At 44.5% G+C, this 144,179-nt stretch overlaps 1 long non-coding RNA gene across 1 annotated transcript; it reads left to right on the top strand.

Moving 5' to 3' along the window:
- The first annotated feature begins 17,351 nt into the window (after positions 1-17,351).
- LOC135899596 (uncharacterized) lies at positions 17,352-97,135 on the top strand. The gene is made up of 3 exons (XR_010563657.1): positions 17,352-17,474; positions 19,940-20,014; positions 97,011-97,135. It is a non-coding gene; the product is annotated as an uncharacterized lncRNA (long non-coding RNA).
- Positions 97,136-144,179: the final 47,044 nt, after the last annotated feature.

Consider the following 144,179-nt stretch of genomic DNA (forward strand, 5'->3'; position numbering starts at 1 on the left):
AGCGATACCTAAAATCCGCTGAAAGAAGTTTCCTTCGGCCATGATAATGAATTATTTTTAATTTATTTTTAATATCCCTTAGCATTCTTAAGATCTCACAAATAAATAAGGCAAGGGGCTGCACTTTAAACAAAGGGTGGTTGGAACACGAGTGGCAAGCACTAAGGCCGCAATCGACACCGCCAGGCCACTTCTAGCACGGCTCCTTCCTCATTATTTTCAGCTTAGCCGCTGGCTCCTGCCCTGTTCTGAGGATATGCAATAAGAGAGCGCTGTGTTCTAACCCCAGCGGTGGAAGACAAAAACAAACAAAAACTGATTGAAAGGTTAAGAGACAAGCAAAAGAAAAAAAAGATGGAAATAAGAAGAGTCCATTGAAACTACGCGACCATGGAGAAAGGGGTGTGGTGCGGAATGCGGGAGATTAAGCGGGTAACCCACGGCGGCTGATGAGTTCTGATGACTCATGAGTCGCCGCCGTGGTTTGCTTTTAGTTGCGCATTGGCCCTGGTCTTCAGCTAGGTAAGCAGCGGGTTGCACGGTCGTCGCTCCTAAGTTGTTTAACACCACTCGTTGCGGCGCATGCTATGCTCGAAACACCGAAGAACGGTAGCACACTTTAGGCGGCTTCGTCATGCCTTCTAGAAATTGTCCATCGTGTTCTCACTGCTTCGAGTTATTTCTATAGCACAAATTATTTTTTTAGAAAGAAAATTTCCGTGCACAAGCAGCAGTTAAATGGGAAAGGCAGAGTTCGAGAGGAAGAAATAGTAGCGGCAATTTACGAAGCTATGAATACAGCACTAAAGCAGGAGGTTGGACATGATTACAACGAAAATGGTGAAACGCAATCCATCACGTTTCTAAGTGAAGTTGTCAGACTTGCATCGCTCGCTACGCCCCTATTCGCTACTCTTACGAACCTGTATGTATCACAACTGAGGATATTGTGGTAAGTTTGATAAATGTGGGCAGGTAATGCTTGAATGTTGTTTTTTGAATGGCACCCATATATCTTCGTGTTATGCGCATTTTTCGCTTGCGTGTTTAAGATAAGTAGGACCATTCACCGAAGGATAACTGGCCAGTTGCTGAGAACTTTACAACCGATTATGCAAGAGAAGTGCTGAGTAAACGGAAGGTCGCAATCGCTCAAACGTGAATACGGGCGCACATGAGCTCTTTTCGTCATTAAAGTAATCGATTTAATTAGTTACATAACATGCTTAACCCTTTGCTTCTTACGGGCAATTGATATTTTTAGGCTGTTTTAGTTCAAAGTATCAACCAGAAGGAAACGCACCAGAATACATATATATTTTATAGAAGTTTTATTACCGCCACACATGTGGCAGTCAGGAATTAGAAGGTGGAAATATGAAAACAGGTCTTTATTTCTGGCGGCTCTCAGGAAGTATGGAAATCTTCGAAGCAGTTGATCTTCTCACTATGTACCCAAAAGGAGACTGACAATTTTTTGCATAAATGTCGGTGCACCTGCTGCTTGAGCTATACTTGCACACGAGGGTGTTTTGGGGCAACTTTCACAGTGGCCAACATTGTCATGCCTCACAGAAAGCTCTATGTGGTAAGCTCTCTTTGATATTGCGGTGTTACCTGAGACTGACACTTCTGGTGAAGATGCCACTGAAAGAACCATGACGGCTGACAGATCAGCACATTCATTGTTCGATTCGGACATGCCCTCTTGCGAGCACATCAAACCAAGTGCAACTGTTAGACTCAACAGTGGGGAATTCAAACATGTCATAATCAACGAGTTCCAGAAACATCTCAGAACGGCTTCTCACATTCTTCAAGCCGTCTGTGGGCCTTAGAATGCTCTGTTCTTCACCGTAGTTGATGTTCAGGCCCTTTTTTACCTTGTGCTATATTTTTTCTGCTTGTTATTCTGAGTCTATATTACCTGCATTTCTTGCTTACGGTCTATGGAGCTTTCGCCATCATTGTGCGACTGTCTCTGCGCCAGAGTGTGTCTTCACCGCAATCAGTTCCTTCGAAGTTTTCGTCGTCGCTTCCACTCGGACATTCAGACCCTAAAACAATTGGATGTGCTCCTCTGTAGCGCGCTGACAGCATAATCAAAATAATTTTTGCCCATGTCCTTGTAAACTATAATGACAGCTAACAACAAGTTCTATAGTTACTTTACGGCAAACGAATGAAAAACACATTACACAGCACTAGAAACAGCTTTATACTCGTCATTGTTTATCCTCGAAACAGAACCGCGTGGTCCTGAGTGCTACAAATGCGTATGCAAGCCTAAACTATATGAAAAGTAAGCAACTACAAGTGGTGCAATAATAAAACTGCCTAGGTGCGTTCCGTAGACTTCCAAGAAAATGTAGGTGTCGTCAACTTTATATTACAAGAAATAAGCGAAAAGAAAAAAAAGGCAAAGCCGCACTGTCACCGTCTTAGCCGGTCGCACGTAAAATCCATATTTGCAAGACACGAAACGCCCTTCTGTGGCACTCGTAGCGATACTTAAAGATCATAAATGGAAGCATCGACTTCCACGTTTGTGGCAGCTAGCTAATACGGGTTATGTGATTAAATTTCCGAGATAATAACATTTTCAATGAAACTGGAACAAACGCGTCACCTGGGATACAAAGGGTTAACGTGCATACACTTCCTTCGCTTGTTTCCGAAGTGGATGCTCCAGAGGAGTTTCATGGTTGCTGCGGTGACAGCAAACCAGTTTAGTGACAGATGCACTAAGAATATCGTAAATTTCATTTCAAAGCGACTTTATTATAGACTTTGTACGGCCCGGAATTTCTCGCGGCCTCTCCTCGTTCTCGGCAACCTGAAAAAATGTTTGCCGAGTGTGGCCAAACATTGTTTGCCGCCACTGACACAGTGAAAAGTCAGAGCAATTCATTCATATAGTATTGGTGTAGTTATAAATTGAACTGTGGGTAATTGAAGAGTCTGCCGAGTGACCCGTGATCTTAATAATGCTAGAATAAGCCGTAGAACCTAAATATGTTCAGAAAGTGGGACACGAATGTCGGAGAACAGAGAAGTATCCCCAATGAAAAGACGCGAGCAATATTGAGTTAGTCAGCATTTTTAATTAGGAATCATCTTTCAAAAATGGCCCAAGGACGAGAAAGTGGTTACACCATTGACGCAAGATCGCCATCAGGATCTGGACAAGTATAGAACAAGCACAGGACAAGAGCATGTCAAGTACAGGACAAAACAGATTTAGGTAACGTGGGAAGTAATTTGGTTGCTGTAATGTGGACGATGAGGGCTGGTTTCACCTGAGGAAACAACAGTGAGGCCGAAATGGAAGACTGTAGTGTGGAAAAAAGCGTTCTCAATCTTGAAAACATCGCAAAGCACATCTTCGACATTTTCGCAGCGCATCTCGCGATAACGGTATGTCCAGTTAATGGCAGAACAGAAACAGGTCCACTTTAAATGATTGGGACTTGTTTACTCTGTGGGAAGCATGGCTGCCAATGACACTACGTCGTATGTTGGCTAAGACGGTGGCATGGGTCCCGTAGTTGCGTAAGGTTTTGTCAAAGTTTAAACAGTCTTCATGTGTCTCATGTGCCTGTCGCATGGCTAGCGTGATTTTGTAGACGTAATGAAAACATGCTTCTCGCATACATTCAGTGTTATATTTAAAGTTACTAATGCTTGATTGCACTTCATAAATAGTCGTTTTGCCAAGATGAAATAGAGAGACTAATAATCTTACAGGTTCACTTGCATATGGCTAGTACCTTTCATATCATTCTCAGAATTCCTCAAATCACCTAAAGCTAGTTAATTCTTTGCGAGCTTTTCAGGAGCTCGGTTTAAATAAAGACATGAAATTGGTTAATTATTTATATGTTCATATTTGTTCGTGGTACTTTTTCACACACGGTCTCGAAAAATCCTGAATGTCATGAGACAACCTGGAAGTCGCTGTCTTTTGCAACATTCAGCATATGCGGACAGCAGTCAAACTGTTTGTCCAGACTGGGTCCCACCTGTTAATTACATTCACGCGTTCGTACATGGCCACTCACTCTTCAACATCGGCGCCATTGGTTCCGCAGAAAGTTCCAGGATCCTTGGGTTGCACAACCACAACCAAAGATGACAGCGACGCAGCTGGCGACGATGACGTTGAAGGTGGCTGCGACGTTGATCCCGCGTGCTCACCGTCATTCATGGTGCGGACGGTGATGTGACGTCCACTGCGGAGCTCCGTTTCCAGCCGGGGTACCCCGCACCTCCACCAACATGTTACGGGGATGTTGGGAGACTGTATTTACAATATATATAAAAGATGAAACAGAGCAGTAAGATGGCTGACCACCAACAACACGCAGCAGCCAGTGTCTCGCGATCTTCTTCTTACTCTCTCTTCTTTCATGCTTCCGTAACAATATATTGACATCTATTCCATAGTTCCATCGAACTAGCCTATCAGGATTCTACGGAACCTTTATTTGAGAGATCTCGCTATGACATTCAGCACTTTGGACTCCTAGCTATGTTAGATCAGCTATACTAAGGACAGCGGCAAAACGCGTCGCAAGCTCAGAAAGCGACACCCGCAATTCTGAAGTGCCTGAAGTCTGCAGACTTGAGTAACCTGTAGACTTCAGAGTGTAATCTGATGTCTGACTACAGATGACTGTAGTCTCTAACTGCACCACTGGATTAAGCGGCACTCTAAGGGTTCTCCAACTTCTTTCTTTCTTTCTTTCTTTCCTTCTTTCTTTCTTTCTTTCTTTCTTTCTTTCTTTCTTTCTTTCTTTCTTTCTTTCTTTCTTTCTTATTATCTTTCTATTTATTCCTCAACCCCCTTTCTTCTGCGTAGGGTTGCGAAGTGGACATCTGTCTGGTTTACCTCCCCATCTTTCCCAATTCTGTCGCCATTGTCGTTTATTAGTCGTCCAGCAATTAAAAAGAAACACTAATATAAAAGAGAGGTCATCCGCAGTGCGCCCGTCCTCTCATTTTATTTGTTCCTTTGCCGCCCCCATCACATTTAGCGCGGCTGTTCACTTCATTTGCATAATCAGGTTGTTAGCGTAGCAGCTCTTTCTGCAGGCGACTGCAAGTGGCCGCACCGGCTGTTTCAGTTGTCAGGTTGCCCCGGAAAAGCCCCCAGTGCAAACACTGCATCGCTGGCCAACAGGGAAACCTCGACGGGAAGACAAGAATGATCGCTCCGCCAGCGACTCCACATCGGCGACGCGATGACTGTCCAGTGTTCCAGCCACGCTCCCCCTATGTAGAAAGAAGGACAACAGCTAGGGCAGCGCTTTCGAAATGGTCCTCCCAGCTGCTACGTTGGTGAGATGAAATCATCGGCCGTATCGTGTGCTCTCTTTCCTTTCCTTTACAAATCGGCTTAGACTCGTACAAGCAATATCTCATACTTTTATAATCACAGACCAACCATCGTACTTTTATTTTATTTTTCAGCAGGTGTTTTATTTGAGTCGCTCAAAAGTGCTTCTCAAAATTCCTTTCTTGGCTCATATCTGGAAGCCGACCATAGCACTCTACCCTCATATACGTCAAAGCAGAAAGTGCATATAACTTAAAAAAAAAGACCACGAGCAAGAGCCACGAGGCGCAGCTCGCCGCTTACTGTCATTCATGTGTAAATTGAGTTTCTCTTTGTTCGTGCTTTCTTTTGCTACCGAAGTAAGCAATGCGTCATGTTAAGAAATAAATAAGGCAACGCTTAACTGTGCTCGATAATAAAAAAAGGTTCCTTCTCGCTCTTGTTTGCTTTGCTTTCACCATTCCTATCAATACCTCAGAAGGGGACCGGCAACATATGGCTGCGCAGCTTTGTGCGCTTGGCTTAGCTTTCTTTACACGTTGCCTTTTATAAGACGTTTGGCAGCACCAAGTTACATGCGTTGCCTCTATCGCCTGAACTGTGCTCGATATTGCAAAGCGATGCAGTCGCCACCCTTCCAGTGTTGCCGACCATTGTTCCTGTTCGTCGTAGTCTTCATGGTGTAAAAAAAAGAGGAAAGAGAGAAAAAAACAACAGCTGTATGAGCAGTACTGATAAATAGGAAAAGGAAAGCTACGATTTTTTTTTCTGAGCTTGAGGTGCATGTTTGCGGTTTCATGACCACAGTTTCTTTGAACTGTGGACATAAAGAATCCAAGTGTTAATACAACTGTTTTCAAGAAGCGTTAGTAATACGCCGCCTAAGCAAAATTTTAGCAATAAGACCCTGTAAATCCAACAGGGCATTTTTCCTTAAGCATGTTGTAACTTATCATAACAAAATTAAAACAAGCTTGTCTTGAAGGACCGTATTTATCTATACAACGTCAGGGCGTATTTTGCAATAGTTCTTTTTATTTTTGGTGTTCTGGCAGTTTGTCACTGGCTCGCACAAAGCTGTTTCCGGGATATTATTGTGCTCGTTACCTTGGAGAGTCACGTGATAATAATGAAAGATCAGAATCGTGAGGAGGGGGGTGATGGAGGGGGGACTCTGATTTAATACTATCCCATTTCTCACTATAGTTGCATTTAATATCTGTATTCAAATTAAGGGCAACAGACAGCCCACTTGAGCATGTCCTTAAGGACTACTGGAAGAGGCAGATGGCATTTTAATAAGAACTCAGAACATCCAGATAGATATTTAGGAAAGTGTTCCAGGTTACTTCTTCACCATTAAGATATTACGGAATGTATTTCAATTGCGGTAATGAAGCGTGGTAATACTCATACAATATTTGCTGCAGAGAAATCCTGAGAATAGTGGCAGTTTTGTAATAACCTTGCCCTACATTTCAGGAAATCGCATAATCATTCAGGCTAATTTGGTCGCACAGTGGTGTAAGAAGCTCTAACGATGCTCCTGGTTGAAATGACAATGCATTTCGCAGAACCTTTCTGAAACGGATGTACCTGTCAAAACTAATAGCTCTTTCAAAGATGGCAAGCAGGTACAATGTCACTGTTATCCAGCTTCAACTTCCTAACTAATTTAATAATGTTAGTTTGACATTAGTTTGGTTTCAGAACGTTCAACTCCTGTATTGCAAGTATTCATGTCCACTTCCAGTAAACCACCTGGATGCTTTGTTGCACGATATGCCATGGGTGGAGTTTTGCAAATTTTGTTTCTCCACCCTACATCCAAGGCAGATAAGGCAAATAAGATCCAAGGCAGCTACATCCAAGGCAGATAAGTCTGTATGGCGGTTACGATATCGGTGGATAATGATGCAACCTTTTCTTTTCAAACCTGACCGTTTTGCAATACATAAGTCAGCCTTGCCATTCCAGCACTAAGTCGACTCTTCACACTAACAGACAGCACACACACGCTCATTCAGCAAATTTCGTCGGATTTGTAGCAAAATTATATTGGCCACGTTTTGGCGAATACACAAGCGGCCGTACACGTAGCGCACATAATCGTAGTCACCGATCAAATTCATTAGCGGCAAACAGAGACACGTAGGGATGATCACGTGCGCGTGCGGCTATTCTAAATCATTACGATGTTTGTAGACCTCAGAGTGCCATGGACGCGCTCATTTGATACACTCATGTCATGGCGCAATCTCCTCCACAGTGGTTACGTCGTCACGTGACCAATGACGAATGCTCTAGGCCACACGTTTAGTCAGCCAAAACCTTGGAGCCGCCGTCATGTCGGGCAACCGTGCCCGCCTCACATCCCGGAGGCCCGTGTTCGGTTACCACCCAGACAGATATGTAGAATTTTTCAAAGCGATTAATTTACTCTGTTTGCAGGAACCTCCCCGACAAACTTGACGTCAATCCGAGCATTTTTTTACATGTTTTCATTATTTTCTCCATGGGTCATCTTTGACACATCGAGTCCAATAACGTTGATAACGACTTATGAGGGTTGATAAGGGCATATACTGGCCGGATCAAGTTTGATAAGGTTGATAACGACACCGAGGATAGTGGAGATGAGCAAGTGGCACAATGCTCACGCAAACTTAGACAAGACCTTAGACAACACCAATAAATAAATTCTGAAATTATGAAACATGAGTGGAGTTTCTGCATAATTCTAACCAATCCCTAAGAAAGCAATTGATGAAGTTTTCCCCGTCGCATGAAATGACCTTAACAGAGCAAGCGTGAGCGGTGAGCAAAATATTCAGCAAAGCCACACGATAAAAACAACTAGCCTCACCTGTTCTGTTTTTCGCGTAGCTTGGGTGATCTGTTCTGTAATTCCGTAGCTTGGGTGATGTGTAAATAATGCCCCACTGAACTTCTAAGACAAACAAGGGTTTGCCTAGTCTTTGCGTGAGCACCTAAACTGGCTGTAAGATCGCCGAGGGTCCCATGCGCAGAGAAGAAATAGACGCCGGCACATGACATGGTGGCGAGACACGCCAAGGGGCACTCTCGTAACTTCACGCGCACTACAACGCGTGACTTTTTGCGCGATCTGAAACAGCACTAGTTGGCGTGTATAGAAAAAATATGTCTCGAGGCCATCAGTACATGCAAACACAATATTGTGCGGGAACTCGTAAGACAGAGAATAACCGCTTACACTGAAGTGACGAAGAGTCATCAGACGGCTCGTCAGAAGATAAGGCGTGCTCGCGGAGTACGACCGAAAGAGAAAAAAGAATGTTTGTACTGCGATAAGGGAAAGTTGTGCGGGTCCCCGAGAGACCTGGTACGTCATCAGACAACTTATGTTCATCCGGCACAGACAAGCACTGTTCAGCGCAAGGCACAGTTTACTGTGTGCAGGGACACTTGTGTTATTTGGTAGCTGGTTTCCGCAAATGTGTGTCAACATGGGAAGCAACCTGGAGCAGAGAAGTCTTTCTATGATAAATATCAAAAAAATTACCACGGAAAGCTGGAAAGAATCTTAGGGGTCAGAAGCGCCGCCTAAAGGAATATGCTGAAGCTGGTGAAGTTTTGATGCCGTATGTTGGGCGAAAACGTGAGAAGCAGAAGCTTTGTAATACTCCAGCTTAATTAACCTTAGTGTTGAACTGGTGTTCCTCTGGACTTCAACACCAAGGTTAATTACGCAACTTTCGGTACCACGCGTTGGTCAAAACGCAACGTTTGTTTTCCGTACGTTTTGGATGCCTCCAAGATCCTCTTATCGTTGATGATAGAAGAGCGATTTCGTCTTTGTCTTCGTCTACTCACGGCTTGCGTAAAGCCAACTATCGGAGCGTCTTCGGCTTCTCCTCTTATGTTGCTGCATACTCTGACCGTTGAGATAAACACACCAAGGACTACGCAACGCCACGCCGGAGACTATGGAGGCTGGCTGATTAATCAGCCGCAATTATGAAAGCCGCGTCGCGCTTGGCTGCATCAGGGTTATTGTTAGCGCTTGCCTTGGCACTGAGTTCGCGGAAGAGAGGCCCGACCAGGGCAGCTTATATTGATTACCGAAGCTGGCGACGCGTAAAAACGTCGCCCCCTGTACTTATACCATGTGTATCCGCGCGCTGGAGTTTCCTCAGCAGCGAGCTTCCGCAGCGCCCCGGACTACTTGGCAGCAACCAGCGAATTACTTCAGCGGAAACAAATTGGCAACTGCAGGAGGAAGACGCCAGGCAGTAGTTGTATACGGTGCACCACGGCTTCTGGTTACTGCACGCTCTCTGCAGCATTTTGTTCTCGTTCTTCACTTGGACTTGCGAAGTTGTTGACTAATACTGTTGTCACTGCAGGGCCTTTGCCTTGAGGCCAGGATAAAGCCTTTGCATTACGACGATGTTTTGTGCATTGCCCTCCTCCCCTCCACCACCTACATAATTTCACGTCGAAAGCGAAGATTTGTTCGCCTACACTCCCAGATTACCGTGTGTGCTGTTGTGTCCGTCGGAATCGTGAAGGATGCATATTGGATATATATGTGACGGTTATACGTGCACCCAATACTAGTAAGCAGTACCAGCTAACAGCATTATAAACCTCCGCATGCTGAGTTACATACTAGTGAGAGCCATCACACCTTTGTACCACACAGTAATAAAACCTTACCCACATATGAATAAATCACTTGAAATGTTGCTTGCATATTGAGCTTTCGAGCACTTGTTTAGGTATTTTTTTTTGAAAAGGCTATACTTTAGCCACACAATTTTTAAATTCACATGCACGTCAACCATGATACCCCTCTCGCTTTTATTTTTTCAACAAATTTGATCCCGGTGGCTCTTAGAGTAGTTCCGGTATAGTTAAGTTCATTCTGTGCAGTCCTTTCATCACATTTATAACACTTTCAAACCATAGCAAGACTAGTTTACTGAAACAAACTTGTTATTAAACCCCATTTCCAACTTTGTCCACGTATCAGCCACAATCTGCACCTTGAAATACAAAGTTTCTGTCATTGTTCGTGATCCCAGGTGAGCGGATAAAATATCTAAGCGCTTCACATAACGCTTCCAAAGTGGCAGAAAGAAAGGGTGTAGCAATTTTTGTTCAGCCCCTGCTTATCACAGACACTTCAATATTTACCTGCAAATTACGCCTAGCATTTCTCACACTTCCTCCAAATACAACTTTGCTGAATCCTGCAGTTTATTTTTGTCAGGCTACTGGGCAAACGCGCATATACCGTTTTCGAGTGTTCTTAGCCGCAATAACAAATTCAATGTAAAAAAAAGAGAAGGGAAATTACCACACAAAACATTAACATTTAATGTCAGCTTCTCGACCGCACACATTTTAACATCTTATTTAAATAGTAGATGCCACTCTGTGGTTTCTTAGATTTACTTGATTTTCTTTGACTTCGTCGTTCGGTATGCGGCACTGGTCGGGTGCGTATTCTTGTCCACTCCGTCAGAATTGGTATGCGCCACTGTGACAGAGGAGATTCGTAATCATAAAATGTAGCCAGACATACGTTCTGCGTGCATGTGCTCGTCATCACAATTCTTCCCTCGACGAGCACCATACATGACATTCGTCCTCGTGACGTCATCACATAGGCGTCTCACGCTGTGCATCCACCTGATATAGTGATTGCATTTCGACACAGCTAGTGAGCGGTGTAGTGCATAAACATTAAAAATGCTCGAGGTTAAAGTTGCGACATTTTGTTGCGAATAAACGTAAACTTTACACGAGATTACACGTTTCATAGGAATGAAAGTAAGCGCAGTTGGGCGCGTCACCGTCAGTCATACACGATTTATTTAACCACTTCACTAAAGCGTCTCTTCACTTAGATTCAACACGGCGTATCGGATCTGCATTTCTTTGTTTATATTTATGTGCGTTTAAATGAGTCATCGTGAATGAAGAGAAGCTGACGGCACGCTTTCCTTTCCAGTGCAGGCTACAACGTAGAAGGTTATTATCGACACTTTTTCCTCATGGGAACTTGAGCGAAGTGTCGTACCTGCTGCAGCAGCGCAGTGGCTAAAGCATTGCACTGTTGAGCACATGTGGGCCCTATCTCAGACACCACGGCTGCATTTAGTGAGGCCAGAATGCAAAACCACTTTTTTTACCATCCATTGGCTGCACGTTAACGAACCCAGATGGCATAAATTAATTCATAGTCATTCGTACGGGAGGTATGGTGTGCTTCATAATCAGATCGTGTTTGTGGCAAGCAAAAACCTCTGATTCTTTTTTTTTTGTTAGACAAGCGTCAAGTTGACTCGTCAAAAATGACTAATTTAGTGGCCTAGAAGACATCTTCAAACCCTTGGCTTTAGGTAGCAGTGTGCGGAATTTGACCAAGACAGTGGTAAGAAAAACTCGTCACTGGTTTGTTGCACCCCTTAACGATGATCTGGAATCGCATTCACGCCATCTTAGGCCCCAAGGCTACAGCTCAACTATCGGGAGCTGGAAACCGACCGAAGGAAAGTGCATAGCATTACTTGTTTCTCACTGGAGAGACTCAGACCACAACGTTAGGTCTGCGTCCACAGCTGCCTATTCAAGCTGTAAAAGTAGGCAACGTTTCGGAGTCAGGAGGGCTCATTTCGGACACATAATTGCCTACGACTCAACCCTGAGAAAAACAGCTTGGCCACAGACTCGACAAATTTTCGGTATTTCTTAAGCATACCAGCTTTACTCCTCCTACACCTCTCCTCCTCACCTCTCATTCAGTTCGCCGTACACGCCTGAACCGGCAAGTTTTCCATTCTAATACAAAACGCGCTTCCATGCAGGACCATGCCTGCCAAGGCGGCTGTGGATGTACGCACGTACGCTCTCTTCTTCCCTACGGCCGATCGAGCCCTGCATGTCTATGCTTCGGCGCTTATGCTACGGTGGGGAACCGCGCCATTAATGTCTCCTTTTGCGCGCTGCATTCTCACCACGCATTTCGCTTGCGGCCCCACGAACTGTCAAAGGCGGGGAAGCGCATAAGGGTGGAAGCCAATATGTGCCCCGGCAATTGAAATCCCCTCGAAATCCTCTCAAGCGCTCCACGTGGCGCCTAACGGCCACTTTCACAGCCGGAGTTAAGGGCGAGAGGAGGGGACGGCAGCAGGAATGACGGCTGCCTCGGTTCCGCGCAGTTTGAAACTGGAGACGTGCTCGTCGAACAACATTGGGCGCTTTGCATCCCCTCGTAGCTCTTGGAGGCGGTGCACATATCGAGCGCGTCAGGTGGGTTCGGAAGAAAAATTACAGGTGACGTTCTTCGCACAAAAAAGATAAGCGGCGAAACGAAATGGCGGGTCGTGATCGGAATGTTTAAAAGGGGGAGGCCAAAGGATATTTAGAGAAGGATGCAATAACCGAGCTGTGGGGGTGTTGCTGGGGCTTGAGGGTTGGCATCATGCAAAGAGCAAAATATGCAAAAGCTAAGAACTGAACAAGTGGAGCGGCCATTTGAAAAATCTAGAACGTACAACTCGAACTAAGTACAGAAATAGCAAATAACTGTAGAAAAAACTAAACAAATAGGCGGTCATATAAGGAATTCCTCGCACAGAAACATGTTCTGCCGTGCTCGGTCGTTTATTTAGGCTTATTTATTCTCGTTTGCATTTTAGGGCGTCTTACGACGGTCTCACAGGTCCATTCTTCATGTATTCTGAACACATACAAGGGGGCCATAGTAGCTGCCGACGTTCAAGCAAACATATAGCTATATTGGTCGCTAACATTTTATAGTCGTGGCACTAAAACCGTGAGTGACGTCTGCAGGGATACTTGCTAGACGTAATAGCGTACCATACGCGAGTTTCTGCAGTTACCTCCTACTTTTTTCTTCTTTTTTTCTATAGCACTCTGTGTTCCAACTCAGCGGCATGTTTATAGCGTTTCATTACATGCACTCACATAAAGGACCCTCAAAACACGCTATGCTGACGACGTGCCGGATAATGTGGCTTCGGGCAACCACCTATAATATTGCAATACTTTACCCAAGACGCTACAGTGCTTGAGCGACTGCTGCGTGCAGTTTGGTGACGCTTGAAAGAACAACTATGCAGTGAGCGTGTGCAAGGAATACGCCAGCACAAGGCCATGCTATACGGTTACAATGGAGCTCTGCACAGTGCTGTGATTGGCTGAGACATACTAGGCATACTGGGTGACCAGTACGCCTAGTACAAAGGCTTGCAAAGGCTTGCGTGCATGCCTTTGTAATCACGGTCCACAGGCTTCGCGAAGGTTGAAATACGTTTATGAAGTGATACTGCTGGAGCTTCACAGAAAGGTGATCCCACACTTCCGCCGTGGCAGTGTAATATTGAGTAGTCTCATATTGTACTGATGCCGTTATACACGGTTTATATCATGCACACATTGAGTTCTTGCGACCTCACCGAAAACAACGCCGATGTATAGGAAAAATAGCAAGTGTATAACTCCCTAATAATAGTCCATCATCAATTTCTGAATCTTCGTCTAGCTTCTTAATCGTTTGGTCCAGTGCGCAGTAGTAGACAAGTGGTTCATGCTCCTCTAGCCAACTTGTCGACATTTCATCTCAGTAGGGTTGCTTCTCTCATACTTTATTGTGTCGGTTTTTGACACAAAGTGTGGTGTCCAGAGATTGCAACTACACATTACCACAGCAATCTGGATAATCTCACCACTCCTTGCTGCCTCTGCGTTATCTATTGAAGCATAGCGGGCCTACAGCGAACGCTTATTTGATCCCACATGTTGTGTCGGCTGGCATTCATAGTGATAAGAGCACTCTGCGAAGTGAGTGTGCGCCACTAAGTGTTAAAAGCAGAGTGCCGCTCGCTAGCGGTGCCCTTTTCTTGCCCGAGCCTTAACCCACAAGCATGCGTTAATAAACCTCGTTCACCCGGAACTTGTTTGATCCTTTCGGCACGTCTGGCACAATACGTAACACCACCATAGAAATGATGCAAGCCAAACTCGCGCAAGTATGTGCGATAAGCGCGACTTAGTATTCAGCAAGCAAATCGAAATCAATAGGTGAGTTGAGAAGTGCAGTGCAGAGGAAACACGTTTTGTTCGCTTTCGCTTATCTTCGCGGACTGACATTACTGTATGTGTCGCAAATAATTTCAGTACTCTAAAAGAAAAACAGCTTCTCAAACATTTCTGGTTAGCAGTGTGTTGAATAGGCTGGTCGCTCTTCCTGTGCCGCGCTGTTTCTGTTTCCTTTTTTCTGTTTTTTTTCTGATTACATTGTGCTCCGCCTAGTTCCTAACCTGTGCTTTACTGGCAACTAAGACCGCGGACCAACAAGAGCTGCTAATCACAGTTATTTTCAGATGTGGCCCATCCTTCCGTCCCCAGCTCGAAATAAAATCAGATAAAGCTAAGAAAAACGTAAGTAGGATGGAGAGCACCAGTGTAAAAGTTACGTGGCGCCTCTCCGATTTTAATGTAATATTAAGCTTTCTGCTTGCTTCTGCATCTCTGCGTGCATTTCTATGCTTTTACTCTGAGTGGGATTTTCTTAAGTTGGCACTGCGCTAAGTAGCTCTTGTGCTTTTACAAAAATGCTGGTGACGCAGACGTCCATCACTGCCTCAATGCTTCAAGATGTCCCTTTCATCAAACAGATGTAGAAAAGGTCGTCACCTGGACCTAACAAAGCATAGCGTATACAGACAAAACTCTCTGAGCGTATATTTGTGTTTGTGTGTGTGTGTTTTGTCCGTTTTGTCTTTTTGAGAAGAGAATCGAGTGTTTATATATAACGCATTCTTGGAAGTAACTGTTGCCTTCCCTTTAATCCTCTTCTTTCACTGCGGTAGCACCGTTCCTGCTTACAAGGGTTATTCTAATGTATTGCACTGCTAACTGGAGCCATGCCTACTGTGTGTTGAATTAATCGGCGTATGTTGAAATAAGGTCTCATTTCCTTATTCCTTCCTCCATTACGGTATACTTCCTCTTTTCCCTTTTTGTGTCAGTGTATTTGCTCGGAGCTCCGGATGGTCTGCTAAATTGAAGAGCCTCGTCTAGTCAAGCAATTCTAAGCTAGTCGCAACAAGAGTCCTTGATGAGAGCACGCTAACTTCTTTATATTGATTTGTTTTTTCTGTGGTAGACGTTACTTTTGTTTTCTGTGGCAATATTTATCGTTCAAGAGCTGCGCAAAGCTGCCACTAATGTGAACTGACATGGACAGAATATTGCAGAAGGAGCTAAATTTGCATGCAAGCTGAATAAATATAATAGTCCCTCGATGTGCGGTGCATTATTTCTCATGCTACCCTGCCAGTGTCACAAGGTGGTTGACGCATACAACCAAATTTATCTTCTCATAAACCCTCCGAATCAGTAGAGCGAAGAGTTCATAGAGCAGCATAGTAGTTACGAAGTCTTGGCTAATGCATTAACTTTGAGAAGTTGTCGTTGTTGTCGTTGCTTATCTCTCTTGTGCAACCACTCTTTGCGAAAAAGAATTAAATTTTCGTGCCAGAATGGACCAACTACTACTACACTGAAGGACAGGCGACTTCCGATTGCGATGCTGCTCGTCCCGCCTGAAATATTTATGGTGAGAAACGATATGCTATTTGAGCAGGCTCAATTCAACTTAATAAGTCAACCATTGCTGCACCTGTTCCACCCACATCATCAGATCGAGAGCAACGACTTAGTCCTCTTCTTTATTTCTCTGCATGTGTTAACCTAATTGTGGTAAGCTAAGGAGCAAGACAGCTCTTGGTTGCAACCCTTATAAGTTTACCTATCACATATTTTAACCGGTGTTAACTTTCTCCACGCGGTGTTTAGCAGTAATTGATTGTTCCACACTCAACGTCAGTGACTGAAAGATGACATATCATTGGTAGGTGAGATCACCAGGAAATTGATATTCGTCGCGTCCCTGTAGTTTCTCATACCACAAATAACCGACAGACACAAATGACAGGGAGGGTTGTCATTTCTCAATATTAGAGTGTCACAATATTGTACATTGACATTCTCACACAGTTAATTCGGAAATTCTAAAGTTTACGGGAAGATTTTGTGAACGTAAGCAAACGTTAAACTTCATTCCCTTTTCAACATTTACGTAAATGCACACCCCTGGAGTAAATGCCTAACTGAGCAAATTACATGCTTAGTGGCGTAGAAATACCTACAAGATGGGGTGAATTCTTGGAGTGGACGATTCAGCTTAATAAAGTGCGCTGATGATCTCATAATGTTTAAGTGGAAATATCAGGCGTTCCAACGCCAGGCCTGCTTTAGGCCTGTGAAGTCGAACATTTCGACATTTCGTTCCAATAGATTTGGCAGAATAAGCAACATTCCCCTTCAAAGACGGCTCGAACTTTGCTATATTCAATGCAAGACGCCCTAGCTAATGAAAAGAAAAAAAATCTGTAAAGTCGTACAAGAATAAAGGTCTGGCGTTAACAAGCCCAGAATACGCATGAGCTTTGCGACGAATAAGAAAAAAAGTGCCGCTAACTTTGTGATAGCCGAGAGGACGGTAATAATGCGTCGGGATATGGCGAATAGCAATTACGAACGATAAGTATTGTGGATCCGACTCCAGCTTTCTTTTCCTCGCTCGCGGCGAGCGGGCCAGTCGCAATAAGGGCACCTCAAAAACGCATGTCGGCGAACACGAAAGGGGACACGGCAACTCTGGCCGCTGTCGAATCTCTCGGTTACGCAAATGCGGCGGGTCCCCAACCCGTTCATCATTATTGCGCATGCCACGATAACTCCGCCGACGTGGGCTCACAGCAGCAGGAGACTGCAGAGATATTGCGTGAATGAGGGGAGAGCGATGGTGCTGGTACCCTTTGTTTTTGTTTTTTCTTTAGTTGCAGCGGTTCCTTTATCTCGCACGCAAAATGGAGGGCAGGATAGACGTAGTAAGTAAACGGGATTGCGCCGGCAGTAGGATGAGGATAGAATGACTGCTTGGGAAAAGGCGAGCGAGGCCTATCTCCAAAAAAGAACCTGGCCGCCGGAGGGTGCAGGCGTGGCTGCGCGCAGGATTGAGCGAGGCGAGCGGCGTCGGGGAGCGGATTCATTTGTAAGTCTGCTTATTTGCATACGCCGGATAAGGCTTTCCTAGTTGTTCTAGCGTTTCGTCCTCCCCCTGCACGGCGCCTGTTTCGAAAACTCGCTCTGCCCTACTCACGCGCGAGATGCGAATACTAAAGAAAGGCCCGATGCCAGGGCTGATACAGCTCGGAAGTGGAGGGGGTTGCGTATGTTAGGGGAGCAACATCGACCAAGGTTTGAAGGGTAGCGAGAGAGAGAGAGCGAGCTTTGACTTGGACGAAATGAATAATCGCCGCGGTGTGTGCCACGTCAGCAGAAGAACATACGCGCGATGCAAGTTTCGCGCTGTTTGTGTCTACGCAGTATTAATTGTTCGCATGTTTACCGTTCTTTCAGGGTTGTTGGGGAAACGTCTAATAATGCAATCTGCGCCCTGTCGCCTTTTCTCCGATTCTCCCACTGACATGTGTTTCCCAGCAGTTCCAGCGCTCGTTTTTGCTTTTGCTTTTCTGTTACCACGTCCCCTAGCCTCAATATGTTTGTTCTTAGTTGTTGGTTTTCACTACGACGATTAATAATGTTGAATTGTTATGGGAGAGCCGGGGCAGTGGAAACGTTTTAATTACGTGTTTTCTCCATAAACTGGCCTTGACTGCACACGACACGTAACGCGTGAATAAGATTAAGTTGACTCTGCGGAAGCGGGAGTATAAGTGAGCAGACACAGGAACTGCTCCTGCTACAACTTGAACATGGGGGAGAACAGCCAAAGAAGGGAAGGGGAAAGGGAGAGCAGAGATGGTGGCTTAACTAAATATCTGTGGAGGGAGTCGTTCGTGGGGTGGAGTGGGATGGAGATGAAAAGGAGGGGTGGGGAAATGCAGGACGCCCTCCCGAACAAAGCTTTCAAAGGGAATTTTATGATAAATTTTAATCTAATAATCGGAAGTGATGGAGGAAACGAAGGAACAGAGTAGCAAGGAGATTTATGTGGATGGTGCTGCACGGAGTTTTGGAGCGCAGTTAATTGAGTCATACATACCGAGCGTTCGTCCGCGAGGGAAGACCCGCCGGGTAACAAGATTGAGGGGGGGGGGGGGGGGGGGGCTGGCGCGGAACACCAAGTTTGTAGGCGACGAATAAAGCTAGATGGGTCTGTCGGGAGCGGTTATGGATGGTTTACGTTGCACAATAAATGCACGAGCAACTCACGGGAACAGATGCAGGTCGAATGCCTTCAGTCGGTTGTTCAAGGAATGATCCAGCAACGTGTACACATGTAATCTTTCAGGCCAAGCAAATGACGGCTAACAAAAAGTAAAATACCTCAATTATAAGTGCACGTGAGCTCCCTCTTCCTCATAAACTTGTTCGGTTGCTGTCAACAAGCTTTCAACTGAACTAGAAAAAAACTCGAACTTGAAAAGCAGGTGCCATCACGTAGAAACTTGAGACCAGCTCCTAAATGTATGCTATTGGTTTAAAATGTTTGTTTTAAATACCTATATGTCATATAGGACAGTGGAAAGTATTACCTTTGACAGCTTCTATTTCGCTATTTTTCTTTTTCTTATTACATACAATGAATGAGTTCTTGCCTTTGTTCCAAATTATGTGTCACCTCCATGTCTTGTGTTAAACCGCTTCACTGGTCAACCAGTTTCACAGAGTGGAATGGCTCATGATTTTTTATTAGCTGAACCGCGGATTTATTTGTCGACAACTGTTGAGCCAGGCTTATGACAAGTCACCACAGTGTCCATATCTTAAGATATTTCCGCACCATATAAAAAATTTGGAGAACGCTTAAACTTCGCCTTTAAGAGTGGAACGTGTTAGCAGTGAAACATTCTTGACTACTTCTCACGCTTCCCAGCAACTGCAGCTTATCTAATTGTAATGGTAAGCGGGAAAGGCTGGTGGCGAACGCTATGCACGAGGGCGAGCTTTCCGGCAGGCACACGGAAATTTGCGTGTACCGCGATGGATGGATGGATGGATGTTATGAGCCTTCCCTTTGGAACGGGGCGGTGGGTTGGGCCCCCACGCTCTTGCTATTATGCTGCCTAATGTCCTACCTAGGTTAAAAAAGAAAAAGAAGAAAAAAAACTTGACGAACTCACACAGTCCAATTTCCTGATCTCCTATTGCGAACTTTGCTTTTGTACAGTCGCGGACAGAATATTATGGACCATGAAATCTAAGAAAAAGCTGAATATTTCCGCAACCTCACAACGCAATCTGGTATTTGCATTTTGGACCTCGACTAGAATATGCTAACAACGTTGTCGTGGGCAGTTTTACTGGTTACTGCTACAGGCTGCTCGGGAATTTAACGTTTTCGGAGATCCCGTGGTCCAGTTTATTCTGTCCGCGACTGTACGTCTTCGTATTTTGTCGTTTCCCTACTTTTCTTCCACCAGTCTTCTAATCGCCAATTACTAATCTCTACTGCGGACATGTTTACTTTTTCCCTGCTCTCTCTGAATCCAGGGGCTTCAAGGAGGCCAGTGGTGCTTAAATCGACCGCTGGGCAGACGTCTTCACATTGCAGTGGATGCAGTGGAGGTGAGCGCCATCTGGATGTTTTGCAAAGAATCGGGCACGCCGCCCGCCACTCCGAGATTTGCGCGCCCACGGTGCAAATTGACGCCGTGGCCGGTCTATGCATGGTAGAAATGCTGGAAAATAGGTTTCTGTTTGAGCTTCCGCATACCAGAATTATGTTTTTTTTCGTATATTCAGATTACAGTGCACACTATCATGTATGTAGGTTGTGTATAAGTCGTACTTTTAGATTTTTAACGTACTTCGCTTTGAGAATTTCAATTAGTTCAGTAACTTCATTGCGCTACACAAAGGGTCTGCGTGGTTGGGTATGCGTGCTTGGGTTTGCATAGTTCAAAATGATATAGCTGGAACGACGGTCGACGCTGGACGCGGGACGCCAGCGCCGGTATTTCTGTGACGTGGGGCCCTTAACGCTGTCGCGTTACAACGATTAATTCTTAGCTATCGCGGGACAACCTGAAATTTGAGAAACTAAACACGTTCACGTGCAAACTTGCCGGATAATATGGAGAAAATACACACATAAGATGCCGTTACATACTTTTGTCTTGCAGTAACTGTTCCAGATGCTCGTATCTGCTATTATACTCGCCAAGTCACTGCTATATTTTTTCGAACGAGTGGCATGCAATTAATGGATAAGCACCGCTATTAATAATAATAGCGGTGCTTATCATGTATGAAGCTCCCTAATTATTTGCTGCATTACCAATGAAGAAATTGTGCCTTTTTAATTAAACGGTATTCCTTATCATTTGAGCAATCGTAGTATGGAAAGCTTTCCCGGAATAGAAAACAATAGAAAAAAAGATATTCATGCACAAAGAAATTTCAGCGTTTCATGCAGTCACTATGGGGCGTGATAGACTGTTCTACGCAAGACAAAACGGAATTTCATTATTTTCACTTTATGAAGCGATACGTGCCCGTTTTTGCATTTTTGCCGGATTTGCACTTTTCTAGTGTTCATGAAGTTTTTTGTCATGAGCTGTGAATCACTCTGCAGTATTAGTATTCAGGTCATGGGAATCTGGAACAGATGCGTAAAGTCAGTCTTGGCTTCCACGTTGAGAATGACGGTGCAAATTGAGCTCACTTTTATATTTTTCATTCATCACGCAGTTCACATTCCGCCATCTGATTTGAGAATACGGTATGCGAATTTTCAACTCGCGTCATAGGTGTGGAGCGTGCATCGTGACCTATGCAAAGCATATGCTTTAGTCGTCCTCCTATTCATACTCACATTTTCTTCTAAACTGCGTCACTCTGTCGCATTTGCGTTCTGTGCAAGTTATCGAAAAGTGCGCCGTGCCGGAAAGTATTAGGCTCGTTTATTTGCGCCTCTATTTCTGTCGCGTCACTTTTCTTCTTTTTTTTTCTATATACGCCCATCAGCGAACCATGACGCTGGTTGAATGACGCAAAGTTTAGCACGTTGCTAAAAAGAAAGTGAGAAGGCAATTTTGAAGAAAACTGGGTCCTTCGCATTTTTCACGTTGATTTTATTTTCCTCCAGTCTGTAGCTATGTGAATTGAGTGCTTTTGATGAGCCTCGAGATGTTGTGGAAATTATTGTGGCATTCCCGCCTGCCATGCGGTGGTACTTGTACACGTCAGTACTTCATGAAAGAATAAGAATAAATAACTGCACAGTTAAAAGATATACTCGTCGTCGGTTTCCTTTAGTATTAATAATAATAATAATAATAATAATAATAATAATAATAATAATAATAATAATAATAATAATAATAATAATGAAGTTTATTGCCACAAAATATAGAAAACAACACAATCAGGCTGGTCTAAGCCTCAGTTGGCATGTAGGACCGTGCCTAGGAATACGATGGACATGGCAAGAAAAAAAATGCATAAATTGATGAGTGATGTAGAATAAAAAAATAAAACAAATGACAAAAAAATTGAATAGAAGAAGATGTCATTTTGTTTATCTATTTAAAACAAAAGATAATGAAGAAGTAAATATTAAGATGCAAAAATGCTCTGTAGGTTAATTGCAACATATCTGCTTTAATAATTCTTGCAGCATGCTTTTGATGTTGTGTTAAAAATTCTGTCAGGCAATTTGGTAAAGATGTCCGGCACATATGTACAGCGTCTGGCTGCACCATACCTTGTGGCTGAACGAGGAACTACGTAACAGACGTGTTCTCTAAGCTCTTTTGTGGCGGCACTTTTCTGTTTGAAAGCGGAATTCCAAAAATGTTAAGAACTACTTCTATAAACAAAGAGTGAGCATTCGGTAGACTAAGTTCACGGAAGATATTTACAGCTGTTACTATTGGGGAATAATAGACAACATATTTAAGAATATGTTATAATCCTATTATAATAACAATACCTATATATACATAGCTGCTTTGATTGAGATAAAATAAGCCGCAGCTTCGCTGCTCGTCCTTCGCAAAGTGGACGGGCCGTTAACACTTTTAAGAATAACGACTATAAATGGAAAGGAACAAAGCAGAGAGAGACCAGTTGACTACTTACACGAGCTAACTAACACAATAAGTCACAAAAATGGCCATCAGCTTAGAGCTACATCCGGGATTTTATGGAACTTTTTCATCCCCAAATTATTGAGGGCCATTGGCTCAGCAGCAATCATTGTCGACCGAGGAAGTCGTCTCTGACCAGACGACAACTCTTATGAGTGCCGATCACATGCCGCCCCCACGACGCCAACTCTAAGGCTCAGATACATCAGTCCGATATTAAATGAGACCCTTTTCAGATCATGCCGCGGAGACTCCTCTAGCTGTCGCCTTGCACCTCAAATGAAGTCCTTGTATGTGACATCCTTCCGGTGAATGGGCCTGTCAACACAGGGCAATTGTTCCCAAAGACAGTGGTGGCGGCGGTCAAATCAATACTGCTTGAATGACGCTGAGCCGAGACTGCTCATTGATATAACGTAGGAATCCCTCTGGTCTAGATTAGAGTAAGTATGGACGAGCGCCTTTTTTGTGGAAATTCCGGACTCCCTGGAATGAAACCCTGCCCCCTTTGGCCATAATACGAAGTACCCAGACTCCTGCACTCGAAGGAAAGAATAGGTTGCTAATGAGGCTCCATGGGATAGAGCGGTCTAGTACAGGTTTAAAATACTTTTACAGACCTTCCTCTAGCACGCATACAAATTGTCTTCTGCATTTGTCCGCTGATGCTATTATAATTGCAAATTTATTAAATAGAGGGTACCAACAAATATAACGATTTTCATGACTACAGAGAAAGACCACGAACGTCAGTGCGCTGTCTCGTGTCTAGTTTTCTGAAATGTGATAATAAATTCAAGTACGGGGTCCTGACACGTTAACGAATGTCCTTTTGGCTACTGAAGCCATCCTAGGTAATATTTGACATCTGTAAGTAAATAACTACCGAGCTGCGTCGGTCAAAGTGTCTGGAATTAGCGCCGTAGGGCTTTGCATGATAGACATCAAGGTGTCCGCACGTCGACAGCCTGTTATTGTGGCATCCCAAAGCACTTAATTTGCAAAAAGTCAATTGGAGGAAGCTTGCCAATGACGCCAATGTACGAGGCTAATATCCTGGGAAATGTTGTAGGCATGGTGATAAGGGCTGCTGTATCAATAGTACTTCGTTGAAATGATGTAGGGAAGCTTAAGAAGTAGTTTTCAGCGTCTTCATTTGTGACACATAGTTCCATGATAGATGCCAAGGGTACACTTATCCCTGACTGAGCAGCAAGCTCATATCATATCATGAGGACGTTATATATTTTTTTTTGGGGGGGGGGGTGGCAACAACCATATTACGTGGAGCCAGGACGTAGAGCATCGCTTTTAAGAGCATAGTTTGCATTTTGCTATAGTCTTTAAAATAATTTTAACGACGTTACCCAGTTCCTCAAAAAAGGGTCATCGTAAATACTATGGCCATTATTTTTCAATGACCCCATCTCTGCGCGTCCGCGAACTTCATTCGCTTGTCGGCAACGCCCATACCAGACTTTCCACGTTCCGAAAGGCTTAGGATGGTTAACGAAACTTGTTATTCCGTAGTGCAGCCGGAAGCTGCGGAACCTTCTCCATAATTATGAAGGTTAAGTCTCTGTGACCGGAAATGTGATCACAAAGGAATTGAACATTCTTACCGTAGCCCTTTCTTTCTTTCTTTCTTTCTTTCTTTCTTTCTTTCTTTCTTTCTTTCTTTCTTTCTTTCTTTCTTTCTTTCTTTCTTTCTTCCTTTCTTTCTTTCTTCCTTTCTTTCTTTCTTTCCTTCTTTCTTTCTTTCTTTCTTTCTTTCTTTCTTTCTTTCTTTCTTTCTTCCTTTTTTTCATTCTTGCGTCGAAATTGCCGACGAGCTAGTCTAGCTTTCGTGTCGCGTTGAGGTAGGTCTTCGCGCCCACCCAGCGTTTCCCACCTTGACATAAATGTGAAGCTTTAAACAATACCGCCATTATTATGGCGGAGGGGCTTTGTTGTTCCGATACCTGTGAATGGTTACAGCACGATTACACTGTATACACAAACCGCTATATATATATATATATATATATATATATATATATATATATATATATATATATATATATATATATGTATATATGTGTATATATGTGTATATATATATGTGTATAAGTTGCATGTTTAATGTTTTGACAAAGGCCGTGCCTTGGCCGAAATGTTAAAGCATTAAAATGCAATTTTCGTAAGTGTAACAGTGTAACCCTTCGTTTCTTCAACTTCCTATGCACCGCATCCACATAACTTTTGCTTAATTATATATATATATATATATATATATATATATATATATATATATATATATATATATATATATATATATATACATATATAATTAAGCAAAGGTAATCTGGACGGCGTGTTTTTTAGCTGTGCCAAGTGTTTTAAAGATTGCCTACGACACATAATAGCACAGTTCTAACCCTTGATCTAAATTACTCGATGAGGTGGCCATTACTTCTACGAGAAATCAAAATGTTCAATTAAATAACTAACGTGATTACCGTAATTATATTTCAAATAATTACTTTACGCCATATATTTCAATTTACGAATTATACCAGCTAATTTCGCACACCGTATCGCCTTGTAACGAATTCTCTGGACAGCACCAGTTCCGAGAGATTAATATTCGAATGGTCCCACGAAATGCATTGGCGTTTACATATTTACGAAACCACTCTTGTATGCATTGAAGCGCAGAAGCGACTGGTACACCGATGCAACACCCCGCTTACACACACACACACACACACACACACACACACACACACACACACACACACACACACACATATATATATATATATATATATATATATATATATATATATATATATATATATATATATATATATATATATATATATATATATATATATTGGTTTTTCATTCTGATGTCGCCTCTTGCAACTGCGTCCAAGGAAAGTTGGTATATCGAGTGCTCTGAACGCTACTCACAGGCATTTTCGGAACATGTCTGCACATATGCGTTACATGTACGGTGAGTTTACTTGTGCTAAGCTGGGAAATTCCTGTTGTAGGGAAGTCTTTACTGCTACAATTAACTCTGTATTAGCGATCGATGATTTCTTCTTGCATCATGTAAGATGCTACGGTCTACTTAAACGTTTTTTAGGTCTACGGACATACATTAGATGTATGGTGAGTTTAGTTGTACTAAGCTGGGACATTCCATTTGTAAGGCAATCTTTACTGCTGCAATTAACTGGGTATTGCTGATTGATGATTCCTTCTTGAGTAATGTAAGATGTTACCGTCCACTTAGATATTTTTTTATGTCTATGGACATACATTACATGTATGGTGAGTTTAGTCGTGCTAAGCTGAGACATTCCTGTTGTAAGACAATCTTTACTGCTGATTGATGATTCCTTCTTGAGTCATGTAAAATGTTACGTTCTACTTATATTTTTTTATGTCTATGGACATACATTACATCTATGGTGAGTTTAGTCGTGCTAAGCTGGGACATTCCTTTTGTAAGGCAATTTTTACTGCAATGATTAACTCTGTATTACTGATTGATGATTCCTTCTTGAGTCATGTAAGGTTTTACCGTCTACTTAGATTTTTTTATGTCTATGGACATACATTACATGTATGGTGAGTTTAATCGTGCTAAGCTGAGACATTCCTGTTGTAAGACAATCTTTACTGCTGATTGATGATTCCTTCTTGAGTCATGTAAGATGTTACGTTCTACTTATATTTTTTATGTCTACGGACATACATTACATCTATGGTGAGTTTAGTCGTGCTAAGCTGGGACATTCCTTTTGTAAGGCAATTTTTACTGCAACGATTAACTCTGTATTACTGATTGATGATTCCTTCTTGAGTCATGTAAGATTTTACCGTCTACTTAGATTTTTTTTATGTCTATGGACATACATTACATGTATGGTGAGTTTAGTCGTGCTAAGCTGGGACATTCCTGTTGTAAGGCCATCTTTACTGCTGCAATTAACTCTGTATTACTGATTGATGATTCCTTCTTGAGAAATGTAAGATGCTACCGTCTACTTAGACTTTTTTATGTCTGGGGACATACATTACAAGTATGGTGAGTTTAGTCGTGCTAAGCTGAGACAATCTTTACTGCTGATTGATGATTCCTTCTTGAGTCATGTAAGATGTTACCGTCTACTTCGATATTTTTATGTCTATGGACATACATTACATCTATGGTAAGTTTATTCGTGCTAAGCTGGGACATTCCTTTTGTAAGGCAATTTTTACTGTTGCAATTAACTCTGTATTATTTATTGATGACTCCTTCATGAGTCATGTAAGATGTTACCATCTACTTAGATTTTTTATGTCTACGGACATGCGTTGCATGTGTGGTGAGTTTAGTCGTGCTACACTGAGACATTCCTGTTGTAAGGCAGTCTTTTCTACTACAATTAACTTTGTATTAGTGATTGATGATTCCTTCTTGAGTCATGTAAGATGTTACCGTCTACTTAGATTTTGTATACTATCTATATTGAATGCCTTGGGTGGCAACCGTTGTCAGGTAGCTATTTAGGAGAGCTCCGTTTTCATGGCAAACGATTTTAGAAGGCAGCCAACTCGTACTAGTTGTCTTCAGAAGGAGGCGCAAACAGGAGGCGTAAAAATGTTTAAGAAATGCAGCTAAAACATTACTTCATTCAATACAAGTGCTTTCTCAAAAAATGTTTTTCTTCAACGTGTGGAAACCTTCTCCGAAACAGTATGAGCTCACTCTTTCCTTATCTCAAGTATTGAAAGCACTGGGCATACAAATGAATGCCCAATAGTTGAATTATGACGAACGAAACTGTTTTCAACTGTGGACCGGAAGAACAGACAAGTGCTTAGAAAAGGCCAGCTATTCAGTCGTCGCAATACGAAGCTTTATACAGAAATAACTAGTAGATCACACTAAGCCCTAATAATGTAAAGTACATGGCGTTGAGCGAGACGTACCGATTTAGTCGGAAATTATCACTACCGTAAGGGAGCAAATATTTTATTATTTTATTACCGTTACATGTACATTTCTTTCTACTTTTATTGCTTTTAATGCGAACGTATATAATTTGAATAGATAAATGTAGATTTCCAGTTTATTGCAGAAAGTAAGAAATTTACACTGCTTAAACGGCCCAATCAAACGATCTACATGTTTATAGGTAGTCACATTTGTTCAATGTCGAAGCGAATAGCATTGCCTACTTAGACAGGTACTTTGACAGGTAATTGGGTGAAAAGAAGCAAGGAGCATGCAGAAGCGGGGAGGTTTTCGGTGGGACTAAGTTAGTGCAGTGAAAGGAGGCAACCGGATGAGGAGGGTGGGGCAGGTGCCTGGGATTAGCCAGCGTCCCGCTGCTCAGCTTGCGGTGTCATGTCGAAAATTGCAGGCGGCGTGCAATGGGAGAGTTAAAATGTCGCTGAAACAAATCCTCAGTGAACAATACTTGGCAAAGCGATGTCCTACGTGTGCCGCAAGGGCTCGACAACGTTATACTGCCACCTAAAGAAAAGTTATTATATGCAAGTAAATTCTTTCCTCCGGCACCTCGAAATAGCCAGTGCCAGAGCGATCGGTAGGCAGACGTCTTCTGTTCCTTCGGGAACGGGACAGTTTCCGATTATTCCGAAAAATGTTCAGTTTTGTCCGGCATAATAGTGCATCTTTAATGCGTGCACTACACTTTGACATGTGATTTATCGTGGTTTTGTGAGGTTGCGTGACAGAAAACCAAAGTGGGAAGAGCCGAAAAACTTTCGACCAATAGTGGATGGCTAATGGCGAAAAAGGGTTGGAATGAGACGTAATTATTTTTCTTGTGTTTCGTCTAATCATGCACAATGAGTTTGCACACGTCATATGATATGGAGGCTTTTTGTTGCATCGTGGCGTCGCATGACAGACAGGTGACACAGGGATAGGCCGAAAAATGTTGGCCTGTCGTGGAGTGCTGAGTGCAGAACTGGAATAGTTTCACTTCGGGAAAGTTTTACGTCATAGCGCCACTGACCTTATTGGGCGATCAAAAACACTATGTCCTATTTAAATATAGTAAGAAGCCCTTCCTGTAATCCTTAATAAATGTATGTCGCCAAAAGTATTGATTTATTTTCCACGCATTTATATCCGTCTTTCCAGAATAGTCTAAATCTCTTCCAAAGTCAGACTATTATAACAGATAAATGCGGTTTAAAGAAAACGCCTTAGCGCACATTTCATAAGCTATGTTCCTGTGTGATCCGGAGCTTCAGCTATCACCTGTCGACTACAATTTAAGCCTTCGAACTTATAAACTATCGCGAAGCCAAGAAGTTATTTAGGTTATGACAAACAGGTTAATAAATAGCATGTTGCGCATACAGTAACAACGTCAAGTGAATAAAATAATTTGTTCCAGCGTATGAAAACGATTGAACACCTGCGTTACAAGTGAAAAGAAAAATAAAGAAAATTTCGTTGAATACGACTGTCATCATAGACGTATTTGTGTGTCGAGGTTGTGCTTCCCGGTGGTTCCGTGGCGACGAGTGTCATCGTCCACTGGATGCAAAAGCAAGAGCGTTGCTTCTACGCGCACGCGTTGGCTACAGTTCGGCCGAATTGTTCGCGTGAAGAAATCGACGGCATACACCATGCCATGTATGCCGACGACATCACCATCTGGGTTAACACAGCCTCGCTCAGACAGAAAGAAGAGAAGTTACAAGAGGCAGCCACCTGCGTAGAGGACTACGTCAGAGCAAGAGGGCTAGCCTGCTCCACTGAGAAGTCCGAGCTCCTGAGAGTTTGGAGAGGAAAGCAAAACCGCACAGTCCCCACCAGCGACGAGTTAAAGCTCAACGTCTACCTCGAGGGCAAGCCGATACCAGAAAAGACGCTCATCAGAATCCTGGGGTTGTGGATACAGTCAAACCAACGCTGCACCCACACCCTCGCCCTACTCAAGGCATCCACCCTACAAGTGGCCCGCATGATCACGCGCATCTCACACAGACGCCACGGCATGCGAGAGGAGGACACACTCAAGCTGGTCACAAGCTTGGTTGTCAGCCGAGTGGCATACAGCCTCCCATACTACAATCCCATCAAGAGTGAGGTACAACAGGCGGACGCGATTCTACGCAAAGCCTACAAAACCGCACTCCACCTTCCCCAGAACACCTCAACCGAAAAGCTCCTAGCCTTAGGACTACACAACGCCTTCGACGAAATGAAAGAGGCGCAACTAGTCTCCCAACAACGCAGACTACAGCAGACCCCATCTGGCAGGGAGCTCCTGAAGAAACTAGGCTGCGCCGATCAACTGCAAGAGATCCAGAGGACCGAAACAATTCCGGACGAGTATCGCAACACTCTAAAAGTAGCACCCATACCCCGGAACATGGATCCCAACCTACACAAAGCACGCAGAGAAGCGAAGGCTGAATACCTACAAAAAACACTAGCACCCCAAGAAACGACGGTATATGTGGACGCAGCCACATACGCCAGAGCAGCGGGGCAGAGCAACAGCAACGCGGTAGCAACGGTGATTGATTCGAACCTACGCGAGATCACCAGCGCATCACTACAAGGCTGTACGATAATCGAGGCTGAAGAAGCGGCCGTCGCTCTAGCGGCAGCGGAGGGATATCATTCTAAACGGTCTTTAACAATCCTTACAGACTCGCAAACAGCGTGCCGCAACTACCTACGCGGCAGAATAGGGCACGGAGCGCTCCGCATACTCCGCTCCGGAGACCACATAACACAACGACAAACAAAAGAAGAACCAATTAGGCATACAATAGTATGGACGCCGGGACACACGGGAGTCGCAGGGAACCAAGAGGCGGACAGGATAGCTCGAGGGCACACTTATTACCGAGCATCCCACGTAGGCGACCTCGAGGAGACCGAACCTGTACCCCAAGACTATTCGGCGATACTAAATTACTACAAGGGCTGCAGAAAGCGGTATCCACCACCGCACAGCTCCCTTAGAAGAGAGGACTCTGTCGCGTGGAGGCAGCTACAAACGGGCTCTTACCCGAACCTACACGTACTCAGCAAAATTTATCCGACACAATACAATGACAAATGCCCCTGGTGCCACGAAACACCCACGCTGTATCACATAACGTGGGCATGCCAGAAGATAGACGTGGCACCCGTTATACCAAACCCGAGTGCGGAACAATGGGAGGGAGTGCTCTCCAGCGATCGCCAGGTCGACCAAGAAGGTCTGATTCGGCGAGCACAACTGGCAGCAGCATCCAGCGGAGCCCTGGACTAAGGGCAACCGACCGTTGTGTTAGAAGATGGACGATTCCATCTGAAGACCACAGAAGACCAGCGAATCTAGAGCTGATAAAGTTTTTCACTCACTCACTCGCGTGACGATGTTGTGAGCCACAGGAGCAATGAAGGTCCTTCGGTAAATGAAATGTGCACGTTATTGAACACATTCTTGCCTTCCGGGTGCAGCACCAAATGGTACTCCGCCTTGCGAAGCTATCAAGGCAGCTTAATGCCACTGATAAACGAAACACCCTAGCGAGTGCAAACACTCTAGAGTAACGCGCCAAGAGGGCCCGCTCTTCTGAGGCACACTATCACACGGACATCGTCTCCCCATCACAGGACCTTCAATCAACTGACGCCTAATCCGCGAAAACAATGGCAGCCAGAACACGTGATGAGGTCGTGCATCGGCGCTTTCCTTGAGAGCTCCCGAGTGTGAGAACTTCGCCCTTCTCTCTGTCATCGCAGCCACTTGTCCCAGGAGCATTCGCACTGGAAGTGTCACCCGGGCTAAGGCGGAGACATGTGCAAGCGTACGAGGGAGAATAAGCACTTCGGGATGCTGCTAATGTGAGGGCCGGAAGATTGTTTCCGGGAAACGTTTCGCCTTCATTGTCTGCATTTCTTTCGCGACTCTTCTCGTTGCCACTCTGCTCATTTCTAATCCTTCCCTTTCTGTCACTTGAGATGGCCCATACTAGTTGCTTCGGACGACCGTCAGTGTTGAAACACTGTCTTCTTTCCCTCCGTATTCGTTACCCTTACCGAAATTAAACGGCGTCATGAATATTTCCTATATCACACGCTGTCTAGTTAACTGTCTCTTGCTTCTGAACGTTTGTCGAGTTGTTCTAACCGGCGCTGCACTTACAGACAAACTTCCAGAAGGAAGGAAGGAAGGAAGGAAGGAAAAAGTGGAGAAGGAAAGGTAGGGAGGTTAACCAGTATGGCTTAACCGGTTTGCTACCCTACACATGGGAGAGGGATGGGGAGATTAAAGATGGGGAAGGGGGAGAGGGAGAGAGAGCACATATCACAGCACACACACATCGTCCGTTGGAGTCCATCATTCTGGCATGGTACGCGACGTCACTCTCACAGCCGCTTGTCCAATCCCGTCTCTTTCAAAAACCGAAGTAGTCCCTTTGTCGCCTTCACCTGCGATATCTTCTGTCGGCGGCATGTGAAAATCGTGTCGAGCGATAATGGTCTACTGTCAAGGCGCGCTAGAACAGATGCCAGGGACTGTCGCTGAACGTTATAGTCAGGACAGTCGCACAGAACATGTTCCAGCGTCTCCTCGCAAAGACAGGCATTACAGAGATCGTTGTCGGCCATTCCAATGCGGAAGGAGTAAGATTTGGTGAAAGCCACCCCCAGCCATAAGCGATAAAGCAGAGTCGCCTCTCTTCGACGCAGTCCAGTTGGCATATAGAGATGTATCAAAGAGGGCAGGTGGTATTGACGGTTGCTCTGGGTGGTCTGGCTGTTTGGTGTGCACCATAGAGATAGCGTGATCTCATGTGCAAGCACTCGAAGTCTGCTAGCTGCGTCGGATCGTGAAAGCGGTATGGCCTCTTCTTGTGCGTCTTCAAGAGCTGCCCGAGCGGCATTATCGGCGTCTTCATTTCCAGTGACGCCGCAGTGACTTGGCAGCCACTGAAACGTCACATGGTGTCCTTTCTCCTGTGATGTATGGAGTAGGCATCTAATATCGAATACGAGCTGTTCGAATGGCCCGCGATGCAGAGCTGATAGTACAGATTGTAGGGCTGCCTTTGAATCGCTGAAGATTGACCATTGCCGAGGTGGCTCCCGAATGACGACACGAAGTGCAGCGCGAAGAGCAGCTAGTTCAGCAGATGTCGATGTTGTTGGGTGGTCAGTCCTAAAGCTGATGGTAATAGCTTTTGCTGGGACAACCACAGCACCAGACGAACACTGGATGTTTGTGGAACCATCGGTATAAATGTGTTCCCTGTCCGCGTACCTCTCGTGCAGAAGAAGCAGAGACAGTTGTTTGAGCACAGGCGACGACAGTTCAGACTTTTTTCCGATTCCTGGTACACTGAGATGGACTGTAGGGCTGATAAGACACCAAGGGGGTATCGATGGTTTAGATGCAGCGGTGAAGCCCGATGGCAGTTTGTCGTTGTATTTGATGATAGTTTTAGCGAATGATGATTGGTGCCTGTCCGAAGGTAGTGCTGCAAGGTGGTGATAGGTGGCACGTGCAAAATGTCTGATGTGCGTTCTCAGGGCTTCCACCGTAATGTGAGTTCGCATTGGATGGTCCCGAGCAATCGCAATAGTTGCCTCTGTTGAGGTGCATCTGGGCAAACCAAGGCAGACTCTGAGTGCTTGAGCTTGTGCTGCCTGCAGAACACGAATATTTGTCTTGCAGAAAAGCTCTGTGTTAGCATGTGGCGTGGCTTAGCCGCCACGAGAGGTGCATACGAACATGTCACTTTAACGCCGCGGTGAAATTTATTTCATTGTTAATCTGATAATTGTGCAAGTCATATAGATGCAAGACAACTTGCAATAGCTCTGTGATGGGCTGGTACAAGCTTCTGAACCACAAAGCGCCGCAACATTACCCCGCCCCCATCCCCTACGGGAGCTTTGTACATATCTAGTATATGTATTCATTTCTACTCTATTATTTTCTTTTATTAACTGCGCATGACAGGCATATAACGACTGGTAATAACGTTAGCTGGGTGTTACTGGGAGCATTGTAGAAGCTCGAAGAGGAATAGAATTGTAGTCGAACATTTAGATTATCCTAGTCGATGAAAGTGTTTTTGCGTCTTTAACGCAACCTGAAAAAGTTTAGTCATTGTAAGTTGCGCACGTGAATGACGTGGCCTGCAATAATTAGAACTTAACTAATCTCTGTAAGCGCAAAATTTCAGCTAGCAATAAATACAATAAACATACCTTACAAATAAAAAAATGATAAACCAACAATGTAGGCTCATACGGTTACGTATATACCACCATATCACGAAATATGTTCATCCTGGTTTCTCCGCGGCAGGAACATGAGGGAAAAAAAGTGATTTGATTCAACTCTGCTTCACTTGCGCTTGCCTGTATTTTTTTCTTTCTTGTGTGTGCAGGATTGACTAGAAACATATGCTAATCATACCTGAATCTATGTGCAGAACTTTCACTGTTTACAAGACGTGACGTGTGCACATGTACAGGGACATTTTTTTGCCGTCATTAAAGTGCCGAAGAAGCATCGCTGAACTCGAAGAAAAATTTAGAGAGATAAAGGGGACCTAATCTGTGCTGGCAATAATGAAGCTTATTGTAAACAATATTTCACGTCAACTCGCATGCTCTGTGTACGTGTGATTATTCGCCACTCCACCAGAGGGCTCCAAGTGAACTGCCTGAAGAGAATGTTTACTGTGATTCAAGCAACTATTCTGGAATTTCGGTAATGTATATCAAAGGCTGTTCTACTGTTTCAATGTCAACTGAAATAAATTATTATATTTTTGTTTAGCTTACATATTTATGAACATCGTGTATTAGTATTTAACAATATTTCATGTATTGTTCAATGTAATCTTCAGTATTACGTAACCTTTCACTTTTCCCCGCATGTGATGTGACCAAGCGCAGATGTGATTTGCTCATTGGTGACACGCTCATTCTCGCGCATTCGGCCGCTATGAGCAATGTTATCCCTTTGTTTCCTCCTGCGCCGCGGAGAAGCCGTCACCTTTGTATGTTTCCTTGTTTTCGCAGGAGGTAGGGAAAAACGCCACAGAGAGAACGACCCTGCCGTTTCTGCGCGTCTTCGTCGCAAATGAATATTCCGGAGTCGCTTAACTACAGATTGGTCGAGCGGGAAACGTCAGCTGAGAACTCACCACCTAGCTCGCTTCCCTCCCTCTCGGCCCCTCTCCCTCTCGGTGCGGGACTGTGATCCCGAGCGAGACGATGGCTTCTCACGCTGCGCCGGTTCGCCACCAACTCCTGACACGGCTAGCCGCGTCGGTAATTGCCACGCCCACCATACGCTGCACTCGTACAGAGTTAGCGCCATCGCCTACCGGGGTCGCTGGTGCGCGCCAGCGATGGATGGTGTCAGTTAGTCAAAAAAAAAAAAAAAGAGCCGTGATGTGCGCTTCTGCCGCATCGATGCCTACCTACTCGCACAGCTTTGGAGCGGGGATCGCCAGGTAGAATGAATGCGTGCTTTTCGCAACGCACTCTCTACACTCAATTCACCCAGGAGTGACAACGCACGTTTGAGGGGCTCTCCTGGGTGTGTGAGCACGACGCCGCTCCCTCACCCTACCACTTTAATGGTTAGAGTGTTCAGCGAGGGGCTCTTGTCGGTCCTTCGCTAAATCTGACTCCATGCACACGCAAGATGGCAACTCGCTTACCGCAGTTTCCGCAATCGCAGTTTTGTATAGGCATTGAGTAGCTACTGCACTAAAGAAACACAGGCTACAGGGCCTTAGTCAAGCTGTTCGTGCAATGTAAGCTTCAGTAGCAAGCCGGACTATAGAGCTGCATTGGACTGCATTAAATTGGAATTGGAAGACGCTTCTAGAGAAAGTTACTGGCGTCTCGTTTCGCTTAACATTGGAACCTTGTAAGCGTGAATAGCCATATGTGTCTCGGTGACGCGTGATCTCTAAGGTATGAGTGACGACAGTGCACATCTTGCTGAACATTACGAGCCCCATAAATGTTTTGCCACCAGACATCACTGAAAGAGAACAGAGTGGTTGGGTCACAGGAGGGGTCATGACGTTCGCTCATTGAACGCATGTTTTATGTTCTGACAGGCGCGAATCACGGTGGAGGCACTTTCATCGAAGTTTTCATTCGATTACGTTTCTACTTTGCCTCTTCGTCTCAGCACGCATAACCACCACAACTGCTTAAAACTGGCTGAAAGACGCGTTCCATTGCAGGGAACATATACCATGTGTATGCGAAGACAAGTGCGGAGACGTCTGTGGACCAAATATCACTGGTTCTATTTTGTCACTATAGTCAAAGACTGTGAAAGAAGTTCTGCCCGAAATTTAGGAAATGATGTACTAGCATAGAGTCATGTGTGCTGTAGGAGATGAAGGCGTTAGGACCGTTGCACTTCGAGTAGTTGTGTAATCTATCGTTTGTGTCATCTATCGGATAATTGTGCCATCGAGGTGCGGCGGCCGCCTTTAGATGTGGGCGAAATACAAAAACACCCGTATCCTGTGCATTGGGGGCCCGTTCAAGATCGCTTGGTGGTCAAAATGAAACCGGAGTCCCCCACTACGGCGTGTCTCATAATCAAATCGTGGTTGTGGCACGCAAAACCCCAGGATACAATTATTCCGCGCAGAATTCCCTGCATCATTAACACTGAGCGATTTATCCAAAACTAAGCAATATTGAATTAAATAATTGAATCACCAATACGTGCTATAATATAGTAGGATAAGTAGTTGAAATCAGCACGTCTTGGTGTGTATATCGCCCTTCTTTGTCTACTTGCACTAATATGTTATCCAAGTGTTACTGTTCGTTTCCTCAAGCGGCCATGGTCAATACAGCATTAACGGTGTATAAAAAGACAAAAAAGTAAGTGCCATTCCAATCTCTGAATGTGGATGACTAGCGAACCTATGTAGAGCGATGACTAATGGTGATTTTTTTTTATTGAAGTGAATGTTAGGAGAGGTTTGCGCCTTTATGGTGGCACCGGCTACTCTTTGTCACTTGGCAAACGAAAGTAACTCGCGTAAAAAGGGAGAATAGCGACGCAAAATATGACACGCAGTAGAACACCGGATCAACAAAAAATATACAGTCCAACAGTACATGACTCGCAAAGTTCTGTGCATTAGTTCAGTCCACGTACGCATATATAAAGTCAGATGTTTTGAACAGCCAAAACACACAACAGATATAATACACTGCAAGCACTGATTACTATATTTATTGAATTAAGATATATACACGTGACTTATTGATTCTACTTCTACAGTAGTGATCATCGCTCCATGGCCACTATGGTATAGAGAGACATGGGCTGAATGTAGATGCTGGAAACATTTTTAACAAACGTCAAGTCTATGCATGACCGATGATTCGTAATCGGTACATTAACATGCGTATAGCATTGAATACCGAACATATCCAGCAGGAACGACACTAACCCCGTCCCGTCTGGTCGGATCGATGTTCAAACCACCTACAATGACGACGGACATAGAGTCGATAGGAGACGTCAAACCAAACACGTCTGTCAGAAACGTCTCAATGTCCTTCTCAGACGTAGCTGGCGGGATTACACACACACACACAGACACACACAGACACACACACACACGCACACACACACACACACACACACACACACACACACACACATATATATATATATATATATATATATATATATATATATATATATATATATATATATATATATATATATATATATATATATATATATATATATATATATATATATATATATATATATATATATATATATATACATATATATATATATATATATATATATATATATATATCGATTTCTTGGTCTGCGCGAACCTTTTCTACGTGCGCAAGAACAAAACGGAAACTTAGCCATATACTGCTTCGCTGTAAAAACGAAAGGCGATGTAGAGCGGACTTCGTTAAACGGTACCTGACGAAAACAGTTGAATAAGTTCTGTTTATGAGGAGTTAATTTTACCGCGACATTGAGCTCAAGGGCGCACAAGATGCTCTTTTCAAAGGCGCAGATGCTTAATTGTCAACAGCAGATAATAGGTATATCAGCTCTGATTGCACACTTTCTTCTTGCTCTGTTTCTGCTTGATCGCCACCAGCTAGTATCACGAAACATTATTACTATAAGAATAAAGAAATGAAACAGACATTTCGTAAAAAAATATCGGAAATGACATTGATATTTACCTTTACAATGCCTGCACAGTGCGGGTGCTTTGATGCCGCCATAGGAAACAGGGAGGAAACTAATAGCTCATCGATATTGCCAACACACACACAAAAAAAACACAAAGATAAAACCATGGTAGAGCCCCACTAACCACGACATCGAGGCTAACAACAGCATCAACAAAAGCCAGCAGAAGACACCTTGGCGATAGCGTATAGAAAATTGGCGAGAACCTTCGAAAAGGAAAGGCGAAAACAAAACTGCCTGCCATGATGCTTCTGTAATATTTTTCTGTAATATTCAAGCTCCGTCTAATTGAAGTTGGAAAAAATTTGGTTCTGTTGAACGAACTCTTTTGCGTAATGAATTAAAGGCGAAACCAACCTTTCTTAAGGTGTTATTGTGTCTAGAAGGTAGTTCTTTTCAAGTGATTTTAGTTTGCTGAGATCCTACTGTATCTGATTAGTAACAGCACACACACATCCGAAAATGAGGCCATGGCGTAGAATTAATCGAGAGAGGGACCCTAGTCTAGTTGAAACTCTCGTCATACATATCCTTCAAGGGAGCAATGATCTGACTGATCTGTTAGTTGTAGAAAGCGATGAGCTTCACATTACAGTCGCACGCCATAAATATGCGGGAGTTGGCAAATTGTTGATAAGCTTGTTGGCTGGTGCCTGTGCTGTATAGGGTACGATATAACACTTAGCTATGTTCGGCTTGAAGATGCAAGATCGTTGCTTCTACTCCATGTCGGTTTTTTCATGTAGTCGTTTAGTTGCTCGCTTGTTTACAGAATAACAAACACCATGAGCTGAGCTTCATTCAATAAGTTTCACAGCGAAGCTGTTAGCCTCTAGTTGGTCGGGATTTTTCATGGGCTTGTCCTGTGCTACCCTAAAAAACAGTACCACCACCTAGCGGCCGTCGCCACTCACACAGACCCGAAACGGCAGCTTTAAAAGGGCTTTGTCTTTGAGTTTTCATGTAATAGAAATGGTTTCTCGTACATTGGAATTAAATTCCCAAGCTATCATGTCCGCAGCTTTTGTATAAGTCGTGCATTACGAATTGTCTGACGCAATTTACTTTGAAGATTTAAATTAGTTCAATAAGGCACTTGCGCTTGGCGGAAGCCTTAAAATAATGAGGAAGCATGTTGTACTTCCACATACATGCGTGCGCGCCTGATGTACCTCACGTGTAGTGGTGGCAAAAAGTCGTCAAACGTCGCAACAGCTTGACCGCGCACTCACTTTCACTGGGTACAATTAAGGCGGATTTTTTAAAAATTGTACTCGCAATAAAAAAAAAATTCACCAGTGATTACTATACTCCCTAATGCGAAATTTGAGCTCCAGATGATCGCGGGAGCCAGCATGTGGGTAACTCGTGAGAGCGATTCACAGTAGCCGCCCCCTACACTCCTCCCAGATAATGCGCACTACTCTGGCGCCATCTCGTAGGCATTGTCGCCGCAGTCTGCTTTTATTTTCGCGCTTTCGCCATACACTTCTCCGTTTTCCTCCTCGCGACTTTCATCCCTCGCTGAGCTCCACCTTCGCTTTCATCTGCCGCTGTGCTCGTTCACTCGGTTACGCCTAGGCACGACGCCGAGGCACACCGACGCTCCCCGCAGGAGCGGGCGCCATGAGCTGCGCTCTCAAAAAAGAAAAAAAAAGAGAAAAATGCCCATCAATTGCGGTGTTCCCTAATATAAAATTTGAGCGCAGGTGTAGACGTATTTTCATTTCGTGATATATTGGGTCACAGAATTTAAGACTGAAATCGCCGCAATGAATGGCAGCGGGTCAGTGCCGTCAGTGCCTTTACAGAACAGTGGTACGAGGGCGAGGGTGATTATGGAAACGCCGGTACGATGAGCTGCAGCCGGAGCCAGCTGTGGAATACTATGACGGCGAATGCGCGAGCAGTGGCACGAGGGAGTGCGCACTGTTACGCCGGACGACGGCGATGTTCAACCCAGGAACGGGTGCCTAAGAGCTGCATTCTAAAAAAGCGCAAGGTTTGATTTACTTTAAGCGCTTTATCTGATGCGTATGCATCAATGCTGTGGTCAATGCAACTGCAGTGTACGAATGCACAAATGAGCGAACAGATTAAGGCCTTGCTAACCCTTACTTAAACTGTCGCTGCCGCTATCTAAAGATATTTTTCCTTCTTCAGCGGTTTTCGATGCGTTGTTAGGATGCGTAGCCGGTTGTAACATTACCAAAGTATTCTTTCTGACTTCCCCACGAAAGTGCGCGAAAACTCAGTCATTCATGACACTTCCTTGTCGAACTTTTGGCAATGAAGGATCCTTGCGCCATTTTAATGATTGCGAATGAATGCCATTTTTGGTCTTCTTTCGGTGCAGTAAATGTAACCAGAAGCAACTAAACAAAGAAACAAAATGTCGCTTCCAAACAATGGCGTGGCTGTGTTTGGTAACTACACAAAACCCAGATGTCCAGCTTCCGACGTCGAGCTCGTTCTTCAATGTCAAACGGCACTAGAAGTATTACCCTGTAGAATGGAAATTCAAAATAAGCTTTCAGCGCAAATGTTCTTCGCTAATATTTCATCCGTCATGTCTGGCCACTCGCGTCATTAAGCGAAAGCAAACGAAGCGCTTGAAAAAAATCAGGCGCAAGCGGAAAGAACCGGGTACTACCGTTGTAAACAATTTCTGTGCGAAGCTGCCTCGAAGAACAGAACAAACAAACTTGCTATTTTTTTTTTCAGCGGAGTCGTTTTTCACAATCTGTTGAAACAAGGATCCACACTCGTGGTGAACATTGCTTGGTGTGACTGAAGGCAGCGAACGCTAAGTGCCGTATCAGTCATCCACTTGGAAGTTCTATCTTTTAATATCTGTTTTAATCATTTAGGCTTTGTAATTTATTTGAGCATTGCTTTTGGACAGAAAACCGAACAATGCTAAAACGAGCACAAAACACTGCTAGGCTGCAGCTTCGCTAGGTGATTTTCCCATTCTTGGCCTCACTTGACCCGTGACTGGACAACCCAACGTCGGCCTAATGAGTGGTGAAGCAGGTGATAGCACAACAGAGAACACTGATACTTAGAAGAAGAAAGGTGGAGACTCGAGTGGAGACGAAGCTAAAAGTGTCACAAAGGGACATCACTGCTAAGGGAGAAACACATGTCAGAAAGAAAATAATTCGTCGAGCAATCATCCTCAGAGAGAAACAGAATAAAAGAAGTGGAGCAAAGCTATGGGGGTAAACCAAGCGCACGTCCAGTTTGCTAGCTCACCTAGAGGGAAACAGCATTCGAAGATGAACAGAATGAAAGGGAAACATGAAAGCAAACAAAAACAAAATGAAAGCAAACAAGCTTCCCCCAGAGCGGCCAATATAAATTACAGCCACTCACTGAGGTGCACCCACTTGCAGTTACTGCAGTAAAGTGCGTATCGCCATGCAGGTTTGTGAGGTGTGTGGCAATGGTCCAAATACTTTCGGCGCTGTGAATAATCCTAAATTGAGATGATATAAAGCGGTCCGGGGTACAGAGCGCTGGTTGCCACGGCGAGACATATGCGGAGATTTTCGATAAACTCCTCACTTTCAAAACTGTAGCCGCAGGGTGGGCTACTCATTCCAAGGAGGTACGAATGAGGCACGAATGCCACACCCAGCCACAACTGACACAATAATGTTGCGTCATAGCGGGATAAGTCTTGTGGTAGCTGGAGCTTCATGGAAGGTAGCCATCGTGAGGACATGTTGGTTGGCGCGGCTGATGAAATCGGCACTGTGGCACGCAATTCCAGGCCTAAAAAGCCTGTGCTTGTCGTCAGCCCAGATACAGGCATAAATTACAACTTTGAGCACCTCACCTCCTTAAACAACAAATACATTCTCGAAGTCGAGTTTTGTTGCATATTTAAGACAGATTGACCGTACTTTCTGAGATATTGTTGCAGTCACTGCTGGCCATAAGTTGTATATTGCAAGGCGGTAATTGTCGTCTTCGCAGTATACTAACGTGGGTGGGAAATTTCAGGGTGACATATGAAATAAGCAATTTGTCTTGCAAGGAACCTTACATATAAATCAAGAGATAGCTTTTTTATTTGACGCACTGCGCTATAGATCCACGCAGCGATGACCAAGTTGTGTTTAGGTTCCATTACAGGCGACGTTACGAAACTATATATAACCATGGTCTTCTATTGCCCTCATCCGCGTTTGCTAACAAAGTTCTTGCACTTGCCTTTTTAGCAATACTCAGCGGACATCTTGAGCAATATTTAAAGTGTCGAAGGACTCCAGACTACTCGCGAATAGGTGGGAGCCAAGAGCAAACTACTTTATGCTCTGAATGCACGAAAGCCATAATTACCGCGCACATAGCTCAATATCTAAAGGTCGGTTGCCGGGCGCCCATGGGAACCACCTCGTTGGCCACAAAGCTCTCTGATGACTGGCGCCCGTGTTGGTCTCTCATCGCGGGACTCATCGAGAACATGATTTTTCTTTTTGTCACGGTATGGTGGAAGTCTTTGCGATAAGCGGGTCATTAGCGCAGGAACATGGACGTTTTCGGTATATCTTCGCACAAAAGCCATCGGCCGCCTTATTTCTTCGTAGGAGGTGCCTAATCACTTTTTTTAGATTATTGCGGATGCACTCATAATTAAGGGTACTAAACGATGGAAGTAAGCATTCGCTTTGTTTTTCTTCTTTCTTTCTTTTTTTTGTGATTTGTCTTTGTGCGGGATAACAGAGCACAAAGTTTCATCGAAATAATGTTCAACGTTGAAGCTAACTTGCATGTTAGTGCTTATTACGAACAGATGAAGTCATTAATACTTAAGTAACCTTGCCTGCACCCCTACGCCAGTTCTCATGTTTTTTATGCCTAAAATATGCTCGCGAAAATTAACCGTACCATTGCTACAATTTTATGCTTGGTTGAGCGCAGTTGACAATTTAAGATATTCGAAAGGTATTCGAAAAATATTCGCATTTACGAATAAGGACTCTTGAATTGGAACACCGAATCTAGTAGGACACTGTTTGATTAATTATTCGAAAGTTTCGCATAATCGCGCACCCCTACCCACCTCACGACGAACGTCGACGTTAACGCAGTTTCCCCTCGCCGTTGTTGCTTAGTGGCTCTGCCGTCGTACTGCTAAGTACGAGGTCACTGGATCAAGTCTCTGATCCGGAGGCTGCATTTAGATGGGGGCGAAATGCAAAAATGCCCGTGTACCACGCATTAGGCGCACGGTAAAGAACCCCAGACAGCGGAAATTATCCGCAGTCCACCACTACGGCAGGCCTAACAACCAGATCGTGGTTTTGTAACGTAAAACCCCCGAACTTAATTTTTTTTCAGTTAATGCGGTTAGCATTTAAGCACTGTAGTGACACACCACATTACCGAATTCTTCACCACTGTGACGCTCACCTCAATTTTCGTTTTGTTACTGACATCATCTTAACTGGAGTGGGCATGGGAACAACGCTACAATGCGGCTGACAAACATCTTCCGCTTCTGCCTGTTTCAGCTCGTGACAGCATCCAGCCCAAGCACCGCTGCGGCGCCTTATCGGTGCTGCAATGGCGCTTTGCCACACGTGTTGCACACTGAAAACCCAGCGCCAAGTGACGCATCCTCCGGCGATCCACGAGTTGCCACGCCAGCGCCAGTTCCTGTGACTCTCCCTGGACGGTCTACTGCATCACCATCGACATCAACGCCCCCGCTCTACTTAAACTACTGGCACCGTCCGCAGCAGTTCAGTGGGCATGGGAACAACGCTACAATGCGGCTGACAAACATCTTCCGCTTCTGCCTGTTTCAGCTCGTGACAGCATCCAGCCCAAGCACCGCTGCGGCGCCTTATCGGTGCTGCAATGGCGCTTTGCCACACGTGTTGCACACTGAAAACCCAGCGCCAAGTGACGCATCCTCCGGCGATCCACGAGTTGCCACGCCAGCGCCAGTTCCTGTGACTCTCCCTGGACGGTCTACTGCATCACCATCGACATCAACGCCCCCGCTCTACTTAAACTACTGGCACCGTCCGCAGCAGTTCAGTGGGCATGGGAACAACGCTACAATGCGGCTGACAAACATCTTCCGCTTCTGCCTGTTTCAGGTTTGTTACACATCTTCTAAACGCTCAGATAACGCGTTCCTTGTCGTGTTCCCATGCCCACAGCTGCTTTTGAACCATGTGCATGAGTGTTTTTGCGTGATGAAAACGTTGCTGTCCGGGGATGTCGAGCTGAATCCCGGGCCGAATTCTAATAAATCCGCGAAAGCTTCAGGTGATGACAGTTCTGTTTTAACACTGCTTCATGATCTTCGGGACCGTTCCGCCAACATAGAACAAGGACAGGCGCGCATAATTGATTCCCTGCAAAGCCTTACAGCAAATCAGAAGGAACTAAGTAAAAACATTACAGAAATCTCCGCCCGCCTTAACGCTGTTGAAAATAAATTGCAGTTGCTCGACGCAGTTCGGGAGGACATGACCACAGTGAACGAAAGTGCTGAAAGAGCATTAGCTCAAAATGAGATACTAAAAATCCGTTTAAATGACCTTGAGGATAGGTCTCGTAGAAACAATATTGTATTTTATAATGTTCCAGAGGGACCCAATGAAACATGGGCAGAATCCGAGGAAAAAATAAGAGGTATTGTTCAAAAGAACATGTCCTTAACCTTAGCCGAACTGGACATTGAACGCGCGCACAGGATCGGTAAGGCTGTAACGGGGAAAAAGCGACCAATAATTGTGAAATTCACGCACTACAAAACTAAAGAACAGGTCATGGGCGCAAAAAGCAAGCTAAAAGAGTCCGATTTCTCGATTAATGAAGATTTTGCTCCGGACACCAGGCATGCACGGAAAAAGCTTGCTGAATTCGCAAAGCAAACTGAGCCCGGTGAACCGTTTAGTCTTCGTTTTAATAAGCTTATTCTGAAGAAAAAATGCTATACCTACTGCCCTATAACTGATAGCGTTCGAGAAAAAGATGAAAAACTTGTTGTAACTAACTCTGGTCCTTTGTCTCCTAGATAGCTCAACGAACATGAGCACCGACCTGCGCAAGCACCACATAACGTCTCAGTTCTTTTTACTAATATACGCAGTGTCATTGCCAATCGTGATAGTTTATCTTGCACGGCCGATACTACAGCAGCCGACATCATTGTACTGACAGAAACTTGGCTCAATGAAACTGTAGATAATAATGAAATATTTTCAACGGAAAAGTGTTACCGTGTATTTCGCTGTGACCGTTCTTTTGGTCGCGGCGGTGGTGTATTAATCGCTGTGTCCGACAATCTAGAATGCTTTGAAGTTAGTGTTGGTACTACACTGGAGTTCAAATGTCTACAGGTAACAATTAACCATAAAGCTCTATTATTTTGTGCATGCTACCGCGCACCATCTACGCCCGTCGGCTTTTCTAACGACCTACATGATATTCTGAACATAATTCAAACAAAGTTTCCTGGTCGTCCTATCTTTATTTTTGGTGATTTCAACTTCCCGAACATTAACTGGTCTAGCCCTGCAGTGGACGGTGACGGATCTTCCGAGTCGGCAAGTTTTTCAGCCCTCTGCTCCTTCTTCTCGCTAACACAAATGGTTACTCAGCCGACAAGGACGACAGCTACCAGTTCTAACGTATTAGACCTTTTGCTAACGAGCGCCCCAGATTTTGTTTCCGAGGTAAAATACTTGCCAGGCTTAAGTGATCATTGTTTACTGCACGTCACGTTGAATTTACCGTCGAATAAAACGCCAAATAAAACGAAAACCATTTACAATTATGCTAAAGCAAATTTTTCTGCAATTAATGATGGCCTCCAGTTCTTTCTCGACGATTTCGTCCTGGCATTTGCCGAACGATCTGTTAACGACAACTGGTGCATGTTTAAAGAAAACCTGCATGATTTAATCGAATTGCACGTCCCTCGTAAAATAATCACGACTAATCGTAGGTCCCCATGGTTCACTCGTTCCTTAAAACGCCTCGGGAACAGAAAAAGGCGGTTATATGTCAGGGCGCGGTCGTCCGGAAGATCGGAGCATTGGTCAGCTCTAAGAGCCGCAGTTGGCACTTATAAAAAATCGTTAAAAGATGCTAAACAACATTTCTTTAATGTCACACTGCCATCATTTCTTTTAAGTGACACTAAAAAATTCTGGAACGTTGTTAATGGGTCAGATCAGCCATCAATCTCTCTCCTGGATTCTCATTCAAATCCCATCCCTAACAGTGATAGTGCTAATGTACTTAACGAGACTTTTGCTAATGCATTTTCTGTCCCTTCTAGCGCATCACCACCTGACTATACTCCCGATATCATATTTCCTATGGATCCCATTCGTTTTGACTTTGAAGGCATTATAAGTATCATAGATCGTTTAAAGTTATCCTCTTCATGTGGTCCCGATAATATCAGCACTAAAATCCTGAAAAACACTAAAGTATATTCTTCCATCATACTATCGAAAATATTTGAGCAATCCCTTCAAACTTGTGACGTCCCAGACGACTGGAAATTGGCTAAGGTAGTTCCACTCCATAAATCAGGCGACAAGCACCTATCACTCAACTATCGGCCAGTATCACTAACCAGCATTCCTTGCAAGATAATGGAACATGTAATCTTGTCATCCCTAGCAAACTTTCTTGAGTCATCATCCTTTTTTACTCATGCGCAGCATGGATTTAGAAAACACTTTTCTTGTGAAACACAGCTAATAAATTTTACAAATGATATTAACTTCATACTTGATCGTGGCAGTGAGGTTGACTGCATCTATTTAGATTTTTCCAAAGCATTCGACAAAGTCTCTCACAGCTTGCTTCTTCACAAACTAAGTAAACTTAACATCGACCAAAATGTACTACGATGGATTGAATGCTTTTTGTCTAACAGGTTCCAATACGTGCACGCTAACGGCATTAACTCATCACCGGTATCTGTGACCTCAGGCGTCCCACAAGGTTCTGTTATCGGTCCCTTGCTCTTTCTGGTATATATTAATGACTTACCTAACAACGTAACATCCACAGTGCGACTTTTTGCGGATGACTGTGTGGTTTATCGGGAAATAAAAAATACTAATGACACTGTACTACTCCAGGAAGACTTAGCTACTATATCTAACTGGTGTTCACAATGGAAGATGGCACTTAACGATACTAAATGCAAAGTAATGCGTTTTTCGCGTCGCGTCAATCCGTGCCCCGCTCCCTACACTATTTGTTCCTCCCTGCTAACACCGGTAACATCTTACAAATACCTCGGTGTCATCATAACGTCAAACCTAGCTTGGAAGGCACATATCATTTCTATCATCGCGTCCGCTAACCGCATGCTTGGATATCTGAAACGGAATTTTTCCTTAGCCCCGACACCTATTAAACTTCTTCTGTACAAATCGCTTGTCCGCTCCAAATTAGAATACGCTAATTCTGTATGGGACCCTTTCACTAACTCTCTTATCGACGCCCTCGAAGCCGTACAGAACAGAGCAGCCCGTTTCATCTTTCGTAACTATGATCGTTTGTCCAGCGTCACAGAAATGAAAAACACATTGTCACTAACCCCTCTCTCAACGCGCAGAAAAATATCACGTCTGTGTCTGTTTTTTAAAATTTACCACATGAATTCCACCCTTAAAGATACATTACTCACGCCGCCAACATATGTTTCATCCCGCTTAGATCATCCATGCAAAGTTGGTGTTTCACAGTGCCGTACAACATCCTGCAGGAATTCTTTCATTCCAAAAACATCATTGGACTGGAATCAGCTACCACGTGATATTGCACTTTCGAAAGATTTTGATGAATTTAAGAAGAAATTATCAACATATTATTGCTTGCCATAGCTTTGGTTCCATTTGCATTTTTCTCGTTATCATGCGCATCCTTCTGTATTTTCCCCCCAGATTTGCTGTGTTCATGTTTGTGCTAATGGTGGCGTTTTTCAATTTTTCAATTTTTGCGATTTTCGACTTTTCTGTGCGTGACTTAGCGTTTTTTGGTAATTGTATAAATTTTGAACTCGCTTCATGTTCTGGGTAGTGAATTATGTATTTGTTCCGGTATATATATATATGTTTTATATATATGCGTTGTCTCCTTTTGTACAAATTTATTGAAATGTGTGTACCACTCCCCTCAATAATGCCCTCTGGGCCATGAGGGTATCTGAAATAAATAAATAAATAAATAAATAAACTCCTCTACAGATTAACGCCCCCTCGTTCAGGGCACGTTGTTTTCCAATTCTGTTCCCTTCACTTCGTTATCCACACTGGGCTGCTTTTTATGCCAACTTTTTCACTTCTCCGTAACTGACAGCTTCAACCACGATCCTTCACTCCTCGTTCCTTGTTCTGCTTGTCTATTCGGGTACCTAGCTGTCCAATGGAGCATGTCCATTCTGGAGGATTGGCCAAGAATGTTTACGTGCTTAGTGTCACGTTCTCTATTCAAGTCCATTCTCTATGTCCATTCAAGTCCTCTATTCCGGCATATGATCGTGGCACATGACCAATCGTACATACCAAATGGCCCGAGCTGTTTATTCGTGCACATACACAATGGTTCATGCCGTGTCGCGCATATTCAGTGGTGCGAGTTGGCGTGTAAGAGGTTACGTACAGACATACACACATACACACACATACCGCAATATAGGCGAAGTTGCCAAATATTGATAATTACAATAAAACGAGTTATATTAAATTTACTTCAGAGGCGGAGAGGTTGGCAACAGCTGGTGATACTACCTTTAATTTATATCATGAGAAGCCAACATACAAGGACGCCAAAGAAAACATGAGAAAGATAAGACCAACACATGGCAACTCTTGGCGTTGAAAGTATCGCTTTAAAGGGTACACCTCTTATGTGCAAGGGGCGTAAGGTTCGTTCGATCACGGGAATAGCATTATAAGATCGCAACGAATTACGTTCTGAGTTTATTTGCCCCTCCTCCCTTCCCCCATCCTAGACCAGCCTTTTGAGGAAAAGCTCTATGTTGCCCACACTTGTTACTTCGTCGAACAACGTGACAGAACCATATTTGCAGAACAAACATTGCTAGGCCCAAATTAGATAACATGTCATCCACGCATATTAAGGATTTGAGTATAGTATATGTGATATAAATGTTAGAACGGCCACAAGAGGAGAGGAATTTCTGACGTAATTTCATTGCGGTGTCGCCTGCTGTCAATGCGTCCGTTTTATACGGTCCGATAACAAAATTCTTATAATGAACTATATTCTTGGCGAGAGGCTTTCTCTTTATTTTTTAACCGCACACAGCTTTTAGCTCGGTTACAAAAAGAAGGCTCCTGACATCAATAAACGCGAAACACAACGTACGCCACGGCATGCAGTCGCTGAATAAAGAAAGAAAATAATTACTTGGTGCTACCATGTGAACCCTCCATTGTTCTTCGTAAATATCAATGAAAGTACTAGGAGAAAAGACTGGTCGAAAGGTTGACGCAGTGACCAACGGGTTAGGGACTGAGAACAGAGCAGAGTGGTTGATTTTTTTTTTTTTAATGCATTGGTTTCCCTCGTCATTCCCAGAAAGACTGCGAGGCCGGTTCACCTAAATACTCGTTATTATATTATATACATCAGAAGAATCGACAAATAATGGCAATATTTAGGTGATAGAGCTTTCAGGCAGCGCATCGCTAATAATTACGCAACGACACCAGGGCACCTTTAAGGTTTCGCTTGTCTGGTAATCCCACAGGTGAACAGTCTTGACAAGCCTGTGTAACGAGGCCTGCGTGTCATCCATTACTCCGTTCAATATTGCGGTCCTTCGTTAAATATTGGGTTTTTTTTAGTATTAGAGTGACCTACCATCTCTGGAAATTTAGTGAGAAAATATTTTTTTTTTCTCTCGAGAACCTGAGGTTCTAATTCTGATGGAAGTTGGGCAATCACTTACGGGAGTGTGGGAGCTAGCTTGACACAAGTTTAGGCATGGGCTTGGGTGGCTGATACCGAAGCTGCCATTAAAAGCCTGGAGAAGACGCTATTGACCGCCTTCACTGGTTACGTCATCTGCAGCGGCATGACAACGCCAAACAGGCAGCCACCTTTGCAATTTTGAAGATTTCGCAATCTCGTCTGGCTTCCATGGAGCGCGGCAATCGCCTGAAATGATTCCAGAAGCGCACAGGCTTCTTCAAGGAAAAGGTACCTTCGTGAGCAAAATGCAAGAAGCGGCTGGATGACAAAAAAGACTTACTTTTTTTCTTTTCTTTTCCTTTTCTCTCTCTCTTTCCTTCTTTCTTTTTTTTTTTTACTTGGCACCCTTGCCGAAAAGAGCAGGGTAGCCCGGTAGCTGGATTGTTGGCGTCGCGCGGCAGCAACGCTGTACTCCGTTCGGCTTTCGCGCCACGTTTCTCATATTTCACAACATTTGTTCACCTTATTCTCGAGCTCTCCTTCTTTATGTTTCTCTGTTACGTTTTTGAAGGTATTTATAAAGGAGTGAAAAAGTGTTCTGCACGAGCAAGAAAGGAACCTCCTTTGTTGCCTTCTTTGTTCGCTTTGCCGAACAGGACGCTGTTTATTACCTGTCACCTCTTTTCTTCGTCATTCATTTGAGGACTTCCGAATTGCTTAGCAAGCACATGTCCTCTTTTGTTGTGTATGAAGGATGGAAAAAAAAATGAAGAGTCACACGGTCTCTTTATGAGACCAGTATAACCCAATATTGGATCTTGGAAAGGATGAAACTTGAACGGCATTGTGATACGTCATTGTTGGTGTTGCCTCAAAACATGGCTCCTACTCTGAGGGGGGATTGGCCACACCGGATGGAATGAAACGTACTTCTAGCAACATACCAGAAGAGGTAAAGGCGAATGTTCAGAACGAAGCATTTGGCAACTAACTGGTAAAAGAGATTTTGAGAGGACGTATGTATAAACTAGACAAATAAAACAAAATGTGGTTTGCGGCAATCTGTTCTTTGATTCTGGGCCTATTACCGTCGGAGGAACTGTGGATGTCGCGTTTGTTGCCTTCCATAACCTATCGAGTTCTCTGGCTTTTACGCGCAACATGTATTTTTTCTTTATTCTTGCTTTCTTATACATATACATATATTTTTGCTGCAGAAAGTCCGCGAAGTCCAAGCAGCGAGAAAACTTTCTTTTCTTTATTTCGGCTTTACTATCACATGGCGTGGATCTAAGATGCCTCGGCAAACTTTTCGCTGGCTAAATGAAAACCTCGTTCGGCTCATCTGATGTAGGCGGCGTACGTGGCCAGTAAATTCAAGCAAATTGTTTTATTCCCTTCATTTATTCGGGTAAGGTGTGTTCGTTTGACATTATATAAAAAAAAAACCTTCAGCACTGTACTACAAAACCTACAACACACATGAAACTTACCTGAAGCAACAATGCTTCACTGTCTCCAGCTTTGCCTTTGTGCAAAAGATTTTAGCTACTAATAAAATTTTACAAATGGTCTATGCTCACGTCACATTGAATAGGTATACGTAAATTACTGATTTGATCTGATTCTGCACTAAAATTACCTGTTCAAAAATTGATCTTATGCTTTGAGCCACATTCGTAATACCAGAGTCGTACCTTCGTGATACCAGAGTCCCAAATTTTTGGGGGCTTATTCAGAAACCGGGAAACTGAAGCAGTGTTTGGTAATTGTTTCAGATCTGTGAGTGCGCAAAATGGCTCCGCAGACGCGCACCTACATGTGTATAATGCTGTTAAAGTAATAATTATAAAATCAGTTTCAGGTCTGCTGTTTACAGTAGCTTTTATCGCTAAATTACTGGAGAAAAAAAATCATAAATAAGGCGCATACCTTAAAAAAGAACTTAACAAGGAAGCGATAAAAAAGTGAGAGCCTCACCAGAAGAACACTCGCGGCTTAATATTTTCCGCACGCAGTTGTCACACGAAGGAATTAGTACAGCTGCAGAGGTCGTGGTTCCAAAAGTAACCCATTATATTGACACGCGTTTACACATTGATCTAGGGTATTTACACAGAAGGTCCGCAATTTTTTATCGCAGTTATTTCTCGCGGTCATTGTGTCTGCCTCTCCGCAGGATGCAGCCACCATGTTGGTATTCTATACACTGTGCATTATCAGAGACAGGCTCAATTGCAATATGTTCTGTTGAGGAAGTACGTATGTATAGAGAAGCTTTACAGATCTGGAAGTGTTCGGTTGGTTTTTTTTTTCTTTTGCTCATTCTTGTTTTCGAGACAATTATTTTCCAAAAGTACACTTACAGGACTCAGAATCTCGGTTTTTATGGGTTTTGTCCAAACAAGTTGAGTGCAATATTTTTCTCTAATACAACTGTGGCATCGAAACGCATTTGGACTTTCTAATTGGGGCCCTTTGTACAGTGTACGTCTTAGTATCGATGTGTGAAGCCGCTTCCAAATGCCCCGAACTCGGCTTTAGCATGACTGCACCCTAACGCTTCAAAGGGAGTGAATTCTGCATCACCTGGAACCAAACGATGCTAATGATGAACAATTCGAACCGGTCCAAACATCTGAACCGGGACCAACGCGGCAAGCGCGACGGCAGCGCCAATTGTACTTACCAGAAACCCCGTTTTGCCGGATCAGAAGTGAAATGGCCTTAATTTTGACCTTTGTTTGCGCAGTGCACTAAACTATATCTCTTAGAAGCAATATGCTACGTTCAAGAAGGTGATTTCTGCTTATGTGAAACTCGCTATTGTTACTGCAGACCCTTAGGAGCACAACGTGCCCAGGACTGCACCTCGATTCCGTTATTTCCCTTCCTGGTATCGTATGCTCCTCTTTATCTTATTTTTTAATTAATTACAGGAGTTTAAAAAAAAGGAAGGCTCGGGAAACTATTCCAACCGTCTTTAGTTCTTTTTCCCGAAAGAGTTCAGCTGAAGGGTGCTGACAGCGACGGCTATTCATTTGCGCCTGAAGCCATTAATCACCGCTCCCGTCTGCACCGACTCAACCTTAAATAGTAAAAAGAAAAGTCACAGCTTGCTTTTATTTCCATGAACGCGTGATGCTATTCAGGACGACCATTTTTCGTTAAAGTCGGTGCCGTGACTCTTAAAGAGATGACGCCAACAATTGTGGCGCACCATGCCGAGCCACAGCTTTCATTTGCACTTTCGTTTTTCTGCCCCTTGACGGTAACAGCGCAGTAATGAAAAGCGTGGGAGTGGGCGGTAAGGGTAGAAATCGGAAAGTATTATCACTGCACAAGCGCGGTGCAGCCGTAAGAGCCGTACTCTGTAGCAGCCTTATTCTAAGCGTGGCGTAGCACTTCATGAGTTACAGGGCCATTTCGTCTACAAATACGTTGAGAGCCTAATAAAGAGGAATGCTTCCTGTAGATTGGGAGGGCAGATGGGGAAGCGAATGAAATATGCGCCAGCAATAAGCTTCGCTACGTTTATAGTGTTTGATGGGATACAGAAAATATCATACGAGGATGCAGTGCTTTGATATATTTGTTCATGATGGCGTCAATAATTTTCTTTCGTTCTTGTTGATGGTTCATTTTCCTCAAGCACTTGATCACTTCCGACCTAGAGACGAGCTTCTAAGGACCGGCGCAGTAAAGCTGTAGCGTGCCGTGAACAACAAGGTATGGTGCTACACAAAATCCGCCAAGAAACTTGTGTGCGTGTGTGTGTTTAGGTTTTCTTTTCCTTTTTTATCCTTCTTTCTTTCTCACCTATTGCATCCCCTTGCCCCTCCCTCAGTACAGGGTAGACAACCGGAGATAATCTCTGGTTAAGCTCCCTGTCTTTCCTTTGCCTTTCTCTCTCTCTCTCTCTCTCTCTCTCTCTCCGCCAAGAAACTACAGTGGTAGTGCCTTATGTCTCATGCATGTTTTCTTTAAAATTTATTTATACAATATTCAACGCCACGCACATATTATATAGCTCTAAAATAAGTGTACCGTAGAATCTCTTTGCAAGGACTATAAAAGTATGCTCCAATTGTTAGGAGTTTCTTTTGCAAAGAAACATGTGCAAAAGTGCAGCACTGTATGCCATACACCGTCTCAACACTGTTAGAAATTTTATGATACCAAGACCTGAATGTAATAGGTAGTTTGTTTGATGGTTTCGGCGTGGTTGGCGACTTCAAATTTGACCAGGCTTCGCTATATATTATTTTTTGAGGCACCGACAACGTATCAAAGCAAACACATCGCTCTTACTCTTCGACTCTATGGCTGGATCATAACGATGCCGTGCTGATGGAGTTCAAATTGTCGAACGACGTGTTGTAAGGAAACGAATACTTTTTATTTTTATTTTATTTTATTGTACCCTCAAGACGGAAGTATTACAGAGGGGAGTGGGTAAGAAGTGTATACATAAGTAAATAAGAAAGCATTAAAGGTGGTTAGATATTACAGCAATATTGATTAGGTTATTGTATTCGGGAGAGGTGATCTCTCATATGGCTGAACGAAACTTTGAGTTGTCCTTAATTGCGACAACTTCGCCGGGAAGATAGATCCATTCTTGAGAGGTCCTAGGAATAAATGATTCGTGACAAGTTCTGATGTGGCATTGAATTATTTCAACCTTATGGCTATGATCAATGCGAGAGGAAATTTAGGTGGGACGGCTTCCTACATAAAAGGCCAGTGTAACGCACCCCCCCCCCCTCAAAAGAAGTATATTTGATTTTTCTGATAAAAATACTTAAGCGTTTACTTCTTTGGCTCGGTTCACGAAGTGTTGCGAAATATTTTATTTCGATTAACAAAAACTTCGCTTTTATTTGTATGTTACAAATGAAGAAAACAACCAATTTAAAGGTTCTTGCTCCGTTTAACCGTTAATTCCTTCTTAGTGATTTCCGTTTACTGAGGTTCTAAGTGTATTTCTTCCGTGAATGTTTCGTCTAACATAGTACATTATACGGGCAGTTACGCATAAACAATTGTATGAATTATATATGTAGTTGGGCTGTCCAGCATATTGTTATGTAATATGCTGGATCTGCTTGTACAACCAACCCGTAAACTGCTTGCACAATACAGCTTTCCAATACTTTGCATTCAGGAGGAGGGAATCAGTGACAATTTTCGCCTCTCAATATATGTGATATACAAGATGTCACGCCAATGTGTTGTTAGCAGGGCGCTCCTGTGCGTCAGAAAGGACTCACAATCTTATTGATTTCAGTCCAAGACTTTCCGGAATTCATCGCATTTAATGTATCCTTCGGTAATTTGTGCATAACAGTGAATAATGTATATCTACAACCTTCCAACCGTATTTCTGTAGAATCGCTAGTAGATATCTTCAAAATAGCTCATTCTAGTCTATGTATATGTGGATATTTCAATGCACACAACATTATCTGGCGCAGTGATGATTGTGATGGACGTAGTAACGTTATTGAGTCGGCCATAGGTAAATTCAACTTGACCGTGTTAAACGATGGATCGCCAACATTCATCCGTGGGTATAGTTATTCAAGCTGCATAGAGGTTACCCTGTGCTCACAAGATCTAGTGAATGGTGTGGGATGGACAACAGATATGGAAACGCGTGGATGTCGTTCTTTTCCCATCCATGTATATATCATCCAAGCATGCGCCATGATATTAATCGTTACAGCAGACTAACCGACTGGAAAGCTTTTCGGTACCACCTAACGGATCAAATTAGTCAACATTCAACGGTGGAATGATTTACTGAATTTTTGCAGGATAGTGTAAACATATGCACAAAGAAAGTCCCAATTCCAAAAGGCTATGCTCACTCGGCCCTTTTCTTTTTAAGTGCGTCATGGCTGATTTAACAAGAAGACTGTCATCAAAGTTAAGGTTTTCACTGTATGCAGATTGTGTGTGTATTTCTTCATCTGGGTCTAATGTTCAATTACTTAAGATGGCGTTGCAAGACGGCATAAACATCATTAACCAATTTTCGAGAGAGAGGAATGGTTGTATCACACGCAAAGATAGCTGTATTGCTCTTCACTCGGAGGCAGTTAAAAAGTCCACTCTTAATCTCAAAGGCCACCCACTAATGATTGTCACAGAGCATCGACTTCTTGGCATACTACTTTATAGGCAGCTATCACTGGGCCCTCCCCATAAACAAACTCGAAAACGAGGTCAACGCGATAGTGAGTGTACTTCGCAGACTTGCAGGCACATTATGCGGCGGAACAGCATCGTCCGTGCTGACTTTACAATGCATTATTACAAAACAAAGTGCGTATTCTGTGCCCTTCTTAGACGAACTTTCCTACACGTCAACAGAGCGACTTCCAAGACATTTAGCTACAGGACTACGCATATATCTAGGAGTTCCACTAGCGACTTCTAGCTGTCTTGTAATAGCTGAGGCTTGCCAATCACCATTTCTAGTTATGAGAACTACAGAAACATGCTGACATTATTTCCGTCTTCAAACACAACATAAAAGCTACCCATTGGCTCGAGACATCATGAAACGAGATAGAAGTTATGTTCATAAAGAAATTCGAGAAAAATATTCATATGTTGCCTAGAAATGAATTTTGGAACTAAAACATCGAATATTCTCCAGGGCTGCTTACACTTCCAAAAATCGAATTGTCAGTAGACGGGATATTAAGAAAAAAGAGACATGTTCATTCAAGCTGCTCAACAACTATTACTTTACCAGATATATATGCGGTATTCACTATACAGACATCTCTAACAGATGGCTCCAGTACAGGAACCTCTTCAACTTCAGCATTCATCGTACCGCACTTCAATAAACAAAAATTATTTAATTTACCTCGTGAAACTATTCGCAGTTCTACGTGCAATAAGATTTATAACGTCAATAAGAGATGCCCAAAAATGGGTAATTTTCAGCGATTAACACGCGGCTCTAACATCACTCTGCACCCAAAAGGAAAAAACAGTAAGTGATAGTATAATATACGAAACACTTACCGACCTCACAAAGGCAAGCCAAGCGAAGCATGAATACGCATACCAGTGAATACCAGGGCATTGTAAGATTCCTGGCAACACATCAGCTGATGAAGCAGCACGACAAGCACACCTCATGGATGATGTGGTCCCATTCCCAAAATCAAACAATGAAATACGCTCCATTATAAGGACAGCGGCTTTCCAAATGGGAAGAAATAGGTGGTTGACCAAAATTCGAAACGCTCGAATTGGTATCATATTGATCTGTTTATTGAATTCAAATTTGCATTGTCATTAGACAGAAATGTGGAAACTCTTATTCGTCGATTAAGACTAGGCACTGCCTGCACAAAATATTTCTTACATAAAATTGGCCGCGAGTAAACCCCCGAATGTGATTGTGGATTTGCAGATGAAGATATACATCACCTCCTTCTAGAATGCCCACATCACGACATACCAAGATGCCAACTTAAATAAACCCTCATTACATTAGACCGCAGACCTTTCAGTGTAAATAAACTTTTGGGTCCTTGGCCAACAACGGCCTTCCAGAAGAGCACTTTAAAAGCACTAAAGACTTTTCTTCGAGACAGCAGCATTGTTGGCCGTTATTAACGCTTTTATTGTTCCTTTGATTTCGATGTCGCTGTATATGTTTATCTGTTTGTGGAATATGTTAAGTTGATTGTTATGTTGTGACTACATGTTATAATGCATTTGCACTATGTATGTACCACCCGCTGTCTAGAGACTGTATTGTTATGCGATAGTATCATTTGTATTTTTGAGGCTTTATTTTGAGGCGTATTTTTGAGAAGTTCTTGATTCGGTGCAAAATTGGTTGAAGGTGCATCCAAAAAACTATTTTTCCAGTGGAATAAAAAAAACTTGTGAAACATTGGGCAAAGTGCGTTGAAGGGCAGGGAGGTTATGTAGAAAAATAAGGTGTGTTGTAGTTTTCTGTCATTAGAATAAATGTACCTTTTCTCAAAAGCCCCTTCACTTTTTGACTTCCCCTTACAGAAAATTGTTTTCTTCTTTTCCTCCACATTACCTTCTCCATTCTATGCACATCATCGTTTGTGTTTGGATCCCTGCGCTTGTTGAGAACATGACTGCTCACAATTTGAAAATTTGTATATCACAGGTATGTCCCAAGAGAAACCAGAAAGCACGTCATCATAACCCCGTTACCCTGAACATGACCGAGAGCGGAGGAATGCAAGAGCGAAAGCACCACACCAGAAGTTTCAAAACGACGCATAGGTGGTCAATGTAGACGCGGCGGAATATGCAGATAGTCGACACATAGCAGTGATCGCATCAAATCAACAGGGTTGCCAGTTTGCGAGTGGAATCATTAAAACAGGAAATTCGGAAATCGCGCAGGAAACGGCCATATATCGCTGGCGCTAGCCTCCGCCACGGCCAGCGTCGTAATCAGTGACTTTAAAACTGCACTTCATAATTTCGCTAAGGAAAGGGTCTCGAAAAAGACGCTAAGGATCATGACTAACTTTCACGGGGAGCGCGACATTCATGTCCTATGGATTCCCGCCCACTCCCTTACGTAGCGCAGCACTTAAGCAAGCTAGCGAACCATATGACATTGGAGAAGTGGCACGCACCTGAATTCACTCAACATCGATTGCATTCCCTCGATCCATCTATGCAAATGCGGCTGTTACCAGGGCTTCCGGGTAATGAGGAAACAATGATGTGCCGCTTACGCTTGGGTGTCGCATTCACCAATGCATATACCTTTTTTATTGGAGTGGCTGACAGCGCGGAGTGCAATGCCTGCGGTGTCGAAGAAACTATAGAACATCTATTGTGCTACTGCCCATCTCTTGAAAATGAAAGGCATGACTTCTGCACAGCTCAAAATCAGCTAGATAGAAATCTGTTCACCTTGAACAAGATCTTGGGACCATGGCCTGGCATATCGCAGCTACAAAAGGCCACAAAAGAGCTGCTCCGATATTTGAAAGCTACCGGATTGAGTCAGCGTCTGTGATCCGGACTGAGTGACCGAATGATATCCTCAGTGGACTTTCCCTTCTTCTTTTAATCTTCCCGTCCCCCTTTCCCTTTCCCCAGTGTAGGGTAGCCAACCGGGCTCAGTCTGGTTAACCTTCCTAGATTACATTTATGATTTGCTCCCTCCCTGCCCTCCCTGGCAACGAAACCTCCCACGCCCTAGCTCGAGAGTTAGACAGCCGAATAGGGGCATGACCAACGCGGGACCCGAGTGAGGAGAGAGACCGCATGACCAATTATAATGAAATCACCAAACACAACAGATAAGGGAGGCACTATTACCCCCACCACACTCCTCATTAACTCAACAGAAGGTGACAACATGGCACCTACTACAAGCAACTTCCCAAACCCGATAGCTTATAATCATAGTTAACCAGAATTCTATTCAGATAGATGTAAAGATCGTAATTAGCGGGTGCATCTCAGACACATCAACAGGGCTTGCCCCAACATAGTGCAGGGACCATACAACACTTATGCGGGAGACCGCGCTGTTCAGCTCAGACAGCTAGGTCCAACTACGAATCATCAGGCAAGCCAATGATACCGCTTGGACCCAAGGGCTCCCAGCCGCCGTCTAAGGGAGACGAAATAAACTCCCCTGACACTTGCCGTTTTCAATAAAAGTTATTTCATCATAATTTCAGGTATATAGTTCTGTAATAATGTCAGTGTAGCCAACCGGGATCAGTTCTGGTTAACCTCCCTACCTCTCATTTATCATTTGCACTCTCTCTCTCTTTCTCTCTCTCCCTCAGTGATATAAAACATCTGTAAATGTATTTGCGCTATGCTTGTTAGATAAAGAACCAGCTTAACTGTTTAGAAGAACACGCTCTTCATGTACACTCTCACCCTTCTTCAACAAAACCCACAGAAAGAAGAAAATAAGTAGTCCGGCACCTCCTGCTTGCATTCCGCATAAACACATGTGTAGGACACACAGGGGATGACCTATTTGTGCGCGTTAGAGCCGCTCACATGCAGTATTTTACCTGATTTCAGACAGGCTGAGAAACAAATCTGTTCACCACTACGGAGCCAAGGGCAGCTTCGGAAACGCAACCACAATGAACAATAAGCAAAATGGACAAGAGTTAGCTCCGTAGCTCTGAAGATGATGCCCCGCTTGTCCGCACGTGTCACATGAGGGAGCGTGCCCCAAAATGTTGACTACCTCGCAAGAGACAGACAGCTTGGAGATTTTATTGCGATGCCAGCAGGAATCGGCGTCAAGCTGCGACACCCGGTAGAGGCGAACTCCGTGTCAATAGAGCCCCGACTGAACACGCAGCCCGCAATGCAAACAGCCCAACTTTAGGGGTTCGCCGCGTCTTATTGATTCTTGCCTTCGCTTGAGTGCGATAGCTGGTCGCTCGGTGTCTGACTTTATTGTATAACTATCCTGTCTCTTTTCGTTATTCGACGCCTAAATATTATTTTTCTTGTTTTCTTAACAGAAATTGGTGTGCGTTTTACTGCACATAACTTCTATTTAAAGTGCAGAAAGAGGTTTCGCGAGACGAATATTCCGCTTCAGTTAACTGTTATTTCATGTGATGTAGCGCGAGTAATATGATACGCGCTGTGGTGTTTTACAATCGATATTATGAGTATTCTACCTATGAGACGCCTCATTTGTTCCCGCATGTCCGTGCTTAGCTAAATTAGCTTCCGCCATTCACTGAAGCGATTTTTCGTGGAGAGAAAGGCTTAGTGCGGAGACGTCTATGGAGTAAATGTCTACGTCTCACATTTCGTTGCCTGTATGCCGAAACAATCTCTGAGCATGCGCAAAGAGAACGTCACATGTGCGTTTAATGATTAATTTTCGACAAACCCAGTTAGTCGGCAATTGTATCAAGACTTCTTCCGCCTATCCGCCTTTTGCGATATGTATGCATCAGTGAATTACAGCCGTTTCAGCCAAAGACTTTCCTTCGAGCAATTTCTATGCCAACCTGAGTACTTTTTCATACTAATCATCGACGAAGCACCACCGGAGTAAGTTACGCTTAAGCATATTCCTTCTGAACATGACACTGGGGATCTCCACCAATATTTTTATCATTTTTATTTACTTATTATTTGTTCAGTAGAGCGGTGTATTTTACGAGCACTATTATTACACCCATATGGCGGAACGCAGGGCTTCAGATGGCTGGTTAGGGCTCGCAATGCACGTAGCATAAATATTTCATCCACGTGGCGCTTCCAAGCAAAGCGCGAATTATGAATAAATGGCTATAAAGACACCGCACACAAAAAAATACACCTATACAAACTGCACACATGCGATGTACGTGACGTAACAGGGGCCATAATGGCTTTTGCGGCGTAGAGCAGATGTCATTCAAAATTCGAAGGCCCGGGCAATAAAACACGCCCGGGAGGCTGTCAGATGCGTCGCGGCAATGCCGACCCGTGGTCTGGTCCCTTCCCCTAGGCTGAAAACGCATATCGACCGAGTTGAAAACGTACTTTCACCCCCCGCGCCATGGACATTAAAAAAATGCACAGAAATGCGACAGCCGATGTTTCGGCGGGACGTGGTATTGAGACGATCCGCATGATTGTTTTATTTTTATCGGTCTTTTTCTAGGAGTAATTTTTATCATTAAAGATAAGGTTCTTTTATTAATGTTATATGGTTCACGTGCGTCCATTTATCTATGATTATTTTTGGTGCACGCATCGCTACCGCTACATGCACAAGGTACTGTCTCTAAGCTGTTGCAGATTTCTTTTTTTTTTCTTTGTGGATTTATTTTTGTCGGCCGGCACCAGCTCCCAGGCTGAATCGTTCTTAAGTACAGAGCTCAAAAAGATAAACAAAGAAAAGCACAGAAAATATCGTTCCATTTTCTTGTTTTACATTTAGACTCGAGGCCCTGTCTTCACACTTGCGGCCGATGCAGAACGCCGACATTTGCACGATGAGCACGTCCTCTTTCAGCGCTGCACAAAATTGAGCACGTCTGCTCTTTCACTCTCCCCTTCCTGTTGAATCTGTTCCACGTTCTATATCCAGCGCCTTGTAGGAAAGGTCAGTCGAGAGTTCCACCGAACGTGTGCGAGGGCCTCAATTACCTCAGGACCTTCATCACGACCCTCCTCCTTTAGAACCTTATTCAAAGTGGAGATGCTCGAGCAGTCGTAGCGAGTCGTGCTTCCACGTGATTCACCACGCCACAGCCTGCGTAGGTGAAGGCGATGTGAGGGCACAGAGGAAAGGCCTAAGGAAAGACAAAGTGCACAGTGAAGCGTGTGTATGACATTCGCATACAAGGTCTGGACGTTATTCTAATGTCTACGCACATGATGTCTTCGGTGACCTTCTTTCATTGTCGTTAATGACTCACCCCACTGTCGCATTTCCATGACAAGAAAGCCGATTTTTATCTTTAAGCAGGGTTGTGTCCCTCGTTAGCTGCATTACCACTACCTTTAGGAGTTATTTAACGATATTTCCAATTCGATACGACAAGTTTTGCGTAAGTATACAAAACGGTTAATTCGACCTACACGGATATTAGTATTCTGTTCTTGATGCGTACAGAACGAATGCTTATTGCAGTAGGTAACACGGAAAGATCAGGCTCAAGATTATCACTTTACTCAGTTGATAAACAAGCATAATAAACGTAAATCATCAATCTAACTTAGGACAACGTTGCAAGCAATTCAATGAAGTTTAGATGTGCAAAGGCTCGCAATTGCAGTTCCACACCGCAACTACGCAGATCTCTATATCTTTTGCTTGAGTTGTTAATCTTGGAGGACGTTTCAAAGCGAACGAAAGTGTTGTGAAGAGGAATAAGATGATAGCCCCGATAACGAGTGGTATTTTATTAATTCGACTATTTTAGCTGAAAGCCGACTAATACTAACACGGCACTCGAGTGACTCCTTTGTATGTACCTTTAGCGGAATTCACGTGATGGAGACAGGAGAATATTTAATGGGAGAATGGTGAATTGATCGACCTTGATCACGTGCCTCCGGCCTCCAAGTGAACGCCGGCGTATGACAGCGACAAGACACTAAGAGGCAGAAGGTGACGCTGAAGAAGATAACTGGAGAGCGTACTGCTTCTGCGCAACGCACACCAGCAAGAGCCTTACATACGTGCCTTATTTTCTTCAACGCATTACACTAATGTAATGAGCAAGGGAACATAGCATCTGTGAAAGTACTAAATACAAACAACTCGTCAATATTTCGTATACTATGGCGGAGTCTCCAGGACACCAAAGGGGCAAATAAAACATGAAAGCTGGAACCCGGACTGGTTCCAGGTCTGATTTCCCCGCTGCCCCTTGGGTGCCCTGGTGATCCTGCGCCACCTGCTTTATTACAATCTGAAAATTAACATAAATTATTTGGTTTTTCGTGCCAAAAGCACGATCTTATCGTGAGGCATACCGAAGGGTGGCATCCGGATCAATGCGCCTATTACATGGCGTGACGGTGCAGACGCCCTGCCCTAGCGGATTTGTCACGAAAGGTTTTGGAAGGGTCGCGCGCGTGGCCACGCGCTGGAAAGTCCCCCGAAAAAGAAAAGCGCTCGGACGCGCGCTGCTGCAAACATTCGTGCCGTGTAGCGCGTTGAAACTCTACTGGTAGCTCGACGTCGGTGCGGTGCCGAAAACATGCGTAGCGTAAGACCGCAACTCCGCTTGAAAAGAGAAAGCGGCCAGGGCATCGTCCGAGTTGCCCGGACTGCACCGTGAGCCAGGTAGTTGTTGCTTTTCATGAATGGCTCGATAATTTAACGAAAAACCCGTGCGTTACACTTGGGCGACACTTAAGTACATCACGTCGCCGACGAAGTCTTTTTGCAGCGTCGGTCCTCACTTGCTGGTGGTGGCAGCATGTTCCTGACTGCACGTACTAGTAAGGCGTGGCAACACTGGGTCGATACGAGACCGAAGAGACGCTCACTCCAATGACTTACAGACTATTGTGCGACGCTGAAACCTTTTTATCATACCAGGTCGACAACGGTGCAACCGACGAGCGTGAGTTGTACTGCGACAGGCTTTCTTTTAGAAGGCACCGGCAAAATCAGTGTGCCGACCATCGCTCGACCGAACCCCGTGTGATCGGCCGTCGAACCGACAGCACAATAGCAACCGTGTCTTCGCTTGTATATATAATTAATGGCGCTCAAAATGAGTCAAGCAAGCCTACCAAGTTGAAATGCACAAGCTTTAACCCTCTCAAGCCGTGTCCACGACGTTTGAGCCAATGTCGTTCCTGTTCAGCGAAGGTTAACCTGGCGCCATCGAGTTCGTGCACTCGCTACCGGCGGACCTGAACTGAAATGTAAGCAGTTATGTCGAACGAAACTGCTTTTATATTTCAATTCTGGCCTTAGCGATTTGAAATCAGCTACACTTCACTTCGCATGGCGCGTACACAATAAGCGGTTAGCGGCTACACAGCGCTGTGCCAATAATGTCACCGTACCTGAAGGCTGTCCGCCGCATTCGCTACGTATATGGGGAGCGAATGCAGCCCATATGGGTAGCGCTGTGTGAGCGATGGCATCCGGGCGTTTTCGTGAGAGAACAACATGGCCTACAAATGAGCACTTATGCGAGCACAGTTTTCTCTACTAATGCTCTATGGCACGCTAAAACTGTAAGTATGATGGAGTTAAAGAAAAGCGAGAATGAGTTAATTAACAGCCCGTAATATATCTATCTGGATCCCAGTTGCCGTTGTTTATATGGTTCGGCCGCTCATATTGACTCGTCTCAGGATGTAACAACATTGCACATAGGCACAGATATGCGTGTTTTGCTACATTTTGACGCTATTTCAGATAAGCGATGGACATTTTCCACAATATTTGACGATAACAACGACCTGCGGCTGTAGATGTCTATGTGAACAAGTGCACCGCTTTAATAAATCCGACGCAGAAGGTTGTGATCGAAGACTTTTTCAATAGGCGAAACGTCTAAATAATGTGTAAAAGAATACAAAAAATTATGCCCATGTGCAGAAATCAGTGACAAATTCCGAGGCAGCCATGCCGCCAAACGGAACTCAGCGTGCCTTTATTGGTCGCACTGTTTGCAGAACAGCGCACTCAGGCCTGCTCACCCAGTAGTCATTGAGTGCTACATGGCTTCAAGAACGTCATGCTGTCCCGAAGAAGATATTAATAATGATTCGCGATCCACGAAACACACAACCGACGCGCACTCAACGTGGGCGCAGGTACACAAATCAACCGGCGAAAGCCCCGGGACCCTTCAAAAACGTTTTCAGTAGCGTGCGGCAGGGGGCAGCACAGGAAAATGAAAGAGACGGATTTTGACCGCTTGAGATTCTTTAACGTGCACCCATTGCACGGTACACGTTTCTTTTTTTTTTTTTCGCCGTCATGACCGGCATACTGCGTGCTAAATAATTTTACCGGAGCACATATCCGTATTGCGGTGAAGCTTGTTAAAGTGCATCCGTCGTTATGAAATTCTCGTAAGACCCTTGCCCGCGCATGTGCATGTTTCAAGGCATATCGGATATCGGAAGTCACACGACGGATATACACATACCACGGCCAAGTGCGATTTAGGTGATCACAATAGACACTTTGTAACGCATATTCGCACCGCAAATTAGCGCCTTGCAGTGGGATTGTGTGTAGTTTGAACCATGGAGCTGTCGTCGAAGCTGCGATTTAGCCATACGGTCTGTCATGCCAGTAAAACGGTGAAGCCTGTGGTATCAGCAGATTACCACTGCTTTTAAAGCAAAGGATTTTTACCTTGTCTGTCATGTACCAACTAGCTCACCTAGTCGCGTTGTTGGTTTCTTTGAATAGAGTGCCACGGTCTCGCGTTCACCGTTCTTATACTGGTCGGTAAGTAGCCCGCCTGAAATATATGATGATATATATTGCGTGAACGTAACATGTGCGCCGCATGGAAGCTCCTCCAAACCGGACTTTATTGTGGTCCCGCAGGATGGGTTTAGCGCGTAGCGGACGTCTCCCACGTAGGAACCGATAGGGAGTACCTGGCAGCCGCTTCGCGGGCCTGCTGGACGGCCCATTGCTGGTCGGCGAGTAGGGAGCTCCTGACGGAGTTCTCGCACTTGTCCTAGGTAGAGTCTGGAGGGCGTTTCTACACTCCCAGAGCATGTGTGCGAATGTCGCCGTGTCTCTGCATGAGGGACACGTGTCGCTGGAGTACGCGTCGGGATAGAAAACGTGTAATTTGGCGGGGCTTGGGTACGTGTGCGTCTGTAGTAAGCGTAGTGTTAGCGCCCGCAGCCTGTTAAGTTTGGGGTGTGGTGCCGGAAAGATGTGGCACCCCAGGTAGAAGTGTTGCGTAATTCCGTTGTAGGTAATGAGCGCGTCCCGCTTGTCCTCTAGGTCGACGAGATGGGTTTGCCCGGGGACAGCGCGGTCTGTAAGCGCGCACGCTGCGTCGTGGGCGATCTCGTTGAGGTTGGGCGGGGCGCCCGGCGTCCGACTGAGATGGGCGGAGAACTGGACGACAGTGTGATGCTTGAGGGTGCTCAGATCCAGGCTACGGAGGATGTATAACGCCTGGTCGGAGTCGACACCATGTTAGAAGGCTTTGATGCCGATCTGGAGTTGCTGTAGATCACTTCCCATTTGCTGTCGAGCACGGCCAGGGATATGGCTACTTGCTCCGCCACCTCGGAGTCTTGGGTGAAGACCGTAGCGGATTTGAGGGTCCACTGCGTGAATGCGACCGCGGCCACGGCCTCGTTTTTGCCGTAGACTGCGGCGTCCGCGAACATGACGTCGTCTGCTTTCATGTCTATGCGCTGGAGAAGGGCGGTTGCTCAGGCAAGACGCCTGCCTCTGTTGGAGCCAGGATGTGCGTTTCGCGGAATAGGACTGATCGTGATGAAGTCTCGGATCTTGCGGGGAACCGGCGTCAACATCGGTGGATTCCTAGTAGTCGAGGAGAAGCCGAGCTCGCGCAGAATGTGGCGAGCCGCCTTGGGGGTCGTGAGTCGGGTCACCTGCGTTCGCTCCTAAATCTTGGCGATCTCTTCTGCGGGCCGAGCTCGAGGAGTTTCTCTCTGGAAGTGGAGATCGCTAATGCATTATAGCATTACCGAGAGCGCCCGGGACAGTCAATTATTACATAAAGCCCTTAAAAGTGTAACGTTCACTCATAGGTATTTCTAAAGCGCACGGACTTTTTAATGGCATGACGCTTTATTTTCAACGGCTTCTTTGAGTTTCTTAGATTTTTTATATGTGGGCTAAAGCAATTTTGGGCACATACCACTGGGTATGTTTTTTTGTGTGTATGTTTTTTTTATTTCCCAAACTGGGCATGGCTCACGGCAAAACAACGGGCATGGAAGCCTTAAATGTAAGCAAAATGCACATGCGTCGTAGTTCCCTACATGGTATGCCTCTCCTCAACGTTTTTCCCTCGGCAAACATCAAGCATCACTTTCGTCTTCATGACATCGCTGCATCCTCGTATCTTAGTGTGCACCAGCATGAAATAACTTTTTTTTATTTCGACATACCCCGTGATTATAGGGTATAAATATAAACATTTCATGATAATAATTTTCTGGCGACCCGCGTAGTGCATAAACATAAACATCGCATAGAATTTCACGTTGCAGAGGATCACAGTAATGACCAAGCTTTATTCCCTACAAAGACGGCTCATTGGCCTTTAGGGTAGAAGGATCACGATGCAGGTATTTGTACGCTACACATTTATTTTTGTAGCATTCAATGAAACGCTTCACAAAAGCTACGCTTCGGATAGATGACAACAATTGTGTTGAAATTGTACAGTTCTTTTTTTTTACAATTTTTTAAACAGCGTTGCAATCATTTTGCTTACAGACGCGCACCGATATTTGCAAACGGTTAGCTTAAACGCAGTAAACACGAGGAGACAGACCATTAAAGCTGTAGCCTGTGTGGTGTGTAAACACTGATTTTACATGAGAGTACACGCTGAATATGATAAAAATAAATACATTTGTACGCATCATATTAAGTTTTATAGCATCTAGTTAACCGCTCCACTAAATATTCACTTCGTATGGATTCCAATATGTGCCTTAGACTTGTATGACATTTTCTTCGATTTATACTGTAAAGAAGGTCGTATTGAACGTATGATCAATACAAACATCCCAGAAGCTCCTGCAGGCATTCAGGCATTGCTCCCAAAGCAGTCACCAGAGGCGCGTCTTACACCTCTATAGAAATGCCATAACGGCGTGTTTAAGCGACCAAAGTCAATGAATCAATGCGCCTGGCGAATGAATTGTCTCATAGCCCTTTGCATTATCTAGCGATTCCCTACCTTAACCAAAGCAAGAGTACTTGAAAGGTGCTGCGAGCTTATTCGTTATATCAAACAGTGGAAGCGTCGCTCAGCCCAGCGTTTCGTTAACGTTGATATAAACGTGGCATGATAAGTCGACATGGGATTTACGCAAAGCTTGTGTATAGCGCGGCAGTAAACCGGATGCGGGAACGTAGGTGTGTGTGGTGGTGGTGGTGAATTGTAGCAACAGGCGGGTTTAGCCTGGCGAACAAGGCCGGCAATTGCTCCGCCCGAGCGTCTCGCACAATACCAGTGATGGGTTTCACCATATGTCCATCAACCCAGTCTCTCTTAAGAATTCGATCAGGAGACGTGAAGTTTCTTTGCGGGCCATCACTGATCCCTCGGGAAATATAAGGTGTTGCAGGCGCGCATGCGGAAGGTCCTTGTTTTGCAAATTCTTCAGGAACGTACCCAAGGGGTACGTTCCGAAATAACAATACTTCCCAAATATTACTTCGCAATACTTCCCAAACTTCCCAAATAACTATACGAGTCAGCTTTGGCACTTACTAGAGCACTAAACGAGGGATCCAAAAGAACTGTGATTGTTTCGCATATATATGTTTCGCTATAATTCTTCTAGAGCTAATTCAAGAAAGCTACTAGAAATCTTTGTTTTACACTTTTGCTTCTTTATTGCTTCTTGGAAGTGTTCTTCCTGTGCTTAATTTTCCCTGCATGAGTCCATTTGACGTGGTCCCTTGTTTGTTAAGTAAAGGAGAGGTGTATCTGACAGGCGTACGTTTGATATACACCTAATCTCAATTCTCTTTTGCGGGTTTATGCGGGTTTTTGGCGAATGGTGGGCATTATTCACATTTGTACTAGTATATGTACCTCCCCCCGCCTCATTTGCATAGAAAGGCGACCTTAGGTTGCCCCCCCCCCCCCAAAAAAAAAAATAATCCTGGGCACGTGCCTGACAGGATGCAATAAACGTAAACAGTAACTTAAAAGAATGGTATTTAGGGTACCATGCCAACTTCTGCAGCATATATAAATGCAGAGAGATGAAGCTGGATCCAGCATGAGGAAGCGGAAGAACGTAATTGACACAGAAAAAGTAAAATAAAAAGCTGCTCTACCTGCTCGCGTTGGCCGTTGTTACGTCAGAGTTAAATAGAAATGCCTTCGGTGCGTTCTCGATGTTGTGACAAGGAGACGGGATTCCATGGCGAAATTAGTAGTGCAGTTCCTCATTTTCACGTATTGTCGCTTTGTCCTCAGTTAATGCGAAGGGTACGAAAAGGGCCGTGCACACTTTTTTTACGCGCCGTTCCACCGGGACCCGAGTATGTCTTTCGATTTCCGACTGGGCAGTGGGGGAGCCACATTCCAACAACTGCTTAGCCACCAGTCCCGTCTCTAGTCGTAGCCCCGGTGCTACTGACTCGCTGCTCGCTGCTGCCAGAAGAATGAAAGTAAACAAATGACAAGAGAAAGAAGAAAGCAAAGAAAGAAGGAATGTAAAATGCGAAAGCTGTACTCTTGGGGCAAGGAAACGAGAAAGAAGGAACGGAAAAGAAACAGAGAAATAAAATGAGGATGAAAGAATTAAAGGAAAGATGTAGACAGAAACAAAGAAAGAATCAATGAAGGAAAAGTCACGAAGGAAAGGGAGGAGAGAAAAAAGAAACTATGAAATTGGAGAGCGGCAAAGAGCAATGAAACAAAGAGAAGTAAATGTCACGAGAAAGAGAAATAAACAAGCGATGAATTAGGCAAAAAGAAAACAAAATTCAGAGCCATTCCGCATAGTGAAGGTGGATGACCAGCGGAGCTGTATATATGATGTTAAATATGTTCATAATAAATATGTTGATTGAAAATAAAAGACATATAGCACAATAAATTTCGTTTTTTCACGATTTTGTTGCGTTTTTATTAAATCGCATTATGAATGTTTTTTTATATGTTTTTAACCTCCTTTTGTTCGCTATTTTGGATTTATTGGGCCGCCAAGGTGACTATCGCTTTACGATCGCTATGGTATACGGTCAGTGGCTCTGTGGCGACACTGGAAAGGTGTTTGGTCAATGTGAGGTCCACAGACGACTGATGACGTGTAGCTCGCGGTTGGCGATAGTTTCCGTATGTGTGACTGGCACGGTTACAGCAGTTCTTGCCCATTTAGAAGGCCCTCTTTCTTAAGCAAAACCCTCTCGGGCAGTGTCACATAACTCGAGCTGCTAAACTATTCGCCGTCGCTGCAGCGTTTTGTCCCGATCTATCCATGGCGTGTAGTCGTGAAGCGCCGCTTAACTATGAGTGCCTCACTCTGGATTGAATTTGGGAGTTCTTGAAGTTCATTGCGAGTTTTGACAATACACGATTGTCATAGCGCCACAGCAAAAGGCGACATAAGGCACGCTAGACTGGGCTGCTGGCGCCACGAGCACAGCAGACAACCAGTGCACAAGAAATACATAAAAAATTATATATATAAATATATATGCATATACTAACGATGCTGATATTATACATACATAAGGTAATACAGCGCAATAAGTATAAATATTACAAATAAATAAAGTAACAATAAATGAAGTGTACATTAGATGGATAAATGGCGAAGCAAAATGAAAACAAAAAGTCTTCCAACACATGAAGCTGTCACTCAGTCGACCAGCACGAACAGCAATTAGAAAAGAGAAGTCAATTTTTGAGAAAATACTGTTTCGATATCGTTCTGAATATTGAAAGAGCTGAAAAATTATACGCAATATTAAATAAAGTATGCTAATCATTAAATAAATCCGGAATCTGCCACGGTAACAGCTGATTGCCATAGTTTGTTCTGGTTTCTGCCTTAATCATGCAGCTCCTAGCTTTAAGGCGTAATTAGTTGTCGTATTGGGGCATACAGAAAAAGAAGTCTCGCGATTACTTATGAATTCTAAAGTTGCTCTTTCGGATAACATTTGTGCATACAGACTTAAGTCAAAATTGAAACTCTAGGGTTTCTCGAGCCCTTCCACGTGATTATAACCTATACCCAAGGGTTCGTTTACCTACGTGGCAGCTCAGCAGCGATGGCGTTGTGCTGCTGCGTTTAAGGCATAACGGGTATACATTTCACCCCCATATCCATGGAGGCGAAATGTATAAATTCTCGTGTATTTAGATTTATGTGGACGTTAAAAAACCCAAGAAGCTCAGATCATGGTTCTTACCACGCAAGGCCACCTAATTTAATCTGAATTAATATTTAAAAGTGCGTTTTGACTCGCAAAAGGTTTGTGGAAGCGTTCTGGCGCGTTAGTGGAATTGGGAACGTGAATGAGCGCTTCAATCATCTGCCGAAGGGAGCTCCTGCGAGAAAGCGAGATCTAAAACGCTCAGAATGGTTCATGCCTTTCACGACTGCATTTTAAAACATTTTGCAATAGTGATGAGGCTTCGGCTAGTTATTATATCTGTAACAGATGCAATGACGCTCAATAAACGACTACAGAGACACACAATATACACCAGCCTTGCCTGTGGTGCTTGTAGCATACACACTATCCATCTTGAAGAAGCCGTTTGTAAGGGCCGTGTGTCCTTATGGTCTTCTCCATTTTGCACCACTGAATTTAAGCCACGCGCACACACATGAACACAAACACGTGCACACACCACGCATGTACTCTCCCACATCCACCCACCCCCTCCCCCGCTGCACACGCACACAAACGCACAGAATGGCTGATAGTGCAAGTTGGTGATTGATAATCGTAAGTGTATAGCATGAAGGTTAAACATGGTTGGCGCAAGTGACAAGGACACCTTCGGACTACCGACTGAAGTTTTATTATCGGTGCGCCGAATTTGTAGCAATTGAAAGAGTCATCTAAAAAAAAAGAAAATCGAGTACAGTGAAGATGGAAGCGACAAAAACGAACAAGCTTGTCCTTATCACTTGATTCATCCACGTTTACCCTTCGTGCTGTGCACTTATGACACAAACACGCACACACACACTTCAAATCACGGTTGGTGATTAGAAGCGGACTTCGATATCCCAGAGCCAGCTCCTTTGTATGTAACATGGGCCGCCCGCCACATCGCATCAGTTCAATAGTAGAACGGACTTGAAATTCATTAGGGCCGCGTCCCTGTGCAGTCATCCCGTTTCTATTGGCGTGCAGGTTTCATCACCAGAGGTTTCGGTCGCCTGTGCTTTCGCACAGTTTTCATTCTTAACCTTGTATGAAAAATAAAAGCACCGGAAAAGAAAATAATAAGAATGAACTCTACCGACCAGTCGGCCTTAAGACACGCGTGAACAGAGAGGGAGAATCTTGTCTTCGACAAGGCGGAGCTGGCGCCAAATTTTACGCGCCTGCAGACGGAGGATCGTCTCCGCCCACAACTTCCCCGTTCGTAATGAATGTGAACACTGGTTGTTATAGCAACAAGCATTCACCTTAAATTCTCGTCCCGGAGGCCTGTCTTGATTGCTCCTTCATCTCTTCTTTTTTTGGCAAAAAGTTACGCATGAATTTGACAAAAACAAACCAGAACTACAACGGCACCACCGTTAAATTTGAAGCAGAAAGGCTCCCCATGGGCACCTTGTTCCTACTACTGCAGGAACCGGGCAATTTCAATAGCGAAAACACACCCAGAACCAGAAAAAAAGTGAGGGTGCCGGGGAGTAGAAGGATCCAGGGTCGTATTTATTTTTCCTCAGATAAGCCTGAAAAAAACGCCTCTTTGTAGTGGTTATCTCTTCCGAGTCGCTATTTCTTTCTCATCGGAGCATCGTTCGGCTCTTTTCATTCAGCGGCGTGCAGCAGGCTTGCTCCCTGTATAATCTTGCGCCTTTAATGAAAGCCGCTCGGGGTGATACTGTTCTTCAGCCCAAGGGAAAAGCGATTACGTGAAATTGTAAGCGTGGCACGAAGAAGACAAAAAAAGCTCTATATCATAGAGAACCACCCGTTTGCTTCAATGGCGTTTCAATAAAGAATGGTTGTTTCAAACCTCAGTCGCCCTAGGAAGCGAACAAACCGTTTTTCCCCGTTTCTTGGTACTGATGAGGAAGGTGAATACGTTTTAAATTTTTTCCCCTTGGTTGGCAAGGAGAAATGTGTAGTTTGCCACGTGTAAGCCATACAAAGAATTTCAAACCCCGATGGGTTGGCATCTGCGCTTTAGGTTATGTTCATGAGCTACACGCGAGGTGGAGACGCTAGGGAGTTTTGGACACGATATGACGCTTAGTGGCACCACGACACCGTGATACGTGGATTTATCAAACTAGAAAAGACTGTTTCTTACTTAAACAAACATTGACATGACATCGCATTCTACTGGGTTGCGTGTCCAGGAACACGCAAAACTCCAAAGAATTTTTATTTTGGTTGTGTCTTCCATACGTCGTCTATAATGCATCATTCACGTTTCTTTTCTGTGCACATTGATTTGTCAGAGAATGCTCGTTATGTTTTCTTTCGTTATATTATGGTGTTGCTTCCTGCGCGCTGCTTCGACGGGGATTCTTTCAAAACACCCGGCTGTAAACGACAATAACCTGGATGCCTAAGAGATTTAGCTTGGACGAAGCGTTTCAATTGTAATCGCTCCAAGCCCAGGTGCCCTCTATATCTTTGTCCGGTAGCCCAGTGCGCCTCTCGTGCGCTCAAGTTCTCTGCGCGCCCAGTCAGAGTAGAACACCGCGCAGGTGGTTTGCGTGAATCTAAATAGCCGTTTGGAGCAGGAGCCGATCGTCATCAAGCTTCACGAACAACGCGAAAGGCCGTGCAGTGGGTCAACGCATCTGCCACTGCTGCCAAATAATGAAGTCCCACTGGGTCATACCGCTTGCTTTTTTGTGACGTTCGGGATACATGCCATCCCGAATAAGGAATCTCAAAATGAGCAAAAACAAAGCATCGGCAGTGATGTACACAGATATATTTAACTAGCGTATGAGATGGAGAGGTGGAAAGCATGTGCTTCTTTCCCCACTATATTTTATATGTGGGGGCTAAGGCGCTATGAGTGAAAACGATTTCCCCTCCCCCCTCCTCCCCCCCCCCAAAAAAATAAAGTGCTTATATGAACAAAATTGCAATGAAATGGACAGATATGCCAACTATATGCGCAGTATAAAAAAAAGTCATCGGTGTGCCATAATCGACGTGCAGTCGGCTTCTTTACTTGAATAACATTATGCAAATGAACGTTTCAAGTAAATCCTAGGGGAAATATACTTGTGTGCGAAGGCTCGGTGGCCGGCGCAAGCTGAAATCCGTCCACCAGTCTGCAGTTCAGGTTCTGCCAGCCTCTTTCTGGTGCGCAGGAGACTTAGATGAGTTGAGTGATGTTTCGGGACGCCTTACGCTGCGAACCCTAAATCGTTTTGACGAAAACTTTCAGTATGGATTGGCGTACAGTCACCCATAGCAAGTCACTACGCTAATGTCAGTTTAAAAGCCCTTTCATTTATTATGAGTTTCCTGTGAATTTATTCTTTCTGGGATCGCGTTTATCAAGCTATAACTTTTGGCCTTAGAACTGCTTGAATTATGCGTGTGCGCGCCGAAAAGCGAAATGAAAGAGTTAAAAATGCTCAACCACTGCAACCGCGCAAAAGGATCCGCTGGGGCGTGTGCCAAGACGTTTGAAAGATTATATAAAGAAACAAGGCAAACTGTTTCGCAACCTATGTCTAGACTTCACGGCGTCAACAGCTAACTTAGCAGTTCGGCTCCACAAACGTGATGACGCCTTGTGTCTCTAAAATACTTTGTCCCCCCCTTCAGCTCCAGGCGAAATCAAGTCGCGTCAACAAATGCTGAAAACAAAAATGAAGAAAAGCGATAAAGATAATTTGTGACAATTGCAAACTTGATTGACCTTTACGATTGTTTACTACCCCATCTTTCTGTCACTCTCGTCAAATTAAACTGCGACAAAGCCCAGCCATAAGCAGATATACGCTGCTTTATGTCGCAATGTAGCAGTAAATTTACGATCGCGGCATCGTTTCCGCTGACCCTGAGCAAATTTTATAGCCACATGTGACCTTGGTAGCACTCTTTATTGCCTCTCTTGAAGTGCCGCCTCTGGCATTCACTTACTAAGTTTTTGACCATCAGATGGCGTTCTAATCTGATTGATAGGAAGGAAAGCCACTCTGTGTGAACATGCTCTATAGTTTGGTCGTAACCACATGTCTGCCACGCGACACCGTCATTTATTGCAACAACAAGTAAAAGTAGTGAGTAAATTGCGAATGAGTACAACAAGCGAATGAGTAAAATTGATTCGCAGCAAGGGCATCCGGGTGGCAGTTCAAGTCGCAGCGAAAGACCCACTGTGTGCAGCCAAGTATGAACAAATTTCGCTGAATTTGATAATGTCAATGTTCGATACAGTGTACGCGAAGCTGTCGCCCAGCTTGTGACAACGGAATGGACACACATTAGGAATTGTCGAAGGCTGGACCATGCTGTTCTCCGGCGCTGTCGTTAGCTGTGAGGGGGCGTTGCACAGGATACACGAGGTGTCGCAGCTAACTTTATCCAGAGTTTAAAACTGTGCGAATTAAACGTAGCTAGACAGAACCAAGGTAATATTACTTGCCGCAGCTTGGAGATACTGAAATTATATTTTCATTCCGCATAATTCAATAATTAATTTTAAATGATTTATTTATCAACTTCTCAAAAACTATATTTAGATGAAAAGTGTCAATAAGAAAATTGTGGAGCGACATGGAAAACTCCCGATACCGCTTTTTTTTTGCTCAATGCGTGCTGCATAAATGTGCTTTTCCGAGCGTGAATGAAGCTCGCAAATGCACGCAGAATCGTCACGCGACTGGCCTCTCCAGGCGCTTTGCGTGTATTCGCGGGCTTCTTTCACGCTCGGAAAAACACTTTTACATACAACGTATTCAAGAACAAAAAGCTGCATCGGGAGTTTTTCATGTCATGCTTTTCATGCCACTCTACAATTTTCTCATTGACACTTTTCATCTACTTATAATATTTGAGAAGTTGATTACCTGCTTAAGACTAATTATCTAATCACGCGGAGTGAATAAATAGTTTGATTATCTCCAAGCGATGGCAAACAATATTACCTTGCTTCTGTCCAGCTGAGTGGCATTCGCATATTTTCAAACTGTGGCTAAAGTTAGGTTGGACACCTTGTATAATGCGTAGAAAAGGTAACCGGTGGTTTATGGGAGTTCAAAGATCAGCGCAAAAAAGAAGAAGACTAAGGCAGACACACATTGGAATGCTTAGGTTGAGACATATGAGGCCATAACATGTGTTTGCTTGACGCAGGACAAAGTTAGCCCTAATTTAATAGCTAGGACTTCGGTCTCGATCGAATTCGATCAAATTTAGATAGATTGGCTGATAATCATCAGATTCACAAGAACGATTATCATGACGATAAAGCAACAAATGAAGAGCTGAACCTCTTTACATTTTTTTTATTTTCTGTATGTCACATACACAAGCTAATTTTACTAATGTTCAAGAAAAGGAATAGATAGCGCTCTGCACGCCAACGGGAACGCCAATCTTTGCGGTAACGACACTTTCGACCCCGAGAAAAGGGGCAAAAGTAGAGTACCAAAGAAATGGCACATCAAACCTTGCTTGGATCGTGGTAAAGTACGCATAGTATACGTAGGGTCAACTGCACGAGTTTCACATAAAATCGAGACATTTCGTGCTGCAGATCGCCTGTTCTTTCTTGCTCTTGAACGTGTGCACAGCCTTCCAGCTATCTCATTTCGACATGGTAGCTTTTGTTCTGGACCGGTTAGCTAAGCCACAGTCACTTCCTTTCAGTAGAAACGTTCTCGACGACGGCGATAGAGACGCTAAATATATAAGGAGTTCCGCCACGTGTCAGAAAGCTGCGTTGCTCTCCACTTTATTATTTCTGTTTCATTCTTGCATCCCTTCCTTCCTACATGTACTCCAAGTCTGCCGCAAGTCAACAAGTGTTGCCTAAGGCCTTTCTGGTGAATAAAGTAGGGCCCCCCTCAACCAAAACGCTTGCACTAACAAGGCAAAGGCAATAACCAAGCCCAGTTAGCTGCTCCTTTTTCGCACTTTTCATTGCCTCCCGAGGTAATCATAGCGCACAAGTGCGTGGCCTGTAGTCGCTGAAGAGAAAGCCCAGCAGCCGCGGAAGCTGACAGGGAAGGAGGCTGCGCTACCGGAGCGCAAACCCTGAGCGCACAAGACGTGTTTTCGCTATTTACCGGCTTCAGTAATCGATATAGGCCACCTGGAGCCCCTTCCTGCCTTTCACGGGGGCAAGGCGCAGAACAAATAAGGACAAGAACTCTGAAGCAGCCTAGCGTGGTGCAACTTCCTTAACTGCGACCTATTAATCGCCTGGCATGTGCATAGGCACACGTGTGTTTTTGATTGTGGGCGCTTGCGTGTCCCTACCGGCGAGCTGCGTTTAGGTCAGAGTGTAGGAGATTAGCCGGCTTTCGCTAATATTGCACGTGCTTATTGTACGAAAACAGGAAGTTACGCGTGATAACTTCGGTTGCTTCATGGGCGATACGATCTTAATACAGACACACATGAAAAGAAATGATGTTTTTACGCTGTAATGTGTTCCTGCAACGCGCAACAATTATTCCTTTCCGAACGAGAACGTCGTTTTTGCCATGGAAACTTGCCTTTCACGCCATTGCTTCAATGGCGTTTAATGCTATTTAGCGGCGTTCTGTTAGCAAATAGCACGTGACTTTTCGCTTGTGTAGGGCAAGTGGATGCTTTTCTGGTTTAGCTTCCTTTCTTACATTCTGCATATTCTCTTCAACTTTACTTTGATCGCATTCTATGTACTCAGTTGTTCTTATGTTTTGCCATAAAAGAAACGTTCTTAATTTTCTTCCTTTCTGCCGTATGCGAGTATAAGTGGAAGGTTGCGGCCGGTCAGCGAAGTAAGATCAAGCAAGTGTGCCTATCATCATGAACAATAAAAGTACCACGTGAAAATATTTCACTGCTGCGCAAGCATTGTTTTGCGAATAATTACGCAACAGACTGTGCTTTAATGGAAGCCTTGATAAGAGTACCTTCTGGAGTCTTCTATTACTTACACCAAGTTTGCAATGATACTGCTTAGAGACATGGACTAAGATTTCTAAATATTTTATGACAGCTTAACACCCCCCTTATTTTCAATACAAGTTACAGGTGATTGTCCATAAATTAGTAAGGAGTATTTGAGCCCTTTGAAAACCTTTCTGTAATCTTCATTTTGTGGTTACTGTCGTGGTCAATGCAAGCTGCGCTTTACCTAGCCCGTCTTTCAAATCGTTTGTGGTATTTCTGCTTTCCGCACACCGGAGGAGCCTCTTGTGTTCCGGCACATAGCTGCTAAGTATAATCCATAACTTTTTTTTTAAATGAGACTCAATAAGGAGATTAGCCGGGCTTGCTGGTTGCTGCACCCGTCTTCGATGCCAAGTGAAATTTCATGCAAGGGAGCTGAGACAAACTACCAAGCCAATTTGGTCAATTGTTTCACCGCTCATGTAACTTATTTGCACAGGTTTCGCCTTAGCTTGAGTCCCGTTCCCGTCTACATTAGCTCATAGTCAAGGAAGTGCACAGCCTGCGGTGCTTTCAAAGCCTCAGTCACCAGCACTTTCCACAAAGAAATGTCCTCCAATAAGGCTTAAAACAGTTGTGTCGCCAACGTGTGATAGAAGTTTAGAAACAGGGATAAAGTGTCTCAGTTATAACTGCTTATACAACTTCTGTTCCACAGTGTGCTTCCACTTGTCCGTCCCCACCTCGACTTTGCGTATCATCAATAGCAATTTTGAAAGGTATGCAGATGACTCACGCCGCTTTCATCATTGGGCGATTCCATTAGGAGATTCTTAGGTTGCATGCAGTTATATTTTCATGGTCTTCCGATTCTCTCGCTAAACCTGCTAGCGTCCCTAGTATAGGTTACTCCTTTGCTCCATCAATCGTGAAGTTTAACCTATTTGGAAATTCAACATCGTTTTTCAAGGCATTCGCCACTCATTAGAGTCCCTGTGCCGATTAAGGGAAACCTTTACGATATATCTTAATCAAAAAGAAGTTATATCCAAGTTCACGAAGGAGCAGCGAGCATTCAATTACTTTGTTTCTCTTTTATTGGCCATCGCCTTAAATTATAAACCCGCACCTTTGAAGCAAGTAGGATCTTTTACTTTTAGCACAGCCAAACCAAGACGTACTAAGAACATCACAGAGAGAACGGGCATCTTGTTCTAGCAGTAATCATTACCTAAGAATACATTTGAGCACTAGGACGTTTTCTTTTCTCTTTAAATGACTAATGACTCATCCTGTACTTCCGAAGAGTTGTACATTTAACTTCCTCTTTATGACTCTCATCCGAAAGTAAATGCTTGTACCCACTTAACATTAAAGTGTTCTCTGCGTGCTATTGTTTTACGACATTTCATTTTTTTCTATTTCCTGTGTTATCATGATCTCATTACAAAGCTTCTAACCTTATATACTCAAATTATAAACAAGGACGATAAAAAGAGGCGCAAGTAATGAAAATGATGCGCGAACAAAAAAAAGAAAGTGAAGATATGGAAGGAATGCCCTGAAACATTTGCTTCTCCACTTTGGAACCTTGCACGATGGCAGCCGTGCGAAGCCAATATCTTTCAATCAAGGCTCAAACAAGGAGCTTCTCGCAAAACTCGATCGACGGTTCCAAAATGGCAGGTAATGAAACGCCTTTCTTTCCTGCAATCAGGACAAATGGAAGAACTGAGTGCCTCGTTTGCCTTTCTTTCTTCTGCTGCGTGAAGACTGCTACGAAGTGTCTTTGATGCCTGCTTATAGACAAAAGCTACCTACCACTTTAAGGACCATGCTGCTGCAAGCGAGTGATGGGCTCGGTAAGTAAATATCTGAAGTGTCATTTGTGCTAGCAATAAATGTTATTTTTCAAAGTAGAAGCGGCAAAATGATTTAAAGCGCCCCTCATACACCTGTATAGACATATAAAAGCTTCTCTGATACCTCCTACAGATAATATAGATCATGGTCAAAGACACAATACCTTTTTTGTTTGTTGGTAGTGCTTCTCACTGGCCGGTCGCTTCTGCGAAAATTGTGTTCGTGTTGAGATTGTCGGGCGTATCTTCACAAACCACTCTAGCGCACAACTCTTGTGTGTGTGCCGGCTTGGAAGTAAAAAAAAATATATTTCAGTTTTATGCGTGCCAAGCTTGATATGATTATGAGTCACACCGTAGTGGGGGAATCCGAATTAATTTTGGCCTCCTGGGTTCTTTAACGTGCACCCTATGCACAGTACACAGCCGTTTTCTCATTTGCCCGGTGAACTGGCAAACCCACTCTATCAAAAAAATTTAGGAAAGCTTTGTTGTGCTTTTAATGACATGGCTGGTGATCACGAACTCTTTTAAAATATTTAAGCAGCTCCCTCATTGTATTTCAGTTTCTCGTTACTCATCAAATAAGATTTGTAGCTCGCACTGTGGCAACGTAGCTCTTTGCTTGTCCTGTTGGCCTGCTGTTCGCTTTGCAAAGTTTCAGATGTCGTGAAGAGGTCGAAGAACAACTTTTCTTGTTAACAGCGCCCCCTGCGACATGAAAATGACCCAGCTTGTGCCAGAGGACTGGTAGAGGCAACATCGGAAAATCAGCGCGCCAAATCAAGCATGCGAACAATTCATGCACCGCACTCTGTAGGGAAGGCTTACCTACCTCTAAACAACCTGTGTCGTTAAAGGTGTGGTTGAGTGGTGGCCGAGTCTTACTTCGAACTTTCTAAGCGCAATTACGTACAATACACATTAAGTTGGAGAACTATTGCGAAATAAACATTTGTGCATTATGGAGTAACATATTATACCAATAATATACATTTTTTAAATATTAATGGTAAGACACAGGCTTTATTTTATTCATCTTCTATCATGTCATGTAGAGCTTAAAACTTTTACGCCGATTTCAATAGGTGTAGCATTGCACTTTCCTGGCGCGAGCTTATCGTATATACATGGAAAGTACAAAAACTTTATCATTTTGGCACTGTAAACACGCTGGAATAAATTAATTTAGCCCCCTATTTTCCACCAGCTGTAATGCGAACAACTGAGTCACTTGCGATAACTTTTATTCTGGCTAAAATGCAATGAATAAATGAGGTGAAATCAACTTTAGTCCACAGGAAAAAATATATGTAAGAAATGTGGAGGCCATATGTAGTAGCGTTGTTTCTGTTGTTCTACGTCACAAAGGTTAGGGAAGAAAGGAAATGGAAAAAGAGAGAGAATTCTGGGGGCAATGATAAACTAAGGGAATCACTAAGTAGATGTGCTTAGCTATACGCAGCCTTTGTAACGTGTTGTTTTCCCTGGCTATGGATGCGCTAATACAAGTTGTGTGTATGTGGGTTATTTCTGCGTATTAACATTTTTTATACTGCGAACAGTTACTAGGAAAGAATGAGCTGAACTTGCCCGTCTTCTCGCAATTACGTACTACAAGCCTTCGCATAAAAACTCACAGTAAGGCTACTAGTCCTAAACAGGAAATCTTAAGTGTTAGCTGTTGTGTGGGCCAGCGTTCTTGCTCCGGACATTCAGCACGCCAAATTGCTTGGGGGTCCGCAAGTCCCAATTATTTCAATAAATTTCTCTGTAAGGTATGCTTTAGAGTGTTCTCGTTTACGTTACTACACTCCTCTCCAGTGCTCGAGCGCTCTAAGCCTACACTGGCACATTGAAAGGCACTTTGACGACGATGTCATGAAAACCATGGGGTGATGATTTTGAAACGACGACAATAGTGCGCCGATGAAAACCTGACGACGATGGCATACGAGGGCGATGAGTGTGTGATGACGATGGCTCGACGACAATACAATGGTGATGACGACGATGCCGTGAAGACGGCAGTGTGAAAATGACTGTACGAAGACGATGGCGTGACAACGGTAGTATGACAGGAATCGGATGATGAAGTTTGGAATAACAGGACCGGGATGACCACGACAGCATCACGACGACGGTATGACGAAGGTGCAATGAATATTCTTATATGACGACAATGGTATAACGAAGACAGCGTTAACGATGTCATCGTTATACGATGGGATGACGAGGCGTGTATGACAAGGAATGCGTGATGATGACTGCGTTACGACGGCTGCACGAAGATGGTAATGTGAGATGGCCGGACGACGACTGTACGACGACTGAACGACAGCGATGGTGTAATGAAGACGGCGTGACGGTGAGTGTAAGACGTAAGGCGTCAAGACTACTACGACGATAGTGGGATGGAACGGAAGAATGGGATGACGAGGTCTATACAACGACAATGGTGTGAGATGGCGTGACGACGACTGTACGAGGATAATGGAGTGATGATCACGCCGTGACGATGTCGTAACTGCCGACGTCCTATCCTGCACCCTCCCTAGTGGGAGAAACGGATGCAGAATAGCAGGGCTGTCCTTCGCGAGCCACCACAACATGTAAACCTTCAGAAGCCCCAGAGCCCTCGCGCGACAAGACATGCGTATCAAAAAGTTATAGCAGTTGTCGTTAGGTGATGTATGGGATGAGCAACTGGGCTACATGAGAGCGTGTCCTTTGTATATTGGAGCCTTCGTATAGACAGCGAAATTTCTACCCCGAACCACCGGCTAAAGAAACAGACGAAATAGCCAGAGCAGTACAATCGCTTTAATATTAATTTGGCGCTCCGTTGACGAACCATTCAGCCATTCTGTTCCTGTAGAAGTCAGAGCATGGCGTAGAATGTTGCGATACCACGTCTGTGAGCGCCAGTGCACAACTAGGACCTGGGAGAATGAAGGCATGAATGAAGACGCTTGATGCGCAAGAGAAGCTTGCTTTGTCAGAGTACACATAAGTGGCAGAGGAAGCACGCTTTACAGTAATAAACAAACCGGCGGTGGCCACTTTCTTAAATGACTCCAACGCAATTATTAGTTATGCACCGATCGAGAAAACAATGAGAAGCTGCGAACTTATTTATTGTCTGGATGGGTGGTGATCCTTACGAAAGATAAGCACGCTCGTTTATTGTCTTGATCGGTGGTCATTATTTCACTCGTAACTGCAATGACATTCTTTGATAATGTCAAATCGATGCACGTACGCCGGTGGGTGATCGGTTGGACCGGTTCGGTGCGGCATCGCAAGGGATATGTCTGCAACACGGAACGCGTAAACAGCTCGCCTGTCGGTGCCGACACATCTACATTGAAATCACCGACAACTACAACAGGGGTAGTGTCATCGCAGCTAATTCACGCAAAGTGAGTTGCCATGAACCTTACGGGGCTATGAATCATTGCCTTTCTTGCTTGCGTACGGGGGTATGTGCTGTTGCTCACGGGGGTATGAGCCATTGATGATGGCAGTTTTCGATATGCTGTTCTCTATGTTGCATGCGTGCTAGAAATAATTTAAGCACTGTTCACTTCACTTTGCTGAGTGCTTGTAGCCTCTGCCTTACGGGACTATGGGTCATTGAATTTTTTGCTTGCTTAAGGGAGCATGCATGCCCACGGGTTTATGAACCATTGACGATGACTGTTTTTGTTCACGGACTACAATAACCACGGAACCTTAGCCGTATACAGCTTAGCCGTAAAAACAGAATATATTCGAAAGAAAAGACGTTGGTGGCAGTGAGTTTTGAGCATACGATACCACGGTCAGAAGCCGAGTGTCCTACCCAATGAGCACAACGAGCGTTTCCTACATAGCAGACCTGTGCACTATTCTTTATGACATCACGCTACTTAGACAGTAATTATAAATAAATAACAGAAATTATAAGCAGTTAAATGGACAAAAAGGAAACGTGTGTTACCATCCAAGCAGGAACGTTTCTGATCATTTCTTTCAACGTTGACTTCCTAACGTTTTTGAAGATTTAAAGAGTCGGCTTCACCACAAAGGCGCTTTACACGTCAGTGACGACTTGAAAAGTCTGCGACTTAACTGAGAATTACAGTCACCCGACATAACAGCACCAAGAGTTTCCTGTCCATGTTGATTCAACTTCGCTCGCGCAAAAGGCTCTCCACGCATTAGTGCAGTTCTTGAAGCGAATCCGCTTGAGTGACCGTTTATACAGTTTTCCTGTGCGTCCTCGCGTGTGCGCGCATGTGTTCACTGTCTCCCTCTGTTCTTCTTTCTATTCGCCTTTCTATAATTCCCAGTTTGGGGTATCGAACCGCACGCTTGTGCGGTTGACCACCCCGCCATTCCTCTCCTTGCTTTCTTTGTCTCTTGTGACTCTACCTTGTACATTTATCAAGCCAACGAGTGCTCTAGTGCGGGGCTCTTGCTATAACCGAGGAGCTCCTGTCTTTTGTGGCTCGCGCCCTCTTACTTCACTGTCTTTGTCGTGTAGTTGTATTTTTATTGCAGATATCTTTATAAAGGGAATATTTATTTGCTACAGCTCTTCTTATATTGACCACGTTGTCGTGGTGGGCACCGATCGCCAGCATGGAGCACTCCCTTTAGAACATTCGGCGTCCAGATGGTCTTCCTCACGGCCTTTGAACTCCGTGACTCTTATGCAACGATGCCGCAGAGCTTCTCTATGCGACACGTGGAACTTTCTGAGGAACACCATGCGAATTCGTTACGCAAACATTTCAGCATGGCAAGACCTAGCGTAAAACAAAGTAAACGGACCGCAACTGAATGGCGCAAGTGTACGCAACGCTGGTACAGAGAGACTAAGGGGCAAAGCCGGAGTGCATGCACGTATTTCTTGGCCTACAGACATAGAGAAGGGAAAACCGATGCACTATATGCGCACACGACCTAGCACATCAAGACGACGATGAACCACGCACGAAAGATAACTTGTGAGTGTCCTTGTAGCTATTTCTTTTTCAGCGCTGGTGGTTTTAGGTGCGAACCCGGCCACGAAAAAAATACGGTCTTCCGCTTCGTTCAGCGTCATCTCCTATGTTGCAGCATCTCCGCTCAGAACCTCACTCCTTCTCTTACTCGCCCTGTTTTCTGAGGGATTGTGTTGGAAGAGTTGCGGCAAACCGTTTCGCTTCGCTGACTCGCTGCATCGATATGTGCAAAAACGTTACCCAACTGGAAATCCTTCCGCGAACTGCCTCAGAGTCGTTGCCTAATTTTGCAGGAAAGATGAGGACAGCCCCAACATTGGCTGCTGAAGAGAAAGAGAAAATGTAATCAGGAGAAAGACGCACTGTCTCGCTTTTTTATTATGTTCTCAGAATGAGCCTACCAGCCTCCGATATTCTCAGCATCTCCATTTTGTTGTTTTGAGACATCACGTTGCGTAACTGTCATTGAAGTTATCGCAGTTCTTATTTTGTCTGTCCTCTTCAGTTTTGTGCTTTAGGTCTGTGAAATGACTTGCTGCCCAGGTCTGTGCAAGGTTTCTCGTCTCACTAGGGCATGCGTGTCACAATTTTGACCAAAAAGCAACGGCGGCCTCATCATTATAGGAACAACTGTCCTGAAGCTATTTATCGGGCACTGACTCTCTACGCGGGCAGAGCATTAATTCACCTCTGATTGACACCATTTCGATGCATTAAAGTGTTTTATATAACTCTATTTCTTTATTACCAAATGCTTTTGAAGCCTTCGGACTGGGTAGCATTTGCAGGACGTCTTGAAGACTCCTCGCAAGAAATTGGAAGACTGTGCTGAGTGTGTGCACGGTGCCGTACTTCAGATGATCTGCAAGAACTTAATGTTCAAAGAATTGGTTGCAGTTCCCACACCAAAATATGAGCACCATAAACAGAAATAGGAATTTGCGACTATGGAGGTAGAATTTGATTGATGAATGAATAAAACACTATTAAGCTTTAGAATAAGAGAAGAAAGCTGGCAAACAACTTACTGGTTTTCCGAGGAAGACTGAATGTCAAGTAATTACGGCGCAACATGCCAGGGTCAAGGCGGTGGCAGCTAAAATGACACTAAAACGCAAGGGTAAAGCCGCATTTGTAGCCAGCTGTAAATGTCTTCCATTTAGTTACACTAACTACACTTTTCCTATACACTAGCACACTGGCCCGTCGACAAATGGATAAAATTTCAAAGAAACCACTGATATTAAAAAGTAACAATAAAGCGGTCCTTACGCTTCATTTTATTTCATTCAGCTTTATTTCCTTTATTTAACCTTAGAGACTTTAAGTGCAACAATGAAATACGTGCCAGATGGTGCTTAATACAATACAATTCTTATAGGGATTACTCCTTCGTTTACAAAAAACAAATGTATACAGATAAAGATTGCTAATACTCGAGTTTAGTCGAGTTCTTCGTGCATATTTAGGAGATTGTGCCAGAATAAGGGACAAAATAGATTAGACTAGTAATGCGTGTTCGAATCCTTAATTAATAATCAACTGCTAATGAACGTGCCGTCTGTGGCCCAAGGGCAAAGTATGGTCAAATAGCGCCAGGCCAGTGTTAAAGAGTTCGTAATAGAGCGAGCAATTACGAGAGGTAGATGTGACGGGGCTGTAAAGGGGTCTAAATACAATGGCAGTAAAGTGCGCAAGATCTACATGCAACAAAATTATGACATAGGCAAATGAGGTGTAATTGGAACATGAGATCTACATTGAGGACGCGATGACATGATATACTTCAGTACGTGAGTGATAAAAGTTCGAGAGAAGCAATACTGCCTTAACAAGGCCCCTGAACAAAAGAGTCTGGAGGTATGCGCTATGGAAAGCAATAATATCATAGCACCAGCCTCTAGTGACAAGACGTAATATGAATTTCTTGGGCTGATAACAAGTACGACAACATCAGTTAAGGAACCTAAAACTGGTTTGACGTAAAAAACGGTTCTGTACCAAGAAACATTGCTGGACGAAGAGGCAAATGTTGCCAGTATGCAAAGGGACAGTGTGTTTATCTTTCAGCTTCTGCTTTTTGAAACTCAAGAAGAACGTGAAGAGCCGTCAGCGTCTGATCACATCGATCGCAGATTGGGAGCTCAGCACCGATCAGCCAGTAATCGCATGCACCGTATGTGTTCCCTATTCTAAGACTACAGAAAACGTCATCACTTCGTCGTGACTTTGTTGTTGATGGCCAACTGAGGTTTCGGTATCTCACAAACGTTGCCAGTAGCTCCTGAGTTTTGTGTGAATGAAAGGCTTCAAACCTATGGCAGGACCAGCTATGGAAGTGTTAAGTAATTTTGTAGCTACGAATGTAGAATGTTTTTCAAGAACCACGGCAACTAAAGAATGGCATACATTCTTGTATCTATTAGATGTCTTGCTCCAAGGTATTTGATCTCAACATAAATTCACCGAAAACTAATTATTTTGTGTTTCTGTTGGTCTTTGCCACGTGAATTTATCTAGTAATAATAAAATAATAAACACGCACGCCACAGTTTCCGTTCTAACGTGGATCGCTGCGGGAAAAGAAAATAATAGAAATAGCGCCGGTGCCTTATAAGATGATCTAAAAGAGAAGTTTTGTCCTAAAATAATGTGCCGATCATGCCACTGACAGACCGCACTAAACCATACTCCATGAAATATGCTGCTGGTCCAAATTTATGACGGCACTAGACCCCTGGGGCGAGTAGCCGTGTTTATGAAGCCCCAACCTATAACGGAAGGCCATTTGAAAACTAAGCGGGAGATATGGCGGAGTGACAGAAGGCGCGGATCTGAGTGCTTACGGCTGCCTTTGTCTGCTCGCCATTTATTTCTTCCATTGAAACCCAATGGCCGTCTCGTATCGAAAGCCGCGACCGCAGCTAAGAGAAGACGCTATACTCTATCAAGTGCCGCTCTGGATTTAGCGTTCATTCGCTATGCTTGTTCGTTTTTTTTTTTTTGAGGCTCGCAAAAGAATTCTGTCTTTTTCATTCACTCCTTGAATATGCCGTATTGCTGTTGTGCACAAACTCAATGTCATACTGTATTGTAGACGTTGAATTCGAAGGAAACAGCATAACAATTTACTTGCTGCTTCTCCTCTTCGTTTCCTCTTTTCAGACTTTTTGTTTTTTGACTTTGCTGTTGATAGCGGCCTCCACACGGCGTATGCGGCTGGGAAAATACAGTTGTAGCCTCTATTTTCGGGCTTTTTTGTTGTGCATGTGTCCCTCCTTCGATTACCATTATTTTTCGAAGGCAGTTAGCCCTTCAACAGCTTCATCTCAGCATAGCCCACATTTCCATTTGGGTCCATGTAGACTTCTCTGTGTCGTTTCATTTTTTGTTTCACTGTTTGATGAAATTAAGATTGATTGATTGATTGATTGATTGATTGATTGATTGATTGATTGATTGATTGATTGATTGATTCTGCTGTTGCCTTTTCGTTACTACCTTTTCGGGGCTGTAGCTACAAGCCCGACAGGCGCTCCTATTGTCCCTTGAAATGGTGCTGCCTTAGAGAGACAGCGGGAGAGCAGTAAGTTTGGGGGAGACACGCAAAGACGATACAACAAAATTGCGAACCTACAGGGTGTATTTTGCTTGTAAGAACTCGTACTCGTTGGGTAGAGCTCATAATCCCGTAAAGTACAGATGTGTGGTGCATGCATCGTCCCCCAGACCACAAGAAAATGCATGCTAAACTATAGGACGATGGAGAAGGAATATTGCCTTCTTACTTGCGGAGCTCTTAGGCTGGATGCCTGTTAAGTGAGGCTGGCATACATGTCGAGGCAAAGCAGCAAGCTGGCTCCGGTAGACCAAAGGACGAAAGTAACACGAAAGAAAATTAATTATCTAATGAAATGCGAGCCATACCGATATTTAACACGTTAACATGCCACAAGTATATCAGTACTAGCATTCTGCGGCCATGTAAGTAGGGTGCAGAAGTCCGAAGTGACATGGTGACAAGAAATGGTTGGCGTTATTGGAACAACTTTTGCGACCGTTCTTGTACGAATTTCGTCGTCGTGGTAGTATAAGGGTATATTCACAGAGCAGTTAAAGATATCGAAGTTGCACGTTTCTGGCTACTTTATCGGTATTTGGCTAAATGTCAATTCCAATTCTGGTCAGCATTGAACACAATCTACGCTGACTGCTAAAAACACAAGGGTTACAATGTGGGCTTGTTGGTAATGCATTTTCAAGGGGTGTACGGTAGCGCGATTGAAAGACGGGACAAAAGAAGACACACCGGGACACACACAGCGCTAACACAGTTAGCACTGTGGGTGTCCCTGTGTCTCTTCTTTTGTCCCGTCTTTTAATCGCGCCGATACCGTACACTCCTTAAAAACACAAGTTCGAGTTCAAGTAATCCAATTAATCTGGAAGACGTCTATGCGACTGGACGTCATCCTTGCATAGGCAAGAAAAAAGCTATGATAACCACCTATTATGGCTGTATTTAAACACTGTGCCTGTGTGATCAATCAGCGTATAAGAAAGCGTGCGTGTGTGTGTGTGTGTGTGTGTGTGTGTGTGTGTGTGTGTGTGTGTGTGTGCGTGCGTGCGTGTGTGTTTGTTTGTTTGTTTGTGCGTGTGTGTGTGTGTTTGTGTGTGTGTGTGCGTGTTTGTGCGTGTGTGCGTGCGTGTGTGCGTGTGCGTGTGTTTGCTCATGTGATCGTTTTTTACTTCGATGCTGTCTTTGCGAAGCTTTCTTTCTTAGTGGCTTCTTCGGAATTAGATAAAGATTAATTTTTGCCAGTGACCGCTTAGTTGTCTACTCAGCTGTCAACGGCGGTTATTGGACCAAAGTTAAAGTCCGCGTTTGAAAACCAAAGAACTCCTATTGACGCTTTGGTCAGGCCAAGGGTTCCTGGCCGGGACACTAAAATAAGTTCCGGATTTTGCTATATTATATATCTAGTAAATTATTCTGCACCTAGTGAAAATATTTTGAATTCTGCATTCGATCATCGCCTCCCTCAGAAGGCAAAACGCCGACCTGATGAAGCGGAATGAAGTGCTCATGAAGCGTCTAGAAGAGCAAGAAGGACGTCAGGAGGAACGGGACAAAAGAGCTCAGGCCAGGGAACAAGCCCTGGAGAGGAAGCTCCAACATCTTATTGAGCAATTGCAAAAACAGCAGACACCGACCATAACGCCAACGCCGCCGAGGGAACATACTCCCCCGATAGAGGACCTAGAATCGGGAATAGAGTACAAGGTGAACAAGGCCCGAACCGAAGACAAGACCGAACTGAGAAATGAATTCCGAGCCGAACTGGCTCAGGCCGTCGACACCATAAGCAAGTCTGTGGCAGCCACCGTCCAAGCAGCCTTACAAACGCTCCGCCAGGAGATCACCCAGATGGGCAACGAGCTCAACCAACGCATCTCCATCCTAGAAAGGGAAAAAGAGCAGGCAAGGAAAAAGCCAAAATACCCCATCAGAGAAGCCCAGATGAACGAGACTCTGGGAAGCCAAGATGGCGAATAAAATAGCAAAGAAGAAAGAAGCGACCGAAACCCTCAAAATTTGGCAGTGGAATTGCAGAGGAATAAATCGGAAACGGCAAAATTTACTTCACCTATGTACCCTACACCAACCTGACGTCATCGCGTTACAGGAAACAGAGACAAATAATATTACGATGCGTGGCTACAAAACGCACATTGCCCAAGGAAGGACCAGGACCGCCGTCCTCATCAAGAAGCACTACACGACGCAGCAGCACGAAATCAACCACAGAATCGAGCACACTCTGATTGAGCTGGTTCCTCCCAAGAAAACCTTGCAGAGCCTCTACATCCTGAATGTATACAGTCCTCCGCGCGACACGTTAAAGGACTTGGACAAGTTACTGAGAGAAGTGAAGAAAGTCACCGACGGTCAGAAACTTCTCGTGGTGGGCGACTTTAACGCTCCACACGTGGCTTGGGGCTACCGATCAACCAACAAGAAGGGTATGGACGTGCACAACGCGGCACAACACCACCAGCTGACGTTGTGGACCGATCCTCTAATACAAACTAGAATCGGCAACAGTGTCTCCAGAGACACCAGCCCAGACCTGACCTTCTCCACTGGCTTCAGGCAAGTCGAGTGGTCGAGACTGGACGAGACTCTGGGCAGCGACCATCATATCATCCAGACCGAAATCATGCACCACAAAACCCCTGTGAGATTAGGTCAAGCCAAAATTACAGACTGGCCTGCTTTCCGCAAAGATGAACACCCCAGCAGCCTAGAGAACATCGAGGAGTGGACCAAGAACGTGATGGACTTGGTTACCAAGTACACAAAGACCATCCAACTCACTGCGGACAATCCCGAAGTCGACCCACACCTACTTCACCTCTGGGAGGCCAGGCGAGGACTTTTGAAGAGATGGAAGAAGCAGAAGAGAAACCGCAAACTCAAGATCCGCATTGCCGCAATCTCGCGGCAGGCGGAGGAGTATGCTGAAAAACTCGGACGTCAGAACTGGAATCAAGTGTGCGACCAGTTACAGGGAACCCTCAGCAACCGAAAGACCTGGGCCATTTTAAAGACCCTTCTGGCGAAGACGGAATCAAAAACTGTCACGGGGCAACACATACAAAGACTTATACACAACTTCCAGGGAACCGAAGAAGAAGCGCTCGAAGCCATCACTGCGAAATACATCGGTGACGAGCAACAACGGAAGACGCAGCCAGTCATTCACCCGGAGTACGAGGGGGAACCCAATCCGGATTTAGACCAACCTTTCACCAAGTCGGAGATCGTGGCAGCCATAAGAAATCTCACAAGAAACACGACGCCCGGCAGGGATAAAATTAACAACAAGACCCTCCGTAACCTGGACGACGGGGCGACGGAGAGTTTGCTAAAGTATATCAATGAAAGCTGGGAGACGGGCAGTATACCGGCTTCCTGGAAGCACGCGGACGTAACGATGATCCCGAAACCCGGCAAGCCCATCAACCTACAGAACCTGCGTCCGATCTCTCTTACGTCATGCGCGGGAAAACTCTTCGAGCACATGGTCCACAATCGTCTCTCGCCCTACCTGGAAGAAGGTGGGCACCTGCCGAACACTATGTTCGGTTTCCGGCCTAACCTCTCCACCCAGGACATTCTACTTCAGCTTAAAGAAGAAATCATCGACGGCCTCAGCACATGCCACAAGAGTGCCATCCTGGCACTCGACGTGAAGGGAGCCTTCGACAACGTCTCACACGAAGCAGTGCTAAACAGCCTACAACATACCAACTGCGGACGGCGGACATACAACTACGTCCGGGACTTCCTGACGGGTAGAACGGCGACCATAGGCCTGGGGAATCTCAGGACCAAGAAGTTCCCCGTACCGCAGAAAGGAACCCCCCAGGGGTCGGTGATCTCCCCGTTGCTGTTCAATATAGCGATGAGGGGATTGCCGAACCTCTTGGAGAACATCAGGGGTATCCGTCACGCAATGTATGCAGACGACCTGACCATGTGGACGTGCACGGGATCGGCGGGCGAACAACAAGACGCCCTGCAGGAAGCCATCGACAGGACCGAGCATTATCTACACCACTGCGGTCTTTCATGCGCGCCGGAAAAGTCGGAGCTCCTGATCCTCAAAAAGAGGACAAGAGGGCGGCCTCCGCAGGACACACCTGACCCAACGTTGACACTAAATGGAGTCAACATACCCAAGGTGGACACACTTCGTATTCTGGGCCTCACTTTCCAGAAGGACGGTGCCGGTCTCGCCGCCATTAAAAAACTGCAAGCGACAGTTATCCAAGTCGCGCACTTGGTGCGAAGAGTGACAAACAAAAAGCACGGCCTGAAAGAGCAGGACACAATCAGATTAATACAAGCCCTGATAATCAGCAGAGTCACTTACGGCACCCCGTACCTGGGTCTCAAGAACAGCGAGAGAGACAAATTGAACACCCTAATACGAAAAACCTACAAGCTGGCACTGGGGCTTCCACCGACGACGTCGACGGAGAAGCTGCTCAGCCTGGGCATACACAATACTTGGGAGGAACTTGTAGAGGCCCACAAGACCAGCCAGATAGAGCGACTCAAGCTCACCAGCACGGGTAGGGACATGCTAATAAGACTGGGCTACCCAGTCGAATATAAGTCTACAAAACAGCGGGTTCCTCTACCCCTGAGGGAGAAGATCACGGTGGCCAGCATCCCGAGAAACATGCACCCTGAATACCACAGAGAAAGGAGGCGAGCGAGAGTGAAAGCTCTACGTAAGGCCTACGAAGGACCAAAACAAGGAGAAGTCCGATACACCGACGCGGCAAAGTACAAGAACAGAGCGGCCCACGCTATCAGCGTGATCAACGGCCAAGGACAAGAGGTAGCTGCGGCCTCGGTAAACACTACAGACATCGACTGCGCGGAAGAAACGGCGATAGCCCTGGCGGCCACTACGGGCCAGCGAGAGGAAGATCTAATCACAATCATCACCGACTCGCAAACAGCATGTAGAAATTACCAAAAAGGCCGCATTTCCAAACAAGCCCTGAGCATCCTCGAAAAACGAGACAATTTTCCTGAACTGTACATTGTCTGGGCCCCGGGACACGAGTCCCTGGCGGGTAATGTAGCGGCTAATGCCGCTGCCCGAGATCACATTCTCCGGGCTATCCCACCAGGTTCACGAGCACCGGTAGACCAACAAGATAGCGTCCCGAAAAGATACGCCGATATCCTGAGCCACTACAGGCTGAGTAGGAGGATCTATCCACCCCCGCATCCCCAGCTGACAAGAGAAGAGGCGGTGATGTTCCGAAAACTACAGACCGGCACATTCCCGCACGGCACCCTGCTACACGCGATGTACCCTACGAGCTATGCCCACAAATGCGCTTTCTGCTCTAGGCCCAATACCCTCTACCACATGGTATGGGAATGTCAGCAAAACCCATCGACACCGCCCATCACCGGACCAACCGTCGAGCAGTGGGAGGCCCAGCTGACAAGCTCGAGCCCTGAAGACCAGCATCGCCTGGTGAGCAGGGCCAAGTTATCAGCTCAGGCCCACGGCATCCTGGACTAGGGAAGCCGCCCACCTCGGACGATTTTACCGTCGGCTCATTTCTGCTAATAAAGTTTATTCCTCCTCTGCATTCGATGTCCTTGTTGGCGTGTCTAAAATAACTTTCACTTTCATTTTTCACAATACCCCATTTCTCAAGCCATTATTTTTACCTACAAATCTCCGTTGTTGATAATACATTTTCCATGCTCTACTTACATATGCAACTAATGCACCTCATATATTTGTGACCTTCTATTTCTAGGAGACTTTCCACATTCAAGGCTCATTCGTCCTGACAGACTTCCTTGCATATACGATCACGCTCCCAACGGGGATGAATTACGCTTGTAGCAATGTGCCGAATATTTTTTCTTTATTTCATCTCTGAGGCCACGTCGACTACCTATGCACGTCACCTGGCTGTTTTCTTTGTTTGCTTAATAAACTGACTGGGGCTACAGGCCCTATTCATGCTGCCTAAAACTTGTCTTTCCATACTTTTAAGGCTTATTCTATCTGTTTCCACATTAATGTCAAAACGTGGATGCAAGCGTGCACGCTTCATCCTGACTCCCAGAAGCCCATGCCTCACATTCCTTGGCTCCAAAACACCGACTTTGTTTCGAATCAACATCTTTTTTCTCCTTTGCACAAAGTAACTTTATGGTTGTCACATAAGGGCTTATTTATCTCCTTTGTGTTCCCGTGCAATGGTTGTAAAGGAGAGCTAGTATGTTCACAGCACTCACGCAATTCCGGGCGTCGTTTTTCTTCAGTTTGCAGTTGGGGTGCCTCCGAGCGCCATCCTTAAAGCCGAGATTCCGTGAACAGGAGAAAGGTGATGCACGGGTGGTGAGCGCGTGAGGTGGCAGGGACACAAGGCGTCATCCGCTGAAAAAAATAAAAGCTACTTAGGGGCGTGTCAGTCTCCGTTTGGACTGACGGGCTGTGCGTCTTGTCTCGTAGGGAACAAAGTGCAAAATTTGTGCGAAAAAGAAAAAAAAACAAAGGAGATATCATTGTTATCTGATGCTGAAAAGCAGGATGCTGGCTGCCATATAAGACAAAGGTGGAAAGTCACTTGTAGGGTACGAGGAAGATGTGTTAATTTTTTGTGTGTCATTGTTGATTAAAAGGGACTTTTATTTAGCTCTGCAAGCACGGCAAACTAAGCGTGGGCGACGTAGTAATTCTGATAGCACCTAAGATGAATGTAACTTAAGGTAATCTGCTGCTGAATTATTTATAGTTATTTTCATATTTCGAAAAATTCCATTCCCTGCTTCAGTAAAGTGTAACTTCAGCGAAAAGCTTTTTTTTTCTTTTTTAATGATCAGCGAGAGCTCCTCAAAACATGGGTGTGCGAAGAAAGTGAAGTCTAGAGAGTGTGTCTTGTCCAATATAATGTTATGTGCAACACTTATTTTGCAAGAGTTCTTTTCCAGTGATCCTGCACTACACTTATCAGCTGCACTTCCAAATAGCTGATTCAGCAGTGATGAATGTAGTGGTTTGGCTTTGTTTAGGTATACGCCAAAAGGCGAAAAAATTGACAAACGACTTGCTAAAAATAGTGCTCCTTGAACAATTGCTGACGAAAGTTGTTTGTCACAATTTTTGTCCTGTGACGTTGTCGTGATTCCTTTATCCTTCCTCTATCATTCGTCACTAATTGTGCGGCGCTAATTAGCCAGCAAACCCCAAACCATTGTCACAAAGTTAACGTTCCTTTGTGTTTGGTTTATACAAGGAGATATTGATGCCTACGTGGCGTCGTCAACTCTTCTCTATCATGATATTTGCGCTAAAAATAATTGTTGTAACCAAAGCCACAGTCAGTAAAAATAACACGACATCTTTTCTAAAGTTCACGCAAAAAGAACGGAAAAATCAAATATTCTTGCTAGTTCACCTAACACAAATGTTCTTGTATAGCTGCATATGAGGTACATCTTGAGTGCCACATTGCAAGCACAACACTTACGAACATGGACACAAGGCCCATGGAAACACGAAAGTGAACGAAAACATGTAAACATGAATACGATGCGTATGTGCCGTTCTGGAAAAAACAGGAAGCTGCTCTTTAACTGCACTCCTGCGGGTGCACTTCTCTACTTTTGTGTCCTGTCTGCACGTCTCACTTCTTTTTTGCATAATGCCCGTTTTCCCGTATAAAATTACCATAGCATTTCATTCGCTCACTCCCGCACGTGTTGCCAGTGGCAAATCAAAGAAGAACTTTTGAAGGTATTGAGAGTCTTTGACAGACTCTGAACATTCCCTTCAAGGCTGTGTTGCTTTTCAGTGGCACTTTCTGCGAAGCAGTAACCTTTCTTTAGCTTTCTGGAAGTAGTAGCACATACTTGTAGGTTTGAAGACAAGGTAAATATTAAGAATACTTATTAGGTGGTACGTGTTGTGATCAGTGCGCAGTGATCGAATCGTTTTTAGCCGATTATAATTTATGTAAGGGGTTGACGCTCATATAAAGCTGCCCTCGCTTTTTTGCTTTCTCGTGGTTCTTGAACTTTCTTGACAGCCTCACTAAAGTCAAGATCATTGATCAACTTTTTCATCCCAACCTAATTACAATAAACATCCACTCCATTAACAAGCATCTTAGCTGGACATCCTAAGCTTTTATCTTTTTGATTTGAAGTCACTTTGATGTGCTATCAGGGTAGTATATTTAAAGAGATATTCTATTTCATTTACTTAAAGGTTTGAATCCGAAGATCGATAATAATTGCGGTGGTTTTGAGCAAGAAAAGCACATCAACGTATTTATCACCGCACACAATGAGGTGAGTGCTTTCCATTTTTGACTTATTCTGCTTTTTTTGCAGGTTCGCAATTTTATCGTTCTACCCATCGGAGCACGATCTTGATGCAGTCAACAACGTTGCCGCAAATGAACGCAACGACATTTCTAGTTCATGCAGCTGCACATAGAGCAAGAAAGTTGCTTCTGGTGAGGAACTCTCGACAATAACTTTTACGTTTAGGTTTCCAGTTTGCCACACTTTCATTATGTGTCCCTTTCTTTCTTTTTTCCTTTCTTACTGCTGGACTCCTCCAAACATCTGCGGAGTTCATTATGGTGGAGAAGGCGCTGATGTCCAAAAGTTATTTGATAAACCTCAGTGATCCCTCTCTCCCTCTTTCTATTCCCTTTTCCCCCACCCCCAGTGTAAGGTAGCAAACCGGGTGCTCGTCTGGTTGGCCCTGCCTTTCTTGTCCTTGCTCTCTCTCTCTGTCTCTCTCTTAAAGCCAAATCATGCAGCCTACCATAAATAAGTATGGCGGAGACTGCTAGAATTACAGGCAATACAATGAGCGTCTCTTCCGTTCATGTAATTTTCTTCCGTCCTTATTCCGCTCAACGACACAACATGATGAACCGACTAGCCCATCAGTCAACCATTCCGAATATCATTAGAGACAGTAAACTCACAGCTAGAAGTTCCACTGTCCATCGTGAGTTTCAGACGAAAAGATTCAATACGAGGGAGCGTCTGCAGTGCAGACAGTCGCTGCCAGACCAACTTGCAAGCATCGGAAAGCGTAGCCGAAACATATGCGAGATATTTCAGCAGCTGCACTGCCTATTATGTAGTATTATAACCTAAGATATAAAATAAATTTTTTCAAGAGTTTACATTGTGCTGGCGGAAAGTTCAAAGAAGTTTAAGGACTGTTGCATTTTACAGACAGCAGGTTTCCTCTTTATGATCTTCTGTGTCGTGTCAGTATGCGGGCTTGGATTTCCAAAAGTTCCTGCAGATACCCGAGATGTTGGTTGCGTAACCCTCCCTATGTACGGGACAGATACACCTTGGCCAAATGGTGCCTGGCTCTTCCATGCACTGACAAACACAGACATAAACACAGCAATGTGCATACAAACAAATACAAATCTACAGACGGCCTTATTTCTTGCAAGTTTGATCAGCGCCGCGAAAGACGATGACGACAGCAGAAGCGGCTGGATTAGCCTGAACGTGAATGGGCCTACCGTAGAATCACTTGGTAAGCACTCACCGGATAGAAGAAACACCTGTGCGTTTACAACGCTTTTCTTTTAGAACATCCTGATTTCGAACTGTATTGACATCTGAGAGACGAGGAACAGGTGTTTCCCTTTTTCGTTTGTCTTACCGTCATTTCAAGACAACGCCCAGTTGTGGTTCAATTTTCCGGCATGCATCCCGAATGTTCCCGAAAAAACACGGCTTTAGAGGAGGTCATGATGTTGTCTAGCTATTCTTAGCGTCCTCACTGTTTTACCATACCTTGATATGTGGATTAAGGCTTAACCTAAAACCTTTGTTTCTTCGCTATCTCTTCGTATCCTATTTTCACTGTGGTCGGAAGCACATTCAATGAACACTGCGTCTGGGCGGATTAGGAATCAAGCTGTCCAGAAAACATGGATTTGGTAACAGTCAGGCAGATCGTAATTTTATTCTCATCAATATACCTTGAACATGACCGATATCTCTGCAATTAGCTTGGTTATACGAGAATGACCATCTCGTGCTGAGCTAACATGATACAGCGATAACCACAGTGAGGTGGTGGGGTCTCTGTCCAACGCTATAATCTGTAGAATATTTTGTTCTCTAGAAAATGTTCATTCTGGGACAATGAGCCAAAGCCGTCCAAATTAACAAAAGGCCGAAGCAATAGTTTGAAATGCGTGAATCAACACTTCACAGGTTTCCAAATCCTCCTTAAAAGTGGACGCGAGGTAGGTTTACTACATTGTTCTTTGCAATGCATACTAATTGAAATCAATACCATTCCTCATTCATAGCAAGCATTTCCAAGCTGCGAAAAGGCGCTTGTGTTAGCCAATCTGTCGCAGATGAGGCAGAGCACAAGGAGCAAATCTCCAGACTAATAAAAATGGATTCAAATGCGTATGTCTGTTGTTTTAAAATCGTGAATGGCAGTCTCCTAATATCTTTGCAAAAAAAAATGTGTGTTATGAGTGCGTTCTACCGGTACTAATACATGTGACTGAAACTTACAGAAAAAAAATTCAGAAGAATTTAAGAAATGCGAGACCAGCAATGGTACGGAGATTAATGCGCTTTGCGTTAAAGAACAATGAAACGGCGGCATTAATTAAAGAGTAACACGCAGCTAAATGTTGTTATTTTTTCAATTGAGATTAAGAGCAAGAAATGGAATTGCGCAGGTTAGGATAAGAACAGAGAAGAGAACGAGTGTTCTGCTACATTATTCAAATCGGTGCCAATGAAAATGAAACACATGTAAGGGTTTAAAAGGATTGGGTTGTGTGAGTAACTTCGGAAATTAACAGGCGTAGGACGGAGTTGACTGACGTAAAAGAGTGGATTCGAGATCACTGGAAGAGGCCTTTCCTATGTGAATAGACATAGAATTGGATGACTAGGACAAGGATGATGATGGATGAAAGAACTACGACGCAACGCATGAGAGAAGATAACACTGTTTTTTTTCAATCGAGTTAGAATGTCTTCCTCTGCGCGCTTTATACCGGAATGACACTAGACGAAACGATGTCTTGATGCTCAGTCGCTCCATTCTTCTCTGCAGCCGGTCGCATCAATGACGTTCCCATGCTGCTGGAATCTGGCTCCCTCGTACCATGAGCCATTCATGCACAGGAGAAAGAGGGAATTCCGAAAAGACGAAGGCTGGCCTTAGAACAGTGCATGGATGGCTACCCTAAACGAAAAGAAGGGAAATTGGCTTTAGCAAAACCAACAGTATACGGTTCAGTGACTTGCACCAATGAAAGGTAAAAAAAGATTTTGTTTGAATCTAGGGCTTTCATCGCGACCCCTGACTCCAGCCCTGGTTTCACACCAGTTGTAGGCATGCCGTTCATGTGGGGTCCGTTTGACTCTCGCCCATCGGGGACGTCACTTTAAATATATGCAAGTGCCACTCACCACGCACATCAGAGAGAGCGACGCTAAGGCAAATCATTCTTTGCCTCCTATTTACAGTTTCGTTCTGCACACGCAGCCTGTTTTCTTTTTTTTTTTGAGCTCTTTGACTCTTCTTGGGCTACATTGACAAAATTCCGTATTGAGCGGTAGTTTTTGCAAGCCATAGCTAAACGGTTCTTTACAAGCCTTCAAGTAAGTGCTCTGACAACTAGACTTTGTTAGGCGACTGCTGCAACTTTTAATGCCAACGCCCACATCCATATGCTGCTGATCCTGAAATTCATTATAATTCCATTATGCTTCCTGATTATTTTCTCGCTTTTAAGTCGCAAGTGAATTGATGACAATTAAAATAAACGTGGTGAGCGGCCTCTTTTTACCCTAAACGCATCGGTGGTGCCATCGCGAAGTGAGCACAGAAAAGCACAGAAAATCACATGGCCAAGTTAGGTAACAGTTTCGAACTTCATCCTGCACTCTTCTCTTTGCAGAATGGAGTGCGGAAAAGCGTGTCCCAAATGTGAGTGAGTAAACAGCTTCAAAGCATGAAGAAGAAATTTTCGCGCCTTTGTAATCGGTGACATTCTGATGCTTTCTTTTTTCGGCATTTAATTTCAGAACTGCTGCGCACCCTGGCGGGACGGCGAGGCGTGGTAGTTCGGCGTGCTTTTCCCTTTACATCGTTCATTCCCCCACCCTCCCTTTTCTACTTAACGTCCGGGGCGTTTCTTTACTCTACGTCACCGTCGGTAGCGCGAAGCCTGCTCCAGGTTGATTGAACGGTTCTGAAATGATTTGTTCCCACGCCGACCCCAGCCTCTCATTCCCCGTCGGCGGGACTTCATTGTTCGATAGAGGCGGCCGGCGATGCCTCATTGAGATTTCTCACACTTTTATTTTTCCCCGATACTCGCAGTCAATTCTCTTCAAACCACTTTCGCCTCGTCGCTCACCCTGCCTTCCAAACAAACGCCTTCTATCATCTGCTATTTCGCCCCTTTTTTTTATTTTCTGTCCTCATCTCCATATCACAGCTCACACGCCGCGAGTCTGGTGACCTTGCCCACCAAGGGACCCCATATTTCAATTCAACTTAGGCTAAACCGGTACACGCGCCGGTTTATTCCGACACGTGAGAGCTTTGCGTGACCCCAGCCACACTCTGCTTCTGAGTTAACGCTTTCGACTCAGCCTCCGGCTCTTTCTGCCGCCACAAAACAAACACACACCGAAATGTGAGAGAAGCAAACACGTCCTCTTGCCACTTTTTCATACATTAAAATTTGAAACTTTTGTTTTTCTGTTCCTTTATTTATCTTCCCATTTTGTTCGCACCCTTGGTACCACTCCACACAAAAGCCAGCACAAAAGACGGACAAGCTTACGCACGCGCGGATTCCGAAAAAAAAAGCAGAAGAAAGGCTCGAGTGCGGGTCTCTCTGCGTTCCATTCGGATGGCACGCCTGCATACGCGCGAGCGCGTAAATGACGATACGCTGTGCGAGGACATACTATGCGCATACCTGCAGCATTGGCGGGCCGCTCCAGTCGTGACACTGCCGCTCTGTTTCCTGCATGCAACTGTGTCTTTGCGCATTGTCTTTTCGACTCCTATTGTTCCTGAACTGTTTTTTTTATTCTCTCAAGAAATTTCCGAGACCATTCAGTGCACTTGTGGAAATGCCTTCGCTATTCGTTCGGTCTTGCAATTTCTTTTTCTTCAGAGTGGCAGATTATGTCTAAAAATATATACACTAACACACATAAAACTTTATGAGGTACCAAAACATATATTAACATTAAATAGAAGTGAATGCATTTTTAAGAGCATTTAGCGGACACTCAGCCCGTATCAGAGTTGGACTCATCGTGGTTAGCTTAATGTAAGAAATATAAATATATAGATGATGAATATATGGATGTCTTACGCTACGACTGCAGGTGGGTTCGTGAATACGACCCAGTACAGCTATGGTTTCCAGGTTACACGTAGATGCAGTTGAAACGACTTGCACTATTACTTCACAAGCTGCTTATTCATTTTGGAAGACATACATTTATAGAAATGCCTAAAGAACAATATGCACGCTACTGATATTGAGACTAATTTCTCCACACGCAGTACGAGTTAGTTCCCTCCAATGTGTCCCTTCATCTCTTCTGAACTTTCATTTTCAGACGCATTGAAGAGCGTACTCATTCCATCAGGAATATTCACTTAATTTTTAACTTTTTTTTCTAATAAAATCGACGAATTCTTCTGCGTGCGGATGACTGTGCGCTCAAGACGAGAAGCTGAGTCAACTACGCCCATTCCTTGCCATGACTGCTTCTTCTTTTCGAAGCACAAATTAGTTCGCGCCGTGCTGATTTAAGAAGACACGACGATGGGCTTTGCTCTGCGGTTCCAATGAATAGCGGCTTCCTTTCGCGGAAAACCAGCGACTGCCAGGGAGTGGGTCCCTTCCTCTCGAACATGCCAGCTCCAATTGATACAAAGAAGCCCCTAATTCAAGAGAGGGGGCCGATCTTCGTCGCGCAAGAAAAATAAAGAGCAATCGTAATTGACGAAGCGCCGGTGGCTGCTGTGGCTGCGCCTAATTAAAGGTTTTGAAGGGCCACTTGTACTCATTTTTTTTACTAATTTTCTGCGGTTTTGTTTGTTTCACTGTAGAAAAGCAGGAGAGTCCCTTACAAAGATAAAAAGCGTCGATGCCGTGATGAAACAGGTTCAGATGGAATTCTCACTTTAAAGGCGTGTTTTACAACATACAGCATCTTCACTTGGAGTCGCATTTACTGCTTAATGACGTTTATTTGTCCGTATTAAGCAAAGAAGGGTGATTTCATTAAAAATAGTGTCTCATCCCGGACGTTCAAGTTAACATTCTGGCTTTCAAGAGCCACTCCACTGTAAACTTGAAACAAGATCGCTTGGTAGTGGTATTTCGGTTATTTGCAACGTTCGATAATTACAATGCACTACAGTTGTTTATAAAGTTAAAGCACAAGCTTGTGTCAATGTATGCTTCAGAAATACGCGTATTCGTCACAAACTGTCGGCTGTATTTATATCCACAAGTAAAATAGGTGAAATCAGGATTTGATCTCTGAGTAGGAAGCACATAAAGCACATACATATCACATATGGCGTTGTACATACAGCACACCACAATCGGTAAGCTGTGCCTAAACGGAAAGATGCTACAATCTTATGTTTCGATTACTATTCCTACTCATATCGCGGCAGTCAGCCGCTGCTCTTTTGTGTGAAGTTACAATACCAGTGTAGTCTCCTCTGCACCCTCATTGCCGCTGGCTCCCAAATATTGAGCTTATCTCCAAAGTTCTCCAGATTCAAAACACTGGCGAAAATAACTACGCTATTTAACGTACACGAACTAGGAGGGTGATCACGCAGTGATAAACTTGCAAAGCCTGTGAATTATACATGTTGTCTCAGCTGAAAACCACGAAGAAAGCTCTCAGAAGAAATGTAATTTAGTCCATCAGTGCTTGCAGCAAAGAACCGCAAATGTATAACCAAAAAAAATATTCAATAGTCCTAAACACACGAGGTAATTATTCATTACAAGTAAACAACTGTTAGATATTGAGTTCGTAAGAAATGTGGCGTGTCCGCACAAGTTTATTTAGTAAAACGAAATTTCATCATCAAAAAGATTGAGAGAGTTGCGTCATGGTAATATGTATAAAAGAAGGCCGTATGCTGGGCCATGTTAGTATGCCATACTTGAAACTGCAGCCTCCTCGCAAATGACCGCTCCTGTGAAAAAAATCTTGCCCGCACTTCTATGACAGCTTCAGAAGGCAACTCGACCGAGTCAAAAACTGGCGATGCCTTTAAAGTAATTTGGCTTTTTTGAGGGAAACAATTCTCCCGAAGCTGAAAGTTGAAGCTAAGCAATTAATTACAGGTAGAAGGAAAGATAAACATGCGCGTATCGTCAGCTTTCCTTATCTACATGGCGTGTCCCAACAACACAAGAAGGTTGGTCCAAAATGTGTGTTGTCTTAGTGTTGTCTTTACGGTCCAGAAAAGTTGGACAAGATATGTGCTGCTGTGAGTGAGGGTGTTGATCAGTAACAGCATGGTTGCATCGTTAAGCATCATGAAAAGTATGCCTCGTGTAATAAAGGTGTGGCTTTCAATATTAATCTCTCGCTTGATAAACACTGCATTGGCCAGACTGAACGGTGCGTGGATATTCATCTGAGGGAACACGTAGCTCCTTTCGAAGACCAACCAGGATGAAATTTAACTTTGCGTTGTAAAGAATGCGGTTGTGTTCCGTTTCTTTCAGGCACCGAGGTAGCTCTAAATACGGGGATAAGACATCATGTGAGATCACGGAGGCTTAATGTGTTCACAAAGCACCTGATATGCGGGTCGCGCGGCTATGTGCTTTACTGCACTAGTTGGAAATTGGCTACCTAGGAAGAAAATTTTGGGATGTGTGCTTTCATTTTAGTCCTTGTGGCGTGCTTTTACGGATACTTATTCATATGCTTTCGATAAAATTTATTTTTAATAGTCCAGCGCCGTGTTCGCCCTCCCTTTCTTTTAGCATACAGTAATTTCGTTCTGGAGATTCTGGCATGTAGTATGTAATATCTTTTCGTACACAAGAACACTAGCTACTAGCTCCATATTAGCTGCTATCTTTGCTATTGGGAAGGAGCCAAAATGTGATGACGTTTGCATATGTATTCTTGAAGCAGTAGAAGGCAATACGCTCACGTAAAGTATTTTATTGCGATAGCAATTATATGGACACTCCAGGCGCATTTCTGCCGTCGCTGTCGCCGTAATGTTCCGTATGAGTGAAAGCGTTTGAGCGTGAGTAGGCGATCACGGTTCAATCTCACGTGCGTGAGCGAAGAACGCTGCCCAGATGCGTGGCCGCTCCTGTGGCGCACGAGGCAGGCGAGGTATGATCGACGCGGTCATGCTGGACACGGGAAACGGCCGGACTACCTTGCGGCACTCGCCAGGGGGATGTTCTTTTCCGACGGCTGCTAGGGTACCTCGATGTCCTACTCGCCCGCCGCTGCGTACAGAGTGGAGACAACCGCGGTATCTACTACGGCGTTGGTAACGCGAATCGCATCGCCGTAGTAGACGCCCTGTGCACACGCGATAGGGAAGCGTTGCCGGTGCTCGTCCGTCTTGACAGCGATCTTCGACGTGGCCAAAGTGCGCGCCCGCGTGGGCCTCATCTCCAAAGCGACCTGCGATGTTTGCATAGTGCGCGTAGTTCTGGTAATTTCGTATGCGCTGTGCTTTAGACGTTTCGTTTGCACTGAAGCGACAGATGCACGGAGGTCAATTGTCTCGCGGCTGCTGCCACGATTCCTAACTCCAGCGTTTTCACAGGCAGTTTCCGCTGTCATCGAGTGAAATGTGTTCATGTTTGCCTGTGGGCGCGTGACACCGGTTAATTTAGTTAAAACACATTGGCGGGCTAGTTGGTTTGAATCCATGATAAAATGTGTAAGCGCTACTGAAAAAGGACGTAGAAAGAAGCAGACACACAAAGACAGCGCTGCCTTTGTGTGTGTGTGTTTTTCTACGTCCTGGTTGAGTCACGCGTACACATTCTATCATTGTTAACTTAGTAAGAGAATTTTTACAAGTTTATGCAGCCAATAAAACTACTGTCCTTAGTTCGTACAGCTATCTACTAATTTGCCATCGCAATCGGTGCTTCCTCTTTAGGGCGGAAGTGCGATTTCATTTTTGTATCCCTGAAGACCGGTGCCACCCGAAGGCGCCAACCTCTCCTTTAACAACCGCCTACTTAAAGAGCTCTTCGAAATGTAAGTGACAAAGCCAACTCAGCAATTAGACTGAGATTTGGAAAAAATTGCTACTAAGTCAGTGTCGTGCACTGCATAAGCTTAGTCGACTTCCGTGATCACAAGAAATACAGAGGTGTTCGCTCTTTCCAAAGTGTTAATCTGAAGAGAACCGTCCAAGTCCATCACTCTAATTTCACTTTTCTCCACATCAACACTATAAGGCAGAAAGGTTTGTCCAAGATTTCATGTTTACGCAAGGACGTTCGATGTTACACCCATTACACAGGGCTCCGCACGCTTCAATAATAGCAACCTGGACACTTATTTCGCAAGAAAGACGCATATTACTGCAGCGTCTCCTCCACGTTCTCATAGGCACACTGTGCGAGGTGCCGATTGCATATCTAAGTGAATGATGCTAAGCGTAATTTCCGTTTCCATCTCTTTATTTAATTTTTTCAAGCCGACCCCCACATCGGATGGAGGCGGAGAAAGAGTCGGCGAATCACACGGGCAACGCTTGTCTGACGTAACGAAACCGCACTTGTCAGATTCATAGGAAGGCCACAAAGCTGCCTACGCTCTCCAACGAAACTTCGCAACTTTCACGTTTACGTTCTACAGCCGTCCCACAACAGTGACACTTGCACCACGCGCGTCATTACTGCCTCCGCCGAAAGGAACCGAACCTTCACACCCAGCGCACATGAAAGCACCCCTTTCTCTTTGTCTTGGCCAAGTAGCACATTTCCGTTTCTCTTGTGGCAGCTGTACATGACCTGCGAGCAGCGAATGAAAGGATGCGTCGCGACTCCCAACTACAGGCTCCATCGCCTCCACCACGCTGCAGGCGTTGTCAACGCAGGCTCGGCATCACAAAGAGGCGTCTTCTACGGTTCGTCGTGCGCGTGGCGCCTATGGTCCCAGTCGCCATCGTCACCTGCAGGGTGGCGTGGCTGCTTCCCGCACAGTTGGAAGCGCCAAGTGCGGCTGATAGGAGGGCGAGCCCCGACCGACCCAGTGACTCACCAGCCGCCGCCGGTCGCCCGCTGCGAGGTTCCGTTTCACCTCCTGGAAGTGACCCGGCCGCGACTGCTTTCCCCCAAGCAGCACGTCGCAGTGCTCTCCAGTCATCCGGCCACCGTGAGCTGTTCTCATTTGCATTCTTTTGTGCCTTTCCCTACCACTCTCCTCTCCCTTTGTTTTCCCGCTTTCTTCTTTTTTTTTTTTCGTCGGAACCTGGGTCGGTTCCTCCATCTCTTCGCCGTAGGGAGCCCGCCTCTGGCTAAGCTGGAAATAATGAGGCGGCAGCAGCCATCGCAGCGGCCTAGCACTCTGGACTGCGGCCAATGTGCTTTACAACGCCGGCCCTCCCTGCTTCCTCCCTCATTCATCAAGACCGCTGCTTGGGTATGCGAAGCCATAACGGCTCAGAAACCATGAGAAAGTTTGACGCGCTGTCTGTGAAACTGCCGGAACTTCTACGAGCAGCTGTGCCAGAAGTGGAAATGCGACTATAAGAAACAAAGGTTTTCCTATGGTTGAATATAGCAACAAATACTTACCCCAAAGCAAAGCTGTGATAGGCGCGCCACTTCTCTACGTAAGCACTTTCCCGCGGCCACTTGAGGCTTGAGACAGCATTGCTAAGATAAATAACTTCAAAGCAGAAAAGATCATTGCATGTAGGTTTTCATGAAAAGGTTCTCGGCTGCGAACCGTTGCCAGGTATATCTTCAGATATCTTATTCAATAAAGAAAAAGTAACTTGCCTGAACTTACTCCATTTTTCGCTTGCATTTCGTACTACGCTCTGCACCATGGCTAACCACGCAAGCTTCACCCCCTTCATATCTGCGTGTTTTCCCAAAAGCGACAGCAGCACGCGTGGTTACAAATCGCCCCAAAAATTGGCCCTTAACTTAAGGTGACAAGCCGAACGGTTTTCGGGTTTTGTTCGGGCTTGAGTTCAGGCTTCTTAAGGCTAACCTGTTCGGTCCAGGTTCAGACCCGAAGCAGAAATGTCATGTTTCTAACTGTTCTGGACTAGTTCATACGAGTTCCTAAGATTTAGGATTTGAGAAAATTTTATAATTAAAAAATTTTACTTTTCCCAGCCACACTTGTAAATTTACTAGACCGAAAAATAGGTTATTCCTACTTTTACGGTACGCGCACCGTTGTACGAGGCCTGTCTCAAAAGTTAATCTAGTGAGCCCTCAAAAAAGTGAGATTCATGCAGGAAAAAGAATAGGGTTTATAGCAGCAGCGACAGTGGCAGCAAGAGCATAAAAGGTAAGAAATCAAGGAAACAAGCACACAAATGAAAAAGCAAGCAATTAGGAGTCTTCCTGTCATAAGCGCGAAATATAATCATTTCGTAATCAGTTCTCCATAAAATTTGATAAGCGTTCAGTGTATTTAGGCAAAATATTTACTCTTTATAGCAAGTGTTTTCGCATATTTTCGTTAGTGGCAACACAACGACACATTCGGAAGGTTACACTGAAAAATATAATTGAGAAAAGCAGTTTGAAGAGGAGATTTGCTCGAGACAACATGCAGCCAACAGATGGACTACCTTGGCTCCAATAGCAACCATACAACGGTGTCGACCACGGTCGTGTGTCCTTTTGCCCGGATTGGGCATATTATTGTCTGTAGATACGCCTTCTCAAACCATTGCAGCACTTGGCCGGTATGCCCTCAATGTTCATGCATGGAGTTAGCAAAAATAAGTGGGAAAGGGAGCAGTGGTGCCGTTATGGCGCTCTAAAGAATCTGGTTGATATCTAGCACGAGCCATACTGCTGTATGACAAGACATAATTTTATGCCAGCACTTCTTTTTGCAACCAAAGCTTAGTTTTTGTCGATGTGGAGATCGACTACCTGACGGAACAAAGCATCAATAGCAATTTTTTGTGAAACTAGGAAACAACTGGGCTTTAGAGTTGAGCTGCTAAGCACGAGGTCGCTTGATCAACTCCCAGCTGCGGCGACCGTATTTCGACCGGGGGAAAATTGGTCCTTAGCGTCGGGTGACTAGCCGAACAGTTTTCGGGTTTGGTTCGGGTCTGGTTCGGGTTTGCGTTAGACTTTCCTAATATTGACCTGTTCGTTTCAGGTTAAGATCCACAGCAAAGATGTAATATTTGGAACTATTTTGGACCAGCTCCTACGGACTCATAACAATTCCGATTGGAGGAACATTTATTATTTTAGAGATCGACGTTTCTGAGCCTCATTTGCAAATTTACCTGACCGAGAAATACAGCTAGCAGTATCAATATTTGAATATGTTTTTGTTGTAAACTGAAAGCACAAGCCTCACGACCCACTACAAATGGGCCCAACTGGGCTAGCGCAGAGTCGGGTATAACCCCGGGTAGACGCTTGGCCAGCGTCACGACGCGTTAAACAGTCGTTTGCCGCTACTTTATTGAAGTTATCTCTATCCTATCCTATCCTATCCTAAAAGCAATTTATCGAAGTATTGATATCGTAAAGCAGTTTTCAAATTTTTCACGACATTTTTTTATAATGTCGAATTATTAATGCTCGATTTAAACCACCTGAAACTACATGTGTCGTAATAATGTTCTTTTATTGTGCAGTAAGACTTGTTTATATGCTGGAAGCTTCTACACTGAACCTAGACAGAGGTACTATCAGTTCCAGGTGACTTGTAACGGTTAAAATTTAACCGAACGTGACGAATGCCCTCCTAAGTACAGTTCGGCAAAACTGCTGAATCGCATAGAGACTGCACATCAGATGCCTGCGGATCTGTAGAAGCAATGCTTCCTGTCAAAGAAAAAACCAGCTAAATTGGTTAGCTGATGATGGAACATTAAAGCGCTCAGCAATCATACGTTGCTTTTTTGTTTATGATCTCTCAGCGCATTAACTAATGACCGCCTTCTGCATGGTTTCACACGCGCCTCCGTAAATTTGGCCTGGAATTTTTTTCGCGTTTTTGAAGGCGCCACAGCGCTTTCTGTTTCGCACTGTTTTATATTCATTGCGAAGAGATGGAACCAATGTATTTGTTTTCCTAATGAGAAGTATCTTGAAGACGAACATGGTGATGTACTTGAAAGTTTCTGAAATATTTTTTAATCTTAAACATACGAGTATTGGGCATGGGCCTCGCATCCATGGTGTCATTATTATTATGCTTGAAATTGAATACACTGAGAACCAATGCGCAGAACCCTACTGTGATTTGTTTTGGGAGGCCACAGTGCCGAGCAATTTCAAAGTACATTTCACTTCATTTTACTTCATTTGTAAGCTGCCTTACACTTTACACCTGCGTTAAGGGTTGAGGCACCAATGAGGCAGTACTATAATTATACTTGGTAAGGATGCATGCCTGTGTGAAAGTCATTGCCCTTACATAAGAAGTTCTGTTCTCTGGAGCTTGCTGCCCAGTTATAACGACGCGTCCATGCAACTCCCATTATTTCAGATGACTGAAACTTCGAACCTGTCACATGTCCTTGCGCAAGTGTTTGAATTATATTGCCTATTACATTACATGCTTCTTATCAATGTTGTGCCTTGTTATATAGCTGACTAAGATAAATTACAGCATGAAGACGGTGTACTGCACTCAGGGATTCACTGCCGACGTTGTAGTTCTCCATGTTTAGTTGGCTTATTTAGCGGTTATCGCAACTTACACCGATGGCCTGGGGATCACTCCAGGTAACAGTGCCATGTAGCGCAAACTTGCACCACACTGAAAATATCTTACAGTTCTAAATAAAAATATTTACTTCTTTATCGCGTACGAATCTGGGTCCGTATTCACAAAAGGCAAACAAACAAAGACACTACAAACCTTCATGATAACGGTTTGATTCAAGTCAAGTTCAGCGGAAAGTAACGGTTCAGCTGCGGTTTTAGGTTCAATTCCGGTTCTGTTCGACACCCTGCCCTAGCCTGCCGTTGTGGTACAGTGTAAGCTAAGTGCAACTACTGCCTGCTCAACGGTAGGCTTTTTTTCTGAGCCGAAGCGTTCAATTGAAGATGACGCGCCAGTGCTCTGGTAGCACGCAAACTAGCGCGAGAAATAGCCCTGAACAAAAATAGCAATGTGGGAGTGCCGCAGAGATACTTTCCCTCATATTTCTAAGTGATGAACACAATTATTATATGTGTTAGATGACACTGTCTGAAACATTGGGGGAAGAGCGAAATGGATTTTCATAGTCACAACTCTTGAAATTTCGATATTCCTCTTTAGAATAAGGAAAGATATGTTCCAAGTTGCTTTCCATCGCTCACTCTCGCGTTGTAAATTTCTTCAATTGCCTTGTTTTGGGATGCCCCCGTTTGTGAAATATTGATCCATTAAGCAGATCTCACGGATCTTTGTTCAATTACCAGCCGGCAGTGCTGGTCATCATTTAAACATAAACATAAAGCAAAATAACCGATTGACCGATGAGGCCTAACGGCCTCAAGCAGTGTCCAGGGTATCAGAAGCGGTGTACAGCATAATGGACATCTTTTTGGATAATTAAAACCACCCGAACTTCTTTACCGCGCCTCAGTACGCTAACGTATTACATGTCGACTCTTTCTAAATACGTCCATCGCAGCAGGAAATCAAGCAGAATATGTCAAACGCCGCAGCACGACGCGGTGTAGCTATTGACCCACTGCGACAGGAACCGGAAACCACCATGTCAATAAAACGTTCAAGAACAAGACATTCAATAACGCTAACATGCAGCTAGAGGGGTTGATCCGTAGCTTAAACAGTTCGCACGACATCATCATTGGCTGTGCGCGCAGTGATCACTTTTTCCCTTTTTGTTATTTTTGTCGCACGCAAACGTCTACCGAGGGTCGCGCTTGTCGAATGTGGAAATAGTATATCATTACGCGTCCAAATTACGTAAGCTCCGGCAGACCACCCATTATATGAAATTACATGATCACGATGACAAAGGCATCGGTGCCGAAATTGATGATGATAATGATTGTCGTTATGATGGTGATCTTTGACATCCTTTTTGAAACGAGGCGGGGAGGTCAACCAGCCCGCTTGATCTCTTCAGGTAATCTACACATGCTATACAGGCTAATATAGAGAGAATACAGCGACAACGGCGTCTGTTCTAGTGGTGAGCAACCAGCAGACAGTATGCGATAGGAGACAATGAGATAGTAAAAGAAGGCTTCTACGATAAGGGTCAAGACATTTTTGAATTTGTGGTGCTTAAGACAGGTGGGTGGTTTGGCAAGCGCAAAACTAGCCCATCGACGTTTGCTCTTGAAGCTGCAGTATTGCATGGAGGTCGCGCATAGCGAGAAATACACAAAATGAAAAATGAAGCAGGAAATAATCACTTGCTGTGTTAATGACCCATCTTGGCTGCTGATATACCTATACCATGGAAAATAATGCGACATACTTTAGAACCCATCGTCACGGCGTAGTATGTGTCAACGACTACATAGTAGAACGTCAGTGACTCGTAGCCCTGGCCTTGTTTGTAGTATACGCCCTGTCTCACCAAGATACAATTTTTGAGAGCGTTAGCTGTATTATGGCCAGATGTGTCACATACTGCGATGCGACTTGTCCGGGAAGAGCGACGATTCCAGCGTCAGCAGCGTTAAGCGAACAAACAAAATAACCAACTTTACGCGGAAATGCTACGCCGAGCGCCGTGAGTGAGACAGGTGTGGTCTGAGCAGATGCCTCATTGCAGCTAAGTAACTTGCATCATGAGAACTACTACTAACTAAGAAGCGATGGTTTGTCGTTATAACATCATGTTCCGAAAATATCTGTATGATTCTCATTTACGTCATTCTCTTAAATAAATAATCATTGCCAAGTGATAAAGCATACACAGCTTTGTATTGCTTCCTTCGTATCTTGCTACAGCTCTCTCCCCCGTTCCCCTGCGTAGGGTAGCAAATCTGATTTCCCATTCTGGACAATCCCTCGACCTTTCTCATTTCTTCCGTCCCTCTCTAGAGTCACTTGCTTATATAAACAAGAATGCACACAAACATTGTACAATATTATTAGTGTATCTATTGGAAATATACCGAATAATATCCCAAGAGTGAGTACGCGACCAAATTGAACTTGTAAGAAATTCAGATTTCAGCGAATTTCAGCCACCACTCAGAACATTATTATACTAGTAATTATTATTTGGTTTGGAACATATATACATTTGAAAAAGATAAAAATAAAGCAGGAAGCAGGCTTGTCGCCGGAAGGGACACAACACCTCCCTGCTCTTCAGGAAAAAGCTGAGGAACATAGTAATAGAAGAGAGAAGAAAAAGAAACAAGAGGAAACGAAGAACAAGGTGACAAATACTAAATACTAAGGTGGAACAAAGGCGAAAAACTGAGTAGGGCAGCAGGATCAGAACAAAAAAAAAAAAACACTGCAGCTAGCTCTATTGAAGAATGGTAAAGAAACATACAATAATTAATGTTCAAAGTCTTGCTCCTGCAAAGCAAAGCAAAATAGGCTACAGACGGCAAGCCGGCTTTGCCTCTTCTACAAAAATAACGGCGAGGTGAGCCTGGTAGCGTGGAGATGCCCAAACACTGGGGTACAGATACACCGCCGGACACTCCAACATTGTGCACTGTCACCCTGGTCTGGGTGCTGCTTGAGGAGGTGGCGAAAAAATCAGTAGACGAGAGTCATCAAGGTTCCAAAAAATTTCCGGGCAGCCGCAGCCGTCGTGAGTGCAAGTAAGCCAGCGGATGAGGCGGTTATTTTCCGGCAGTCTCTAGGCGCGAAGGTATCAACTGGCCATCGAGAGACAGACGCGAGATTTAATTTTGTTGGTAGAGTCTGTAATCCTGTGCACAACTGGAGGATCAGTGTCACTTCTTTGTAGCCTGTTAAGGGAAGCGCGGTGATGGTTGAATGGCGATATTCGATACGGTGCAGACATTAGTGTGGATTTTAATTCTTTCTCGTTTTCAGAAGCGCACATCAAATACTTTTGTGGGATACTGGACAAACCTTAAATCTTTCAGTATCAATGCAAGCTCATATGTAGAAGTGCTTGCATATTCCTGAAACAGCTTACCTTTAAGAGTTAAAGATATTCATGCCGAAACCAGAGTCATTATCGGCAAGTATGGTTGAGAAAATCTAAGACTGTGATGCATCAAAATTCTCACGCAGTAGACGCAAACGTGGATGACTTAAACTGCGTCCTCGTAATTACTGTGCACCCTCATTCGATTACAGTTTCCACTTTAGAAATATGCAGAAAACCGTCTTAGAAAATGCCCGATAGAATAGACGCACGCAGTCAGATTAAGGTGACGCTTTCACTGCGAAGCACACAGGTACAAAGCTTGCGCGGCGTACGGATGCCGCGTGTCTAGCAGGTGGTATTGTTTGAGTGCGGAGGCGTTCATCCCACACACCTGGCATCGCGGCTCCGGGACCATACGCCCGGCTCTATTTATGAAGCGTTAGGTGAACTGTATGTGACATTTCTCACTGTCACTGCTCTCATCCTCCGACATCACTTGAGGTCGACTGTAGGAGCAGAGAATGTGCTCATACTCTGAGCACATTCTTTTCCCTTCTTCTTCCTTTTTTCTTCAAAGCACGAGCACCAGATCGCTCGAGAAAGTGCATTCGCATGTATTTCAGGGCATCTTTACGTGCTACGGGCGCAAAAATACAACAGTGGGATGCGCTGTCTCAATGACATGCTCTTCGTGTAGTGCTTCAGGTCAAGACGCGAGTTCGCTCGGCTGATGCCTGGTTGACTGTCAGTCTCTTCGGCCGGATTCTATTATTCTCAGTATTCAAGGGGTAAATTCGGTGAATGTGTTCACCGAATAACTTGTGCCTCTACCATAAAAGGAATAACGCCTAATAAGAGAAGGTTATTACTGATTCAGCACTTTCCTTTCGCTGCCACGCCCTGTCAGACACGCGCTGACAGCGTTCGCGTCCGAACAGAAGGGCGCAACAACGCTCCCCAAAACACGGCCGGCCGAGGGCGTATCAAGCGGGTGACAGTCGTATCTTTCACCTCGCGCGAAAGACACAAACAGGGAGCCCTATTCTTCCGCCTATTCGCCTTTCCTGCCCTCCATCTCGCAAAGCGCTATGATGAAGGGAGCCCCCGATATGTCAGCTCCAGCAAGGAGTGCGCGGAAAGGAGTTCGGGGAAAGAGGCGTACAGCGAAACCGAAGAAACGACGGAAGTGGGTGAGCCGGCGAGGCGGGGTTCGGCCGGCCCAGGAGGGACCATGAATCATAGAACAAGTGGCCTAACGCAAGAAAGCAGAAGGGCGGCCGCCGGGTTATGCACTGCGCCCGGATATCGATGGCGTTTATCTTAGCCAGGGCCAGTGATCGAGAGCTGTTGGGTGCGTAGCGTTCTTTGTAGCAAAGGGACGCTGAGGAGGATAGGGGCAGGGCCCAGCCTGGTCCCATGGCATAGGCATGTCCGTCCGTAGCGAGCCCCCTTTGGTGCGTCTTCTCCAGCGCAGCCACCCAAGGGACGCCTCCGGGGCATCACTCTCGTGTCAAACGGGACCCCCTTTTCAGGTTCCTGCGCGGCGTCTTGCCTGGCCGCTACCTCGCGCCCAAGCGACGGCCGCCTTCGATTCGCCCGCCGCCCGTCTCTGAAAGCGGCCTGCCAGGCAAGCGCCATTGTTCAGCAGCCGACGTGCCGGTCACCGAGGACAGCGTTGACAGCTCCCATTGAAAGATTCGGACGTCACCGAGTGAAAGCCGCTTTTGGAACTAATGCATGCAACCATCTTCCATATAGTAGTCCAGAAAAATATGATTAGTGAAGAACTTCAGTTTGGCCTAGTTGGCGTTTACTGCATATCATCTTGACCACTAATAAAGGCGAAGGTTTATAAGTGGTCTTGCTGCGTTGTGCGCATGTTATATATGTCTATATATTGCCACATGTTGGCGTGAATAAATCAGTTGAAAGTTGCAGCAGGTATCGTCGTTTTATGCTTTCTTCCTATTTCCTAGTCTTTATTATCGGTCAATATGATATGCCAATGTCTCTTCAAGCAGCCGTCGGGTCGCCGTAGCTGCTAACCTCCCAGCAGGAGTAAACTTACTCGAGTGCGAGATTTCGTACGTCGTCAATATAAGAATCGCTGTAAACAGAAGCGCCAGCCTTCAGTTGTGGTAATCAACGTATTCAGATCAGTACCAAAATAATTTTCGTTACAAAGCGTGGTCGAGCACGACAAAGGGCGCTAACCAGGCATCGTTGAGAAATTATAACATCTCCTCTCTTAATGCATACACAACTTCCAACATAGGAGATAATAGATTTTCTGTCATATTTGTTCAGGGTTTCGTAACATATCACACAATTTAGAAGAAGAAATGTGATACACACTACCCTTTATTATGAAGTACCACCATCATAGTCTGTTGGGCTGAGTCAGTTGTTTGCTTTTCTTTTTTTTTGCTCATGCATAATATATATTCTTGCAGGGCAAACAGGACAACTTAGAGTCAGCAAAGCTCCCGTTATTTTACTTTTTTATTATTTCCCGCTATCATTCTTCTATGTGTTAGGGTCATGAATCACAGGGAACAGAAGCCCTCATGGAAGCACTGTGAAAATCACACTGGTCCCGCACACACCTCTGTTTACAGACCACTACAGGCTGGTTGTCGAGCTTGAGCAACATATTCACTATATTCGTTTAGGCACCTTTCCGATTATTCCACCAAAGAGAAGTTTGTCGTCTTTGCAGCCGAAGCTGGTGCCTCCGGGTTGAACGAGACGTGGCAATACAGAAAGTATTTGCATTCGCTTGAACGTAGAAGATGTTGCTTATGTTCTGAATCAACTCAGTAAAGACGAACCGAAAACTGTCCAACGCTTCTACAACAAACTCATTTCTGAAGAAATCCCCTGTATAACGAAAAATCCCGTATACCATGGCTGAATTCTTATCACTCGTAAATATTATGAGCGTCTCCACAGTGAAGAGCAGCACAGCAAATTTGGCGGTGGCGGTGAGGGAGCGCCGGTCGATACCGCAACAAAAGCTGTAGCTGTAGTAGCTTTCGCAACCCGTCTGGGCAAAATAAAATAGTGGGCCAAAAGTTCTAAAACTGGAACTCGATGGAATAAGGCCGCCTGCAGTCGAACATTCCACCAGTCTCAGCGCGCAGGAACGATATGACTTGTTTTTGCACACTCTCTAGACTTTACGTTAAATAAAGCTTTTTTTTTGGTTAACTGTTGTGAGCGATATTTACGCCAAAGTGACTTGCACAAAAAAGGATGTTCGGGGTGCCAAGCGCTTTAGTGTAGAGGCGCTTGACTGCAGTAGTTTTTATCACCGATGTCCTATAGGCTGCTAGATCTATGCCACAGTCTAAGGTTTTAAATGTCAGAAAAAAAGCAATAAACTTTTTTTAATGAATGAGCTGACTTCGTAATCTTAAAAGTTGACCTTTAGATAAGCTATGGGCAAGAATAATGGCAAAACGCAATATTGTTAAACCTTCATAATTTAGGAATGGGCATTTTAACATTTAATGCCTTACATTTCTATTTTCCGACTCTTCCAGAGCACAAGGGACCATTCGTGGGCAACTACATTGCACAATGGCAAGCCACAAACGCTCATTATTTTCTCTCCAATGTACCTTGCAACGCTTAAGATTGTGGGTGCACAGCATAACGTTTGAGAAATGGGCACTTGGCAACAACATAACGCCAATTTTATCAACCGACCGTCCCCTCACCGAGAATGCCTCATTGGAAGCTATAAGTTAAACTTGACCTTCAGCACTGCTGAGAGCCAGCTGAGAAATGTTATGCAAATAATAACTAAATGTTCCCTTTTTTTAATTCTAGGTTGGTGCCGCATTTTGAGGTTTGCAATAAAGCTTTTTGTTCGAAACACTCGTCTTTCTTGTCAACTCAGTAAACTGGCAGTAAGCAAGGTGCAATTGTGCAATAAAGTCTTATATTTTGGCAACTGTTGTTCATTTCAGTACAAAAACGTTTCATCAACCCCACAGCAAAACGTGCGCTGTCAATTGTGGCACACGTAACGCCCGTAATCAACGGCTCCAAAGCACTTCACATCTAGGCTCTAGGCTGCGTGAGAGCACTAATTGGTCCTTTACTGGTCTCTGTATTTCCGAGAGCGAGCGTGTAGTGTTAATGGCAGTTGTTAATCAGCTGTGGAGCGTCAGACTGGGTAATCTTTGCCTTAATTAGCACTATGTTATCTTGATAGCCCTATCTCAGGCGCTACGGGAGTTGCTGCGTCTTAATAGCGTAGTTTTGCTTGTTTCTTTCGGAAGAACATAGAAATTAACTGTGGTGCATCCCACGACGCTTGGCGTTATACGAAAGCGGTACTTGTTTGGTGTGTCCACTCCAGTGAATCATCTGGCGTTGAGGTGTACTGTTAAGCAAGAGTTTTTGAGTCCAGGCCCTGGTTATTGCGGTGTAAATTTAGAACGACTGTGCCATAAAGCTTTCACTTTATCTGAAGGATTACATTTAGACGTGAGAGTAACCCACAGGTGTATACTTTCGTGTACGGCCACTTCCCTGCACATATATTCCCGCTTCAGCTACGGATATACTATCCTTGGAGTCAATGTGCTCTCACCTCCGTCTCTGCGCAAGAACTTTCGTCTCTGCGTCGATTGATTCCCAGTGTTCTCATTCTCGAAGGTGTCATTATTTGGCGGACATGTAATGGTTCCGTATTTTCTCTGAAAATGCCGGTGAGAAAACATTTTGCACCAGCAACCGACCACACAGAATGAAATTACGCAGCACTTTTATCTCGGCAGGAGAGACATTCGCCTTCCTCACAAGAACTTAAATGAAGCGCAGACACTGACCGTCAGATTATTGCAAACAGGCGCGTATCCCAGCCTGGCTTTATTCCACAAACTTTATCCCGATACTTATGCCACTATTTCTTGCAGGCACTGCAGTGACTTCGCTGGCCTATACCTAATGCTCTGGCGTTGACCCTCGTTACAAGGCACAGAACAAATCAATGAGGACAAGTGGCCCTTCGCTATCAAGAGCCCCGATGCCGGGGCGCAACTATGGGCTGTCCAGAGGGCCCACGATGCAGTGGTCGGGCATGGCCTGACTGTTCCAACGTGGGAGCGGCACGAAGCGCGCTGAGTCGCGTACCTCAGGACCGTCATTAAAGTTTTGCGTCCATCCATCCATCTTCGTAACTAACTCTCGCGTTACATATTCTTTACCGACAAATTGGTCAATCAATCCACGTTAACGACGTGTTATTGGGCTAGCTCGCGACCTTCAAAAATAAGCATGATCAACGCAAAATCCATGTTGCATGGCCACAGATTCAAGCTTAACACATTGAATGTTGAGACGACACCAAAACGCCATTCTGACTAAGCGTATTAACTATCACTGCTAACTTAGCTCAGCCGCGGTAGCTCAGTTGGTGGAGCACCGCACGCGTACTGAGGAGACGTGGAATCGGTCCCCACCTGCGGCAAGTTGTTTTTTCAGCCGCTTTCATGTCCACTATTGGATAATTTCCTTAATTCAATTAGTAAGTACAAGTAATTTCCCCTATGCTGCCCTTGGTGTCATATTTTGTCAGCTTCTGACTATATATATATATATATATATATATATATATATATATATATATATATATATATATATATATATATATATATATATATATATATATATATATACGTGGGGAATTACTAATACAATAAGTGAAATAGACTGGAGCTGCTTCTGTCAGTTATATATATATATTTAACAGACACACACCTATTTATCAGTCCGAGATGGTGAACCATGGGGCCCTGAAACATTATTTGAATTTTGAGTTAATTCTTGCAACTATATATAAAATCTCAAGATGATGCAGGGACAAATGGCAACGAGTGCCCCACAGAGGTTCCTGATCCCGCCCAATAGCAGCAGTACAGCGCACATAACGAATGCACATTTGTTACAAAACAATTTTAAGGACTAAACAAAAATTGTACTTCATGTTTAAGTTTACAGCATAACTGTGTCCCTACTTTAGATAATAGTATTGTCCTGGTTATACGCAACGAAGTGCTATAAACATATATTAATTGCAATATTCACAAGAAAGAATGTCAGCAGATGCGTGCGACCTTGGAGATGACCACCGAGCCAACAAACCTTCGCATGTCTTTTAAGCTCACGTGTACCTTCCACTGTCCCTTCGATGTATTCCTTTTTTGCATACCATACGTGTTAGGCACACAAGTGTTGCTGCACGCACTTTTTGTGCTTGCAACTGACGCATTTCTGTGCGCTGTAACTCTTTAGGGAAAATTAAAACACTGAATTGTGACATGTTGCGCATTGACCCTCTGTGAATTTTTTTAAACACCTTTGTTGTATGAAATATACCATAAACCTCAAACCTAAGTCTTACATTATCCACGCTCAAATCTTCTAAAGCGAACTGAGTGGTTTCGTAATACGACACAATGACGATGCACTTTTTAGTTACTCAAGCAGGTGCTTTTAAAGAAATTCCTTTTATCGACTTAGCCAAACTGCTTTGCTATATTTATTGTGGCTGCTCATCTTTGGCGCTGATTTTTACACGGACTAGCGAATGAAGGAAAATAATTGTGAGGCAACTAGCTCAACTCACAATTTAGATTAAGTAGATTAAGCTTTACTTGAAAAGAACAAGTGCGAATTGCAGTTTCTAGTTTGATTTGTCGCAATACAGCGTATCGACGAGCGTCCACGAAGTGATCCCACGGGCCCCATCAGCCGGAGGCGACATGGCACAAGGACATAGATTAATCGCTTGTGATTTATAAGTGTTACCCGATGCTTATGCAAGTGCTTCTATTACTGCTTTTCGCAAGGATGGGAAATTCATTTAGCGTAACGCGTATTTATAATTAATCAAGTCACTTTGTCGGTAACAGAAAAGAACTGCCCGAGTTGCACTGTCAGCCAGATAAGCTTCTCTCACGTCTTTCCTTTCGGTTCCTTTCTCTCGTTCTTTCTTTTTCTTTTTGTTACATTGCACTAAGCTGAAAGCAGAAGAAACGTGAACTGTTCGCAGCAGTTGTAATCAATCCTCCGATGACATAAGCAGAATTCTTGCTCTTGTATGTGTCCTTATCTGCAGCTATAGATGACGTGAATAATTACGCTTTGAGAAATATGAAACTGCTGCACCGCATCGTTATTTGCAGCGGTCTGCTTTTCACCCTGTCACTTGCACGTTTCTTAGTCCTAAGCTACGTGTAATAGTAATATCTTCTTTTGTCCTCATCTTCTCCATGCTTCCACTGCTTTGATACAGTGTGATACAAAACTGCCGGTTCTGCGCCTTCTGGTTTGCCCGTGCGTAATGATTTGCGTTTCCCCAAAGAGCTTAAATAACGTGCTTTGCTTCTCCGCTATTCTTACCATCTTTCACTTCCCCTCCCCCTTCCCCCAGTGCAGTGTAAGAGAACCAGAAGTTCTTCCGGTTAAAGTTCCTCCCTCCTCCCACCCCATTCCTCTCTCTGTATATTTATCACTTTAAGAGCTTAAACAATAAGTGCACTTCGTCCCTTGGTTATGTCTGTAGAACCTGTGTCTCCTCAGCCATTGAGCATTGCTTGCCGATTGTCAATACCGACGCACCACCGGGACTTCATCGGCGCCACCCCACTCAACATGGATTTTTCAAATAACGTATTCCTATTATTTGGTGTTTTATTTAAATTTTGCAAAGCTGCTTCGCATTTATTTTGACGAGAGGCTACAGTACACTTCTGGCTTTTCTTTGGATTTTGTTCTTCACAAATTTCACATAAAGAACAAAAGGTCGTTAACTTCATATATCCCTAGTACTTTTCATATGACTTCCTACGGCAGGCATTGAAGCTCATTCAACTTCTGAATTACATTTCCCCAGTAGCACGTGCTCGCATGCTTGCAGAGTGAACATGGTGTTGATAAAATGACGCAATTGCATGTTGTTGATAGTAAAGCAACAAAGTTTGCACTGGAACGATGTCATGTAAACACTAGCATCTCTCCTTTTTATGCCTCACCACTTCGCTCAGATGTAGATCTACACTATCAAACGCAGAATGAAAAAACAAGAGAAGCGTGTTAGAACTACCAAAACTGGTGACATCATACCGAAACTCCAACACTCAAGGCGTGGGAACCAAAGCAGCACGTGCAAGAATGCACACAGTACAACTAGCCCATGTGTTGACCACCCCCTTTTACGCTTGAATCCCTTCCCAAGCCGTGACGCTACCCACCCGCCACCGCACCTTCTGTCAACTACCGCCTAATCCAAAGAAACAAGGGTCGCCAACGCAGGCACTGACATCGCCCGCCAGGGTTTCCCAGGAGAACTCCAGAACGCGAAGCGTGGACTCTCTCCGTTTCCCTCGTTGCCACTTACTCCGGTGAATTTCGACCCGAATGTGTGAGCGCGAAGCAACGGCAGTGCCGCCGCTGCCGAGCAAACGGGAAAACGTACTCTTCGCGCTGCTACTAATGCGAGGGACGAGCGGCTGCTTCCGCGAAGACAGTTGTCCGGGTCTTAGCGAATGTTTTGTTTCTTATCTGTGGTGCCTCATTTGTCGCAAATCCCTTCGTGCTCACTTAGTTTTTATCTCTTTCGTTAGGGAACCTGCAGATGAGGGCCATCTTGGCCCGTGCCACAGTTCAGGGTGCACGGCTTCTCTCATCGATGCTTGTTTGTCCGAGGGAGCCGGTACACAGTTTCCTTGAAATGAGAAAGGCGTCTATGCCAGCCTGCTCTGGGTAAACGTGGGGAAACTCCCGCGGGTTCTCCAGGTCGATAATCCCGCTAGTTGCAGAGTAAACCCCTAGGCAATCCTTTGAGTGCCCCCCTTGAAAGAATCAATAAGGAACAGCTCCGCAAAGGCAGACCGGCAATCAGCGTGGTAGTCAACTCAATGTTTAATGCAGTACAAAAGAGCGTCTTCAATGGGTTCGTTTGAAGAATCCGGTTTGTTCTCTAGATCTCGTTTTCTTTGTGAGTGTGCGCGTGCTTGCTTGCGAGTATGTGTGTGTTGGTGCCGAAGTATACCACACACGTGCCGGTGTCAGTACACATATGCAATTCGAATGTGTCAGGTCAAGTTTCTTGCTAAACAGCCCTACCTGAAGGCACTTACGAGGCATCGCTCCGAGTGGTTCAAGATTGTATAGGCATTTTGCGAATTAGTATCATGGTGCATGATACAAGCTAAGGGCCCACTTTCTGGTTCTTGATGACATCGAGTTTACAGAACTCTGCAACTTTGCATGCACAGTGCCACCAAGCAGGAAAAGGTCCGTCGATGACGTACGTGAAATTAGAGCTACGCTGTTCACAATATCAACCATGAGTGCTTCCTGGGCCAACCAGCTTGATTGATTAGTATGCATTACTGGGACCTGGGGTACTGCCTTTGTAGCGGTGGCAAGGCAGATAAGCAGTGAAAGATACATCATATGCCACTCAGGCGTTGCGGCAGGATTTTGCTGTTGACAAGAGTTACCATGCTGCACTGGGTACTCTAAGTCAAGTAACCCCTCTTTGTGGTTCCTGTAGGAATTGAAGTTCCATTGGAGTGAATCGGAGCAAACTTTATATGTGCCTGCAGTTGAACGCTCGCATGCCCCAACGAGGGCCTACGTCATCTACGATGTTGCCGTTACTCTGCGCGGGTTTCCGCTCACCGTTGCCGGCTCGCTGGGTCCCTGCCTATCGGGCGCCCCGAGGACCTGCTGCACGGCCCAGAGCTGTTGGTCTTGGTCGTAGCTCTTCGCGGCTGCCTCGAGCCGCGGCGGGATCATTCTTGATCTTGCGTCCTCTGAATTTTGAATGCAGTCCCACAAGATCTGCGTGTAATCTGCCGTCTCCCTCTGGCAGACCCTGCACTTATCGGTCGGGTAGGTCTCGGGGCACATGCGATGCATCAATCTCGGGCTCGGTAGCGATCCGGTCAGGAGCTGTCTGAGTAGTACCGCCTCCACTCGACTCAGCCTTGGATGCGGGGTGGGAGAGTCCTGCGAGCCAGGCGGTAGGCCTTCGTGATGTCATTGTAGACCGTCATGCGGTCCTTGGCTCCGAACTGCGTCGGACAGTCTGTCGCCGGGGGGCGGTTGGTTAGCGCTCGCGTCGCTGCGTGTGGCGTCTCATTGTGGTTCTCATTGCTTTCCGACGCGTCACCCGCGTGCGCCGGGAACCACTTGATTCTTACTTTTCTGTCTTGCAGTTTGGCCCCTCGCAGACAAACCCAAGCGGTCTTCAGGTAATTTCTGAGAATACTTCATGTAGTTGTAGTGCGGATCAGGAAATCCTAAGGACCATGCGCAGCCGCCAATGCCTTGGTTTCTGTCAGTTTATGAGAGAGCCTTCGATACGTTCCCGGAAACTTCCCTTAAAAGGTTTATGAATTTTTGGCAGTCATTTATCATCCATATGACCACATGTAATTTCATCACTTCAGTTGGCAACATTCAGACGCCACAAAGAGATAATAAACCAGGATTTCAATATGGAACAAAGTTGCAGCTACACCCATCTGTTCCACACATAGAACGTGTCAGTCGTACGTTAAAGTACACATTTTTAGAATTGAGTTGCGAGGTTACGTACGATAAAGTCGAACACTTTTCAATGTTGTAGGATGCGCACGCCTCGATAAACTTTATATAAACGTGCGACAACTTAAACTCAAAGAGAGCTCAAATGCGCATAGCAGCATTTAGGACCTACCGTTAGACTTGCCCAAAGAAGACACAAGATCCCCAAACGCTCCGTTTCTGTGCCGGAACGTCATGTAAGGTCTATGTACCACGGTCAGCAAAACATTAGAGAAATTGGTTGGGCTATCCACTCTTACCTAGCCATGCAGGTGGCCTTAGAGGAAGCGAAAGCTTAATTCGTCATTTGTTGATTATATATTACACTGAGAGTGCATCCATCACGAAACATTACACTCAAACAGAAGAAACTGATGGTAGAATGTTTACCGATGATAACCTACACGAAGCATGCGCAGTAAAGAGAACCTCTTGCATTATAAAATATTCAACTTTTTAGCGGTACGTTCCGTACGCTATTCTACAGATGTCTAGTGGCCGGAAATTCTGTATTCGCAACTTTCACGTACGGTGGCGCCGTCATGCGGCGGCGGCCGGAAATAATCGAAAGATTATACTCGCCGCTGGCTGCCGCCGGTTCGTGTAGCGTATTGGTGTTGTCTACGCTTTTCCTTCCCTTTTGTTGATGTTTTAACGCGTTCAAAGCTCCCGTGGGATCCTGAAGGACACTTTACATGCTCAGAATGAGCAAACATAGAAGTAACCGTATTTGCTGCGTGCCGCAATGGATGCCGAGCGGTAGTTATGCGGTTGGTTCTGTGAGCCTTCACTCATTCCCACCGGCTGCGTCCATGAAGAAGAAATTGATTATTATGCGAAGCATATTACGAGAGCTCAACCCAGCTCCTCAGGCGCGGCGGTGTCGCCTTGAAACCACGTGACACCGTGACGTCACGACAGAGAAGTGGCTTTGGCTCAACTCTTGCAAGACGGGCTGGGTGGGAATCGAACCAGGGTCTCCGGAGTGTGGGACGGAGACGCTACCACTGAGCCACGAGTACTTTTTTTTCTTTATTTCCAGCTTGGCTACAAGCCTCAAAAGTGTTTGTGATCATAGATCACACTCGTTTTATGTGTGTCAAAGTATCAAGCATTGACAACACAGCTTCATCGCAGTCATTCATCTTGTACACGTCACGCACCTTCACAACCATTTCCACAAAATATTCATACACAGATCGGCCTTTAACATCGCAATGTCTATATGCCAACAGACTACGCCATACTGCGTGCAGTCCAAGTAAAAAGATAACATCCATCTGTTCAAAATCGCGTTCAGGGGGTAAAAAACGAATGCCATGTGGATTGAGGGGTAGGTCTATCTTTAACGTTCTCTGTAATATATCCCAAAAGAATATGGCATTATTACAATCAATGAAAACATGTTCAATCGTTTCAGCTTTGTTGCACAGAAAGCATCTGCTTCCCCATGGCACATAAATCCCTCTTTCCTCTAGCCACGTTTTAACAGGCAAGGTTCCCGCGTGAAGCTTGAAGAAGAATGTTTTAACGTTCGCCGGTATACACATATTTTTAACCCTTTTAAGTACGTCTTGCCCAGGCCCTTGTTGAAAATTTAACCGATATAATGGAACAGGGAACACACTTTCAATGAGATCCTTCATAAGACGCTTTCTTTTTACATTGGAGAGGTACTCAAGGGAAAATCTCGCCCTAAGGAAGCGATAGGACGTTACAACTTCACGCAAGAACCTTGAAATTGTGTAGTGAGGGTCAATGGCTGAAGAAACAAAAAATTCAGGCATAGAAACTGTTAACATGGTTTGAAAAAAACAACACAGAAACGGGTCTCTTTCGTCCCTTATCAATATGAAACGTGAGCCACGAGTACGATGCTTCAAAGCGGTACAAAAGCGCCTCTAGTGAATGCGGTGTTGCCTTAGAAACGAGCTGTTTCTCACGCGTGCGTCTCTTGCTCAGGCGCACATTTCGTTGCCGCGCCGAACGCTGCTTTGCTCGACGCTCACCGCGTCCAATGCGGGGCGCGTAGTCGCTGCCCTGTAGCCCATTGTCTTACACCCCTTGGCGGGTCGACGGGAACGCTGTCGCGTTCCACTCTTGAAGGCGAAGCAGTAATGCATGAGTTGTTTCTTCGTCTAGCCGAACCAAATATAGCCAAGCAACAGCAGTTCACCAGGCTAAACAGTGGTTCAACAACTAAAATAAAGGCTAGTATGCTTCGCATCCTGGGCTTAACCTTACCTAAGCCACAGCCATTTTTTTAAGCTGCGGATCGGCAAAGGTTTCACAGAAGCGATGAAGGTTTGCAGTGCGCACTTCTTGCCGGAGGACTTTTTTTTTTGGAATACGACAGATGAGTGACAATTCCGAGCACTTGAAATCACGAATAGACGCACGTCCATAAAGACGCATGCATAGCACTATATTATGTGCAGGGAAAGAAATAACGCACAATTTTAACTCATATGTGTTGTAGGATGATTGATGCTTGCGCTCTTGCCACTCATGCCCTTGCGGCTACGTTGGAGCGCAAACATTCTCCCTGAAGCCTTGTACCTGCTTCAAAATTTCTTGTTCTCGTTCATACATTCGTGCTGTGCAACGCCGGCTTGGCATTCCACCATTTTCGAACAGAGAGACGAGTTTCTCATTTGTCCATCGAAGCAAAGTGACGCAGGCGTAGAGGGACCTGGAATTCGTACCTCGTCTGCCACTTCGATGCGCGGTTGCAACGTGTGCACATGTGCGCATGACTGCACTCGTAAAGTAACAAATCCTAGTCCAACAAGCGTTAAACTACTGTGCAGTGTTTGCGTAGCGAACCCTCAGCTGATCTGCGTGTATATTATTTTATAAAGGTAACTGGAAGAATGAAGCGAGCATTACCGCGGACCAGTAAATGTCGGCAATGTATCGCTTGATCTGTCTATAGGCAAGACGCGGTAGGACTCACGCAGGCTGTAAAACTACCGTAAGACTGTAGCTTGCACAGCACGCATAAAGCGCAATAACCAAATTGCAAGGGTGAACGGTTATCGTATTAGCTCGCGAAAGCAGTCAGATATGGTTTTTTGTTTACTTCTGACGTTCAACATACAGCTTTGTGAACACAGGCAGGGATAACTAGACAAGAAATTTTCGCACGCAAAACGCTGCTTTAGGGCTGCTTTTCAAGCCGTCGATGTAAATGACTTCGGTCGCGCGACACCAGGAAGGTTTTTTTTTTCTCGACACGGCGGCTTATTCAAGCGGTCTAAGTACCAACTTGCAGAGAGCACCACACCGTATAAAAGTTCATGGTACCCACTCAAAGAGGTCGAATTAATAGAATAGCAATTAAAAAGCACGGTCACTTCTCTTAATAACACCGTCGCGGTAAAACTGAAACCACAGCTCATGTGGCTTGCTTCGAAGTCGCGAAGTTTTTATGCAAAGGCCTTCAACAGTCACAGACGTCGACGTGCACGCTTTTATGCCGCAACACACAAGATGATCAGCGAAGCTGGCTTCGAATCCCGGGTTCTGCTCGCCCAATATGAGCCATTACGCAGGCTAACGACAGCGGGCGCGTAAATTGAAGAGGCATTTCAGCATGACGACGCGAAACAACATGCCACTGAGCAAGACGACCGCAGCACTGCACCGACTGCTCTAGTTCTTAATCTCTCGGACAGCCATGTTGGATTTAAGGTGGCGCCCCCTATAGGCCGTGAAAGTTGCGAATAGCTTTATGGCGTCTGGAACCATCGGTGTGCTCCTCATCCTCTATTTTATGGTAGGGGAAGACGGCGACTTTGAAGACAAAGCTATAATGTCACAATTCCTCTGGGGCGTTCGCCGTCTACGACGACCGGAGAATTCCTGCTGCTGAAATACAGCTCTCTTCACGTCGTTTGCCCACCACGTCGTCGCCCGAGCCATTGTGATTTCGTGAAATAAATAAATAAATAAAAAAGCAAGAGTGCGCGATATTTTGCTATTAGCGAGATCTGCCAAGTATGAGCCCCACTTGCCCGAACGGCGCGGTATCCCAGATGTCCCCGCACACCAAACGCTTTCACCACACGCGTCGAATTTGCGTTTCTTTTTTTTTCGTATCATTCGCAATATAAGCATCGAGGAAGAAGGAGCGATACTTCTAGGACTACTGGAAAGCAAGCTCATTTTTTACTGCGCACCAAGAGCTGAAGAGGCATTTGCCGAGCAGGAGACAAGGGCAGAGGCCGGGGTGGTTTCTACCCATAATACTGACTCGCATACTGAATGGTCCGTTGTGAGGGATTCCAGCGGCAGCAGTGACAAAAGTCGGTGTGATACCGAACCGACTCTGATAGGGCCTTTTCGGTGGATCTCGCAGCCGCCGAATCGCGTTACGCGCCGCTCTTGATGCCAAAGTCCTAGTGTAAACTTGCCTTTAGGAGACTTTGAAAAGCCGGGGCTTTTCAAACTGTTCTGAGGACTTCTTAGACACAATATTTCAATCGTAATGGGAGGTTTCCCCGCATCAAATGGGAAGTTAGGCTGCCTATCTTACTTCCGGGGCGCTGTGGTGAATTGCAATAAAAGTTTGGACGTACACGAGTTCTAGATTAATTTTTTTTCGTCACTATTGGAACAGGGCGTCAGGGTCACGTAGCACGCACGTTGCTTTTTGCTCAATGGATCATAGTCACTTAAGCCATCAGCGGATATTCTGGATTGAAATAAGAACGAATCAGAGAAAGAAAATGTAACTCAAGTTATTCAACATTGAACAAATCACAAATGTTCAGAGTTCAACTCACGCGCTTACTTCTGACTGTTTGTAATGTGATACCACCTCAAACACGCCTACTTTTATGGACAGGTCTAGGACCTCAACCTCCGTGTTACGAATACAGAGAGATCATAATTTTGGGTTTCTTTGTGTGTGAAACACATGTCAGGAATAAGGTGACAAACATTCACTATACGCAGATGTTTATTACGCGTTCTGCCCTGGCTGGCACATCAAGCTATCTTTTGTTTCACCTGTTTCTATTTCGATTGACATATTGCGACTGCGACAATCCCGTTGCAAATGAAAACGCCATTGCCAAGACATTTAGGTACTTGCAAGCGTCAATGGCGTGGCGGGAGCCCTGCAAGTAAGTGAATAAAATCCTATGCTTTGCATAGAAACGAGGTAAACAGGACAGAGACTGGGATCGCTGTAAGGGAGTAGAAAACAAAAAAAAAGAACATTCCGTTAAGACAACAGCGTGAAAGAGGGGGAGAGAAGCTAATGAATGTGGCCACAAAGCTAGATAAGAAATGAACGCATTGGTAATTTTCGTACTGAAGACCGGGCTAACCGAGGTTAGCCTCATTAACTCCGCGGTAAGCTTGTACCTGATCGCTCAGATGGCAATTAACACCTGCGCCAAGTGAGATTACCGCTTGACAACTACTCTTCCACCACTTTTCCCGTTCTATCTTCATTGATAGGTTGCGCTGTTCCCTGACTCCCTCCAGTTTATCCTCCCTCATACCTTTGGTGTGCAGCTCGAAGGTCGTTGAGCGCAAAAAGCTTCACCTCGTATTGCACTTTCTTGTGCGTAAGGGAGCTCGCGGTCAAGGGTAGCGAACGGGACGTGCGTCTGGTTTACCTTTATGCTTTTCCTTCTTCCTTTAGAAGGCTCCCCCTCCTGTCAGTGTCACATCCCTGCCCTGTAACACTAGAGGTATACGACCCTGCACTTTCTCACTCGCATTTTTCTCCTTAATCCCCCGTAATCGCCTTACGTCCTTCCCTCAGCATTTTTTTTCCTCTGCTGCAATGCAGCCCGTCTAAGGTTATCTCCTCTAGGAGAAGAGGGAGGCAGGGAAGAACACTGCACTGCATTGCGCGCTTACTGGGGAAACCGCGTTACGCTGAACAGAGTGCTTCTGCAAAACAAAGTGCCTTGTCTTTCCCTTCTTCATCTGCTTAAGCTACAGTTCAGAACGGCTTAGAGAGCCAGTTGAAACTTGCGATGGCAGGTGCCAACGCCCCATGCGTGTCCAGGGTAAACAAGCGAGAAGAAAGAGCAATGAGTCACATTGCTGAGACTGGCGTAGGAAGGTGCAAGCACAAGCGGCCTTGCGTGAACCTTGCTGATAAGCAGGTTTACCTTTAAGCGCATTTCAAGCTATGCAAACTGCGCACCACTAAAAAACGCGGTGCAGAGGTGGATAAGAGAGAGAGAGAGAGTGATAGCAAAGAGAGAAAAGGCAGGGAGGTCAACCAGACGAGCGTTCGGTTTGCTACCCTACACTGGGAGAAGGGAAAGGGGGAGCAGAAAGAAGAAAGCGGGATAGAGGGAACACTGTGTGCGCACGCAGCAAAGCGCCTGGAAATCAGTGAAGTCAAAACAAGTGCTCCAACGATACGTTAGGCTGCCGTCCTTCTGCTGTCTGAGTGAAAGGAGGGAAAGAGATAAGTAGAAGGCAGGGAGGTTAACCAGAATAACGTCCGGTTGGCTACCCTACACCGGGGGAATGGGAAAGGGGGTAAACAAATATAAAAGGGAGAGAGAGGAGGGAAGGAAAGAAGAAAATTGCGGTGAGTTCGCTGACGTTTCTGGCCTTACAGAAATTGCATTTATAGTCACAGATGGTCGCACAAGCCCGTCGTCCTTAGCTAGCCTTGGTGCTTAGGAAATGGATAAAATGCGTTGATAAATATGGGTCCCTGTGTTTGTCTAATAACCGAAACGAAACAACGGAAGCTTTTCTACATAACATGCAAAAAGCACGGTAAGACATAACATGTAAAAGCACGGTAACATGTAAGGGCTCGTGTTCAAACATTTTTCCGAGTGTATTACAAAAGGTACCGCAAGATAGAAAGAAGACATTTCAAAATTAACGCTTTTCTGGCATGCAGATTAAAAATGTTCTTGTTGTTCTGAAAGTGTAATTCTGAATTATTTATTTTGAGGGCATTTGCATTGATGCAAGTAGTCGACATGGCACACATTAAGTGCAAGGGGCTGGTACAAGTGTTTGCGAAATCCTGCTATTATCGACAGTAACATAACTTCGTTCCACTTTAGGCTCTACTCGTTAAGAATTGTTTTGTCACATACCCTGTAAAGCTATTTTTCTTTGATAATAAAGTAAAAAAAAAGTTCCCCAACAATATCCGAGCAGTCTCTGATCACAGCTGAAAAGAGCCTATGTTTTTCCGTTTTTTATCTTTTACAAAAATACTGCTGCAGATGCCTGTGCTGTCGGAAATTGTGAATGAATTCCTTGAGGCATTAAATTCAGGCCGCTGTTAATATCAGAAACACGTACCTATAAAAGAAAGTAGAAATTCGAGCAACGCTATTAGTGCAGAGAATGTTTTTTCAGTGTAATGGAGTGTGATAACCTTATAATCTTGCTTAAAACGTGTTTGCGCAAAAAAAAAATTATATCATTTTAAAGTCGAACTATCCGCGCGATCGCAAATGTGCAATCTCATGAAAGTGTTCTAGCGTCTTTGAAGAATTGATAACACTTACCATTTAAACAATTTCTAAATAATACCTAATGTCCTCAGCAATTTTTCGCAAACACAAACAGAGAAACCGCTATTTGCTAGCAGATCCAATCGAAAAAAAGTGCAGCGCTTAGTTTTAGAAAGAGTTTTAGAGTGATAGCTCGTTGGCACATTAATTAACTTCAGCGCATGTTACGCCCGCAAATATTGTATATGGAAGGAGTATCCGAACGTCTATGACTTATCGGAGCATTCACCTACATCATGAAGTGATAATTTTTTTTTTTGAATGCGATATACTTTGTTGAAGTACCGTGTTTGAAAACATACTTAATTTGTTTTTGCATTATTGAGGTCTATTCCCTCCTTTTTTAGCGCCGATGTTCCTTCCACGACGGATAGCATCGGCAGCTACATTAATGAATTGACCCATATTTCCTGACGTGTCTTCGAAAACTGTATTTGTTAAAAACACACACACAAAAGAGATTATAACAGGTCAGTAGCTTTTTTGCAGCCAGTGTCAAACCTGGTATGGAAATCGTAGTGATACCGTGTAGTGAAAAACAAAAGACTTGTTGTTAGCGACGTGGAAAGTTAGCGAGTTGACAGGACAGCCAAGGATCTTTAGAAGTAACAAGGTTTGAATGTACATCAAAGCATTCCAGGTTCCAGGTAATCAAAATTATTACGTATACCCACCTGTACCCTCTTTGGACACGCCTCGAAGCGAAGTCATGACTTTGGGGCGGGAAATTCCACCAATTATTGTTATGCAGACCCTACAGTGACGCATCCGGTGGGGTTGCTCACTGGCTTTTGCGTTTCACTGCTCAGCACGAGAAGGCGAGGTCTCGGGTACAGTGGAGGGCCGCGGAGGAGCCCGTATACCGACGGAGGCGGAACCGGAAAATAACCGCCTTGTACAGCGTTATGGAACCACGTTATGCACGTTATGGAACCCTATGTGGTCATTGTTCATTCGTGTCCCTCTACTACGGCTGCCCTCAGTTTCAGGAGGTTAAAATCAGCGAGTTAATTTTACAGTAAAGCTGTCTGCCTTTCAGTAGCAATTTCGCTTATTTCTAATCAAAACTCTTTGTAGATTCATTTTCCCAGCACCAAAGCCGCAAGCGATGACACTAGATGGGTGAGAATCAGTTCCTCCGGAGGATTTGGCTGATTCCTTATCAATGAACACTGTTGTCGCTGCTAGTGATAGATGTAAAGCGCAATAGAAGCACCCGAAACGCAATGTTTGCGTTGCTTTTTGAGTACTTAATTCATCTTGCCATCAGACATCCCGTTTCGTGCGACATAACCTTTATAACTAAACTGAAGGATTAGGAATAAGCGCTGCGAAACGGCATACGCAGAAGGAAGCGCACGCCACTGGCCATAAAATGAGCCAGCGCAGCATAAAACTAATGCAATCTGTTTTTTAATCCAAATCCGCCATTACCACTCTGTGATTGGGCAAAATGGCAGCAGCTATTTCGAACTACAAAGGAGTGGAACAGAGGATTTGGATTAAAACAAGGTTGGAACAGTTTTACATTATCCCAGCATTGACCACGCACGAATCTCGTTTTCTGTCAATCTCTATTGCCACTGTACCACTGGGCGTCTGCCTCCATAAACAACCTACACTGTATGATTTCATCGCATAAACATGTATTAAAATCTTCATTAATAATGATTTTCTTATTACAAAGTTATGCGCCATCCCCATAATGCTAACCGCATTAACGCAATCACCCTCGAAGGATGCTTTCTGCCTGACGGTGTTTTCTTCGTGACGCTATACATTAGTGTTCTTCTCATGAAAATTTCGCAGCACTACATGATTACAAAATCAATATCCATGCAATCAACGTGAATAGCTTGCCAGCATCAGAAAGACGCAGTGAATAAGAAAAAATCAATAAAAAAGAAAACTTGAACATACGCGGGAGTGAGACTAGACCAGATCAAGACACTACAGGACAAGGCGATGCTGAATTGCCAGCAAGATAGACTATGCAGCAAACAGAGCAGCACTTCCTCAATACACGAGTCAGCTGTGCATTCATTAGCGCTGCTGGTGTGGCTTTCTGCCGGCAGCTGATGCAACCGACGATGCCGTGCGATGTTTTGCGCCGTTGCGAATGTGTGGTTTTTGCACCATATAAAGGATGTCGTACTTTACTTGCTCGGCGAGATACACAATAGCTCACAGTCTCGAGGTCTTAAACCGACAATTAAGCCATTTATGTGTACGAAACCTGACATCCCTATACTTTTTGTGTTAAAGTTCACTGAAGAGATTGATTATTGCAGGTGTATCAGTAATTTAGTCCTCTACAATACAGAAAGGAAAGCCCTGTTACCGTGAGAGGAGGCTTGGTAAAAGAGGAAACAGGAGGAAACGAAAGACGGGTGCTAACACGATTCTGAAGTTGACGCACCAACTTACCGTGACGTCATAGATTTTGACGGCCTCTGCTCAGGCCTACTTATTGTTTTATAAGTAAACATCGGCTGACATTGTTTTATTGAATTTAACAAGTTCCAATAAGTTTTGCTGAGTCATAGTGGCATAATTATGAAATAACTGCTTTGGCTATAAGAAGCCAACAAACACAGACACTAAGGAAAACACAGGGGAAATTACTTGTACTTACAAAATGAATTTAAAAAAACAATAAATTAATGGAATTGAAAATACATGAAGGAAAAACTTGCTGCAGGTGGGGAACGATTCCACGTCTTTCGCATTACGCGAAAGACAGTGGCGCTGGCTAACACTCCCAGGTACAGTTCTAGTAGTGACCCATAAATACCCAAGAAAGTGGATGGGAAGATGGCGCCGCAGTAACTCAATTGCATCGCACGCATAATGCGAAAGATGTGGGATCGTTCCCCACCCGCGGCAAGTTGTTCTTTCATCCATTTTCCATTCCATTAATTTATAATTTCTTTAATTCAATTAGTAACTACAAGTAATTTCCCCTGTGTTTTCCTTGGTGTATGTGTTTGTTTGCGTCTTATGAAAATGAAACGGGCAAATATATAAGCCTAAATGGGACCGTGATTACTCTGCGGAAGATATGGCTCGTAGAACCAGCATGGAAGAACGTTAGGTTAGCCCCACTACGTGCTGCTTATGATCGTCATCGTTGTCCCTCTCATGAAACCATGAGATAACCCCCGCGGCGAAATCATCAACCCGGCGCTTTCTAGATGGCGGCCGCATGATATGGCTTGAGACGACCCACGTGGACGGTATCAGTTGACGTGAACCACGGGGAAAACATCGGCTTCAGTTACTTCATGAACGACACCACTGAGCTGCCATACGACGCGGTAAGGGCCAGGCTACAGGGAGACCAGCTTTTCCGATAAGCCCACACGCCATGAAGGAGTCCAAAGGAGGACGAGGTCACCGGCAGAAAACGGGACATCACGACAACGGTTATCATAAAGAGGCTTCTGTTTTGACTGCGACTCAGAAAGGCAACGGTGCGTAAGCTGGCGTGCCTGGGTGGCTGTAGCTATAGTGTCGCGAGCGTACTCAGACAGGGACTCGAGAGCAGTTGGCAGGAGCGATAAAAATCGAGCCCCTCGGTTAACCCTTTTTCATCTCGCACTTTGGATATTGTGACGCCACATTAACGCGATTAGCTCGAGTTCCGGCGCCACATTGCAAAACGAAAGCTTGAATTTCATTTCCTCTGAAACAACGAAACTTAACTTTGAAATCAACAAAAATATAGGTTTAAATGAATATTTTAATAATGAAGGAAGTACTATTATTGCAATAAGGAGCAGGTGATGATTTCCGATGAGTGCGTGTACGTGAAATGTGTACCGAGGAGAGGGACACGGAGGGTAGTTTGAATTATTGCTTTGGTCGTGCCCTTGTATATCGAAGCAGTTTTTCTGGACCTGAGTGTCAGTGCCTCAGCCACACATCTTCAGAGCAGACACCCTGAGTTCCAGAAACACGCTCTAAATTTATTTTAGTCCGGCAAGTATTACCACATTAAAGTTTCTTTCTTTCATAGCGACACAAATTTCTGCTGCGTGCCCTGACATGCTCTCATGACAACAAACTCAATTTTGCATTGACAGCAGCGTCTCACCTGAGTCTTACGTCTTACTGGTACGAGAGAGTGAAATGGATATAGAGAACGAAAAGAAAAACCTTCATAATACAAAGTTGTGTCGTGCCGAGATAACAACGGGCTTACAGTATATTTTTTTTCATAGTTATAAACATTCTCTGTCGCCTCTTTAAGACACACCACAAAGGCTTTTTATGCATTACATACGGGGAAATGACGGCTCCCTAGCAAGAATTTATCAGTACTGTCGTGCAGGCGATGTCCAACCAAGAATTTACTTCCAAGCATGTCAAGTGGTCGCACTCCAGCAACGCTTTGTTTAGACAACAACAATGACGCGGAAGATATAACCAAAAGGAAATCCCCTTACTTTACGAAAGAGCCTGGTACATGTCATTGTGCATCCCATGCAGAAGAGCTTACAGCTCTTCCACTTGAAGCAGTGTGCAGTAAGCAACAGAGATAAATTTAACGACAGTCCTGAAACACATCATATGCAGTAATTGACAAATTTGCAAACACAAACGCGTCCACGCCGTCTTGGTGCAAGGCAGAGCTGCAGGTACCAATGTGGCACACTTGTTAGAGTACAGGCCATTTTACGCCCTTGCAGTGTAATTGATGAAGTGGTACTAACTTCAGTTCAAAGAACACTTTTCCGCTCAGCTCAGTATATACATCGCAGCTGAGCAATATGTATTCTTCAGTATTCATGCGAATGAGTACCAAGCATTGGTACTCATTCGCATGGCCAAGTACTCATTCGCATTGGTACTCATTCGCATTGGCCAAGCATTTTAAGCAGTGCGGGTGCATGCCTGCGTTTGATAACACGTGTGTGCTTGGTAAGGGGAGGCACAAGGTGGGGGCGCGACAATTGTGAGGCGTATCACATTGACAGGGAAGGTGATAACCGTGTCAGTACTATATCACTTGCCTTGTCCAAAAAAGAAAAAAATGTACTTGCAGAATAGTTTGCCACATTTTGATTAGATTGTGCTTGTACTGTTTTAACCCTGTGTGCGCATGCACCACCGAAATGTATATATGCACCTTCTCTCGCAGCAAAACCTCAGTTGATGTTTAGCGCTCGTCCTGTCGCTTCCTCCGTCTGTGTCCCTGTTATTTGCGCTAGTCTTTTAATCAATGATGTCACACCAACTAGCCCAGCTTTCTGCCTTGAGTACCTAAGCGCGAATGCATAGCTTTGAAAACGTAACAATGTTTCTGAGACATCGTAATGCAAAATTTTTTTTTTTGCAGGGGGGCACACATGCGCCGACCACTTTGCATGAAACTTACTAAGCAACAAGCTTATACTCTAGAGACAATAGGCCACATAAATTTCACAACAAATATAGCAGCCAATACTGTTCACATCGCATACCGTGGTTCCAATCGCAAGAGCATCTTTTTTCGTGATAAGAAATGCGTACTCTTTACATTGGGTAAATAATTACCAATCAAACAAAAAAAGGCAGGCAAAAAATAATATAAAATAGTTCACTTGCTTGTTTCAACATCGCAAACAGTCGCTGTAGCAATTGAGGTGTTTTTCTAAGCAGCACCCTGCGATGCATCGAACTTCAGACCAATTTCAGCTGCCGCTTGTTTCCTAACATGCGCTGCAGAGGCGTTGTTGCCGCACGACCGTTCTTTCATTTTCCCGCAATGTACGAGAGGAGAGGGGAGGTAGCGTTGCGACCTAAAATTGATGTTTGGGACCTCTGCCATCAGCAGAAAAGCGGTGGGACATGATAATACACAGCTGTGCTGCGAAACCCCTTTAACAAGCAGAGACGGTTCACGGCTTCCTTTAGAAAAAAACCTCCCATGGATCAATAGCAGAGAAAGGCTTTTCCTGCTGGTTCTCGGTATTGGATGCTGCGGCGAGGCGTAAATATTTAGAGCTGCAGATCCATTGCGTGCGTGCAGTACTTCGCCTCCATCAAAACATTCGCGGAAATCGCCACAGAGCGGCAGCATACAGGCCAACAAGTTTCTCACGCAACTGGGTCACCATGTTCGATATTTGCGCGAACGTTCCTTAATCAAGTTTTTCTGTTTCCTTTCTGTCTCTATCGTCTTTTTGTGTATGTGTGTTTGTCGGAACACGCTGATGCGATTCTCCTTGAGTCGCCAAAAAAAAAAAAACATTTCATTTCCTCCGAAACCCCTGACAACACATAGGCAAAGGAAAAACAAAAGGCATAACAAGATGCAGTAAAGCTAGAATATTTTAGCAGCTCAACAAAACATTCGTCGAGTTTTCGTGACTGCTTCACTGATACGTCAGAAAAGAGTATATGTCTATTGAGCTCGTTAAGTCCTACGTGGTGCCACTCTTGACGAAGCATTGAAATCGTGTGCAAAAGGCTGACAAAGAGGGGCCATTCACCTTTGAGCTTTGTTACTTAGGTTACGAAACACTACAGAAATTGGGACATTCTGTTGCCTGTCACGCAGTTTATTAGATTCTGTTCGCTAACCTGACGCCATTTGTTTGGACGCAAGCCAATTTCGCTTGTTCGCAGTTGTCCATCGTTGCTTAATGTGTTTAGCAGTGCCACTTTTATGTGAGCCTCGCACATCAGTTCAGCTGTTTTTATTTTCTTGTATACCTAGGTCTTTGAGATACTTTCATGGTAGTGAAAGGGCGTAGATGAACCGGATAGTTCTAATAACTATCTATACTTTAGTGCAGTGGCCTCAATGATTCAATATTAACCAAAATTCACAGGCCAGTCATAACCACAGATATATGTAGGAAAGCCTTTCGCAAGCCAGTTTCACGTGTTTAATACTAATGCAAATATGCCTGCAGCACCGCGTTTAATAAAACACTTAAGATCTGTCTAGACTGTAGTGTGTAATATAGATTATGTTGTAGCCATTTTCATTATGCAATTCGTATCTGTCACAAGTAATAATGACGTTGCATTTGTCATAAGGTGGCGATGTATTTACTTGAGCTGCAATGGAGCAATATTTGCTTGTCTGACAGCAAACTTAGCCTTATGAGGTTCCTTGGACGACAAGTGCTCTTGAGCAACTGCACCTGGAGAGCTCGTGTTATGTAAAGCGGAAAGTGTGCACTTTTGGTTATGACCTTTCGTTGTTATTTTCGTACAAATAAACCGCGATAGAACAATAACAAGTGTGCAATGAATAAGCCGTTTCCATTGAGGCAATAATTCTGATCCGTCACGACAAAGACAAATATACATTTACCTTCTGCTCAGTGAACAGCAAATGACCTCAGATGTAAACGGCATTCCAGCACTTACCTCCACTTAGACCTCCTGCAATCTTTCCTGACAGAGTCCCATCCTGAAAGGAAAACGTCTTCAGTGAGCATCATTCGGTCTTCAGTGGCCAAACTCAAAAAAAGGAAACCGTAGAAAAACTCGTTCTTCCTAAATCTCGATGGTGCCCCAAAAAGGAAGCGAGTCAATGCCAAACCTTAGAAGGTGTGCGCTCTAAGTGCTGCCAAATAATTGGGGCACGAAAGTGAGTTGAGCGGAGTGGAGGAATCAAGTTATCCCCGATGAGAAGAGGACTCCAAGTTCAGACGGCCCAGTAGCATTCGCATTGCTGGCGAGAGGATCCGGAAGGAGTTCGCCTTGTTTCTCGTGTTGGTACTGTTTTGCTGGCCTTCTTTTTTGAGAGTTGCCTCTCTGTATAGCATTTTTTTGCTTTTGTATTTTTATGCCCCTATCTATGCTGTTCAGAAACGTGAGGCTCACAGAATTGAGGCAAAGCGTTCTGATGCTCTAAGAAAATACTTTCGTGCGTTTCCTTTGACAGAATGCATTCCTCGGGTTCAGACCTTTTCTTCCATTTATTGCACGCTGGCAGGAGAAGCGTCGAAGTTTGAAATATTTACAGTGTCTTGTAGATGAGACTGCTGGAATTATGCCCCCAGTATCTGCTAAAGATTTTCAGCGTCTTAAGTATTGTAGTATTTTGGCCAGAGTGATGTTCAGCAAGAACTATCCAATTGCCGACTATTGAAACAGCATTGCCTGCAGCCAATGAAATCCGAATTATATTGGTTTATATTGGTTATATTAGTTATCTTCATAAATTTAGATTGGTTGTGGTCAATATAGAAAAAGGATGTACTTTTATTCTGTGGGTATGGACTATCTCCATTTAAGAAGATTTATTTAAGAAGGAAGTCATACAATCAAACAGAAACCTTTTCCAGTATTTGGGAGAGTATAGGCAAAACAGAGATAGGTCGACAGTTTTCAACCTCATCTTTTTTTCCTGCTTTATACAGTGGCTTAACAATCGCCGTTTTTAATGTCTCCGGAATTGAAGCGGTGCTTTTAAAACCGTTAATCATAAAAAGCAGTACGTCTGCTAATGTATCAAAATTTATTCGTAGTGTCGCCACAGCCAGCCCATCTATACCTGGTTGTTTATTAGGTGGGAAACTGAAAATGATTCTTCTCAGATCTTCCTTCGACAACGTTGGCAAAAAGCAGTTGCTTGAACAGTTCTTTTTTTTTTTTGGGGGGGGGGGGTGAGCAAGTGTGTCTCTGCGACGGCGCAGTGTTATAAAACCTCGTGAAAAAATTATTGAAATTATCTACCACAATATCTGGCTTCTCTGAAAAAGATTCTAAGAAATTCGCAGGTGCCGCAGTACTGCCTCAGAGCGTATTTATTAAAGCCCAAGTTTTTGCTGAATTTTCGTGCGCTTGATTAAATCTATCTAACCGCCGTTTTGTTGTTCTCAAGAGGACGACTAGCCTATTCCTCGCAATCTTGTATTCCGTTTTCAAGACTTGATTTTTCGGCGCACGCCTGCTCCTTTTCCACAATCAGTCTCTGTAGGAAATAGCTGTCATTATGTCGGCCGTAAACCAGAGGTAACTTTTCCTTTGTTTATAATAATAATAATAATAATAATAATAATAATAATAATAATAATAATAATAATAATAATAATAATAATAATAATAATAATAATAATAATAATAATAATAATGATGATGATGATAATAATAATAATAATAATAATAAACTTCTCCGAAGTTCAAGAGCTAAAGCACCTTTGTTCTCTGCTGAGAGACATTCATGCGTAAATAAAATTCCCTTTTTTTTGTAGCACTTCTTTTGCTACACTGCGCAGGAAAATTTCTTTCTTGACTCTCGCACTAGCCATCCTGTTTGACAGAATGAAAAAGATGTTTTCTTTTTTATTAACTGCACGCGTAATTCGTTTTTCTAGCATACATAGCCTTCATTGTGGAATTTTTCAGGTGTTTTCTTTTTCTGCGATGCAGAGCTGGCTGGCTTCAGCTATATAGCGTCTACTTGTAAGTATACTACTTCAAATGTGTAACATGAAAGCGTCAAATATTACCCTGCAACTGAAACCGCGTCTAATACAACGATGTGTCAGTGCTTATTTTGCAGACGTGTTTCTTTTTTCCCTGTGGCAACATACGTCGTGTGTCCCAAAACTGCGGAAGCTGCCGGAAGATGCATGTAGCAAGTTATCTTTTGGTCCGTTTTCATTTCCATTTATCTTCATATATCTACATTTCAATTAAACATAACAAATACCTTCCCCTGTGCACTCTCCGGCTTCATTGGTTGTTGCTTCGCATGGCTGCGCCTAACCAAATATCTAGCCCCCGGACCCTTTCTATCCTTGTTGCACCAGATGTTATGTTATTTACTACTAAGACTACATATATGACGCATATTTCATTTCTGTTCTGTCCTTTTCAAACATCGAAGGAGCACGAGCAGTTGCCGGAAGGCAGCGTCAACTCCATAAAGAAGTAGGCGGCCTGTGCAGCCTTACGATTCTCTCACGCGTCTAAATCAACTAAGCGGGGTGCGATTGCACGCGCGCTCCGTTTTAGGCAAACTGCGAAAACAATAAGGCACAAGGGTGGAACGCTCGAATATATACGTCCCCTCAACCCCTTGTTATGGAGTTTACAATACGGCGATAGAGAAGCGGCGGGATACACAGCGTGCGAGAGACGGGAGAGTCAGAGGGGGCTCCGCGAAAGCTGATTGAGAGGCCACTCGAAAAAAGAAAACGCGAAGAGAGGAAAACAAAAGAATTGAACAAGCACAGCAAGGGCACAGCGGTCGTCGCGTCGAACAATGAAGCGCCCGCCGCTGTCCGACGGGGTCCGCGGTGCGTATGGGAACAAATCGCTTCCGAGTCACTCAATCAGCCCACTGCAGGCGCGGGTTCTCCGATGCCGTAGCGACGAAAACGTGAGAAACGTCACACCCTGCGGACGACGCGAGGGGGAAAGGATGCGTGCCATAAAGAGGGGAGAAAGAAAGAAAATTCGCGGCGTCTTAGTCACTGCGATGAATTAAATCCTTAGGGACACATGTTTCAGAACTTGTAAAAAACTGTGCCGCACGCTCCTCGAATGTAAAACCGTGACACACAGCTGGCGTGGAAGTTCGGAACCACGTTTAAGAAATTTTATAACGCTGATACAAAAAAAAAAAAATCGGCAGAGACACACTGCAGACTGCTTAGGTGTGGGAATGCGAAAGTATCGTAGCCGCTTTGGTGCAATGTTTTCTTTTTTTTTTCCTGCGCGTTCCTTGTCCCATCACGCTTGTTTCCGCGCATCCGGAAGAAAGTTGCAGTTGTCACAAAGCATGACAAGCGGCGAGGGATCCTTGAATGCTATCGCATTCCACTCTTAAAGGCGAAGCTTAAGCGCACTCCAAATTTTATAAACTCATTTTATACATTCATGACGTGGCGCCACCTCCTACTCATTGGCGCCACTACGTGCCCAATGACGCACGGCCTAGGCCACACGTTTAGTCAGCCAGAACCGTGGAGACGCCTCGAGTGATCGTGCTCGTCTCGCAAAGAGACCGAAACTTATCTCACATTTTTTTTCAAAGGTGTTGATTTACTTTGTTTACAGGAACCTCTCCGGGCATTCTGACGTGAATTCGGGTATTTTTTGATGTTGTTTTACCTTTTGCCGTCGGCCATTTCTTGTACCGTCATTAGGTCACACCACAAACTAGAACGCCGGATTTTCGCGTAATAGGGCATATCATGCGTTCGCGTTAAAATTTGGATCTCGAAATGCCGAAAGTCACGTAGTCGACAATGTGAGAAGTATAGGGCTAGTTATGTGGCGCCACTCACGAAAAATTAACAAGATAGCTGCACCCCTTCTGGCTGCGCTTTCTTGCGGAAGCAATAGAAATCGTCAAGCAAGGAGTGGGTCAGTGAATTCTGACTTCATGACCCATCCACCTCCTAGATACTGAAACACAAAACTAGTTCGTGAAAGCAAGTATAACACTAAATTATTTATTCGTGCCCTGATGCTTGAGCGTGTTTGCATAGTGTTTAGAAGAGTTTATTGAACTATAATTTATGTAGACATTACACAAGCCGAAAGTGTCATATATGTACTTTTTTTAAAGAAGGCTTGGAACAATAGAGGCGGTCCAAGAAGCAACACTGGAAATAGCGGATAAAAGCAGTATGTTACACTGATGAGGCTCACCGAGACACAAGAAGTAACTTAGCGGCATAAAAATTTGTCTTCCAGCCCATCGAATGATTTCATATGTTTTTCAAAGCAAATATAAAGTATTTATGACATTGCACGACTTCTCTATACTCCCCTCTCCCTCTGTACTGCTCTCTCCCACTGCATTTAGCAGCACCTCACTGCGACTGTCTTTGCAGAGTTAAAATTATGGGGTTTTAAGTGGCAAAGCCACGATCTAATTATGAGGTACGCCGTAGTGGGGGACTCCGGAAATTAGGACCACCTGGGGTTCTCAAACGTGCACCTAAATCTAAGTATATGGGTGATTTCGCATTTCGCCAAGATCGAAATGCGGTCGCCGTGGCCTGGATTCAACACCGCGACCTCCTGCTTAGCAGCCCAATACCATAGCCACTAAGCAACCACAGTGGGCGTCTTTGCAGAGTGTACGCCGCGTTCACATTTAGGTGTTTTATAATTTTC

This window comes from Dermacentor albipictus, chromosome 4 (assembly GCF_038994185.2).
Source record: "Dermacentor albipictus isolate Rhodes 1998 colony chromosome 4, USDA_Dalb.pri_finalv2, whole genome shotgun sequence".
Taxonomy (NCBI): Eukaryota; Metazoa; Arthropoda; class Arachnida; order Ixodida; family Ixodidae; genus Dermacentor; species Dermacentor albipictus.